Source organism: Rattus norvegicus, chromosome 20 (assembly GCF_036323735.1).
Source record: "Rattus norvegicus strain BN/NHsdMcwi chromosome 20, GRCr8, whole genome shotgun sequence".
NCBI lineage: Eukaryota > Metazoa > Chordata > Mammalia > Rodentia > Muridae > Rattus > Rattus norvegicus.
Genome location: NC_086038.1, coordinates 47,245,474 through 47,349,299, shown reverse-complemented (window position 1 = coordinate 47,349,299; position 103,826 = coordinate 47,245,474). Strand labels below are relative to the sequence as shown.

At 49.1% G+C, this 103,826-nt stretch overlaps 1 protein-coding gene across 2 annotated transcripts; it reads left to right on the top strand.

Moving 5' to 3' along the window:
- The first annotated feature begins 1,045 nt into the window (after positions 1-1,045).
- On the top strand, positions 1,046-97,332 carry Foxo3 (forkhead box O3). 2 transcript variants are annotated; one of them, XM_039098617.2, is made up of 5 exons: positions 1,046-2,671; positions 2,895-3,072; positions 3,652-4,381; positions 79,988-81,423; positions 92,921-97,332. In XM_039098617.2, exons 3-4 carry the CDS (start codon positions 3,764-3,766, stop codon positions 81,386-81,388), a joined length of 2,019 nt encoding a protein of 672 aa, XP_038954545.1. In that variant the 5' UTR covers positions 1,046-2,671; positions 2,895-3,072; positions 3,652-3,763; the 3' UTR covers positions 81,389-81,423; positions 92,921-97,332. The 2 variants fall into 2 exon arrangements, with proteins under 2 accessions (XP_038954545.1, NP_001099865.1); NM_001106395.1 differs by lacking the exon at positions 2,895-3,072 and having other exon boundaries at positions 2,455-2,671; positions 92,921-93,422.
- The last annotated feature ends 6,494 nt before the right edge of the window (positions 97,333-103,826 follow it).

The following is a 103,826-nucleotide window of genomic DNA, read 5'->3' as shown; positions in this document are numbered from 1 at the left end:
CCTAATGGTTCAGAGCGAGCCAGTGTTAACATATTCTTTTTACTTTTGCGGGACTGTACTCTAATGGGACGAACTGCTTAGACTTGCAGATGCATAGCTTTCTTTCATGGCGTGTGTGTTTGTGTGTGTGTGTGTGTGAAAAACAGTGAGTGAAGTCTTTGGGGTTTGCGTTGCACACTGCAAAGCGTCGGTTCTGGGCATAGAGCCCAACACCAGATTCCGGGTAATAAACCCTAACCTCTTTGCGTAAATCTCCACCCATTTAGGGGTACAGGCACTGGAAGCCGAATTTGCGATCCCTCATTGCCAGGCTGTTAATCAAAATCAAGTTCCGGGCTTCTTAGCGGAGCAGATTCCAAAGGACAGGGGTGGGTCCTAAGGTAGATAGCAACCCTAGAAGGCAGAATTCCTCTCTTCAGCTTCCCTTTCCCAAGACAAGCCGAGGCGACGGAACTGTATTTACTCGTAAATGGGCCGAGCCATGCAGCCCGAAGGACTGGGGATACTTGGAGCAAGGGCACAGACCACGCAGAGTCCACCTCGTGGTCCAGGTGGGTGCACTGGAGTGTACCTAAGGCTGTGGCTTTGTTCTGGCGAAGGCAGGAGCCCCAAGAGCACGCGAGAGAGGCAGCGCTTTTCGTTCGGCGCCCTTGGTCTCCGCAGCTGCTTAGGTAGCGCGAGAATCTCGCCGTCCAGATGCGTGGCCGGAACCTCCGGGCTACGCGGGAAGCGCGTTACGAGCCAGCCGGGCTGCCTCGCAAACAGTGCCCGGGGAGGCTGCGGCAGCGCGGGCCTCACCCCGTCCCTCCGCCGACGCGGGCGGCCCCACGCGCCCGCCAGCCTCACATTCCATTTCGAAAATAACACACACGTGTGCTGGTAAACAAGCGCGCCAGCCGCGGAGGCTGCGCGTCCTGGGCGAGCCTGAGCAACGCGCCCCCTCCTCCCGCACGTGCCGCCAGGCTCCGCCCACGGGCTTCTGCGTAGCCAGGCCCCGCCCAGCCCGCCAGGCTCCGCCCAGCCCATCTCTCCTGGGCCCTGGGGTCCTAACGCCCGCTACCCTATCAGGCTGACCTCGCCGAGGTTCTGCAAGTTTCTTGCCCTGATGGAGCGTGGCCGCCCAGGTCCGCTCCCTACCTCCTTTCCCTCCTCCCCGCACAGTCCTCCTCTAGTCCTCCGGTCACCTGCGCGCCGAAGGCTGCGTCCCGGAGCGCCTTCGCTCTCCCTCCCCTCTGTCCTTCCAATTTTACTCGATTGTTTATTATTTGCTGGGGGCGGGGGCGAAGGGGAGAGAGAGGGGCGTCTGGAGCCCGGAGACTAGCGGCGGCGGCCAGTCAGCGCTCGGCGTGGCTTGACGAGGAAGCCGCGCAGCGAATGGCGACGCGGCGCAGGGCTCCGGGGTCACGCGCGTGTAGAGACAATGACATCATCTGTTTGTACCCGTCGAACTAGCTTGGTGCAGGGGCGGGGCCCCACGTCACTTGAGTGACGGGCCGCGCGTAAAGCCTGGAGGCCGGAGTTTCGGGGTGGGCGGCCCCTGCAGGCTCTTCTAGGCTGACTGTTTTGGGGTATAGGGTTGTCGCGGAGCCCAGACTTTAGCTGCAGTGACTGAGAGGGTTTTGTTTTGAAAGATACCTATGAATCAAAATGGGGAGATTTTTGGTTATGCATGTCGCATGTGGCGCAGGAAAGCACACCCGTACGGCCTAGTGGCACGGATCCTGGGGTAAGGGAATGTGAAGGCGCCAGTTGAAGTCTAAAGACTTGAAAAAGTCAAGCACGTAGCCGGCTGCTTTATCCTAAGAAAACTGTTGCCCGCTTCCAGTTAGGTATCTGCTGCTTCTGCGTTTAGACTGGGGCGCACTGCACTTTTCCTCCTGAGCTACGCTTTTCCGGTTTGCCTTCAAATCCGTGAAAAAGCGAAGCACGACTGTCGCTGGGCGTCCCAGGTGAGGGTCCAGTCCACACCTTTTGGTGCCTGATGAAAGGCACCGCTATCTTCGCCGGCCAGTGTTTCCACGCCAAGGTAACCCCTGTCACCTGCGGCTGGCGTCTTATCTCGGGTGTTACCTGGTGTCAGGTTCTAATGAGGAACCCAATACTGGGGCGGGCTCCGACCCCACGCACCCACGGGCAGGCCGGGGACCCAAGAGGCAAACGCAGGGCCCGAGGCAGAGAGGGCGCGCGGCGGCGCCCAGCGGTGTGCTCCGACTTGGCCTCCCGTCCCGGGCCAGCGTGGGCTGCTGCGATTCCAGAGTGTGTGACCCGGGCACCGAGGGCTGCCGGAGCCCGGCCGAGTCCCGACCCGCGCGCCCGACCCCCACTCCCGCAGCCCCGCGCAGGCGCGAGTGCGCACACACGCGCACTCCCACACGCACGCACAGCAGCACTCCCGGCCCCCGCCCCAGCCCTCCCCCTGGGCGGGGACCCGCCCCGCCGTCAGCCTAGGTTGAGGCTCCCTGCGAGTGTCTATAACTTTGTGCTGCTGCCGCGGCCGCCCTGCTCGTGGAAGGGAGGAGGAGGAATGTGGAAGGCGGCGGCGCAGCACAGGCTGACAGGCGGTTCCTCCGGCGGGCTGCGGCGGCGGCCCGAGCGTCCCCTCGTCGCGGTGCCCTGGGCTCGCGCGGAATCGTACGCCCTCCCGCCTCGTCCCTGAAGGGAAGGAGCCGAGGTAGGCGCTGGAGCTGTGCAGCGGGGCGGCCGCCTTTCCAGTGACTCCGGATCTGTTTCCGAGCTGGGCCAGGCGCTTCCCTTTCCCTCCCCGTGACTCGGTGTGCTCTCCCCCTTCTCTCCCGCTAGTGTCTTTAAAGGACTTGAGGGAAGGGGGGAACTGTCAAGATGGCAGCAGCGGGAGCAAGGAGGTGATGAACGTGCTGGTCCGGGTTTTCTTGCAGTCCGAGAGATTTGGCGCTTCCCGACCTGTTGGAAGATTTATGTTCCCACTTGCTTCCTCCTTCCCGTTTCTGACCTGGAAGGGGGCGGAGGGCCCCACGTCCCCGCGAAAATACACCTCAGATCTTCTTAGCGGGTCCTGCGGGGTCGGTCCTCTCTCGTTGGAAGTCACCCTGGCAGGTCTGCACCCAGACCCCACGCTCGCCCTGCTGGTCCGCGGGTGGAGAGGAAAAGACGGGAGTTGCCTGCGCCAGCCCTAGGGGGCCACTGGTCTGGGAGGGGTGTGCAGCGGGGGGAGGAGGAGGCTCGCAGGGCCGGGGAACCGGAGAAGAGCCCAGGACTCTGCTGACTTCGGCTGCGCCTCCGCGGGAGGCACTTGAGCGGGCGGGAGCCAAACGTAAACAAACGCACGCACGCCCTCCGACCACTGCTGTGCTGTTGGGGTCGGGAGGCCGCCCACTCTCTCAGGCGCGCGGCCACCCTTCCCCCGGGGCACCCCTCCCCCCTCCGCCCCGCCACCCAGCCCGGGAGAGACCTGCCGTTCTGGCGACGGCAGCGGGGGAGGGGGCTGCCCCGCGCGCGGCCGTCGATTCGCTCGCGTCTCCGGGGCGGCCTGTCCAGGGGGCGGCGTCTGCTGCGCCAGGTTCGCGGGACGCACGTCCCCAGGTCTATCCGTTCTAGGTGGCGGCCGCGGGCGAGGAGTCTCCGTGGACTAGGCTCCTGCACGGGATAACCAACTCTCTCTTCGCGCTTCCCTAGGTAGCTGGAGCTCGAGCCTTCGCGGCGCCCTGTCCCTCCCCCGCCGCACCCAGCCTGGGCGCGAGAGGAGAGAGCAAGAGCCCAAGCCGCGGGCGGCGGGCAGGCAGCGAAGATGGCAGAGGCACCAGCCTCCCCGGTCCCGCTCTCTCCGCTCGAAGTGGAGCTGGACCCAGAGTTCGAGCCACAGAGTCGGCCACGCTCCTGTACGTGGCCCCTGCAGAGGCCGGAGCTGCAGGCGAGCCCGGCCAAGCCCTCGGGGGAGACGGCGGCAGACTCCATGATCCCCGAGGAGGACGACGATGAAGACGACGAGGACAGCGGCGGCCGAGGCAGCTCGGCCATGGTGATCGGTGGCGGCGTGAGCAGTGCGCTGGGCTCCGGGCTGCTCCTCGAAGATTCGGCCAGGCTGCTGTCTCCCGGAGGGCAGGACCTCGGGACGGGGCCAGCGTCCTCCGCAGGCGCGCTGAGTGGGGGCACGCAGACGCAGCTGCAGCCTCAGCAGCCACTGCCACCGCCGCAGCCGGGGGCGGCTGGGGGCTCTGGGCAACCGAGGAAATGCTCCTCGCGGCGGAATGCCTGGGGGAACCTGTCCTACGCTGACCTGATCACCCGCGCCATCGAGAGCTCCCCGGACAAACGGCTCACTTTGTCCCAGATCTACGAGTGGATGGTGCGCTGTGTGCCCTACTTCAAGGATAAGGGCGACAGCAACAGCTCTGCGGGCTGGAAGGTGCGTGCCTATCAGGGGCTGGCGGCCGGACCTGCCAGGCCTACTCAGCGCCAAGCGCGTATGGAAGCGGTCGGTTTGCCAACGCCCGGAGAGGGTTGCAGAGGAGCTTATGTTGTGAGGCTTTGGGGAAGGGGATTCTTTTCACTTCTACAGGAGGGAAGCCTGGGGATGGCCTCCGTGGGAAGGGAGGGCCCTGGGCAAGCTTTGGGCATGCCCAGGTGAGGAGGCTGTGCGCAACGCACACTAAGGAGAAAGGACCAAGACGTTTGTATTTGCTGGATTACCCCAACTGCGGGGAGGAGGTAGATCCGCGGCCAACTTTGGAATACAGGGGGTGGATGCACCGAGGACAGTGTAGGTGGAGGGAAGGTGTGTGTGTGTGTGTGTGTGTGTGTGTGTGTGTGTGTGTGTATGGTGTTTGGGACTGCGTTCAAGTCCTGGTATCAAGACTGATACCAGGAAACTGAGTGAGGCTCTTGGGGTTCAACTTGTGCTTGTGGGTGTTGACACCAACAGGCAAATCGATCCCATTAGAAAAAGCAACGATTGCGGACTGTTCTGGCCGGCTCTCGCCTTTCCTCACAAACCTTTACTCTTTAGAGATGTCACTCCAGCAAGCCTGCCAGCAGGTAGCCTCTGAAATGCTCTGGGGCTTGGAACAGGTCGGGTTTGTCATCTAAGGGTGTACTGGCTACACCTGCTGCTCCGGTGGAGGTCTATGCTGCCTCTGGCAACGTTTGAGGCGGGAGTCACGTGTCGGGGACTCCGTCTGAGCTTTACCTGTGTGGGAGGGAGGGAGGGCTGATAGCAGGGTTGGGCCATAATGGCTTCTGTCTATAAAGGAGCCAGAGGAGAGACTCTTCTGTTCCCTTTCAGCCTCTTGGGGCACCTGACACGTGGTAGGGAGAGAGGTGAGGAAAGGCCTATGATGTAATGACTTCCTGCAGTTGGGCATCCAAAGAGATTGACTCCTGGTCCCCTGCTGGGCTGTCCTGCCCTTCTGGGCACCTCTAGGCCCATTCCCCTGAAAGCAGCCACAGGCTCCCACATCTCTGAAGCTAAGTCACTTGGCAGTTGCTCCTGTTTGCCGTTTTCTTCCTTTTCCTACCTCACTGTTTCTTGGTGTATAAATTAGAGCAGTTTATCTTTCCAGAGACCCGAAATTAAACCCACGGAAGAGCCCTGCAGATAAAGTGACTTGAAAAAAGAGGGTCTAGTACGGAACAGCCTTGCGTGGATGGTTTACAAGCAAAACTGTGTGCTTCGTTGCCATCCCACATTTCAGAAGGTACAGATGCTGATGTTACAAGCTGAGAGTTGATTTAATTTTACTGATTTCCAAAGGGATGGCACATGTACGAGGTTAGGGTGGTTCACAGAAAGGACGGACCAGGCTTCTGTTTGGAAGTGTTGCTAACGAGATAGCTTTGGAAGCTGCTTCGAAGCAGACAGAAGGGGTTTACGGCAGTGTGCATCATCTGGAAGGGGTGTGTAGAATTGGGCAAAATGCATTTGGTAGCTTGGAATATTTTTCACCAGTTTCACACTTGAAATTAAATCCGACATATTTGAATTTGCTATAGGAGGCTACTCAACTTTACAAGTTAGCATAGGAAAGGGTTTTGACATTTCCTAATATATGTCTGTGCATATAATATATAATATATATTAGAGTGGGGAGAGGGAGAGAGAAAGAGAGGGAGGGAGTGTGTGTGTGTGTGTGTGTGTGTGTGTGTGTGTGTGTGTGTCTGTGTGCCTGTGTGCCTGTGTGTCAGAGGACAACTTTTGGGAGTGGTTCCCTCCTTCCAACAAGTGGATCCTGGGAGTTGGACTCAGATTGTTAGGTTGGGTGGCAAGTCTCTTCACCCACTGAGCCATCTCACTGGCCCCTCTGATTGTTTTTAAGGATTACAAAAGTAACTTAATTCCATAAGCAGTGTTTCTTGTTATTATGCTTATAAAAATAACACCAGTTTTGTTTGTGGTTTTATTTTTTTTATTTTATTTTTAATTTTTTTTAAAGATTTACTCCTGAAAGTGGTTACCAAAAGAAGCTACAAATTGAGTTTGGTCCATCCTTTTAGAACGACTTTAGGATTTCAGTAGAGCTAAGGGGACAGTCACATGTGGCCATGTTATAATTGTTTATTTGTCTCTCAGTTTTTTTCTTTTACTGCTGTCCTGCTTCAACTAAGGCCACTTGAGACACTGCAAAGAGAATACCTTACTGTGTTTAATTTAGGGCATATGTTTTATGATTACTTTTGCTTTAACTTTAAGGCTGGGTGTCGTGGAGTCCTTGAAGACTTGAAGGAACATAATTTAGTTGGCATTTTTGTAAGATGACCTTCATCAAAAGAAGCAGACACCTCCATATATTTAAGGATGGGGAGAGAAGGCCCTTTGAACAGGAGGCCGGCCTCCTGGCCTGCTTTATACACTGGCTATGACTAAGGCCAGCCTTTCTGTTTGCTGGTTTAGTGAGGCAGGAAGACGAGGTAAGGGGAGAGGAGTCAGGAGCTAATGTGACCCAGGCCTGTGCATCCGAGTTTTGGAACTGACACCTGTGATGCACGGCCATTTTAGAAACCTGCGTTTTAACCACAGTACTTTCATTGTGAGTTATACTTTAGGATTCTGAGCATCTCAAAATGTCTAGAATTCAGGTTAACCTTTCAGACGTTTCCACAAAGGGCAGGAATGCCGAGTCCTAAGACATACTTTGGTGGCTTTTTGGGCCAGAACATTATGTGAGTCTATAACCAGAAATATCACTTTAAGACTACAGACGGAAGCTAGGCTTAATGGTAGAATCCTTTAATCCCAGCACTCAGGAGGCAGAGGCAGGCAGTTTGGCTTTGAGGCCAGCCTGGTCTACACGGTGAGTTCCAGGACTGCATAAGAGAAAGACTGTCTCAAAAAGCCAGAATTAGAAAAGATGCCTTGAAAATCGGAATTTACACCAGTTGGTTGGCTGGTTAGGATTACCTGGGAGCAACTGGAAAATACTAGTGCTCAGAGGATTTGGTAGAACTTGACTGTGTGTGACTTTTGCTTCGGTTCCTCAGTTCCTCGGGTGATCCTAATTTATAGCCGGAATGCTGGTGCAGCTCCTTCCCTTCCTCGATGAAGAGATTAAAGACCGTTCTCGGATCACGGGTAGCACAAGGTTAATTAACAGCTACAGGTGTGCAGGTCTCTGTCCCAGCCTTTCCACACGCTTTCCTTAAATTGCTTTCCCGAGAGGCACGTCGGTGTCCCACCCCCAGCCTACAAACACTGGCAGTCATTTAGACACCAGAAGGACACACGGGAGCCGGAGGCCAAGCAGAGGGGTCGTGTTTGGGTAGCTGCAGGCTGTGTCATCCTCTGGTGTGGTTGCTTAGGAAGTCTGAAGTAGCACAAAAGGCAAAAGAGAGCATTTTAACAAAAGAGGAAGCCCTTGCTCAGTGCATGTTGTGCTGGGAGGGCGATGGCTATCTCGAAGGTCCCTTACCTCTCGGGCATTAGAGTGGAGGGAACAACCAGATGTGGATGTGGGGGGAGGAGGTTCCTTTGTTCAGATTACGTTTACTTGGAGCGCAGTGTAGTTAATGTAGGGTGAGCTCCGTCTGTTGGGAGGCCCAAGCACTCCAGGGTTTTACCAGGGATCCCTCATCTCTCATTTACTGGTCTACTGACTCCCACACTCACTGACTTGCTTCTCATGGGTTAGGGCAGGAGACTAAACAGCCATTCGTTTCTGGGGTACCTACTGTGTGGGGCACCTACTGTGTGAAGACTCAGCTGTAGCGCAGAGGGTGAGTCTTCCAAGTCTGAGCCTTTCGTGGGAAAGCTGCCTTCTTGATGGTTGCAAGGTAAAAAGAAAAGACGGGAGTTGGACAGCCCTCGGCACTTCCTGGAGGAGGCCCTGCAGAGACTTCCATATACTGCATTAAGTGGTATTTTAATTGCAACTTGTTTTCAAATTTCATATTAAATTTCAAAACGACAGAGCTGCCGTCCCATGCTGGTTTGCAGTTTTTCCCTCGTCCCCTTAGGCCTGTGACAGTTGTGTGTATGTGAAGAATCTGTCTTCTGCTTGGCCTTTGTTGTTTCGTAATTTCCTCTGGCCGCCTGTCTTTGTCAGTGATTCTCAGTAACACACTTCCTCTTTCTACTGTCCCACTGCCTGCACTGGGGACTGTTTTCCTCTTTTGCAAAGCTGTGTCATTGACCTATGAAGTGAAGAAATTGGGCCTTTTATTCAGACTTTGATCTCTGAACCCCGTGTAACAGAAAGACTCTTTAGAACGCAGCTAAGTGTGTGTTTCCATTCTCCTCAGAAAAATGAAACGGTAGCACCCTTATATTTAGGAGACTTCAAGAAGGTCTTATTTTAAGGAAAGGGTACCACGGGACATGTTAAAAATGAACTTTTTAGTGTTTCGCCTCCGATTCATATGTAAACATACCAGATAGTTTCTCTGTAAGATAATGAAAGAGGCTTGTCCTCTAAAAGAGTCATTTACTTGGACTAGGAAAAAATTTAGCGACATCCACCCAAACTTGAGGTAATGTAGAGATAAGCTTGGTAGGCCCTGGGCGAGTTTACCTCTTACCCATTGCTGGTGTCTCAGCCTGGATTCCAGGGCTGGAGGGAAAATGGAATTTATTTTGTTGTAATGTCTTTCCTTCTGGGAGACAATCTTGATCCTCTTCGTGACTTATATTTTTTTTTTGGTTCTTTTTTTCGGAGCTGGGGACCGAACCCAGGGCCTTGCGCTTCCTAGGTAAGCGCTCTACCACTGAGCTAAATCCCCAGCCCCGTGACTTATATTTTATATATGTCACAAATCGAGGAGTCTAGGAACCAGTTTTCCTTACGGCTGCTATAGAAAGAACTGGGGAGCAGACATACTACAATGTCTTTGATGTCCACTGACAGCTTGGTAGCAAGTGACTTGAAGACGGCACAGTGAAAATCCTTTGCATCTACTCTGTCAGTTCCTGTGTGGATTCAAACCCTACACGGGCCCTCTGCCCAGCCCCAGGAGTACAGTGGTCGTATAAAATGGCGTACAATGGCAGATAAAATTCTAGCTCACAGGAGTCTAAGGAGGGCAGAGACAGGCTGCTAGCAGGAAAGCTGCTTTGTGAACGTGTTCCTGGCGCTCACCCTTGGCAGCTAGCACATTGGTATTTCTGTTTTTCCCTGTGCCTCACCTCTGCCGAGAGAGAGGCCATTGCAGATAACAAACTCAGCATTGCTCTTAGGTTAGAGCCCCTTGGCTATCTGCAGGTCACTTCGAGATTGCTGCACCGATGAATGAAAGGCCTCTGTAGCACGGGACCTAGAGTTTGTGTGTGTTTGGGAGAAGCACGAGTTTCCCAAAGTCCACCTGTGCTGGAGCCCACCAGCATCCCTGCATAGCTGCGAGCGCTCGAGTCCCGTCCTCCAGGGAGGCCAGTCCTCTGGGGAACCGGATAGAGCTGACTCATCCACACCGCTTTTCACTTGAACTCCTAACGAAAAGGGGTCACGAGAGGTCTGTTTCATTTCTTTCTGGTGAAGTACCAGGCCGGGAGCACGCGTGACCGGGTCAGGGTTTTCGTAGCTTGCTGGGGTGTGGTTAAAGTGTGTTCACAGGAGTGCAGGGCACCACTGCTGTGGAGAATGTGTTGCTAGCCTCTGTGGTTTCACAGCTGCTGCTTCTGTCAGTGCCCTTTGCTTCCAGTTCTGCAAGCCCCGACTTCATTTGTTCTCTTTGGCTCCTCCCCCTTCCTCTAAGCTGACTCTCATGGGAGGGGCTGCCTCCCCCCAACCCCCACCCCCAGTCTCTACCGGAAACTCTCAGTTCACCTTGCTGAAGAAGTCCCCTCAGACTTCATTGCCCAGCTTCCCCCCACACCAGGTTCTTGATGTCTTCCCTTGACTCTGAGAGACCGAGTGTTAGACAGCAGCAAGGATCTGCTCTGATGCTTGGAGGTTCGAGGGTGCCCACAGCCTCAGTCTTCCTGGCTTTGTGTGACAGGACAGGGTGTGAAGGCGGAGTGTCTTGGGGGTGTTGGCTTCTTATTATTAATGTCCCTGAAAACTACAATTCACACCAGAAATGGGAGGCGGTGTGGTGGGGTGGCATTGTATTACTGAAAAGAGGAAACCAGGTTTGTCCATTTGTACACTGTCTTCAGCATCAGCACGTACTGTCTGAGGGGTGTTAGCTGAAAGTTTCCTCCTTCTCCCATAGGAGGAGCCAAGCTGGTCAGTGGAGTGTAATCTTCTGTATTGGGGGACATAAGCCTTGGATGCATTTTTCATGCTATTATTTCTACCTGCTAGGAAATAAGTCACCTGTGGAGGAAGGGGAGCTAGCAGTCCATCCTTAAGACCAGCCATTGCAGGGCTAACCCGTAGCTTTTCTGAGTTGGGAGTTTTCTGAATAGGTGATTAGACAAGAGACTTAGGTGGAAGATCCGGATTCTGGTTCCTTCTCTACCGGAGTCATGACTCAGACACACACACACACATACACACACACACACACACAAACACGCCTGGAGGTTGGTGCAGCCTAGGCTGGTTTAGAGAACAAGGGCTGGTTTGGCCTTCTGATCTTGAGATCTCTTTTCTTTCTTCCTCCTGAGTGCCCAGTGACTATTGTGAGATAACACCGCACAGTGAGACAGATACTCGGCTCTGGTTGGCTGTGTTCCTTCTAGCAGCTGTGCAGTGCTTGGCCCGGGGGAAGAGGCCAGGTCTTCTTGGGACCCTAACGCTCGATGCCAGAAGGACTCTGTTCTTGTAGTGAGGAGAGGAGCGCCGGGCAAGGAAGGGACAAAGCACAGCTGAGGAGACAAGGCCAAGGCGGGCCCTTCTCCCAGACCAACAGCATAGACATGGTTCTCTCCAGTGAGCCTCCTCTGACAGTCCATGGGGATGTGCTTGGCAGTTCCAGTGCTTGTTTTGAAGTTTATTGTTTACTTTTTTGAAGGCCCGGGCATAGGGGGAGTCCATATTCTATTTCTGCTTTCACCTTTGTGTCTCGTAAAATGGTAATTTAGCTCCCGAAGCCATTGAAAATCTACTTTAAATTCAGAGCCAGCAGAGGGAGTCCCCAGGTCTTTAAGCTTCTCCATAAAGCCAAGGTGTCTTGCCTTAAAGAATTCTGCTGTATAGTGCATCCATGGCTAAATGTCGTCGTTTCAGAAGGTAATTTGAGATGGAGAGTAACTTTGCTAAAGAAAACCTTAGTTTCCTAAGACCCATGATCACTTCCTATCTAAAATAGTTAAGTGGGAATTTACTTAGTTTCTTAAGTGTCTCACTTGGTATCCCAGGCTGTCTTTGAACTTGCAATCCTCATAACTCGGCTACATGTCTGTCTGCCCTCTCTCTAAGAGCCTTGTTCTTTTGCATATCATCCCGCTCTTTGTGGGAATAGTTATTTATCCCTAATACAAATGGACTGAGGAAGTAGCTGGTAAAATGCTTACCATGCGGGCAGGAGGACCTGAGTCTGATGCCCAGAATTCATGGAAAGCCAGCTTGGTGGTCCAGGGGGTAGCATGGCACTTGTTCTCAAGCATGAGGTTCTGAGTTTGAATCCTAGGAAAAGGCCAAGACGCGGGACGCCTGCGTCCATAGAATTGTTAGGAAGAAACAGGATTCCAAGAGCCCCCTGGCCAACTTAGCGCCAAACAGTAAGTTTCTAAGTCAGTGACAGACCCTGTCTTGAGGCAGTGAGAGCCACAGAAGGTGGCTGGCACCTTCCACTGTCCTCTGTGTGTGCACTCATGAGCATACGTGGCTGCCCACTGGTGCGTGACGCCCACTGGTGTCTGGTGGGCACTTGTAATCCTAACACTGGAGGTAGAGTCAGGTTTCCAGAGAGCTCTGGCTAGGCAGCCTAGCCCTAGGTCAGCCCCAGGCCACTGAGAGATCCTGACTCAATAAACAAGATACAAAAGAGCTGGGAGAGTGCCCCTGACAATGACAGGCTAGCTTGACTGCTGGTCACCACACGTACATACATACACACAAAAGGATGTTAAAGAAGTATGCTTTCATAGATCATGTTAAAACCAACAGAACGGTTTGTTTCAGTGCCGCTTCAGTTGTGGCACTTCTGATGTTTTCCAAGCTTTCCCGGCGTCCTCTGAGCTGGAATCTCGTTTCTAGCTGAGTTTTGTCAGTCGTGCCTTTGGGGAGCCTGTTAACTTCTTACAACTCTGCAGTGCTCTGCTGGGTCATTAGCCTTCATTTTGCTCCTGCCCTACCCCTTGTGGTGGTAGTTTTATTTAGATTTGGCGATTTTAGTGGGTTAAATCCTGCATTTTGTGGATTCATGTCTACACGGACGCTCAGAGTGTGACCTTATTGGAAGCTCGTGTGACTTTCTGAGCATTCACTATGTCCCAGCTGCTCACCTGTGTGTGATTTTGTTTTGTGGGGTTTTGTTTGTTTGTTTTTTTGTTTGTTTTTTTGTTACACTGACCCTACACGGGAAGTGGTTGAGATCCGTGAAAGTGACTTACTCAGGATTCACGCCTAGTCTAACTTGGAGCTCTTTAGCTTTCTGTCAGGCTCCTCTGCCTCCTGGAGTGAGGGTGGGATGTCATCATTTCTGCATTGCTCTTGGCTGCATTTCTTACATAGGTCACCAATGATGCTCACACTAATCCCTCAGACGATTCTTGACCATGGGGTCTTTGGAGCTTTGCTGACAGCAGCTAATGTCTGTCTGACCTGGTGTCTTCGTTACTTTTCTGTTGCTGTGAAGAGACCCCATGACCGAGATGACTTCTAGAAGAAGGCCTCTAGTGGGGGTCCACAGAGGGCGAGTCCGTGGTCAACATGGCAGGGAGCATGGCAGCGTGCAGGCAAGAATCTTGCCTGGAGAGCTTGTCTCTTAAGATGACCGCAAGGTGAAGAGAGAATTAACTGGGAATGTTGTGGGCTTTTGAAACCTCAAAGCCACCTCGGTGACATACTGTTGAGGCCACAGCTCCTTCCTACTCCTTCCCAAACAGTTCCACTAACTGGGAGCAAGTATTTAAATGAACTGATGGGGGCGCTGTTCTCATCCAAAGCTCCACGGCTGGTAAGGAGTGAAGGTGGACCATGGTTTAGCCTGGATATTTTCATGGACTGAAACCTCGAAGGAACCTGTACAAGCCTGCTCCTTCAGTGGGAGGAGGAGGCTTGGGACGTAGCTTTTAAACTTGCAGGTTTAGCAGCTCTGCCTTACAGTTTACTATGGGCCACTGCTCGGGAACGACAGAGCCATACATGGAGTGCAGAGGTTCTCTGGGCTGGGCTCTCTGATGGGACTCCTGCCGCCAGACAGCAGGACATCTGTGCTTCTGCAACAGGTAGACAGATGACAACACAGCCCTAAGAAAAAGTAGGTTTCAGGAAGAAAAAATTTACAAGTTTCTGGCAGAAGTTTGGCCGCCAAATCAGATTTCATAATTAAAGGCATTAAAAATATTTTTCTGAGGTGGTTGACTCTATGCACTGCAGTTATTAGTGGGTTTAGAGGCAGGCTGCCAAGACAGAGACAGGGATGTTGCATAATGCACGGTGCCAGCCAGGTTAGTGTTTATCCCTACAGAAGAGCCCGCTGCCTTCGTCTTCAAGGTAATATGGGCAAGTTAGCCATGCGCTGTTTAGAATTGAACTACGGTTAAATAGGAAGCTAAAGTTACATGTCATCCTGAACGTGTTGGAGAAAACGTACACTGTGGCTTTCGTAGGTGAGAGAGCTCTGAGAGTTTCCACATGATAGGCTGAACCCCTTTGATAAGCCCGAGTGTGCAGGTTGCTTCTGCCTGATAACTCGGGCAGCCAGCATGCAGAGAGGGTGGGGTGAAGGGCGGGGGGGGGGCAGTTGAGAAAGCCGTGGCAGGGCCTGTGGTGGCCTTTAAAGGGTACAATTGTGGGTATAAACCTGATGTTTACATAAAATTACTTTATTTGAACTTGTTGAGTGTCTCCTTGGAAACTGGGAGTGGGATCGATGGAGGGCTGGGGTCTGTCAGTGCTCGAGTAACTTTCCTAGCAGACCAAGGAACAAACCAACCAACAAAAACCCATAGCGAGGCCATGAATTCAGGCCACTCAAATCTCAGAACTGCTTTTGTCCCTGAAGTACTTTATTACACTTAAGACTGATATTCTTCCACTCTGAGTTACCCCGATGATTGCCTTTACTCCATATCACACAGAGTGATGTTTAAAGCCTCCCGCTTGCTGCCACCTCTCGATATTTCATTTTAATTTTCCTTAATATTAGCTGACTAGTATTCAGTTATGTTACTTTTCTTCCTTGTTGTTAGAGTTTTCTAATCTAGATGTCTCCGTTTGAACTTTTGGTTTGTGTCTGTCTGTCTCTGTGTGTGTGTGTGTGTGTGCGCGCGCGCGCGGATGAGCCTGTGCTGTGTGTGTAAGTGTAACTATGAGATAGAATCTTACTAACTAGTTCCTTCTGGCCCTGAGCTGAGGTCCTGCCCCCTCAGCCTTCTTTGTGCTGAGATTGTAGGCTTGTACCACCACTCCCAGCTGCTATGTGAACTTTTCATTCCAGTAAACTCTCTGAACGCATGCATTCACACAATGAAAACTCCCTCGCCCGAAGGTCACTGCTGCCACAGCCCTTTAGCATTCGTGACTCTAACTAGTCGTTCTGGCTCCAAGCCACCGACCCTTCCCAAGTTAAGAGTTTGTTTACTCTCTCTCACTTTTCATACTTTTCCACTGGATCCTGTTTATCATTGTTTTGTTTGTTTTTGTTTCTTCTTTTTCCCTCGAAGTTTGTTCCTTTGGTAACTTGAGAAGAGCCATCTCCTCTTTATTGGTTCTTTTGCTGTATAGCCCCATCAACAGCATTAGTTCACTATTGTCTGTCTGTCTGTCTGTCTGTCTATCTATCTATCTATCTATCTATCTATCTATCTATCAATCAATCACAAATAAATAGGAGCCCATAGGCTAACACAGTTTGCAGCAAGTCAGTTTTAAGTAAAATTGAAGCCGTGAGTTCAAGCATTTGGCTAGATATCGTTAGGAAACCTAAGAAACAATAAGTTAGATCAGCTGCAGTGTCTATGCCATCTGAGAAGCAGGCCGGAACTGACCACTGGAGATGTTCTGGTCCTGATCCTTTGAGAACGGAGCAGGTACTGTTGGTGTGGCTTTAGCGCGCTTGGGCTCTTAAGCTCGGGTAGATAACCTCCTAGGTGAGCAGGTATACGGTTTCTTGAAATTAGTGTCCTAGATCAGGCCTTCTATCTCCAACCCCATCCAATAAAGATACGTTTACAGCCTCCTGTTTGAATAGGTGTGTGTCCTCTGCTGAACTGAATCATCTCAATCAGTCCCGGGGAGTCTTCCCTTTCCAAGAACGATCCTTATTTCAGATGGAAAGGCTCCGTGATTTTGGCTGTATTTTAGGCTCTATGACACACAGTTATTAAGGTTAATATTTGTCCCTGGACAAGGGTTAGTAGGTGTTCTTTGACAGGCGGGGAGAGGTTTATTCCAATAATCTCATAAAACCAGAGCCTGCTGCCAGTTAATGGACACAGTTATGAGTTCAAACATTTGGTCTAGGTTTCTTTAGAGGGAAAAGTAATCAGGTGCATCATTTTGTGTAACCTGGAGAATCAAGTCTGAGTGAGTGTCCGGTGTAAGTGGCCTGGGGCTGACTGTGGAGGCAGTCCGAAGCGATGTGGTCTTGTGCTGGCTTGTTGGTACCTACCCTGAGTCAGTGAGGCTCTGCATGCTGGATCTTTTGTGTTAGCAGAAACCATTGGCTACTCAAATAGGTTGAAAATGATTACCAAGTGAATTTCTTAAATAAAATATTGTAATTCTCATTTGACGATTTAAAGTTTTCATTTAAAGATATCTGTAGTCTATAACCAAATTTTAATTGATCAGCCCGTTTTAGCTTTTCATGCTGTAAAAATATGCCTAGAATTCTGTTTGTTATTGGTCTCTGATTTTGGAGACAGGGTCTAACTCTATATTGGGCTGGTCTTGAAGTTGCTGGAGGTCCTCCTGCCTCAGCTCTCTAAGTGCTAGATTATAGGCATGAGTATACCTGGAACTTTCTCTGGCTTCTGGGATTCGCTCTGTGACCCTTAAAGTCTTTGCTCTGGCATCTTGTTCTTGGGGTCAGGTTATTTTTGGCTCACGGTTCTGCCTCCAGTATGATCATGAAGCTGACAAGAGAAGTTCGCTTGTCTTTTATCTCGAGTGGATCTTTACTGCTCAGGAAGAAAAAAAAAGTTCATTTTATTGTTTGTTTCATGTGGTTTGACAACTTTGGAAAATCCAATTTATCAGAGCATTGCTGGATGAACATTTAAACTACCAGGTGCTTGCAGAGTTTTAAAATCTATCTCACCATCTCCATCCCCCTTTAAAAACAAACAAAAACCCCACTTTCTTTTGCTGAGGGAGAAGGTTTTTATTCTGGCACAGGGTTTCAAGGTTGAACCTTTAGGTAATTTGCAAAAAGTTCAAGCTCCTTTGTCTCTAGTTTGTGACTGTTAGCTCTCCTGGGGAAAAGTACACCTTGTTATAGAAGAGTTTCCTGATAGGCTCTTGGACTGCTACCAAGCCTTTGGCAAACGAGGGCACACTCTAGCTGTATTTTAGAATCACCCGGAGAGCCTTAAAAATGCCAATGCCCACATTCTTCTTAAGATAGTTAGGGAGGGGTCCCCAAGTGTGGGGCTCAGTAGCCATATTTTTTAAGCTTCTCAGATGGCTATAATATAACCATGGTCTTAGAGAAGTGAGAGGGATGTTGTCTGTGGAAGTAATTGACTGTTTTGGTAATGACTTTTGGACCTTCTTACACTCCTTCTCTGTGGGAAGAATCCAAGTCAGAGAGTTCTCTCCCCTGTTGTGCCCCTGACCCCGCCTCCCATCCCAACTCTGAATGAAAAGAAATGTGGTCGAGCTGGGGCTAAGGCACTTGAAACAAGAGCATCATTCCTTAACAAGCTATATTTAGTGCAGTCTCTTCTTTCTTTTGTATAATCCTAAGTGGTTTATTCAAGTTCCCCACCACCCACTTGTTTTTCCTTGTCTCTATTGGACCCTACTTAACTTGGTTTGAAGTCTGAAAGAACTTGAAAGAAGAGATGGTACTGTTAGGAAACATTGTATAAGACTTGAAAACTGAGACACATTAACTTGTTTCTTCGGGGAGCCTCCTGTTGGGTATACTGTATCCGCCACACTCTGATTCCCTGAGCTATTGACTGTCACAGCGTGGTTCTCAGACCAACCGCGCTGACATTACACAGGCACATGTTGGGAATACAGATCCTCAGACCCACCCCAGACATACTAAGTCAGAAATTCTGGACAGCCGTCGGTCGGTTCTTACAGGCTCTCTGGCCATATTGCTGTGAGCTGAGGCTTCAGATCCAAGCTTTAAAAGGCATTATTAGAATTTTTTTTCAGACTTACTTGTGCGCTTTACTTGCGTGCCTGCATGTGTATGTACCTTGTGCCAGGAGGGGAGGGGTGCGGGGGGGGGGGCGCAACCGGAGCTATAGATGGTCGTGAGCTGCCGTGTGGGTTCTGGGAATCAAACCTCGGTCCCCTGGAGGAGCAGCCAACTTTGTTAACTGCCGAGCCATTTCTTCAGCCCCCAGAAACAAGTAAAGTCCTTTGCTAAGTGTGTGGAATTCTTGGGACAATTCGAGAAGTCATAATCATAATTCTTATGCCACTTTGGCTTCTGAATCCTGACATAGGGGAAAATGAGCAGACATCTTGTGATGGGATGTGTTGAGTGTAGCAAAGCCCTGTCCCCTTGAGTATTCTAGACCAGCCTCTCTCTCCCTGTAGCTTTCTGTGAAAGGCAGGGGCCAATCTCCTTCCAAGACAACGGGTGGGAGGAAAAGCTCCTACTCAGCTGTGGCCAGCGCTCATCCTGAGATATGTGATGTTTTCAAAGGGCTTGCGTTTAAATGAGATTCTGGTTATTTTTCCTGTTTGTTTGTTTGTTTTTGCCTTTGGGGGAACGTCCCCAGTCTCAAGACCAGCGTGCAGCCAGGGAGTAGCCTCTGACTCATCCCCAGACAGACTGGAGATGTGTGGGAGAAAGATAAGATTAAAATGTGCTGGGTGTAATCAGGGAGAGAAGGGGAGAGGGGCAGCCCTGGCAACGAAGGCAGGCGTGAGCAGGTGGCATCTGTCTTGGCTCACGAACCTAAATGGTGCCTGGCCTACTTCACCCCTAGGTGAAGCTGGGGGGGGGGGGATGGAATCATTGCTGCTAGCCAGTTTCATTGGATTTGAAGTCCATTAGGCAGGGCCTCAGCAGCAGCCATATCAGACAGAGCTGATGGCCTTAGGAGTGCGCTAAGAACAGTGGGCTGGCCAGGACTCAAGTTCATTTCAGGACCTCTTTCTTAGCTGCCGCTTCAGAATATTACATGGAGTTCATAATCACACATACATAGTGGATACACTGGTGTGGGGGGGGGGAACTACCCATATAAGTTTAGACTATAAGCCCTTGTGTTAGTAGTATGCCAGGTCTGCCAGGCTGAAGCCCCGAGGATGTGGCTTGAGTCCTGAGCTCCCCGAGGACTTTGTCCTGGGCTTTCTAAGGGAGTGGGGAAGGCTGGACGATCACTCTCCTCCTCCATCAAGGTTCTCGAGGGTCAAGAAGATAGCTTGAAATGTTGGGCACCATCAGAAGGGACAGGCAGCTGTTTTTGTTTTTTTATATCCGAGGCCAAAGTATAAGAGTCTTCGGTAGTGTTATGAATATTGCTGGCAACGTTCATACCTGAACCGTAGGATAGCTGTAGGGACCTGGGAAGAACAGAAGTTGGACGGAAACTTGAAGTGCTTGGAACAATGAATTGTTTCCTTCCCAAGCTACGGCTGTTCCCAGATGAAACGTGTAAATATGGCTTCCTTTGGTTTCCAAAAGCGCAGGCCTCTCTTGGCATGTTTTGAGAACAAGAAAGCAATATGTTTTGAAAGGTTCTGGCACCGAGGATTCGTCTATTGTGGAATTAGGTTCCTTCAGAAACACCCAGGCTCATGCAATCAATGCCTGCTGGGTAGAGAGGTAGGAGGGTCGCCTCCATCCCAGTGGGGCCCTGAGACCTTGGCTCGCATGAACTTACCCGCAGATCCAGCGAATGAAATTATGTGCACTTCCTCTCTGTCAGAGGCCTTGGGAAGGTCCCCCTGTCAACAAGGTTAGAGAGTTGTAGGTGAGAGCTCTTATCTGTCCCCACTAAAAGGGAAGGCGGTGCAACACCATTACAAACCTTCACTCTGAGTTGTAAGTGGGTGTGAGTGTGAGTCAGTGGTGGGTGTGAGTGTGAGTCAGTGGTGGGTGTGAGTGTGCGATCAGTGGGTGGGTGTGAGTGTGAGTCGGTGGGTGTGAGTGTGAGTCAGTGAGCGGGTGTGAGTGTGTGGTCAAAACCTTTTGGTTTATGGGCCATCTTCACAACTGTGACTGTCGTTGAACACCTCACAGTGTGCCTGAGGTAAGAGTTTAGCTGGTCTACAGATGAGGTGTGAGGAAGAGTAGGGAGTGAGCAGGTGGACAGTTGGAGATGGGAAACCAGCACTGCCTTCTCCCCTTTGACAGAACTCCGAAGTCAGTCATTTATCCAAGCCTCAGAGATTTTGATTTTTAACCTGATTTTACAACAACTGCCTGAGATCGGTGGGTGATCTTTTCTAATATAAATTCTTAGTCTGGTTCAGAAGAAGAGAGGGGAGTCTGTGGGATCTGCTGGGATGGAGACAAATGCTTGTCACTCAGAGCCCACAGTAAGAACTCTGTAGTATTAGGGTGTAGACAAGTTAGGGTATAGACAAGTGTCCGGGCGGAACACAAGAGACTTTTCAGACTGGTAATTTGGCGATGTGAGGTTGATTCCTAGGGATGGCACTCTCCAGTGTGGCCATTTTTCTTGAGGCTGCAGTGCAAATATAGTGGTGTAAGGAGAGTGGACTGGTCAGCTTTGCAGGTTTGGAGATGGGACACACAGATACTTTTACTCCAGATTGCATCAAAGCTTGCTTTGGGTGACCTCGCTCACTTTCCTTCCTCTCCATTTCTCTCAGTCTCCTCCCCCTCTGCCTTTCCTCTGCTCTCCCCTGTAGGAGAGACCTGTGTACAATATTTTAGTGACTGGTCACACAGCACAAAAGGCATTGAGACGTTTAGAGCCCCTAGACCTGGCTTTCCTCACTGTAGGTCAGGACGTTGTGGCGGTGGCCACAGTGAACCATGTTGAATGGTGGAGGGGAGGACAAGACCATAACTGGACACAAGTCTAGGAGCATGGAAGATGGGCCAGCATAAACCCCAAAGCAGAGGTTGGAGGGACATTGTGCGACTTTAACAGATTATTATGGGATTGCCAGTATGGGGTGTAGGAGTTAAGTGGTGACATAATTTTCCCCAAGAACATTATCAGATAGCGCGTATGTACTCAGGTGCTGACATGGATGGCTCCACTTTGTAATAAGGGGCAGGTCGAACTTCGGGCCCCAGTGTGGACTCGCTGAACCTGGGAGGACTGTGACCCATTGCAGAGCTCCCAGACTGGCAAGGAGAGGGAGCTAAGTCATTAGAGGTTTGGAATAAATAATCGTAAGGCCTTCTACTTCCAGAATTACCTTCCAAGGAGTTCAGAGTTCAGAGTCATTTCTTTTCTGTCAAGGTGGGAAAAGAGTTCTTTCTACAAACTAAACCTCCCAGAGTCCTTGGTGTTAGCAGATGTTCGAGTAAGAGGAAGGAACTGGAGAACTGTTCGCACCATTTTCCCCACTGCTGACACTTTGTTAAAGAACATGGTTGGCATTTCAGCAGTTATGTGGGGGCAAGTAAATTCTGCAGTACCCCTAGTTCTGCCAGGAGAAAGAAATCAACCTTTTCCCCTGTCGGGTAAGCAACCAGGGGGACAAGCGCCTGCCATCCATCCCCCCGTAACTCAGACGTTGGGGTCCTGGGCATCCTCTTTTCTGAGGGAAGCAGGCCGGCCCCTCAGCTTGAGTGCAGGTGATGGCCGCATCATGCCCACCCAGGGTTTAACATCCCACCCGCCTGCAGCGCTTTGTGTCCAGTTATGGGAGCTCAGGCATCCTCGTCAGCCACAGACTAAGTAACATTTTCAGAAGCGGTTGGACCTTTTAATATAAAAATTATGTGCTGCTCGTATGTAGAGTAGGGGCGTCCCGAAGGCCTAAGACAGAACAAATAACCGTTTGTGGAATGATGCCTCCATTCCGAGGGTTGGCTCCACCCGTCGTGTCGTTGTGGAGGTGAGTTAGCACTGGGAAGACAGTTTTGGGGCAAACTTGGCGTTTTGTTTCCTTCGGATGCCTGTGTAGCTGAGTACGAGGAAGGGAAGCCCAAGCTGACCCAGAGGAGCTCATTTGGCCACTGCCTTGTCCTACCCAGGCCACGGTTAGATGTGTCAGCCCAGACCATTCCCCTGACTCTCAGGACACACGCCTGTGTTCCCGACATCCCCATTCATCCATCTCAAGCGACCCCACTTTCCCGGAGGTCTGACCCGAGAAGCAGTTGATGATGAATTAATGGCGAAAACCCGCAGCGAGGCTGCCCTTAACTCCTCATTGATTAGGCGGGCTCCTGCATTTTTATTTATTCATTCCGAGACAGTTCTTCGCCGTGCGTCCTGTGGTCTTGAGGTGGCCTGCCTGTCTCACGAAGATGTGTGACATCTGTCAGGACACCATTCTCACTGCAGACGCCACCACCCTGTACCTTAGCGAAGAGTAAGACTGTTTTACTGTGCCCAGTGTGGAGGCATTGAGTACCTGAGGGAGACTTTGTCCTGGTGGCCAAGTTCAGACCGTTAGACCCTGAGGGTGTCTTGCCCGGTGTCATCTCTGTAATCCAGGATGATGGGGCCTGAGTCTCTAAGTGGCCATGTCTGCTACAGAGGGGATCTGCTGCTCCTTCAGTCTTACTTCTGGGCAGCCTGGAGAGCGAATGTTTAGGGGAAACTTGGTTATCTTTGGGGATTTGGCCCCCAGAAATGATTTTCTGTAACTTAAAGTCTTGTTGGATATTGCCGAGCTCTTGTTAGACGCTGGAGCAATTTGGCTTTTTCTGAACTGTGGGATCTCTTGCTTTGTCCCCGAGAGCCACAGCGCCACTATGGCCACTTAATGTCAGCAGGGATTTCAGTCTTAACGCTGATTATTAAGAGGCTCGTGGCCAACAAGAATTAATGAATTAAATCTATGCATGCTTCGAAGGCACAGCGGCAGTACACCAGATTATCTGGAGGCAGCCCCTGTGAATAGTTTTGTCCATCACAGATGGCCGAACGACCGGTCTGGTCCCTCAGGAGTGGCTAGTGGCATTGCCACTGGTTTCTGCAGCCTGACTCAGGTGGAAACCTAAAGCCGAGGGAAGGTGTCCGTGCCCAGGGTTCTCGTGAATTGGTCACTGGGGACAGGATGTGACGATTTGGTGCCTGTCAGCTTATTCCCGCTAACGTGCATCGAGATGCAGAATGTACACCTCGGAAAGACGCACAGACTCAGAAATAGGCATTGCTTGTTTTCCCGTCTAGAGATGGGGCCTCGCTGTGCTATCCAAGCCGTCCCTAATGCTCTGTATTCAGGTGAAGTCCACCTCAGCTTCCTGAGTAGTTGGTAGAGCTCACTTCGTCAGCTCTACCTCTTTCTCTTTCTCTTCTCTTTCTCCCTCTCCCTCTCCCTTCTCCTCCCCCTCCCCCTCCCCTTCCCCCTCTCCCTCCTCTCCTCCCCTCCTCCCCCCTCTTTCTTTCTTTCTTTCTTTCTTTCTTTCTTTCTTTCTTTCTTTCTTTCTTTCTTTCTTTCTTTCTTTCTTTCTTTCTTTCTTTCTTTCCAGAATCCCACTATAGACCCCTGGCTGCCCCAGAACTCACTATATGTAGACCAGGCTAGCCTTTAGCTGACAGAGGTCTTCCGCCTGCCCTAGCTTCCTGAGTGCCTCCTGGCTAGTGCAGTGTGGTGAGTGGCCGGTCTGAGCACAGTTCACTGGGAGACGGCTCTCACTCACTCTGGCTGGAAAGAAGGGCCATCGTGTGAGCCTCCCACTGCCTTCATTATTTTCTCTTCTAAGATAACCGACAATACAATGTCGTGTTTTTCTTTTGCTGGTGAGAGTGTTATAGTAACGAGAAATTTCCCTCAGCTTTCCCAACTCCCAAGGAAGAGCAGCAGAGCACAGAACCTCGGCGACCTGGGTACTGGGACCTGGGTGTTACCCTCCCGCCATTTTTGGCTCTGTTATTTGTTTGTATGACCTGCGAACGAATACTGAGTCTGCTTTCTTAAAGGAGGCAAGCTGACTCCTCCTAGCACGGCTTATTAGGGGAGTCAGGGGGTGGAAGGTGCATCACAGCCCCAGGCCCTTGGTAGCATGTGGGGGATTTCACCCGTAGTCATACTGTCTGGAAACTTGTATTTATCAGGAGACGGAGCCAATCTTGGATGATCCCAAGTGCAGTGTGCATGTAGAATAGTTTAGGTTTCCATCTGGCTGAAACCCAAGAGGTTGTAGACTAGTAGAAGATTAATGACAACTTTCCCAAAGAGCCCTGGCCAACCACAGAAGCCCTCTAATGGGAGGCAAAAGGCACAGTCTTGAAGCCTATTCCCTGTGCAGAGTCCCTAAGCCGGGCCCATTTGAAGTGAGAAGCTGGGTCCCTAATCTGTGCCGTGGTTCTCGTTTGGCAGTTGTCTTCGCCAGAATATCCAAACCCTGAAGAAGCTTGGCGAGCTTACTGTCCCAGCTTTCGGAGACCAGGTTTCCTGGTCAGGGTTTACATTCTGCTGAAAACCCTTACAACCCAAGGCCTCGGAGTTCTCACAATGACCTAGCGCAGGGGTTCCAGCCCACTTGACCTGCGCACATGGACACAGTGCTGTTCAGAGCCCAGGTGGCGTGGGGTCATGGCTCCTGCACTCTTGCAAGAGACTGTATGGCTCCTTCCTTGGCACTTCAGCAGAGAGGGGCTAGCTGCTTCCCGGAGACAGTGAGGAGCCTCTCAAGGTGTGCCCCGTGCACATCTCCATTCACAGATGGCTCTCTGTTCCCATTAGAGGCTGAGAGGCTATTCAGGGCACATTAAGAAAAGCTATCGTTGTCATTCTCTTAGCCTGCAGCCTCTCTGGTTTTAGTCAGATGAAAATCCAAACCACTTTAAATACACATCGAACTCAGTATCAGGTAAACTCCAGAAGCTTCTGCAGAGCGGGGATGTATTAGCCCTGGCTTCAGTACCTTCTGTGGCCCCTGCCCTCAGGTGTCCTCCCAGGGTGTGTGGCAGAAAGATGGGGGAACAGATGTCTGGTTTTCATCACGTCCCCTCCCCATTTTCTTAGCAACTTGGCACAAACGTTGAAGAGATCTGCGGTCCCTGTGTGGGCTCATCCTGTGGGAGAGCAAAGAGCCCCTTACCAAGGTGGTATCGATTTCAAACTTAATTTGCTGCTGCTGCTGCTGCTGCTGCTGCTGCTGCTGCTGCTTTATGCTGCATGGCAACTTGGAAAACGTTTGCTGCTGAGTGACAAAGCTAAGGACCGTATAGTCTTTAAGGGGGGCTGGAGTTAGGCTAACTTTGTCAGTAACAAACGGGACCTGCTTTGAACTTTGAACTGCCTCTGAGTGACAGCCTTACCCAGCAGAAGCTCAGCCTTCTCTTGCCGAGGTTTTCCCTTAATACGTCTTGAGGAAAACACCGATGTAAGAGATGCAGTTCTCATTTTGGGGATTTGATTGTCTGAGGTGGCGACCCGGTCCATTTGAGCAGTCCTCTGTCGTTTACACACTTGCTTTATACTTCCTTTTCTGGCATCCCAGGAATTCGATTGAGTGTATATGGATTCAGACTTCAATGCCCGAGTCTTACGGGGGGGGGGGGGGGGGGGGGAAGCGGTGTGGATCAGGGAGGAGCCTGCTAATGGGCAGGGAGACGGAGGAGCTTAGGGGAGTTTGCAGAAGACTGATGCTTGCTGACGAGGGTGCCAGGGGGAACTTGGGTGTGGTGGCACCGGCACTGGAAAGGGCCACAGTAGGTGACCAGACCTGACCATGATGTAGGAGTCCCTGTGGGTTCATTTCTTGTTATTGAGCACTCTCCTTAAAATAACCTGGAGGTCAGTAGCTTTTCTCTGACAATTTTTATTATTAGTTTATTTATTTACATTCCAAATCTTCCTCCCATCTCCTGGTCCCCCTTTCACAGAGTTTCCCCCCCATACCTCTTCCCCTTTGCCTCTGAGGGCCGCCGTCCCTCCCTCTTCCACCCCCAGCATCCCCTTCTCTTGGCCATCAAGTCTCTACAGGATTAAGCACATCCTCTCTTACTGAGGCGGGGCAAGGCAGTCCTCAGACCAGTCTGTGTATGCTCTGGTTGGTGTCTCAGTCTTGGGGAGCTTCCAGGAGGGTCCAGTAGTTTCTTTTGTAATTGCTGGGTCTTGTCCGTGCTTGGATTGGTTGGTGTTAGGTGGGTCCTTGGCCAGACTCACCCTGCTTGTAAGTGGTCTGTGACTGTAGGCCCAGTGTCTTCCCTGCATCCCCTTCAAGATGTTCCCACTTATTCAGGGCAGGAAGGGGCTCTAAGTGACAGGAGTGTCTGGGCAAGAGCTGGTCCCAGGCTGTCAGCTGGGGGAAGTCAGGTAAAGGGGTGGGTGAGAGTGGGTGTCAGGTAGCTCCTGACAGCTCTGTGGGCTGCCACATCTGATGCAGATGCTTGCAAAGTGTGAGTCTGTATGTGAATGTGTGCTGGGGTACACACAATCGCACACTCTCACATGCACGCGCGCACACACGCACACACACACACACACACACACACACACACACACACACACACAGACACTTACCTGGGAGTGGGGGAAGTTTGTACATTTGTTCTCTGTGAGGGCTGATCCCACTAAGGCATAGGGTTTCTCTCCCCTCCGGTTTAGACCAGAATGTGTTTCTGCAGGCAGACAGACAGACATTGTTTAAAGTAGTATGCTGCTGGCCTGCTTTTGCAGTGTCGTCAGGAACCCTTGAGGAAGGGTTGAACCTCTCTAAGGTTATCTGTACTTGGTTGACTGGCTGATAGGACATTTGGTTCTAGAACCTGGAACTTTCCTCTTGCCCACCTATGTTGGATTGTCAAGACATGGGATGCTCGATGTTTTTATGGAGATTTAAGGGTTCCTGTACTTTGAGGTGCTCCCAAATTCCCAGCATTAAATGGGTACACGCAGAAGGCCCCACTCTGCCCTCCTCCTGCCTTTTCTCAGTATAGCTGTCCTTTCTAATGTCTGTTGTTTACAATGAAGCAAAGGAGATAGCTTTAACAGAGAGAGAGAGAGGCCCTAAATTCTACCACAGTCTGCTCACCCTTTGCATTGCCGGGACCCCATTTCATAATGTATTGTGTCATTTTTAAACTAATAAGTTCAATAAGGGCAAATATAATATGTCCTCTAAAGCGAGTTATTTTAAACTATTAACATTCGTTTCATAGCCTATCTGGTGGTGCATATCTCTTACCCAGCACCCAGGAGACTGAGGCAGAAGGTTTTTTGAGTTCAAAGGCAGCTTAGGCCACATAAGTCAGTTTCCAGTCAGTCTGGGGTATAGCGTGAGACTTGATCTCAAAGAAAGAAAAAAAAATGCATCTTGTAAGTTCCTCGGCACCTGGTCTGTTCTTTTTCCTTGTTTGTTGATTTGATTGTATTGACTGGATATAGGTTTTTTTCCCCGTTAAATTATATAAAAAAAATTAAGATTTACAAAAAGATAAATCAGGGTTGTTGAATGATTAACTGTCTCCAATGAGCTGCTACATTTTATAATTTTTAACGGATGGGCTCTTTTACTGTGTCAGACATTCAGTTGTGGCTGACTTTACAGACATGCATTTGTTACACAAAACGAAGCCTGTGCCTACCTGCAGACCTGCCTTCTCCTCTCTTCTCTCTGGCCAGTTCTGCTTCTCTTATAGTCCCTAGTGTCTCCCCCCCCTTTGAAAAGAGAAAGCAGGGGCTAAGATGGACCTTTATTTAACACTGTGCTGCAGAGCTGTCCGGCTGGGAAGAACAGTAGGCTGTACCCAGAGTGGGGTGGAAAGAGTGCAGCTTGGCTCAGCCCTGCCCTAACGCCAGGGCCTCAGGAGGGTAGTGGGGCTTAGCGCGGGCCTTATGGTGTGCCGGGATTATTTTCTGAAGCTCAGGGCTGGAGGAGGAAGGCAAACGGACTGGCTACTCCCCCGCTCACTGGGGTCCCACTGATTTAGATGTAGAAAAGAGTCAAGGAATACATAATCCTTTTGCTGGGCTGTGGTAAAGTTACCTTGGTACCTCAGCCCTGGGTGTCTGTTATGTGAACAGATTGCCGTGGGCTCTACGGTAGCACGTGTGCAGTGCGTGCTCCCCAAGGCCTCCCCTCGAGCCTTTCCTTGGGCCTGCTTTGAGTTTTTCAGGTTGGGAGGGGTTGGTTCTCCATAAAGCAGATCTGAGGAGGAAAAGCTTCGTGAGTGAGTCCACTGTGGCCCAGCCCCCAAGTAGCTCTTTCCTCTGATCCAGTTTTATTTCAGAAAATGATGATTGCTTTTTAAATTTTTTTTTTCAAAAGCCAGCAGCTAAATGGCAGAGAGAAATATAGGCTGTACTTTTTGTAATTTTTCTTGGTTGCAGGCAGCCGGCAGTTAAGAGCTTGGTGATGTAAGCAGGCTCGTACTGTGGGTTCTGGAGTCTTGTCCAGGCTTTGGCTGCCCTGGGCTCCACAGACATAGGAGTGACCTGCATCTTTGTTTACTTCCTCTCCAAGTGCTGGGGACATTCAGTTCTAAGAAGGACTGTGTGCGCTTGTACAAACACTCCTGCCAGCCTCTCCGGCTTTGGTTCCCGCCTGTCTTGGAAAGCGCTGCCTCCCCGAGGCAGGCCTTTTACTCTTAGAGTGCACACTGCAGGCTTCCAGCTCTCCCTGCCTCCGCTCCAGGCTGGAACCTTGGCTCTGGCCGCCATTAACTCCAGGAGCTGAGGATTCGGGCAGGGTTGTTGCTCCGTAGCGCGGGCTTCTGTGGCTAACATCTGGAATGCAGGGCTTCCTCATCTACGATGCTGTCTTCTCCAGGCTCTGAGGTCGAGCATCCAGGTTGCTGGTGCCAGTGCAGTTTCAGAGGATTCTTTGTAGTTTCGTCATTAAAAGACATAAACGTTGGCTATTATCGGGATGATATTGCGGAAGCAGGCAGGGATTTTCGTTTTGTTTTTTTTTTGAGCTGTTGTGTTCCCGGCATTGTGAGGGCTATACTGAATCATCTTCTGTATAGTGCTGGAAGCCTTAACCGACTGTTAGTGTCCTGCACAATGGGCATGTAGGCACATAAAGTGACTTCGAAGGCAGGGACTCGTTGTCGGGGCTTAATTTAAGTTCTGTTTAGAGGAATAATAGTCACATTTGGGAAAGAGAAAGAAGTACATTTATTTAGGGAATGCAGCAACAAGGAATTATGAATGAAGATCAAGACCTCTTTTGTCCGATGTGCTCACAAATTTAGTTATGGAGTTATGGTTCAGAAAACCTACAGCTTTTCTCACTTTTTTTTTTTTTTTTTTTTTTTTTGGTTCTTTTTTTTCTGGAGCTGGGGACCGAACCCAGGGCCTTGCGCTTCCTAGGTAAGCGCTCTACCACTGAGCTAAATCCCCAGCCCCTCTCACTTTTTTTTGTATTGGAACTCGGGACTCATTTGTGAATATTGTGTGGCAGTGTTTAGACTGCTGGGAATCTTGTAACTCATCCTGGCCCAGCCTTCCATTTTGATGGAGAAGCTGGTAGTGGGCTCAGGATTGGCCACTGCCTTGGGAGTCGAGTGGTCAGGAAGTCAGAAGATCTTACAGCTCCCCCTTAACTGTTAGAGGGAAGGCCTGCTTGAGTCTGCTGAGGGATGTGGGCATTGGGAATGAAGGTGGACCCTGAAGTTTTTAGATTGCGTTATTTAAAATCCTCTGTGTAGCTGGGGGTTCATGTTTACAGTCATTAGGGCTCTTTCAAATGAAATTTATTATTTTATTAACGTTGTAATGATTACAAATAAAGTAGCACTTATCATAAAAAAATGTTTGGATGAGAAAAAGGGAGAGTCGCATTAAGTTACAGGTGGTCCATTTCCCTTTGAGGGTAGTGGTGGCAGTGTATACGGGCAGCCATTCTAAAACTTAAGAGTGCATGTGAGGCCTGGGGTATGTCTTTTCCCCTTGGCCGTCTTAGAGGTCTCGCATGATAGGACGGTCAGGTTAAATTATCTTTACATGGCTGTTTACTTTCTTTGCTAAACAGGACTTCCCAGGGCAGTTCTGACTCCAGAGAAATTCCATTGCATCCTTCCAGTGGCAACACAGAAGCCAATGTGAAATCCCAAATCCAGAGGAAGCCAGGCATAGAGCAGGAGGGCCAGAACCCACACGAAACTGAAATTCCCAAGTTCGCTCCGGTCAGGCATGCAGGCAGCACGTGAAAATTCCTAGGTCCCAGTTCCCTCCTAGTTTCCTAGGTCCCAGTTCCCTCCTAGTTCCTCGGAAGCTCAAAATGGCACCTCGAATTGGCAGTAGACTCAGCTTTCAGGTTATCAAGGTCTCTCCCGGTGATTGAGCACATCATTCTTTAGGGAGGCAAAGCAAAATGGAGCTATGTTCAGAAGCCCAGGTTTGGACTTGGAGCTGTGCATTACCTCTGGCATCGGCTACCTTGCAATAGGAACAAAATGGAGTCCGTACAAACCTGCGCGCACACCCTCTTTTCATTAAGGAGAGGTTGGTGGGGGGAACATGGCGTATTAGTATAAAGAGAGCAGTCCATAACAGAGAAGTCTGGAACAAACCACTGATCAGAGCATGGACAGATCTCGGAAGCGCACTGACCAAAATGCCCGACGTGGTGGGATACGTGCTCCTGGATCTGTTTCTGTGCGATCCTAGGAAGGTGGACCTAAGTGGTCTGTGGTTGCCAGGGGTGGGGTGGGAGAAGGCTGGTTGCAGTAAAGGCATGCAGGCGTTCGTGGGGAGGAGTAAAGTCTAGTGTGTTACTGTGGTGGTAGCTGTGCTGGCCTGTGTGACTTGCCACCATTGTCTAACTACAGGCCTACAGCGTTTACTTTCTGTTTGTATGGAATCTCTTTGTGTAACTGAAGAAGTAGTATGTTTTAAGACTGTTTATAGCAGGGGACTCACCCCTCTCCTGCAGGGTCAGCTGGCTTGTGCTCCCGATTCTATTTTAGCTTCCTTCGCTATCGTGATTTAAATAGAATCTCTCCTTCATACACTTACAGCCCTTCATAGTAAGCAAGAATGTAGCTTATCTTAGATTGACCTGGAGTTTTTATCTTAAGGACAGGCTTCTCTGAGCCCGCATTGGGGGATTTTCTGGAGAACATAAATGGTGGAAAGAGGACCTTTATTCTCCAGATTCGGATCGCCGTGCTCTGGTGTCTCACGGCTGTCCAAGCAACTGTGCATATTGAGAGAAGAATGTCATGGGTTTAGCTGCTGGCGCTTGTGTGACACAGCTGGGGTGGGCTGCACATGGACCTCATGCAGCCTGAGCCTCTGAGAAGCTGCTTGTTGGAAGGCGTCGGACGTGGCTAGAGCAGGGGATGAGGGGTGTGAGTACAGGGCTCGCTGGTGTTTAGCCTCCATCTCCATACTGTTAGAGTGTCCTCTGGAGCATCCACAGAGAGACGGATGTGTGCTTAGGAATGTATAATTTAGTGGGCAATTTGGACATCTAGCTGTTGGGAATATTATCATTGAGTGTTCATTTGAAAGTTCAGGTCCTCTGCGTCCAGTCAACATTAGCGTCTGTGAAGAACCAGCTTGCTCTTAATGGAACGTGCTAGCTGGATTCAGCGCCCTGCTTTTTCTTAGAAGAGAGGCTCACACACCACAGTAACAGGACGTTCCTTTTATTTCCTAGTTTATCAAAAGACGTTGATTGTGAAATCGGACATGTGGAGAGTCCAGATCTAACTGGTTTTCAAATAGGGGAGAGTGAGCGGAGCTCGCTAGAAGGTTAACTGGCCTTAAGGAAAGTCCAATATTGGCATACGGTGGGAAAGTACACAGTTCTCCCTTGCTGTCTAGAGCCTGTGGACGTCCTTTTCTTCATACTCCGAGAGGTCCAGGGAAAGATGGCAGACCTCCACATTCTTGTCTCTTCCTTCCCCTAAGTTGTTGAAAAGTTAGTTTCCGGTGGGGTGAGGAGCAGGTTGTGGTTCCCGGTTTATGCAATCTTTGCTTCATAAAAAGGTGCATTTAAAAACTCCAGAAAGAAGGAAAAGGCAGAGGTCCCTGCCTCCGTCTGCCTCAGGAGAGCTGTGGAACTGGGGAGCCCAGGTTTAGAAGTCAAATAAAGAAAACATCTCTGGGTGAACCCGTTACGGAAGGGGAGAGTCTCAGGGCAAACCTTTCCACTCCAGTCCGCTCTCCCGCATTGTCTTGGCCTCTGCCTGGTTTTATTCTTCTGTGTTTAGGGTGTACTGTTTCTATCTTACTGCTTCCTGGACTCTAAAGCTTTAGATGTAGAAGCTTCTCCCCCTGGCAGTGGTGGTCTGGGGCCTTCCATACCCCTGCGGGTCTGGTATATCTCAGCTGACTGAACTGGGGAATGGTTAGAGGAGGACAGCCAGGCACCGGCATGCCTGTGTTTGTCCCCACATCAGTCAGCCTTGTTGAATCTGGCAGGGGCCCTGGCTCTTTCCAAACACGACGGCTGCCAGCCCAGTGCTGGGTGGTAAGGATTGGCAATAGCCAAGTTTTGTAGAACCAGCGTGGTCCGTTTTTTGTTTTTAATGTCCTTATAAAACCTTAAAAGCATGAACGTTGGACTCTGTATCGGGGAATGTGGAGTTTGTCACAATCACTTATAATCTAAGGTGTTTTCATGGGGAGTCTCTAGACAGCTCTAACGAGAGCAACTGATATTTACAGTTCTTCTCAAGGGCAGACATCTTTTTCTGGGCCACACCTCTGCCCATCCCCCGCCCCACTTTTTTCCCCCTAAGCAGCTGGGTTTGCAAACCCGTGTCTAAAGGAGGGAGAGTGAAAAGATACTTCTCACTACAACGGTCACCTCTCCACTCCTGAACTGGAGCTCAGTTTAAACAGCCTTGTTAAAAAAAACGTTAATGCTTACACATTGCATTCATTTTCTAGGCACGCCCATTGTTCTAAGCTTTTGTTTTTTAGGGACCCAATAAAAACCAGTAGATGCCAGAGGATGGACCCTCTCCTCCCCCCACTTCGTTGAAGCTATTTAAGGAAGTAACTTTTACTGTTCCCTCTTTCTCACAGAAGTGTATTTTTCTGGAGGGAAGGCAGTTCATTAACAAGTCCTGACACTGGAGACCTTGCCTTAGGCAAGAAAGCAGAAACTACCCTGAGGGCAGCCTCTGCCTTGGGTCTGAGCCTGGGAGCCTCCCCTCTGCATCCCGGCACACCTCTCTGCACGAAGTGTGAGTGGTCTAGTGGCTAAGCATCTGGCTACCTGTCCCCACCCCACGCCCTTTGCCTCGGCTTCTTCGCATGGGGTGAAGCTTTCCTCACACTCCTGATCTCCTGCCACAGCCTGCTGAGTGCTAGGGTTCTAGCCATGCCCTACTGCGCTTGGCTTTTGTGGACTGTGCTGGGGCCTGGACGTGCTGCCTGACTCCTGCCCTTTTCCGTATCTTTAGGGTAAGCTTCGTACTTTTGCTAGGAATTGACTTTGCACTAAGAGGATACATGTTTGACGATTCCTGTGAGGTAAAGGTATAAATAAGCATCTTTGTGGTGGCCGTCCAGATGCCTCTCGCTGGTCAGGCTGCTCCTCGTTTGTCTTTCCTCGTTCCTTTTTCTTGGAAGAAGTCCTCCCGAGCGTAGGATCTGAATGTCTAGTATTTTAGCTCGAAAGGCCAATGCTTCCACCTCGGTTGTCGGCTCCCTCTCCATCCCGTTCCCCCTCGGCCGAAAGCATTTTATAATCCCGTTTTTGTTGTTATTTGCCAATGAGTTTTGAAGAACAATGGACCCATTTAAGCAAGTTGGACTGGTTGTGTCTTAAAACAGTTTCTAAAAACAGTTTCCAGGGGCTACAGACTCTGTATCTTTCACGGACTCCTTGTTTAGTACATGGAATTTAGAAGAAAACTATTCAAAGCAAAACTAGGAATGTGGTCTCCTGAGCTGTAGTAGAAAATGTCCAGGTTACTTGACAAGTTGGGAGTCGGTGAATGAGCTCCCATCAAGTGAATTTGTTAGCAGGGAAGAAAGGTGTGTTTGCAGAGAGGAATGGAGGGTTGGAGTGAGGAGAGGAAGTGAGGGATGCAGGCTAAGAAGGGGCAGCCAGAGGACAGGAAGACCAACATGCGTTTTTTTTTCTGCAGATGCAGTGATGGGGGTTTTGAGGGAATCTCTAAGAATATTAGCACAATTACCCGTTTCGTTTAAGAAGCGATCTGTGTTTGAGTGAGTTTGGAAAATAACTCTAAATCATGCTGCAGGAGCTTTGAGGTGAACGGCAGCTGAGACGGGAGCAGCAAAGAAACCTGTTTTGCAAAATCTAACGTAGCCTGTTCCCAACAGGTGGGAAGGATTTGGGGGAGTTGGGGCAGAAAACTAGCAGAGCACACTTCAGGAAACAAAACCTAGGCGAGGTCACCTGGAGTCCCTTCCACTAGAAGACCCTTCCTGAAGTGTGAGGCACGGTCTGACTCCGAGCCGAGAGAGAGAGAGAGAGAGAGAGAGAGAGAGAGAGAGAGAGAGAGAGAGAGAGAGAGAAAAGCTGGAGGGATCAGAGGTGGAGGACACGTGGAACCCTGCAGAGAGGAACCGCAGGGACCGTGCCTGCTGCCCCTGGGGTATGCAAGGGACACATCCCACTCGGTTGTGTAAGTTCTTACTGTACGTGGAGGTGAGAGGGAGCCTTAGTGTGCTCAGTTAAGCAGTAAGAAGCAATGGCAGCCTTTCTATCCTCATTAAATGCAGGGCTCCAGGCCCTTCTGGGTAATGACTCTGGCATTCTCGGGCGAAATTAAGATGATCTTTCCTATGTCTGGAGACTTTTTTTAATGCAGATATCCTGCAGGCTTTTGTGGCCGGCTCTGTAGACCTGTGTGTGGCCAAGCCCAGCTACAGCGTGTGAGGTAACCAGTGAGCTATTTCAGGAACCTCATGCTTCTCTAATTTTTAATAAGCTCTTAGGGCTGCCCGACTCTGGAGATGTATCAGACTCTGTCATGTGCCATCTACCAGAGCACCGAGGGGCAACCAAAATTAGAATTCATACTTCAGATTTTTAAAAAAAATAGTTATTTCTCCTTTGCTGATACTTAGAAGGTATTTATTAGCTTTTCCTAAACTCGTCATTGCTAAAGCAAATTTATGAATATTCAGCCTGAAACAAGCAAGAGGCCTTAAAAAAAATAAAACCCCCGTTTCCTGTTACAGTTTGAGGTTCCTGACGCTCAGTTTGGGGTACACTCCTTCGGGACTCAGTGGTGAGCCTTCCTCCCAGGGTGGCGTGCGAAGCCTCTGGCTTCTCCCAGTCTCCCTGTCCTAGGTCAGCTTGAGAAGCTGGAGTGACTCAGCCTAGCGTCTAGATAGATGGGCCAGGTTCTGCTGACTGTTGCTGCTCAGCTCCTGATAAGGACCTTTGCAGCGTGGGGATGACAGGGGATTAACAAGCAATTGCTAAGTGATGAAGTCAGCTGAGGCACAAAAGAAGGTCCGGGCACACACTGGGCACACACTGGGCCACACACTGGTGATTGCACCAACTGTCTGTGCAGAGGGTTGCTGGGAAGTGGGAATGAAAACAAGCTAAAGTTTCTTCCTGAACAAAATTAAATACGGAATGAACTAGAAGTATGATTCCGGAAAGTTTGAGGCTATACAGATTGGGAGTGGAGCATGTTACGTATTCTACGGTGATGGACTTAACTGGAAATTCACTGTGGACACAGATTTAGGGAAGGAACTCTAAAGTGTGCTCTAGGAAGGCTCCCACTTATGGAATTGGTTCCGTGGGCATACGGCTTCCGGGAACGCCAGATGTTTGGGTGGTGTTTGAAGACACAGCCTACAGCAGGCGCTCTCCCCTCTACATCCACCCACTGGTTCTGTACTCTGCTCATTATACCCCACGAGAGAGCTCATTCCCATCCACGTACACCTTCCTCCCTCTCTGTTTTCCTTTTTCTCCTGGTGCTTTAAAGTTGGTAAGGAACCCCGCTCTTCAGCCCCTTCAGTGCCTTCTGCATGCTGTAGCTAGGAGTTCTATCGCTGACTGCTGGGACATAGGCAGTGGAAAGAACTATCACCCATGCAAACCGGTCCCTAGCTCAGGACGACATCTTTCTGACCCTTAACAGCACCGGTTGGTATGAACATTCCAATGCCCAGAACGCTCTCTCGAGTGTGGGTCTAGGAAATGAAATACCGATTGCCTATCAAGATGACGGTTCTCAAGCCTGGTTTCCAAAACGTAACTCTTGGCATAAAGAGGATTTGGAGACGGAACTGCTAAGCGGGAGAGAGGCGCCATCTTGAGAAGGTAGCGCTTGTGTTGTCTCTCTAAGACTGGCTGATCGTTTCCTTTGGGGCCATGGATGATCCTTGAGTGGTTACCTTTAAGGTTCATGTTCAGTCTTGATTTTGAAATAAAAACTTATCTGCATTGTATATCACACACACACACACACACACACACACACACACACACACACACACACACACACAGGCTATGATCATAAAAATGCCTATGGGTCCAAAACTAGTTGAACAAGAACCTGGTTGTGAAGGGGTTGATTCTGAAGGAAGGTGGTACTGAGGACTACTGTCCCTGGTGGTTTGTTGACTAGGAACATCTGGAGAAGGGAACCCCAACTGAGACAATGCCTCTGTAAGATGGGCCTGTGGGACATTTTCTTAACTAGTGATAGATGTGGGAAGATCTGACTTGTTGTGGGTTGGTTCACCCCAGGGCGGGCAGGTGGTCCTGGGTTCTGTAAAAAAGCAGATTGAGCAAGCCAGTAAGCAGCACCCCTCCATGGCCTCTGCATCAGCTCCTGCCTCTAGATTCTTGCTCTATGTAAGTTCCTGGTTTTGGCTTGTCTTTGGCCAAACTAACCTTTTCATTGAAGTCAGTGAAGTTTGTGGCCAAGTGTTTTTATCACGGGATCCATTTGTTCATACTCCAACAGGCCAGATATTCCTGCACTGTCTACAGACACTGTTTATAACCTGCACCTGAGAGCTGCTTATTTCTCAGAGGAAGAAACACGGCCATTGAATCATGGGTCAGACTTTTACCTCATACATGGTTCAGAGATAATGTTGAGTTTTGTTTGAGTACAGGAAATATTCGGGCATATCCTTCTGAGCACCTGTTTAAAGTCACAGAGCCCTGAAGCAAGGGCTGTGTGTGTGCGTGTGCGCAAATTAGCATATGGGCCAGGACACTAGAATGTGACTAAAGGAAGAGGTCATAAGACCAATCACCCTGTAGAAGGAGATGCTTTCAAATCCCTTCAAAGACCACAGGAACTGTTTAAGCCTATGCTATGAGTGTATGATCCTTGGTTATTTACTGCATTGCAAATTGTTATCGGTTTGGGAGAGGGGCGGGCTTGTGAAGAGAGTAAAGAGAATTAAAATAGTGCCACAAAGTTTTGCATGGATCCAAACAGTTACATATTTAAAAAGGTGGCACTGGGTGAGAAAAGAACACAGTTTGCCGGTGAGTTTGAAGACTGGAGTCCTGTGCTAGAGACTCCTCAGAGCCTCATTCTACATTGTCAGTCATGTTCTTGGTGATAACTAGTTGCTGCTCCTGCCTGCACATCCAGAAGTTGGAGTGGAGGAGGAATTCCCTTGGATGCTCTCTGCGGACTACCTCACGTGACTATCTCACGTCCTGTTCTCTGGTGCGCACCGCCCTGGCTCCCCTTCCCAAGAGCAGTTCCTTGGCAAGGCTGTCTCCTGGCAGGGTAGTGTTCTCTGCATAGTAATCAGGCCCCTGCAATTGCCTCTTACCCCAGACTCTGGGATCTTGACACACGGGGGGCACTGGCACTGGTAGAACAGAATTCAGAAGAAGCAGGAAGCTTTCTTGAATTTTTACCAGCCTGTCCTACTTTAAAGCTTAGTGACCAGTTGCGAATAGGAAATTGCGGGTAAGTATCACCTTCAGCAGATGACAGTTTAAGGCCTCATCTACACTGGTTATCTAACTACTGTTGCATGCAGTTTTCTTCATGTTGGGGCTGAGGATGTCGCTCAGTCAGTGTTGGCTTGGCGACAGGCATTAAACCCTGGGTTTGAGGCACCTCATGGGCATGGTGGCACATACAGGGGAGGTAGAGGCAGAAGGGTTAAAAATCCAAGGCCATCCTTGGCAACACAGAGACCAGCCTGGGAGGTGGGGACCCAGAGAGTTTCAGGAGGTAAATAAGTTGGGAATCTTTGTGAGAGACAATGCGATTTAACCAGCCAGTGTCTGTTGGTTTTAAAATTCGTCTTGTTAAACTGAAAAGTCAGCTGAATTCTGGGACTGTCAGAGTTTTCAGACGCCTGATACTGTCGTCGGTTCTCAGAGTCACAGAACTCAGAATTCGGGGACTTTTAATTATCAACTTCTATGCCTTATCTTTTGTATCTGATGGGACGTATGGAGATGAAGGGTACTGCTTTCCTCCTGAGAAGTTTGCCTTGTTGGTACCCTTGGGGAAAAGTTACACATCTTGAAATTGGGATTGCAAAATGTGCATGTTTCTAGCTGGATACGTCTCTCTTCACGTGCCTGGGTGGTTGTGGGTAAATTCTGTTCAGTTTGTAAAGTTCGGGGTGTTAGTCTATGTTTTCTACTCTCTCACAGTAGTGGCCTATAAGCCACACCCTTCCTTTAGGGGCTCATGGATTAAGTACATAATGCTTTGCTTTAGAAGGCTAATTAGAAAACGTATTTATAGAACATCTACTGATGCTTACCTTCTGTCAGGTTCTAAGCACAAGGATTCTGTTAGAGAAGAAAAAGTACACCCCCCCCCCCAAGCCACCGCATTCATCCCCATACATACCCTCACCTGAGGTCGGGATTAATGTAAGCGGATAGAAGTTCTGAAAGTTCCAAGAGTTTCCCTGTTGTATGCATCAGCCGTGCACCCTCTCAGTCTGCGTAAGACCCATTCAGATTTCTGTTTCACATTCGACCGTAATCTCAGTACTCCAGTGACTGAGGCTGGGGGATGTCAAATATTCAAGGGTATCTTGAACTACATAGTGAGTTCCAGTTTTAGCAAGGGCCACAGAGGTCCCACTTCAAAACCGGGTGGATGGAGCGACATTTCTAGTTTCTGACCCATAGAAAGTTGGTGTTTGGGTAAACTAAGTGGCATTATTACGGTTTAAAAATCGTTGAGAGTCGGCCCTCAGAACTAGTTTCTGACTATAGTAGTTCTGACTAAAGAGCTAGTTTCTGTCTGGGTAATTCTCTTGTTTCCATGTTTCCGAAGGGAAATAGAACATGGACTGGAGTACGGTCATAAAAGTAGAATGTCAGAAGGATGCTGCAGCCAGACTGTAGTTTCTCCATCAAAGCAAAATCCAGGAGAAAAGTACCCTTAATAGAAATAGGCATTATCCTACAAGCTAGCCAGCATATTGCGTGTGGAAATAGTGGAAAACAATTTACAGACGCTCTGGACTCTTCAATGGGCTTAGCGTTTCTAATAGTAAACTCTTTTTGAAGACAAATAGGACCAATCCCCTCCCTGTAAACTCTTTTAGAAGACGAATCCCCTCCCCTTGTGCACAGCAGTGTAGAACATGGCTTTTGTTAAAATGGAGGTAGCCAGGGGCTGGAGAGATGGCCCAGGAGTTGAGAGCATTGCACTGGAAGAGGACCCTGGTTCAGTTCCCAGTGCCTCCTCCAACCTTTGTGGGCACCAGGGCTGCCCGTGGCACACATACATACATATAGACCAAACGCTCACGCATATAAAATCTAAATCAACAAGGGCTGAGGCATGAGGTGCTGCTGCCAGCTCCTGGGCGTGTTAGTTGGACTTCAGGCCGTTGAGGATATCTTTGGTTGGTTCATCTTAATCCCAATGGACAGCTACGTGATGCAGAAGGGGTTGCTGGAGATTAGTCCTTAACTGTCTTTAAGATCAGCCGGCCGTGGTCCTCGTTCTGTAGCGCTCTGCTTGACAAGTGGCAAGCTGAGCAAATGGATTACCGCTAAGCCTCGCTATGTTTAGCCAGTCTCCCCACCCCCAAATGAACGGTGAATCCCCAAAACACTTGTTGTAAAAGGCTCTTGTTTTATTTCCTTGCCAGCTAACCAGCTCTCAGGAGTTGCTGGTCTCTAGGACCCGGCAGGGTGTACAGATGTTTTGGTGGCTCCTGGGGTCCTGTCCACCATGGATGGAGAGTATCAGGAACCGACAGTTCTAGTCCAGTCTTAGCTGTTTTGAGGCTGAGTGTCTTTAGACCCGATTCCAAAGTGCTAATTGCTCTAGCCATGGCTTCTCGAGGTGTGGGTGAGAAAGCAGCTTGGAGACTGCAGGCGGTGGTAAGAAGGCAGGTGGCCAGGCTGGTACCAGGTGGGCAGGTGAGTTCTTGTCTTCCCACATCACTGTGTAGTGCTGTGGGTCACCTGCACAAGGGCAGACACATGGCCACCGGCGGCCGCCTGAACCCGGGCTGTGGTTCGACCTTTGCACGTTCACTTCTTGGTGCTTGAGATCATGCTTCACAACTGGGCATGTTGTCTCTAGTCCTTCAGATGTAACATTGGGCTTAGCGACACACACGTGAATGTGCTCCTAGCACGACAACCCTAGGGAATGTTAAGGGGACGCTAGTGTTACACTGGGCTCATTCTTGGGTAGGTCAGGGTCCTTTCATTGACTTTAGGAGATTGAAAACTAACCCATGGCCCCTTCTCTGTGTCTCTGCTGTCTGTCTGTCTGTCTCCCTCCCTCTCTCTCTGTCTCTGTCTGTCTCTCTGTCTCTCTCTCTCTCTTACACACACACACACACACACACACACACACACGCACACACACACTTCTAAAAGGAAGTTGAGAAACTTCCTAACTTCCTTGATTGGCGAGCTTGTTGCAGGCTTTTTTGTACATCTTGGCAGCAGTGAGCGTTTCTGAGCTTTCAGTGTGTCCCTCCCTTAGAAAGACAATACTGTAGATGAGTTGCTTTAATAGGGCAAGGCTTGGATGGATGGATTTGCGATGGTTCTTCTAGTTATCTTTACTGTCTTTATTTATACAGAGCACCAACACACACGCATACACGTCATTTTACAAAGGGGCGACTTTAAGACGCCTGACCTGGTAAGTGGCTCTCGTTCTTACTGCCGTCCAGTGCAGGAGTTCACAGTGAACAGTCAGGGAAACCTGCCACACAAGAGGCTTCATAGACTCAGAAGTGCTCTTGAGTATAAAGGAGTCATGGGACTGCCCCTCAGCCTAATGGGCTGAGCCTCCTCACCTTTGTGCTGGGAGTCGGAGGCAAAAGAATGGGGTCTGTGAGTGGTGGTTTGTTTTTTAAAGAAAGGTTACATTCTCTGGCTTTGCAAGTAGGTATCAGTTGCACGGCATCCTCTGAAGTCTGTAAGGGTGTTTAAAGAGCTGGGGGTGACATATCCAAGCACATGTGTCTAGTGCTTGTATATGTCACTGCCTCTCCCTCCCCCATCTCAAGTAAAGGTTAAAGGTGTGTCCTTACCGAGTTGGCTGGTTTGAGGGCATTTGGAGAATATTATAGTGAAATAAAATTGCTTTTCTTTTTTAATGAGAGCAATATGTTTGGAAGTCTACCAGGGTCAAAATTTTAATTAGTTTATTAAGTTATAATTTGAAAACAACCAATTCAAGGATACAACTTGAGTTTTATTGTTTTCTGAGACAAGGTTTCTCCATGTAGCCCTGGCTGTCCTTGAACTCCCTTCTTAGACAAAACTGATCTCCTACCTCACAGAGATCCACCTGCCTCTGCCTTCTGAGTGCTGGGACGAAAGGCCTGAGCCACCACTGGGCTTACAATCTGAAAAGTGCAAAGTGGTGTAACTAAGGTTACAGTTACAATGTAAACATTGCAAACCTTGCTGGCTAGCTGGCTGTTGTCAGTGCCCTCCTGCTGCCCCGAGTCTGGCAGCTGCTGAGCCGCTGTGGGCCTTTCTAGAATTTCACACAAATGGAGTCGTACTCTGTGTAGATGTCTGTGGTAACAGTTTTCACTCAGTGTAGTGCATTTGAGACTGCCCATGCCTTTTATCAGTAGGTCATCCTTAAATCCACTTTGCATCCTTAGATGGCTAAGAAGCACGGCATCTTATATAACTCACCAGTGTGCTCTGTCCTTCCGTCAGTAGACGGGTGGGCGTTGGACTAGGTCGGAGCTTTTGATCGCCATGAGTTCCCATGAACGCTGGTGGATATGTATTCATTGGGGGGAGGGGTAAAGCTCTGGCTGTGAGATTGCTAAGCTGTAGGCACAGCATGTGTTTTTCCACCAGCCTCTTCAGACTGCATTTTACCCTTCCACCAGCAGTGACTGCAGACCACTTGCCCTGCAGTCTTTCCGCACTTACCATCCCCAGCGTCCTCTGTTGAGTGTAGTGTTTGGAATATGGTAGATATCATGCTGTAGATTTTAGGCTGCCTTTGCTTAATATCTGTTATAGTAAAATATCTTTAAACTTTGTTTATTGTGTGTGCACATAAGGAAGTCTGAGGACAGTTTGTGGGACTTAGTTCTCTCCCGTGTGGGTCCGTTAGCCTTGGCCGCAAGCCCCTTTACCCACAGAGCCATCTCGCTGGACGGCTTTTTATATTCTTACTGGTGCTTTATGTCTCTTCCTTACAGTGAAGGCTCTGTTGAAGTCTTTTACCTTGTTGTTGTTGTTGTTGTTATGAGGAAGAGTCTCCATATGTGACCCAGACTGGCATTGGACTTGATCCCTTTGGTCTCAGCCTTCCAATGCTTGGTTTATGTAAATCTAAAGCCGTTTAAAAAATGGTTTTGGTTCACATGATTTTAATTATTAGGAATTCATTATTCCTTCTTTTGAACACAAATCGTTTTTGTCAAAAGTGAGTTTTTGTCCCGTTGGTCTGAAGGTTTGTCGTTGTTTTGGATTTTGAAGTAGGCTGTCTGGTAACCCAGGTATCCAGAGAGTAGCCTTGAACTCCTGATTCTTCTGCCTCCCCCCCCCCCCCCCCCCCCCAGTGCTGGGCTTTAAGGCTCATGCCATCACAGCTGGCTGGCTTGCTTGTCCGTTTTTAAAATGACTTTTTGAAGAACAAATTTTAGGTTATGTCCAGGTGTGCTATATTGTTCTGTTTTAGAAAATTTGGACGACTCTGTGGTCACAGCTTTCTTCTTCCCGAATACTTTTAGCTCTTAAATGTCTCTGTGCCTTTGGAGCTAATTTTAATATCTAAACGAGTCTAGATTTACTTATCAGATAAAATTTTTGTTTTTATACACATTTACAGAATAGTTTTCACACACATTTTTAAAGATTTATCCAAAGACTTAGAAATGTGTGTGTGTGTGTGTGTGTGTGTGTGTGTGTGTGTCTCTCTCGTGTGGTCAGAGAGTAACTTTCGGAAGTTCCTTCATCTGGGACTGGGTTGCCAGGCAACAGTACTGTTACCATGAATCATCTCACTCGCCCAGAACTCTGTTTATATTTTCATGCCGCTGTACATATTTGAAAGTTGTCATTTCCAGCCGTTGAACCATTCACACTATTTATTTAATAGATAACAGCGCTGCTGTTTACTTCTTTTGTAGTGAGTTCTGGTGGGTCTCATTTTTAAAGGGATTATTCTGTATCACGTATCATCAAATTTGCAGGCATCGAGAGCCTGGCCTGGTGGCGCACTCCTCTGCTCTCACCTCTAGGGAGGCAGAGGCAGGTGGATCTCTGAGTTCAGTGCCAACCTGGTCTACAGAGGGAGTAGAGAGAAAGAACACTGGGCTGGCTTAGGCTTTTGGAAACTCCCAAGTCCACCTCCAGTGACACACTTCCTTCCACAGGGCCACACCTACTGCAGTCAGGCCACCCTCTCTAATGCCATGCTCCTGAAGCATTCAACTGTGTGAGCCTGTAAGGGACCATTCCTGGTCAAACCACCACAGCCACCATCGTTAATATTACTGTTATCAGATTGGAACTTACTCTGCAGCTCAGGCTGCCCTCGGCCTCCCTGGTGCTCTGTAGCTCAGGCTGCCCCCCCCCCCCCCCCGCGCCTCCTAGGTGTCTGTAATTTTCTTTATACTTGTTTTATTTGGGAGTTACTGAATTCCTGGATCTGAATATGAATAGTTTTAGCAAACATTTTAAAACTCAGTCATCTTTTATGATCCATTTTGGGCCCGGTAATAATGGCTCAGCAATATATGTTGCAGAGATCTGAGTCCAGGTTTCAGCACCACGTGATGGTTAGTTTCAGGGAGATCTCATGCCGTATTCTGACATCTGCAAGTACCGGGCATCCACGTAGTGCGCAGGCATTCAGACATACACAGAGACAGCTACCCGCACACGTGCATTAATTTCTAAAACTATATTTAAAATCTGTCTCATCAGTTGGAGGGCACTTGCCCTGCTTCATGTTTGACTGTTACTAATATTATGAGCACTGTGGTTAAGAACATTTGCTACAACGTTGCTTCATTTGTTACATTTTTTTTTTTTTAAGGAATCAGGCCCTGTGTTGCCCGTTGTAAGATGTAGAAACAGTTCTTCCTGCATTTTCCCCTCACTCTCTATTCTTATCCACACGTGATAGGTAGACTCCATTCTAAGTGTGAAGTCAATGTTAAGTTCCCCTAGGACACTGATTCTGTACAGCAGGACATATCAGAGGAGGGGGAGGATGAGAAGGGGGAAGAGGAGGGAGAGGGGGAGAAGGAGGAGGAGGGGAGGGTTAGGAGGGGAGGAGGGGGGAGGGGAGGGGGGGGGGAGAAGACAGCTGTGTGGCGGGGAGGCTGAGCGGGGCAGCCTACCTATGCATGTCGTCCCATTGGTTTGCTTCTGACCAAGGGTATTTGAGATATGAAGGCGTAACCCCTGAGTTTCCAGTATGATTAAGTGCTCCCCATCTGTTCAGTCATCCGAGAAGTGTTTATTAAATACCCCCGAGTGCTTCGTGTCCTGGCAGGCAGCCCTCCTCCCTGCCCCTGCCTTTTAGCAGTTGGAATATGACAGGCACAGGAAAAATAGTTTGGTTTTCTAGTCGCAGAGTTTGGATTCTTAGAGTCTTCTCTGTAGCCCCAGCGTTCAGAGACTGACAGTTGAAGACGGAGGAAGCCGGTCTCGTGTCTGCACTAGCATCTGGTTTATTCCTGTGTGAGGATATCAACACTTTCGGTTGTTCGTATTTAAAAATTAGAACCTGAGATTAGTGTGTGTGTGTGTGTGTGTGTGTGTGTGTGTGTGTGTGTGTGTGTGCGCGCGCGCGCACGCGCACGCATGCCGTGGTATACTCATGTGCATCCGCCTGGAGTTGCTTCTCTCCTGCCATGTGAGTCCTGGAGGTTGAACTTGGGTCGTGTGCGCCACAACAAGCACCTGCTCCCGATGAGCCACCGTACCAGTCCAGTTCGGTGTTTTTTAATTACGAAAAATAATTAACAGGCAGAAACATACTTGCCCCACTTTTGAGACAATCTTCCTGTGGTCTGTTACAATAGGAAGCTAATTCCCCTGATTAAGGCTAGCCCTACGTGAGGTGCTGTATCGCTGTATCTGGCCGTGAGGGTTTAGTAGTCCGTGAGGTTTTAATTTGGCGAGTCTTACTCTTCAATTTCCCTTCAGCTTGGTTGTAAATCCTGACAAATACGGTCTTCCGTGTATGCCAAGCTCAGACACTGGCACCGCCCTCTCGCTCTCCAGACTTCATTTGCTAAACTTGCCTGGGATCTTCCAGACTAGATTTACAGGGTAGGGCTAGCTTGCCCGGAGTCAGAGGGTGTCTCCACGAGTCTGTCTTAGTGCCTAGGCAAATCATGTGTGCTAGCTAGGAGTGTGTTTCGTTCTGCAAACCACTCTTTAACAGAGACCTGTGTTAGACCTTTAGGTTAGTAAAGCCTTTGATTGTAATAATTTCTGGGTCAGAAAAACAGGCCACTCTCGAATCGAGGAGCTCAGAAGTATACTGGGCCGTGGACTTAGCCCTGCCTTAGAGGCCTGGAGATGGTTTCGTGCCGCCTGTTGATTTGTTTTATGTGGGCGTATCTGCCCTTCACATTTAATAGCGTGTGGCAGTGGGTGGTGTTGCTATCCCTCCCCTCAGACAGGAGGGAAACGGGTCCATAGTGCTGCCATTTTATTTTCTGTTTGGGATACAGAGCTTCCCCCTAAAAGCTGAAGTTACCTGCCTTGTGCAGGGCCATTGTGTGCTCTCTCCGTGAGAGCTGGGTGGTTTGTGGTAGGCGGCCACACTTTTCCATGTGAAGGCTGAGAGCGTCAAGGTGTCATTTATTGCAGAAAGAACTAGTGATTTGTTTACAGTAATAACGACTTGTTCCTCAGCCAGTAGCAGCGGCCACGGGCAGCTTACTGCTCAAAGACTTCACGTAATTTTTAATCTGGGGTGGGAGCAAGGAGAACCACAGCGTTGTAAATGTTTTTACTTGACCCAGTAGTTATTTGATATGGGCCTAATGGATACTCATTGTGTGGTGTTTAATTCTCACCCTCAGGACTCTGCCTGCCTGCCTGCAGCCTTGAAATGTATTTCTTGGCTTTTCAAGTGAATGACAGGCAAAAAAAAAAAAAAGAATAAAATGCCTATTAAAATGTTTTATTCATATTTTCACTTCCAAAAGGAATTTTGAGGACAAACCAGTGTTTTAATTGTTAAGGTCGGACTATTTTGTTTGGAGAGAGATCTATGTTCTTGTGAAATTGGGTTTATGAAACTGGACTGGAAAAAATAGAGTGTATAATTGGGTACGTCCTGTACTGCTTAATCACCAAGCTGGTTTAATGACCATTAGCACTTGGGAAGCCAGGCTGGTATGCCCTTGTTCTGCCTGAAAAACCAGGAGTTCCTGTGAGGGCGAGGAGTTCCTCTGGGTGCCCGTCACCCTGATGACTCTGGGTGCCCGTGAGTTGCCTTCCTGGCTGCCTACAGTCTTGAGTCACAAAGGCATCAGATGTCATCAGGTCAAGCCAAGGACTTCCTTGGTCATTCATGAGGCCTGGCAGAAGGCACGGTTCAAAAATGTAAGTCACAGGGCAGCATCCAGAAGAAATTTATTATGTACAGGACAGGCTGTACACCGGCTACAGCGGCGAAGGAAGTCTAGGAGGTGACCTTCGATCTCCTCTATCAGTTTCCCTCAGCCCAGCACACATCTCTTAGAATGGTGGAAGAACATGCTGGGGACAGGCTGGGAACAGTAAAACCCAAACCTAGGACCAAAGTCTGGGTTCATGCGGGCCTGACCTCATCCCTGCTCCCCCAAAAAGGGCCTCACTCTGTAGCTCTGGCTGTCCCAAAACTCACTCTGTACACCAGGCTAGCCCCACACTTGCCGAGCTATGCCTGCCTCTGCCTCCCAAGCGCTGAGATCAAAGGCGTGCGCCACCACCGCCCGGCTTCGTAGAAACACTGGGTCCTTTCCCAGTCCCAGTCTTCAGTTTTGGTTTGAGTCCAGCCTTGGGTCTCACCTTTGATGTCTCTTATGTGATGCTGCCCAGTAGCCATTGGCTTGGAGTTAAAGTGTCCCTTAGCAGCTTGTGACCTTGGATAAGTCAGTCTCTTTGGCACCCCCCCCCCCCTTAAGTAGCATGGAGATGCAGCTCTCTCCCTATATTAGAAGGTTCATGGTTGGATTAAAAGGTGATCACAGTGATACAGCCTGGCGAATCATAACCTCCCATGAATGTCAGCTGTGCGATTAGGTGGTGACAAGGGTGTGCTGGGTGGGTAATTAGCCTTTTTCCCTTCCCACTTGCCTGTCAACAACTGGAGGGCGGACTGTCTTGACCCCTCTGTGTATCAATTAGATCTCCCTGAATAATTGACGGGATCTTTGGAGATGTGATGCAGAGTCCTCACAAGGCTGCCGGCAGAGTCACGCCCCCTCAGGAGGTGCTGCAAGCTTGCTCTGACCCACTTTGTGCATGGGGCCCCCGGGCCGCCGGGCTGGATGCTGTAAGGACCTTCCTCAGCTGAAGTGCTAGGGTTCTCAGCGTCATCTCTTCTCTGAGGTGCAGTTTGACCCTCTGGCTTCAGTTGTTTGGTGGGTTTGGCGTTTCTGAGATCCTGTTAGTTCTGGAGTGTTGTCAAGTCTCTGGTCTGATTCAGACAGACCTTGGATTCCTTTCTCCTTCCCCTAAATAGGAACAGAGGCAGCATCAGATCTGAATGGGATCTGCTGGATTTTCTCCGGCCCTGGTTTTCTAGAAGAGAGGTTCTCTATTCTCTTCCAGCACAACCCTACCCCGGACAGTAAGCCTCTCGGTTTACTCCTGTTCTTGGAGACTGTTCTTTTTGGAGCATAGCTAAATTCACACCAGAGACTTACTAGTTAGAGCTATAGGTCTTCGCTGTCAGAGTATGGAATCTTTTTAAGCCCCCTTTTATTTATTCTTTTCTCATATATCTAAACTGCAGTCCTCCCTCCCCTTTCTCTAGCTATCCCCCTACCTCCCCTTCCCCTAGCCATCCCCCCACCTCCCCTTCCCCAGCTATCCCCCCACCTCCCCTTCCCCAGCTATCCCCCCACCTCCCCTTCCCCAGCTATCCCCCCACCTCCCCTTCCCCTAGCCATCCCCCCACCTCCCCTTCCCCTAGCCATCCCCCACCTCCCCTTCCCCTAGCTATCCCCCCACCTCCCCTTTCCCTTGCTATCCCCCCACCTCCCCTTTCCCTAGCTATACCCCCATCTCCTGTCAGAAAAGAGCAGGCCTCTCAGGAACATCAACCAAATACAGCACAAGTTCCAACATTCTCACATCAAGGCTGGCCGAGAAAACCCAGTAGGAGGAAAAGGGCAGGAATCTTACCGAGGGAATTCAGTGGAATCCTGAGCCAGTGACTGGGGGGTGTGGGTGTGGGGGTTGCAGTTCTGTCCCCAGGGGCCATTGGACACTTTGGCAGCCACATTAATAAGGGGGAAGAGGTGACTGCATTGAAGTGCAGTGTGTAGCATCACAGGACAGCCCAAGCGAGTTCTAGACCAGCCAAGCTTTCGGATGAGATCCTGGCTCAAAAATAAGTGTCCTCAGCCTGGATAGACTGCAGGTGCTGCAGGAACGGCCGGGAGCACAGTCGGAGAAGTTTATATTTTCTAACTGGCCCTTCAGTGCTTACAGGCTGCAGTGCCCAGGCGCAATGAAAAGAGGTCTCCAGAGTTTAGCCTTGGGCTCCGCACAGACCTGTTTCTGCAGCATACTGAGGAGGGCCTGACACAGTTCAGGGGCAGGAGGAGGTGAGACCTTGTAGTACGTGTTCTGTTGGAGAGGAAGCTGTCCATCCTTGTGAGGACTGCTGTGTGCCTGACAGGAGGTGACACTCACCCTCTGCAGTTTCCCTAGGGATCAGATCATTTTTAACATCTCTGCTTCTTTTGATTTTATATTATTTTCTTGTTCTCCTTGCCTTTCTCACTCCCCACCTGCTGCCGCCACACTAAGGGAAGCCTAGGAGGCAGGGGGATGCTTCCTGTTGCTGAGAGATTCTTACAGAGCCACTTGCCACAGATCCCATGTGGACCTGTGTGGCTTTCTTGCTTTTCTCAGAATATGGCAACGGCAGCAGACACAGGTTAAAAATTTCAAATTGTCTGATATCTGTGAGTGCTGGTCACCTGTGAGCTAGTGTTTGTCAGCTCAAGGACACCTGTGAGCTCTTGTCTCATTAGGGCATTCTTTAGAAGATTGAACATAAGATCCTTTTCTTCTTCTTCTTCTTCTTCTTCTTCTTCTTCTTCTTCTTCTTCTTCTTCTTCTTCTTCTTCTTCTTCTTCTTCTTCTTCTTCTTCTTCTTCTTCTTCTTCTTCTTCTTCTTCTTCTTCCTTTTTCTTTTTTTTTGGAGCTGGGGATCGAACCCAGGGTCTTGCGCTTCCTAGGCAAGTGCTCTACCACTGAGCTAAATCCCCAACCCCCATAAGATCCTTTTAACAAGATTGGAAGTGTTCCCTCCTTGAGTGGTAGTGGAACCAGCAGGAGGGAAAAGGCAGGCTGAGTTGGAGTGGGGTAGGGTGTCTACCCCAGTTCTGTGGCTGTCTTGGCTGTCCTGGAGGGCTAGAGCATGCTCAGAAAAAACCTACCAGAACATGTGTCTGTATTTTGTGTGTGTGTATGTGTGCGTGTGCGTGTGTGTGTGTGTATGTGTGTGTGTGTGTGTGCGCGTGTGCGTGCATGCATGCTGACAGAGACCAGGAGACAATCTGACAGTTTCTTTCCAACCCTGTGGTCCCAGAACTCTGTGGGTCCATCTTGTCAGCCAGTGTATTATATTATCTAATATTATCTATTAAGCTATGTAGCCAGCGCCAGGATCTGTTCTTAGCTTCTGAGGTTGGAAAAGGCTCTGAGGGAAGTCCCAGGCCAGCTCCTGGGAGGCGGCAGGGCAGACATGAAGAACCCCGCAAGTTTCTGGAGCCTTCTCTGGTGAAGTGTGAGCTAGTCTCCTTTCTTGATTTCTGGGTCAGTGGTCAGAGCTACAGGATGTTTTGTGAGTAAGTAGGAATATTTGAGCAGGTTGGTTTTAGGGTTCCTACCTTGTCCCTCTGTGCCCCCACATTGTCCCAGGCTTACTGCCGACGGGCCATCAGCTTGGCTCCTCCAGCATTGGAAAGGCTGGCTACCCCCCCCCCCCCCCGCAGTGGGCTTTGTCACACTTCTCTTCTTAGACATTTGTTTTTGTGGTGCTTCTACTGTATGTACTCAAATTTCCTTTCGGGCAGACAAGGAACAAAACAAAACATGCCCATGATCTTTGTGGAAAATGCCACTAAAGTTGTAATAAGTTCACGCCGTGTGTGTCTGTTCCCCTAAGGAGTAAATAATCACAAGTATTGGATGGATGGCAGGGAGTGGGGAGCAATCGGCCTCGGTGCACAGCTGGGCGTTAGAGCGTCTTCCTCTGCTCAGTGCCCGTTATCTCCGGTTGTTTCCTCTATTGGTTGGCACAAGAAGTCCTTTCCCCAGTCTGAAGAATAAAGAACCGGGAAGGTTTTGTTCTCTGTTAGGGAGATTTAGAAGTGATGGAGAAAAACGGTACCCTTGGGTGAAATAGCTAAAGTTGTTGGGCAGCCTGCAATGATGGCTGCCTGAGGTTCTGGCAACTGGATTATATTCAGTCTAATGTGTAGACTTCATAATGTAGTATGAGCACTGGCGTCCATGCTCCCCACGAACCCAGCAGTGAAGATCTGTGTTCTCTACGAACCCAGCAGTGGAAATCCTTGTTCCCTGTGAAGCTAGCAGGGGAGTGCTGTGCTCTCCGAGAACCCGGGGATGGAGGTCCATGTTCTCCGTGGATCCGCTAATGTTTCAAGGATGCTTTACGGGAGAGATGATTATTTCACTGACTTGGTGAGTAACATCCAAGTTTGAATCCCCCAGGTCATGGAGAGCAAGCCAGTAAGCAGCACCCTTCACAGCCTCTGGGTCAGCTCCTGCCTCCAGGTTCCTGTCCAGACTTCCTTCTGTGGTGAACGGTGATGTGGAAGTGTAAGCCAAATAAACCCGTTCCTCTCCAAGTTGCTTTTGGTCCCATGTCCATCACGGCAACAGTCACCCTGTCTAAGACAGACTTTTAGGTGAAGAAGGGGAATGAGCTTCGTGGGGTCATGTCACCCTGCGTTTCTAGTCCCTAACAAAGAACCTGGACTCCAGAGGGTATGCAGACAGCTGTCAGTGACAGGATTGGGGCGTGCAGGTGAGAGTAAGTGCTAGGAGGCAGAAGAACCTGACTCTGAAGGCAGGCGTCCAGGACAGTCACCGAGAGTTTCCACGGTGCTCATGCACTCTGCATGCGAGTTGCCCGAGGGCTTCTCAGGGGGTTCCTGAGCCAAGAGCAGGGACGCCTGGGGACAGTGTGCAGGGGAGGGAGGGAGGAAGGTGTGTGTGTCAGGCTCCCTGCTCTGAGTGCTGTCTGGTGGTTTGGAAATGAAGAACAAAGGGACCGGAACTTCCTGGTAGACCGTTTTCAGTCTAAGTCTGTCTTCACAACCCCACACTGACATGCCCCACTGCCCAGGGTTCTCTTGTGTGTCTGCTGTGGTATGGGCTGGTGGCCTGGGTGGAGGAGGCAAGGGCAGACACTGGTTAGTCATGGATGTCAGAGTCCTGCCGTTGAGTTTGACCACACCTCTCCTTCAAGTCCATTCGCCGCATTCAGGGCAGGAGGTGAAGCCTGTAAGAGGCTACATCAGCACTCTAAGAAGACAACTCACACTGCAGCCAGGGAGGGAGGGGCAGCCTGGCCAGGGGTAGGCGGGAAGGGGCACCTCTTTCCTCCCTCCCTAGGTAGTGACGGTGAAAGATATGCAGAAGAGTCTTGGGTTCCAGCGCCCCTCTGGCAGCTGCTGGCCTTTGGACCAGGGAGGTCCTTTTGCTTCAGGTCAGGTGGCCGTGACGAGTCTGGACTTTGACCCAGAGTGCAGTGCGGGCTTGGCGTCCTTTACCAGGACCTTGAACGTGTCCTGTAACTTACCGTCTCCCTCCATCTCTCAGTGGTAAAACCCAAATTAACGATTGAGTGGAGGTTGTGCACAGTTAAGAAAAGGGCAGTACGGTTCTCTGGGACCCTCTTCCTGTGGGTCTAAGGCCAGCCATGGGGAGGTTTGGTAGGTGACAGGTTTGGTAGGGGTGTCAGCTTCGGGAGATCTTTTTCTTGGTTTCTTTTGTAGCTGTCACAGGTAGGCAGCCGTCGTGGTTCATTGGACTCCTAAGACGACGAGAGACTGTCTTTTCGGAAGGGTTGGGAGGAAGCGGAAGCTGTAGTTAGGTAATATTCTCTCAGAGCAGAACTTCTCTTTTAGGGCTGTTGCTTCATAATCTTTAAATGCCCTTCTTTCTGGCAGGAGGCGTTAAATAAGTGAGGTATTCACTTTGTAATGGGGTTTTGTTCAGATTCTTTTCTCCTTCATGATTAAAGTCTTTCAGTAATTCTGATGGGAATTTAGTCAACAAACCAGGGAAAGACTTCCTTACCCATAAAGCTCTGCGGGATTCTGGATTCAGATACCTTTGTTTGGCTGTGTAGGCGTTGATATATCAGAGGCCCCTCTGAGACTTCTGGGAGGCCTTGTAGTCCTTCCAGGGTATCTATCCTAGAAGTTTTGTCAACACAACCAACCGTTTTATAAACCTCCCCTTGCCACCGAGACCATTGTATTCTTCCTCAAGGAATCATTTCCCTGAACCGCCGCTAACTTCTTAGAATGCAGAGAGCCGTCTTGATTCCTGTGCTCTTTCGGGTTTCCGTTGGAAAGAGTTTTTTTGTTATTTTTAAACCTACTCACATCCATCCGTTCTGTGTTGAAAGTACCCCTGTCCTGTTCTAGCTGGCTAGGGTAGAATATTACTTTCCTTAGGAAGATCTGAGGAGCCAGCCCCTTTATGTGGTTTCCTCGGGCTTTTAAAGAGTAAAGCAGCACTTGTCTTTAAGCACCTTTAAGAGGCATTCAGATAATCACCCTGTGAAGTACGGTGGGATCCGCCTGAAGAGCCCTCTGGACCCCCTTTGTCCTGCAAGTTTCTTCGCTGTTCTTGGGGTATTTTCCTTTGCTTTGCCTGTGGGGCCCGGGCCCAGTGGCTGTCTTTCCTGCCAGATTTCTGCAGAAGAAACAGCTCGGGGTTCTTTAAAAGTGGATCTGATGGAATCACTACCCTCTGCCCACCTGACATTGTGTAAAATGGTTTGTTCTTGTGAAAAGTGTGCAGTAGGGACAGAAAAGAAAGTTTGGTTTTATCTTTTGTTCAGTAAGCTGGCTCAGAAGCAAGTGCTGGGCCGTTGAGAAGGACCTCTTCTTTTTGTTTGTCTTTGGAAGTGCTCCTGTCTCCCAGCACCAACTCAGCCTTTGACAGGATGTGGTTATCTGAGCACCCGAGCACCCGATTCCCCTCTCCCAGGTCTCAGAAGCAAGATGCTACTGTATTAGCTCTTAGACTGTTTCAATCTATAAGTTTATTTTGAGCTTCTTTAAAAACTCAAGCATAATGCAAAGCTATTGGGTATGTATTAAAAGGCTATCAAGATGTTGCCCCATGTGCTTTATTTCAGATTTTATTTTTTTCTCCATCTTTATTAACTTAGGTATTTCTTTTTTTTTTTTTTTTTTTTTGGTTCTTTTTTTCGGAGCTGGGGACCGAACCCAGGGCCTTGCGCTTCCTAGGTAAGCGCTCTACCACTGAGCTAAATCCCCAGCCCCTAACTTAGGTATTTCTTATTTACATTTCGATTGTTATTCCCGTTCCCGGTTTCCTGGCCAACATCCCCATTCTCATCCTTCTCCCCTTCTCTAAGGGTGTTCCCCTCCCCATTCCCCCCATTACCGCCCTCCCCCCAACAATCACGTTCACTGGGGGTTCAGCCTTGGCAGGGCCAAGGGCTTCCCCTTCCACTGGTGCTCTTACTAGGCTATTCATTACTACCTGTGAGGTTGGAGCCCAGGGTCAGTCCATGTATAGTCTTTGGATAGTGGCTTAGTCCCTGGAAGCTCTGTATTTCAGATTTTAAAGTAAATGTTAGGCCTGAGTTACTTTATCTGAGTTATGTACACATTGAAAAAATGGCTATATTTTTCAGTGGCCACATTGCCATTGAATAACTAACCACAGTTACTTTTTTAATGGGTGTAATGTAATATCTTATGTGTGATTTTTTTTTTTAAGTCAAATTTGGGCCAGGAATGGTGACAGGTGTCTTTAATCCAGCACTCAGGAGGCAGAGGCAAGTGGATCTCTCTGAATTTGAGAACCAGCCTGGTCTTTGGTGTACATAGTAAGTTCTAGGCCATCCAGAACTAGATAGTGAGACCCTGTCTCAAGAAGTAATATGATTTTTTGTTGTGTTTTTGAGACAGAGCCTCTCTGTGTTGTTCTTGCTGTCCTAGAAGTCACTCAACCAAGCTGGCCTCAAACTCACAAGAGGCCAACCCTCGTCTGCCTCCCAGATGCTGGGGTTAAAGGTGTGCACCACCACACCTGGCCGGGAAGTACTTGAAAGTTTGTTTTTCTGTTAATCACACGGGTAAAAGGAAAAGGAGTAAATGCCACTTTTGGTGCAGGAAGCTATCTCTCTCCTGATCGAGAACAGTCCCCAGCCGCACACCCGCCTTACCTCTTTGCCACGCCATTGACGAGTTTCAGAAACCAGGTTGGTTGGCCTGCAGAACGCCCCACATTCTGGATGGATCTGTTTCCTTTCGGTGATTATGTTTCTCTCTCACCTGAATTTCCTGAAACTGGAAATGAACTCTGGAAGTGTGATTACTTTCAGCCTTTTTAAGTACAATGTGTGTGTCCCGTTGTGTCACGATAGGAAAAAGCTCCTTATTAAATATGAGTAACAAGTAACTAGAGCTGGTGCTGGGCTCCCGGCGCTACAAAGATGAATAAACTCTTAGCTGCCTTGAGTGGCTTTTGGAAGTAAATCCTGATGGGCAGCCGGACAGAGGGACAGTAAATATAGGGGCAGTGGCTCAGAAGTTAACCATCAGGAGCGGTTGCCTGTGACGCCTCAGGAGGTTTGCAGTCTGAAGGAGTCTATGCAGAAATGCAGTTTCCCAGCATGTAGAAGGTTGCTGCTTTCCTGCACAGCGCTTCATCGTAATCTGTTGAAAAATCCTCTCTTAACCCGAGGGGCATCTTCTAACTCAGGTGCCTGTCAGCGCTGTCAGTCAGAATGGCCCTCAGAGCTCTGTAGCTTCCCATGTCTCCCACGTCTGAGTGAGGCTACAGGTAGAAGAGGCAGTGGGTACCACTCTTGAACCAGTAGCCCCTTCATATCCACCGTCCCTGATGCTCCGGACAGAGCCTCCTGATAGGTAGAGCTCACAAGGAGGCAACTCCTGGGGGGACAGGGCACCCAGCACTTTTCTGTTGGAATGGTGGACCGGAGAGGGGCTCCACATTTCACCAGGAATGAATGAAGTGGACTATAAAATGACCTGTGAGTATTTTATTAAAGGAGCCGGAAGCACCCGGAGTGGGATGTTAGCGTCTCTCGAGTCAGTGGCTGGGAATTTAAACCTAGGGGAAATTCCTGTTGCGAATGCAGCACCCACTGAGCCTGTCCGTACAGTGCTGCTGTACAGAAGCCGCGTGCTGCTCTGTCTGTGCACACAAATGCTGAGGGAAAGAGCCGTGAGTAGTTACCGTGCGGTTTGTCGTTGTCGAGGAAACAAGTAGACAAAGTAACCCCAACTTTGTAAGGAACCGATTCAAGTGCAAGAGAAGGGGAGAGAAGAGGAATTTGTCTGATCCGCTGACTTAAAAAAAAAAATTACATGTTTAAACAACATAGTATTTAAGATGTAGAGAGCCCAGGAGATGCTGAGCAAACTGGGTTTTGTTTTTGTTTTTAAGGAAGAAAAAAATCCATTTATTTTCCTCCAAAAAAAAACCAGTTTCTACTATAAACGCTAAAACTTATCAGGGCGACAGATAATGTGTTTGCTGCCTGGAGGTCACACACTTACTCTGCCCTGCTGTGTGAGCAGCACAATGCGCTCTTTGACAGCGGGCGCCACACTCCCACGTGGAGGACAGTCACGTGTTGCGTTTTCTTTTTTCAGACATTAAGAACATGATCCTTCCTCTGTTCCCAGTTTTAAATGGCTGTTGAGGGGAGAGATTAGGCTAATGAATGGCTTTTGTCTATACCTTTGTGCTATTTCTTTTTGCTTTCCTTAGTACACAGGAGTCAGTTTGGTGGCAACCTCTTAAAAGGAAAATTGAATGTCATAGATCTGGGGGCCAGAGCCCAGAGCAGGCTGCGGACAGCCTTCCATCTGACCGGGCCACTCACAGTTTTACCACAGAGGAATTTTGTCCACCAGGATGAGCGCCTGTGACTCTTACCTATCGCTGGAGTACGTTCTACTCCTAGGTGGCTTACATTGCTCTATTTATTAACCATTTGACCTTGGGAAATAATCACTCCTGTGCTTGAGTTTCTTCCTCAAGAAAATGAGTTAACAGTGCGGTATGAGACATGGGGGAAATGAAATAGTACCAACTCGTAAGTTCAGTTAGAGGCATAGTTCAGGTTATGAGGATGGATGGATGGATGATGGATGATGGGAAGACAGTTCTTTGTAGGTGATAAGAGGATATTGCCCCGGGTGACTCAGGGTTCCAGAGATAAGACTGAGCTGAGGGGTAAGGAAGTGGTGCCCTCACGCCAGTCACAGCCCCTGAGAAAGGTGGAGCTGCGCCTGGGACTTCAGGCAGGATCTGTTTGTTCATTTCCTGAACCGTTCCAAGAGTGGTTGAGGTTAAGGACCAGGTTTTGCTTCCTTTCTGTTTTGGCTTCTCTCTAGTGAAGCTGCCAACACCAGTAGAAACTGGACTTTGAAAAGTTCCTTGTGTGTAGGATTCTTTCCAGAGTATTGGGAGGCATATGCGTGAGTCGGGAATGGGTGTGGAGGCTGGGTTACAGGACTGGAGGGGAGGCCAGACAAGGAGCCCACAGGTTATTCTCAAGTTCTTTATGTCTTTGTCAGTGTCCGAAGTTCCCATGAGAAAAAAATTGAACAAACATGTAAATTGCAGTACACTAACAGTAGCGTGATATGTTCACACAGACGTTTTAGAGTATACAAGTAGTATTAATTTCTCTGAATGTATATACTCAATAAATATTTAACACTTCACTCCAGGATGGCGACCAACTGTAAGGAAGTTAGAGGTTGAACGAACAGAGGCTAGATGGGGTGTTTCACCTGAATCTGTAATATTTTATTTCTTAAAATATTTGAAACAGGAGCTGGAGGGGTGGCTCAGCGGTTAAGAGCACCCGACTGCTCTTCCAGAGGTCCTGAGTTCAAACCCAGCAACCACATGGTGCCTCCCAGCCATCTGTAATGAGATCTGATGCCCCCTTCTGCTGTGTCTGAAGACAGTGTACTTATATGTAATAAATAAACAAATCTTTTACAAAATATATTTGAAGAAAGGTGGCAAAATACTAAGACGTGTTAATAGTTGAGAGGGTGGGTACTTGGGTATGCATACCGTATGATTACTTTTGTTTAAAATGTACCAGGACACAGGATCAGGCCCGGCATTTGTTTTTCCAGAACATGCTGACCTGGCACCTTTCACAGAGATTGTGCTAGGTCATGGAGTGAGTCGGTTCTAACAACCTGGGTCCCGTGAGGAGACTTTCCAGGAAGAAGAAATCGGGTTCCACTCTCGACTGGCCGGCTGTGTTGTGTGCTAACCATGTTGGCTTTCCTGCAGGCCCTGCAGGCCTCAGCTCAGTGCTCAGAAAGATTGTTCTGACACCGGGTTCGTAGGCTACCTCTAAGATGTGACGGGCACCTTCTCCCCTCCCTGGTTTCTGAGGAAGAATTAAAGAGGAGTTGGGGTGGGGACACACACAGCATGCTTGCCCCATAGGCTCTGATCATAGCCCCTCCCCGTGTCCAGCCAGCCTGGGGTCAGGGAGTGGAGGTTACATTAAGCTTCCTAAGACCTTGTGTCTTTATTTTACTAGAAAATTCTTACTTATTTTTTGTTATGTGTATGTGTGTATATGTACACGTGTGTGTACATGTACACATATGTGTGGCATGGCATATAGATATTGTATGTAGACGGTACATGTGAGTGAGCACAGGTGCCTGTGGAAGCCTCGGGCAGCACATCCGCTTGGAGCTAGGCTTGCAGGCTGTTGTGAGCTGCACAGCGAGGCTGCTTTCAGACTGAGCACAAACCAGCCTTTATCACTGCACGTCGGGAGGTAGCCTCCTCGGTTAAATACGCACGGACATCTCTGGAGTGTTTGGGGAGGGCTTAGAGTAAGGTACTACCTGATGGTAGTCTCATCGATGAAACCCCAGGAAGCAGACTCTGCTCAGACATGAAGTCCCTCCCCCAAGCCCCACTGAGCCACACTTCCAACAATTTTCCCCCAGCCTTGTACTCCCTGGAAGAGTTTGAGAGCTTCAGAGCCGAGGCAACCTGTAGCAGCTCTTCAGCGTCCTGGACTCTTGGAGGGAACCACTGGGTGTGAGTCACAGGTTGAGAGCGATCAGAGTCGGGGTTTCAGAGTGTCGCATGGGCTCTCCCAGATGCATTTATTTTCTAGGTTTTTGTCTTCCCTCCGTAAGGCTGCCAGCCTTATTATTGTACCATATCACCTGGATAACCGAGTTTACTGTCCCGAGTTTACTCATCTTTAAATGCATTTAATGTGTGTAAGGGTTTGTCTGCATGTGTGTCTCTATACCACATGTGTGCCTGGCTTCACCACAGGCCTTAAAAGGTCCTCTGGAACCCGAGTTACAGATGGTCGTGAGCCACCACATGGCTTCTGGGAACTGAACACGGGTCCTCTCCTAGAGCATCCAGTGCTCGCTCTTGGGCACTCCACGGAGCCATGTCCCAGCCCCCCCTGCTACCTGTTCTCAGGTCTTTTATTGCTGTTTGACATTTAGGTTTGGTGAATGCCCTGGGGACGCGAAGCGTAGCTTCTCGAGGTTCCTCTGGGTGAGTGGAGCAGAACACAAGCAGGCGGGAGAACTGCGTGCCTGGGTGAGCACAGGGCAGGTCCTGGCCGGTGTTCACGTCTGTGATTCCAGCCTTGAGGAGGCAGAGGTGCGAGCCTGGAAGTGCAAGGCTAACTTGGGGGCCATAACTCGGGGAGCGGAATGAGCTCTAGGCCTGCCGGGGCTATATAATGAGACTGGAAGAAGAAAAGCCACAAAAACAGACAAAAAATGATGCCCTGCGTCTGGTTCCCGATTCTTCCCCAGAATAGGAGGTGAGCCAAGCCAGCTCATGGTCAAGTGGGCTCTGAACATCATTATGCAGGTATACATTAAGTCACAGCTCGATGGAGTGAGCCTTCATAGGTTTTCCACACATGATCAAGACTCTTGGCGTAATGTATAGAAGTGAGATTTCGCCTCTACCTAAGGGTTTGTTCCTGCTGTCCTGCTTATCCACACCCCATCCCACCCCCAGCTCCATTAGTCGTTCCTCTTCTTTCTCTAGGCCTAACGCTGTCTTCATTTTTTTTCTCACTTCCGTTGATTATAACGTTAAAAATTTGTTGAGTATTTCAGAAGTCCTCAGAAAGAACATTCTGACATTTTATGGATATAATACAGTGTTATTTTCTGAGTAAATATATGTTCAGTGTAAAAGCAGTGAAGAGACAGGACAGAAGGTTATGTTTTAAACGTAGGAGGTTAACAGATGAAAGTGGTAAAATGATTAGGTTGGGGAACCGGGGAGATGGGTCTTCCAGGTCTCAGGATGCAAGCCCAGTCCTCAGGATCCCTTCCCACATAAATGGCGGTGTGGTGGGTGCGGTGATGTGTGGCTGTGACCCGGTGTTGGGGAAGTGGATACAGGCGAGTCTCTGGAGCTCTCTGGCCAGCCAGTCTAACCTAATTGGTATGTGCACTCCAGGCCAAAGATAGACCCCAACTTCAAACAGAAAGAGAACACACCTGAGGATGGCACCCAGGACTGTCCTGACCTCCGTGTGCACATGTGCACACCCACACATACAGACGCCATTACACTGTAGGATGTGAGTAAAGTTTACCTGGTTTCTCACATTCTTGGCCCTGTCAGTCTACACGTGCTTCTGTCCGTGCTATGTGCACATCCGCACGACATCTGTAGACGTGTAGGGCGGGAGTGGAGAGGAATGTGGGATGGATGGATGGATGGATGGGTGATTCAGATGTAGTCCTTCTGAGAAACCCCACGGGCCCTGGGAGGGGCTCTGGGACCCTGTGACAGAAGACTGGGGTTCAGGGTACCCCTGTACCTCTGTTCCTACTTGTTAGAGCCCAGACATTTCCACTTTGCTCTGTGTTCTACGTCTTACTGAAGAAGACTGAGGAAAAGATTCTGGTGCTGAATATGAAGTTTGAAAGTCAGGGGTATAGAGGAAAGGATGCCCCTTAGGGCACAGGCAGGACCGTGGGTCCAGTACGCAGCTGTCCAGGTCACTTTGATAGTGAGAATTCCCAGTGTCCTGCATCCAAAAGGACAAGTTTGAGCTGGGGCAGTCAAGAGCTACTGAAGGCCCCGGTGTTTTAGGGTTTTACTCAGGTCGCGACCACATGAACAGAGAGAGCGCCGAGGCCCCAGACTCCAGCCTTCCTGGAGGGACAGCGGGAGGCCTGTGGTGGCTTCTGTCTCTCTAACTCTCTTCTTTTTTGTGTGTCGTGTACACAGGAAACAAGAGGACCCAACAGCGTGTGGCTTTTTAAAGGGTGATTAGTCGTCTTTAGATGAGGGGTTCAGGCTCTTTCTAGAAAGAAGATGGTTATAGTTACCCTTGAGTTTTGCTAATCAGACCAACACAGACTGCAGAAAGGGCACCACAGCCTGGTTACATGGCATCCGATGTGTTCAGTTCCATAGACAGTCAGGAACCCTGGCCCACACATCAGTGCTGTCTGGGCAACCTCAGCTCCCACCTGAATATAATCTGAAGGCCGGGTCAGGCCGTGCTTCTCCATAGCCTTGGTGGGTGAAGTCCAAGCCCTCCTCCTTTCGCATGTAATACATCTCTTCCCACCCAATCTGGGGAGGGAAGCAGAAACTCCTTCCCATTGACTGTCATATGGCATTAGCTTTTTGACTTTTGGAACAAGCCTTCATCTCCAGGTGTAAAGTCTGTGGTAGTAATATAAAGAAAGCCAGCGTTTCGTTGGTCACCAGTGTGTTGGAATGAAGTGGATGAACACCAGCTAGATAAGATTGTTTCTCACTGTAGTCAGAGCTCAAACTCTGAGGGAAGGTGTGCCGGATGACTTCCGCTGTCAAGAACAGGTCACCAGACCCTTTGCCTCAGACATACATGGATTTGTCCTCTGGTTAATTGGAACAGTTCCTTCCTCTATCCACCCTGACTTCCAGAATCCCACCCAGTTTCTGCGTATCAACTTGGATAGCTGGCGTGGGTACCAATTTTAAGAGGACACATTGAGGGTGATGAGTCCGTCGTGGTCTTGGTTGGCTCCATTGCATAAAGCCATGAGTTTCAGTCTCTCTAAATATGATTCTAAGGTTTATGCATCGAACTCTGCCAAGTAATTCTGAGGTACAGAAACAGTAGCAACTTCATGGTCTCTGAGTGAAGAGATTCCTTGGAGGGCAACTGCACACAGAACCATGCCTGCACCTGTGACCTACTTCAGAGCAGAAGCCTCTAACATGGCCACCTGCTTCCAGATGCTGGCACTGTAGGGGTCTGAAGGCTAGCGCAGCCCTGCTCCAGGATAGGAGTCAGTGTAGACTATCTCTCATTGGAGGAGGAAGGCGGGCTCATTCACTGAGACAGCCAGAGAACGGCAGCACTGTCCGGCAGGAGGGTTTTTTAGGTGCTATATCTAGGAAGGACATACGTGTGGACTGAGTTGAGATCGGAATTGCTACTCTGGTTAGCTGTTAGCCATGTCCTTCCTCGTGTAGGTCCCTATGTTAGCGTGTGCAGTACTACAACAGCAGCATTCAACTTGGGTCACAGGTGCTAAACCGTATGCTTCTATGACTACTAAGTGCATGCAAAATAAATACTTCACCAGCAATAAATATCAGCTTTTCGTATGAATGGATTTTCCTTTTATCCAGATACCAGAAAATTATCCATCACTTTTGGTTATATGACCTTTTTATTATTCACCAGGTATCATATTTAGGGCATTTAATCAATTTGGGGTTTTGATCGTTCAGTTTCATACACAGTTAGTATATATCAGATTTGTCTGACTAATGGCTCATTGTAGTAGTGACTTGTGGGCATGTTCCTTCTTGCCGCCTTTGGCCCTCCTCTGGGTCTCATTTGGCCGTAAGGTCTTCCAACCAGTGAGTGTTCGGCACCGTTCCGCGCTGGCGCCACTCTAGGTATTGCTACTGAAGTCACTGACCTAGAAACTGGGCGTTTCGGTGAGAGCTCGTTTTAGTTAAGTTTGATTTCTTCGTGGTTAGTTTGACACGTCCTATCAGTAACAGCCTGGACATTACTATTCAGATGCTTCCAAAAGAAACCAGCTTAGCGAATCTTGTGCTTTAAATTTCAGTAAGTTTGTCTGCCTCTCTTGAGAGTTCAAGAATACCACGGGGTTGGGTGAGCTTTGAGACCTCCTGCCCAAAACCATGGCCCATTTCCTGTACCGTCCTGTATCAGTCAAGATACTAGCGTTGCATTTTCCAGTCAGGCGGAGAGATGGTAATTATTTCATACATAAAGTTTGTCCTACTGAATTCTGGCATTTTCTTCTCTTATGACCCGGCCGTTCCCATTACAAACAGTTTGGTATGTGTACACTGGTGAGTCCTTAAGCAGCCACTAAAATAAGAGCGTCTGAGTGATGCCCTCGAGTGTATGTGATGTGTATGTGTGTGATGTGTGTAGGAGGCTATGGCCGGCGCACAAAACAAATAGAGTAAGGGACACACACTCGACAATCAAAATCTCTCAAGTGTTTTCTTGAGAAGTATATGAATCTATGGCACAAAGACTTAAGAAAAAGTATTTGTACTATAGACTCATATATTATCATATTAAGGCTTCGTGGCAAAATGTAATTTCAGCCACTCCAGAGGCAGAAGCAGAAACATCACAAGTTCAAGGCCAGTCTGGACAATGTCATGAGACCTTGTCTAAAAGGTAGAGGACTGGAGGTGCAGATGTTTGCTTAGCCCTGGGTTCAATCTCTGATCAAAAACCAGAAAGACCCAAGACCCGGAAGTGGGCAGACAGGGAGAACATTCTGAAGACTTTAAGGAGGAAGAATGAGAGAATGCAGAGAACCTGAAGTCTAAATCCTTCATGAGTTAGGGGTTGAGAGCAGCATCTAGTCAACCACAGCACAGTTCACTGATGTTTTAGAAATTAGGCAGAACCTCTTAAAATATTAATTATAACGTGGGATACATTGACTCAGGTCAGCACAGAGGGGGGTAGGTATCCTTGTTGATTATAACCAAGAATTACAGGAAATCAGCAGACCCGCTGTGCACAGGGGTAAACAAGACACCATTTCTTCTGTTTCTCGCAAAGACAGACCTTCCGTGCAACGCTTGTAAGCGGCACTCTTGAGAAATTAGAAATGTTTGTGTGTGGCAATGAATAAAACTATAAATTTAGCTTTGGATGGTGGTGGGACAAAAACTGTAGGGCATCCCTGTCAGCTGAGTCAGCTGTGATCTATGACATCTGTCCGTCTTTCCACAAAGCTAATGCATGCTTGGCCAGTGCAGTGTCTGTTGCTGTTAATGCTGTAGCTTGCTGATCGTTGGCCTCTGCGTACAGTTTGAATTCATCTGCACGGGTCCAGAACACAGTGTGAATTTTACAGCGTCTAACGAGTGAACCTGTTTCCTAGTTTTACAAGCGTAGGTGTAGGGGCCAAAGGGATCGATGGGAGAAGCTCTGACTTGTTCTTTCAGCAGCCCTAGGTTCGGTTCCTCACTTGAAGTGGTGCCTCACAACTGTTTGCAACTCCAGTTCTAGGGGACCTGACCCCCTCTTCTGGCCTCTGCAGGCAATGAACCAACACAATGCAAGCAAAACACCCAGACACAGAAAAGAAAATACACTAATAATAAAAAAATCTCTAGAAAGCCCTACACGTCCTTTACTTCTGAATCCAAAGGCACCAAGCCACAAAAATGCCCGACTTTAGAGTCTCTTCACAGTGGGCATGATGGTGCAGGCCTTTAAACCTCATGAGTTCAAGACCAGCCTGGTCTCAATATTGGGTTCCAAGGCTACACAGACCCTGTCTCAAAACAAAGGAAATTCTCATGTCCCCCAATTTTTTGCCAGTCTGTCTATTAACGGAAACCTTGCCCCAGGGATCCAGCTGCGCTTCAGGGTTTTCCAGTCACAGAGTCCAGCTTGAATTTTAGCTTTCTTACAGTGCTGCTGTGTAAAATAAACAATGAGTTCTTCATCCCTTGGCCTTTCTGGATCTCCTGGAAATTCAGTTGGCTGGAGGCAGGAGGGACTGAAGCAGTCCCATAATTCATGGCTGCCACTTGCCTCAGACTGTGGAGATCCCTCGAAGCTAGTGCCCCCTGTCCGCGTGCCTGATGAGAGCCGATGAGAGAGCGGTCTGTCTTGTGCTCTGTTCTTGTTTGCCTTTTGTTTGTCTCCCTGCCTGGGATTTCCAAATACTCCCACTCTCTGTCTTTAGTGGCCTCTATGTCAGAACTTGGGAAGCTTTTGGGGCGCCTCTAGGATTACAGCGTGTCCTGCTGCTTGTACCCCAGGGGATGGCAGTGTTAAGCACTTATACTGTTATTCCTTAAACACCACTTTTTGTTTTTTACAACTGTGTTTTGCCTGTGTGTGTGTGTGTGTGTGTGTGTGTGTGTGTGTGTGTGTGTGTGTGTGTGCAGGCGTACCAACATGTGTGCCTGGTGCCCCTGCGAAGGCCCTGGATCCCCTAGAACTGGAGTTTGAGGACTTGAGTGAGCCATGACTGTGCGTGACTTGTATGGGAGAGTTCAGCACATAAAAGCTGTCTCTGCTTGCTGTTCCTACTGTGCCATCGTAATGTGAACAAAACCTCTAATCACTGTTACAAACACTTCGACTTTTATAATTAGCTGGTTATAAAGTCGATGTATTTGCAAGAGGATATGCACAGAGAAATCCAGTGCCTGTATCTCACATGCAGAAGCGTGTCAGTGTGGTAAGCTTCTAATGGTGGCGCTGCTGGGCCTGTCAAGTAGGGTCAGTTAGGTTTCAGCGTGCACCTGTCTCACTTTATTTTGTATGCTTTTGTTCATGTGGTACCCAGAGGTCAGCCTTAGATGACATTCTTCAGGAGTTCTCCATTTTGTTTTTGAGACAGGGTCTCTCATCTAAGATCTGGGGTTCACCAGTTAGGTCAGGCAGGCTGGTCAGTGAGGCCTGGGCATCCGGTCTCTGCTTCCAGCACTGGGGTTATAGGCGGATGTTACCAACACTGGTCTTGTTACATAGTGCTGGGGCTCAAGGTCCAGACAAGCCCAAGACACCACAAGCACACGCACGGACGCAGACTGCTGCGGTGCAGGGTGAATTACTTTCGTATGAAAGGTTGGTTTAGACTGGGTGTGGTAGAGCGGAGCTTCAGTTCCAGCTACTCCAAGGGCTGAGGCTAAAAGACTCACTCGAGCTCGGGAGTTCAACACAGTGAAAATCCATCTGAGAAACAGGAAGTGATCAGAAACTCCTTGTGTAGTGCCCTTCCTTCTCAGCAAGTGTCTTTTATTCTTACGGCCACCCAAATATAGGTCAAAGGGTACGTTGCTTTTTATACTGTCTGCCTTATGCTCACTTCCTTTTTGACAAGTTCCTCAAATGCCTTCACGTCTCAAAACTGAAGTAGACGGTTGCCTCTCAAGGAAAGCTGGACAACGAAGTCTTCTTTTGGGTCCAATCAGCATTCTGTCGTAAAGAAGCAAAGAATGGGGTGGTCTTTCCTACCCAAAGCTGGTTTTTCTGGTATCCATAATACTGATAAAATAGTCCCCCAAAAGGATTTGCCTTCGAGTAACACTGTCATCATCAATCCAGTGCTCTGTCAGCTACCGAACCTTCAGTCTTAACTTAGGCACTTTGTCTGTTGCATCCCAACTATGTGGTTGACTTGAAGCACCAGAGTGAGTTGTTTGAGAACTGTTGTGTCTATGTCCAATGTCTACATGCTTGAAACGTCTGGATGCTTCTGAAGTGGAAGATAGACTGTGTAACCTGAGGACCTGCTACTGATTCCATTGTGAAAGGTGGGTTCGTTGGCCATGGGAATCTGGGAGCAAGGTGCTTTTCCTCAGTGATGTCGGCCTTTCTACGTGACATTTCATTGGCGTGACTTAGTCCAAAGGGGAAGGAGGAAGTTGTTGACCCTGAAAGAAGGTGTTTGACAAGCCCTCGATGTGCCAGGAAGACTGGGGGTGGAGAGTAGTGGTGGTTCTTATTTAATTCTTCCCGTTCTTACATGGGCTCATATGGCTTCTCCATGTTCTATAATGTATGTGTGTGCATGCACATACATGCAAGGGTTTGGAGGCCAGAGGTCTAAATCAGGTGTTTGCTTTCTTTCTTCCCTAACTAGCGTTTGAGACGGGGTCTCTCATGGAGCCCTAACATGCCATTGAGCTCCAAGGGTTCCTGTGTCTCTGTTGTTGGCACTGTAGCACCAGATTTCACTTGGCTGTTGGGGATCAAGCTGAGGACTTCATTCATGCTTGGGTGACGGGCACCTTGCTGACTGAGCCTGTCTCCCCAGATCCCAGAAATGTTTTAGTAACCACTACTGTGTTAAATAAAGAGTTGGCATGTAGGATATACAAAAGCCATAGGGTTCTCTCTGTGAAAGTCCCAATGGTATCTAATAAATCTTAACAAACACCCCCCACCCCCATTTTTAGACACATATGTAGAAATAAACTGAAATCTACCTCATTGGGGTTTAAGTCAGCGCTTTTGCCGAATTCTTTTGGCAGGTTCACTTAGGCTGGAAGCACTAAATATTGACAACTCGCGCGTAGTTAGTGGCTCTTCAATGTCTCTGCAGCCTTTGTCACTCAGCATAGGCTGGGATGTGACCTCCACAGTGTCTGGAGCTTCATGCTGACCTGTCGCTGACCGCCAGTGGCCTTACCTGCGTGTGTCCTAGGCACCTGTTCTTCTTTTCCATGCGTGTCTACAAATAGCATCAGAGCAAATTAAAGTAATTTTCTGATTGATGTAAGGAGTAACCAAAGAGAGCTTGAGTTCGGTGCCAGAATTATCTCACAGCACAAGCAGAGTGCAAACGCTGGCCCATTTAATGGCGTTTAGCTGGTAATTATTTCTCCAAGAGCACATTATTTGGCTCGCGGCGGCGATCCAACGTCATTCCAGAGGCATTGGACAAGCAGATGCGTGCGGTCACTGTAGTAAATGTACCCTTCCTTTTGCCAAGTGGAAGTTGGCTATTGAGGAGGAAAGGGAAGAACAGAAAAATACCAGTTTTCTCTGAACCAGAATACTTAAGTCAGTAGTTTAAAAAACTGGTGCATAAAATCATGAGGTTTTCCTTTTTCTCTTGTAGCAAAGGCTTCTTGGTTCATAGTTACTATGCTAGAAAATTAATCTTTCGAAAACCTGCAGTATGTAGTGTATATGATATGTTACATATTATTAAATGTGTTGTGTTATATGTTATTCGTTTATGGAAACTTCCTGTGTGTTTTTCCTCAGATCCCAAATTGCTAAATTCTACTAGAAGAATGAAAAGTAATTTTACTGGAAGTCTAATTATGTGGAAGAAGGGAATCCTGGGTGTCTACATTCATGACATAGAGACACGGTCACTATGCCTGGGAGAAAGATTAACAGTAACCAGGCCATGAATAGATCAAAAATAAAAGAGATTCCCTTTAGAACAGCCTAGAAGCTTGAGAGAGGTTAGGGTGGTGTGGTAGTTTGAATGATTATGGTCCCATAAGGTCATGGATTGGCTCTGTTTGAAAGGATTAGAAGGATCAGGAAGTGTTCCCTTGGAGGAGGTATGCATTGTGGGTAGTTTTAAGGTTTCAAAAGCCCATGGCACCATCTCCTGCAGTTAAAGACTTGCAAGTGGTTTATGAAACCTCAGGGGGGCTTTCCCGTCCTTCAGAGTCAGGGATCAGAGGCACAGGAACGGGTGGTTCTATTCCAGCTCCCTCTTTGCCTGCCCTTCTGATGGGATGTCACTTAAATCCCTGGTTGGCCTGGAATTCATCGTATCCCTCATCCAGGCCACGAACTCCTGTCTGCTTCAGCTCTGCAAGCGCTGTGATTGGCAGCTGACAAAGGGCAGCTTGCACTGGTTCTCTCCAGCGCAGGCAGGGAGGGAGTAGAGGGTGCTGTTAAGCAAATAGGCTCAAGCTGATGACTGCATGTTTATTAGACTTGCAGAAACCTGAGCTAGGGCTCCTGAGTCCTCCGTAAAAGGCAATGAACATATCTCCCTGCTCTCGAAGGAGACAGTCTCAAGCCGTTAACCAGACAGATACAGTTTTCCTTGAATGGTGGTCCGGAACAGAGTTGCTGGAATGTGTTTGCAAGACTTGGAAAGACAAGGCTTCTGGGGGTGGCGAGCTGATTAGCAGGTGAGCATCCCAAACAGAAGGAGCTGGGAAAGTCAGGCGATCCAAGCGATGGCCTTCTTCAGTGAAGAAAAGTCTGGGCTAAACCTGCCACGTCAGGTTCTACCAAGGCAGTTCTTAGATGCCAGGGGCCTATAAATGGCCTAGAACTACTGACAGTCCACAAGTGGGAACCATGAACTCTGCTGGACTGTCAAACCTGCTGGCTGAGTCGTGGATCCACTCCCCAGCTCTCATAGTCTCTCCTTTCTCACACCCCTCTTTCACCCGCAGTAACAAACAGGGTCCGAACAAGCAGATTCCTGAGTCCCTTAAGCCTGTCGAGTACCCAAGTATCCATTTATGGGTTCCATTCATGCTACATGCCTACCCTTAAGGAAAAAAGAAATTTTATTTATATATATACACACATATACATACACACATATATGTATGTATATGTATATATGTATATGTATGTATATGTATGTATGTATATGTATATATATAAAATTTTATTTTTTTTTGAGATTATAATTATTCTTCTTCCTTTCAAACCCTTCCATGTGTCTCCCAATTCATAGCCTCTTTTTCTTTACTACGTGTGTGTGTGTATGTGTGTGTGTGTGTGTGACATTCCTAAATACATAGATACAACCTGCTCTGTGTAATGTTATTTGTACATATGTTTTCAGGGATGGCCACTCAGTATTAGAGAACCAGTTGGTCTGCTCCTTCCTGGGGAAGACCATTTCTGCTCTTACTTTCCTTGGTTACATGCATGTAGTTCTTTGTGCAAGAGTGAGGCCTGGTGGCTTTCCGAACCCTTCCACATTAGCTTGTCCGTCACTGTCCTTGTTCAGTTCATGTTTTGGCAGCCATCTTGATGAGACTTCATGGGTGGAGCTCCTGACATTTCTAGGAGACACAGTTTCACAGCAAACTCCCCATTCTTCCTACTCACAGTCCTCTTGCCCCGTCTGCTGTAAGGGTCCCTGAGCCTGAGTGAAGATGTATCGGTTAGGCCTAGGCTTCACAGCTCTGCATTTTGATTGGTTGTGGTTTTCTGGAAAGGACTTCATGTGTCCCAAGGAGACGTTTATTTTACGGGATGAGCGATGAGAACTGTACTCGCCCAGGTAGGTTCTAGAGAAGGGTGTCCAGGATGGTTTCTGCTTTGACAGATTCTCTTACAGCTCCCCTGGTCTCCCTTCAGGCCGTGCACTGCCGCTGGTGGTCTTGTTTTAGGGACTTCACGTTTACCCTGCAGTGCGCGAAATGGACTAAAACCTAGTATGTATTAATACTAAGATAACACCCTCCAGTTGTGGGTAGTCTTCAGAGAAGCTGATTTATCCCATGCACGTCCAACCTCCTTAACTGGTGCTAGCCCAGGGAGCGGTCTGATATTATGCATTCTAGATCTTACGTTTAAATGAGTGACCCAGTGGAAGCTCTTTGAGAGGATGTCAAGCCAGTGTGCCGTTGGCTAGTCTGTTCGCTGGAGAGTGTTTTATGTAGATTTTGGAGCAGTCTGGTATTCATCTGTCTGTAATTGGTTCCCAGCCGTGCCCTGGACTCATGGGTTGATCCATTTGAATGTCTACGGTAATCATTATGTTGGTCGTCTGCTGCTTTTGCATCCTGTGGTTCTGACCGAGAAAACAATCCTGTAGAACCACCAGTACAGTGAAGCCCTGCACGTACTGGCAAGGTCATGGCATATGGGGGCGGGGGACTGCACACACAGGTGAGGTTATAGTGGGGTGGGGCAGCTACACAAGCTGATGAGGTGTGTAGTGTGTGAGTGGCATATGCAGGTGAGAGGGCAGTGTGGAAGGCAGCTCCTCAGAGGCTCCACGTCAGCTGAGCTTCAGTGCTGTGTGGGGCACTGGGGGACTGGGACACTGTTGGCCTGAGTCTCGGTTGAACAGGCAGCGTTGGGCTCTTCGTCTCGGTGAAGGAAAACTCACCCACTGTTCTGTCTGTGGTTGCCAGCGTTGGGTAGGTGGTCTTGGTCTCCGTCCACAACTTCTTTCACTTTGACTCCTGGTGTTAGCAGATTAACACAGCGAGCTGCCCTCTCCCTTCCTTGCCTTTCCAGTGGGTAACTGATTGGACCCACACGTTGGCATATACTTCAGAGCTCCCCAAAAAAGCTCACTGCTTCTGGAATAACTAGATATCAGAGAACAGGCTGTCCGAGTTGTGACATCCAGAGAGCCGGAAGCAGTTGTGTTTGTGTGGTGCCAAGGTCGGCAGATTTCACGGGATGTGGAGCAGGATCAATCTTCTCAGAGTTGAACTGTAGGGCTGTCGGCTTGAACCCATTACCCAACACCCCACATCTATCCCTTTGGTGTGCTTGTCCTTCCAGTGGTTTCTGTTGCTGCCGACTTTGATGCCTCTGAAAGCCAGGTAGTCACATTTGCAACACTTTTTGCAACACTATCGTAGTTCTCTCCTGGAGTCTTCGAGTGAGGTTAAACAGAAGCACCCTGCCTGCTCTCACTTGCAGGCCTAAGATTTTAAGATTCACATAATTTTGAAGCAGGCTAATCTCTCTCTGGCTTAATAATAGTCTAATTAGATGTTTTAAATAGTATAAAGTGGGGTCCCTGTTTTGGATTAAGCCTCATCCTAGCAGTCCAGGGTCCTTGCAGACATTCGCCTGACGTGTCTGGCCTGAGATCTGTGGCATCATGCCAACTCTTTGAGGACCTGATTTTAGACCTCCCAAGAACAGCCAGGTAGTACTGCCTGAACACAGTCGGTGGCTAGTTCCCCTCAGCACAGAAGCCACCACACAGGAAGTGTTTGTAGTTCAAGTCCTTTGGTCCCTGTCAGCACAGCCTCCCTCCTCAGCGGGTTTGCTAATTGGGGAAACACATGGTAGAAGAGCTCATGAGTTAGCCAACAGGCTGGATTCAGAGCACCAGGCTCACCAAACACATCCAGCTTTCTTACCTCTCAGCTTCCTGCTTGAAAGCGAGATGAGGTTTGTCGGGTGCCGAGCAGCCTGCAGAGAGTACATGCATTTCCTTCAGATTGTAGGTGAAATACGAGCTGCTGTGAGTTTCCCCTCGTGCGCACTTGCCTGGAGCCAAGGTCTGTTTACTTGTGATTTCCAGTGAGTGAATGAGTAGTGAGGGCCCCAAAGCCTTGCAAGATGCACTGAGAGTAAGCGCTCTCCCAGCTAGATCTTAGCTGCCTTCTGCCAAGGCCTTTCAGCACCGACGAGTCTGCACCCTGTCAATTCATTGGTCTTCCCATCGCTCTTCTAGAAGGTGTCAGCACGTGTCTCATGTCCCTGGGTGAGACCATGAACTGGGAAGCAACCTTAGTGCTGCTTCACACCCACTCAGTGGACGGACACTCACTACACAGCACCCTCGATTCCCAGCACTATAAAGTTATGACTGCCGTTTCCCAGAGCCATAGCCCCTGCATTATACCAAGCTTCTTGCCCTGGTCACTTGTCTAATGTCACTAAAGGGATTCTAAACTTTCCCGTACGTTCTTGAGTTCTGGATGTGAATCTCTAATATCCGTTTTTCTTCCATTTCTATACACAATGTTTCCGAACTGGAGAAAAATGTAGCTTTTTTTCCTCATAATCTCAGGTAATGACTAGGTTGATGAAATTATTTTTTTGTTCAACACTGCAAAACCGAGAAAGTTCTGTGATCCCTTGGCTTTGAACTCTCTGATACGTTGATTTTATATGGGCCGGATAAGCGAGGTTTTAAAGGGAATCTCAGCCGTGTGTTTATTATCAATTCCCTCATGGCAGAGGGGAGGCCGTTTGGAACCTCAGGGGAGAAAACATAGAAGAGAAATGTTGTCCACAAGCTGCCATCTAACCTGCTCTGTGGAGACAGTGGACTGTGTACCTGTGGCTGTCTCCCTGGTCTGGGGCCTGGACTGTGGAGTGGGGGAGGAGCCTGGGGGGAGGAAGAGGGCTGGGCTGCAAGCAGTGGGTGTGGGCAGAGGTGCGAGGCTGCCAGGGTTCTGTGTGTGCCGGAAGTGCAAGTTTGGCCTGGAGGAATGGAATGTTCCCTCTTGCCCTCCAAGAGCAGAAACAGCTGTGGAATAGCTTGAAAAAAACGATTGCTTGGTGAAAAACTAATGTATATTATTATTATATTAAAATAACATTCACACTAGAAAACCCAGCAACACTGTGCACGCAGCATGCTGGTTCACTCCACACTGAGGAGAATTTGCTTCCCAGCTAGGATTTTCTCTCCTGCCAGCTGTTACCTCAGAAAGGTGAGGGGGGTGTAGAGAACAAAAATGGACGTTGTTCTGCTCATCTGATGACTGTTTTAATCCTGCTGTCACTGGCTGTCTGCATGAAAACTTAAAAAATGTTTCCAGAGAAATCTGTGGGTAGAGAATTACTGTCAGCAAATTTAGCGGGAAGTCTTGTTTCTAGCTGGAAACACAATCCCTCAGCCAAGTTCCCAACAACATTTATTTTAGAACATCGTTGTTTTTAAGGCCCTTTTAGTGGTTTAAACTTTTAAGACTTTAGACAAGAGTAAGACTAGGAACAGACAAACTTGTCTTACACATCAGAGTTGATTGTGCAATCCTTTGATGGAGGTTTATTTGCATTTTTATCAAGCCGTAAGGCTTACTTTTTGGCCGCTATAGATAGCACATATGAAAAATGTTTTCCCAGTTTTCAGGCCTGCCGTCACACGTCAGGGTTATGCTCTGACACGTGTTACTCAGGGTGTTAGTCCTGAAGAGATAGGGTCTGGGGGTGAATGCAGGCGAGGGCAGAGCCAGCTAAAGGCTGGTCTCCTGCAGTCTGACAGGGTGAGTCAGTCTGTCTGTCTGTCTGTCTGTCTCTCTCTCTCTCTCTCTCTCTCTCTCTCTCTCTCTCTCTCTCTCTCTCTCAGGGTGAGGCTTCTCTCTGGCTGCAGGCTACAGGACAAAGGGAAGCTGCCCACCCAGAGTGAGGTGGAGGACCCTTCCCAGTACCCAGGCATTTTAAATAAACACATAGTCAGGGCCTCAGTTACCTTAACTCCCCACTGTGCCTCTTCTGACCTTCAACTTCTAAGTCTGACGACTCAAAGGAAGTCACTACACTGTTACAGACCTGGGGCACTGGGAACCAAGTCAGTGGAATGCTGTAGGGAGAGGGGAAGACCTCAGTGGGTTTTATCCTGATTACTAATTAGTATAATTGAGGGGCTTTAAAATACCCAGGCCTCAACTGCGCCATGGTGGCACATGCCTTTAATCCTAGCACCTTGGAGGCAGAGGCAGGCGTCTCTTGAGTTTGAGGCCAACCCGATCTACACAGTGAGTTCTGAAAAAACAAAAATTAAAGTAAAATACCCAGGCCTCATCACAAGTATTGAACCAGATCTCTGGGAAGGGACGTGGGTGAGTAAAGTTTCCCCGGGAGACTCAAGTAGGCAGCCAGACTGTAGAGTTGCTACTGAGTAGAAACCTTTGAGAGTCCCTGTCAGCCCAAGCAGCTCTTCCTGTAGCTGCCTCTGCATGTGGTACACCAACTTCTGCCACCTCAGAGACTCACCATTTACACTGAGCTGTCCATGCCACCGTTGCCACCTGTGGTTCACCAGGAGCAAATATTGGAGTGCAGGCACCGAACGGCTTTGTTCTAGATCGTCAACGCCCTCGACTCAAACACGGAGACAGACAGGGGTTCTGCATGTGAGGCAGATGAACGCTGTGCTGGAAACCAGCCATTGGCAGAGTCTCCCAAGTCTAGTGGGCAGTGATGGGCTCGTAAGTTGATAGCCATTACACATTCTGTTAATTCTCTACACAGCCCAGAAAATAAAAAATAAATAAATAATAGAAGAGGAGGAAGAAGAGGAGGGATCGTAATTGTCTTCTTTGCAAAAAAAAAAAGCAGGGCTTTTAAGAGTTAAATTGCACAACCTTTTTATTTTTAAAGTGAGTAGACTTCGCTGTTGCTCAGAAAGATAAATTGTTACCACATGTTGCTTCCAGACAAGCCCTCTCTGTGTTCCAGGGAGAGCGTGTGCAGCTGGCGTCTGGGTTAGTAGAGTCTGCACAAGGTAAACACGGCTGGGAAGGACCCCAAGCAGATGCGGGGTAGCAGCAGTAAAGTGTCCGGTTGCTGGCACTGCACCCTAAAACCTTTTACAAGTTTGTCATCCTTTCTTGGAAGGCACCACCCTCTCACCCTTTGACTTAAAGCACACGGCGCTGGGAAGCAGTAAGCTAAGGCCCGCTGTTTGCTCCGGTTTGCTCTGGCGTGTGGGGTCTGTTGTAGAGAGCCGTGGAGCAGCATTGCTTACTGAGCATCCTAGATGCTCGCAGAGATCCCAGGTGCAGAGAGAGCATCTGATCCTGCCTTCTCCAAAGGGGCAGCCGAGGTCCAGATCCCAGAGCGCTGGGCCTGACTCAGCATGGCCATCTCCTCCATGGCTACCTTCCCTTGCTTGCTATATTACGCACCCACTCTGTGAGAGAGTGGTGGGCTTCTCTGCAGCTCTAGGCAGCTTCTCACGGACTCCCGTTCTGTTTGGGTCCACCTGCCTTCATAATGGTTTATCATAGTGAAGGGTGGTGGACACCTCGGCCTCAGCAGTGAATGCAATTTTGCAACAGTGTTTTCTAGGTGGGCCGGGCAAAGGAATCTTTAGGCGGTGGCCCACACAGTGCAGGCGGCAAGACTGAACCTTCAATCCCAACAGGTTTACCTCCTCCTCCACACACCTCTTGCACAGCTCCTGGAAGGAGCTAACTGCGGCCACAGTCAGGTTTGCCAGCTTGGTTACTAATTAACCACATGTAGTGGGGGCTCTGCCCCAGCGCAGGCCTGTTCGCTGTAGGCTATTTCATAGAAGAGTAACACAAAAACACGGGCTTGTTCTTACCTTTGCCCCCTTCCTACACACTGGAGGAGTCTCTTAAGGTTTCTAAATCTGTGTAAGTCAGCGCACTTGCATGTGGAGCAGCAGTGCCGCTCCTTGCTTTCTTGTAACTCGACAGACTCTTGACTTATGTAACTGGAGCTGCTCACAAGGTCTGTGTGGGGTAGCTCATGGGCAGCCTCGGGGACTAACTGGTGACAGTGGCCAGGCAAAGCACATTTTTCTAGCCAAGTGAACGTCACAGTGGACTTCAAGTGTACGTGTGAGTAGGGTTAGAAAGAGTTTTACCAAACCGTTGTTTCATTACCTTTAGTTACCAGTCTCCACTTAAAGTAAAACCTTAGAAATTTAGATTATTTCTTACAACGATAACATAAATTAATGCAAAAGCACAGTTTTGGGAGGGCTTTGTTTTGTTTTGTTTTCCAATATGGGGTTTCCCTGTAGACCTGGCTGACTGTCCTGGAACTAGATCTGTAGACCGGGCTAAGCCTTGAACTCAGAGATCCACCCACCTCTGCCTCCCCAGTGCTGGGATTAAAGGTGTGGACGACCACCATTCAGCACAGTAGTATGATTTTAATGGTGGTTTCCCTGAGATTGAAGCTGGGGAGGACCCTGCAGAGTCTTACAGGCCGAACCTCGCTTTTAACTTGTTACCAGGGAAGGCGTAGAGAAAAGTATCTCAGGGCTGATGTTTTACCTAGCTCTTTTCTTTCCCTTTTCTCCTTCCTTCCTTCCTCCCTTCCTCACTCCCTCCCTCTCTCCCTCCCTCCCTTCCTTTCTTTTCTTCAACTTCTTTGTTTTCAATAAAACTGAGGTGGAAAAGCCAGTCTGAACCAACCCGTAAATACATTTGTGGCTGGCATCAGCCCTGCAGGGCATTTGCACACAATGGGCAGGTGAGCCGTCTTTAATGGTCTTTGTCTGTGTCCCGCCTTCAGATTGTGGCCTTTATGGTGGCCAGTCTGCATGGAGAGAGGCTTCTGCGACCAGAGCAGTCAGGAAGGTGGTAGAGCAGTCAGGAAGGTGGTGGCCCCGTTGTCTTAGTAAAGTAGCTGGAAAGACCTATCTATCAGTAGATAATGAACCTCAGGGACTGTGTTCTGCCGCTAAAATGAGAAGCCAGCGGAGACTGGCCCCTAAAGGCAGACTCTCTCTCCTTCCCAAGGTGGGCTCTATGTAAGAGCCTGCGGTGGTTCTGTTCTCAGAGTGGATACAGTCTGATAGTTCTCCTCAGGAAGAACAAAATGCTTTGTTACAAAGTTTCTATAAAAATTGGGGAAAGGCCTCTAAATTTCTAAGTATTTCACAAAGTCACAATAAGATTATTTCTGTGTGTTCCCCGGAGTATTTTTCTTAAACTGTTGCATAAGGACGTTAAATGGTGACTGCTCGCTAAGGGTCCTGTGAGGAGCTATAGAAAAAGCATTGCAGGGAAGTTGGGAAACCTGCTTTCAGTTGTGCACCAGCTGGTGGGCTGTGCTATTTCCTATCTCCGACCCTGAGACTTTACATGTAAAATCAAGTGAATTTAAAACCCAAGGTTCAGTAGCCAGCACGGCCGTGACCTGGCGGACCTTCAGATCTCACGGCAGTTAGGAACCTGGAGAGGGGGCCAGTCTTCATGACCCACTCCTGCCCTGATTCCCTGTGGTGCTGGCCTCCCATGCTAGGTGTTTCAGGCTTTTGCAGAAGCCTTGTGATATCTGCCTCTAATTTTAGCCACTTGGGATTGCATAAAATTATACATATACGTTGTTGGGGAGGTAGAGTCATGGTAAATTAAAGGTTTCATTTGTCTTTTAGTAGGTTTAGAATTAGGGACAGTGAAATACATTTTAAAAACATCCTTCCCTAAAAGATACAGGATCACTGAATATGTAAGATTGATCATTTCTGTAAACATTCGGTGTTTGTGTGGGAATAATTAGGGGGTGTCTGCCTTGTACCCCTAAAGGTTGGGGGCCAGCTTTCTTTTCACCCTGAAGTTTGTGTTTACATTTTACTAAATGCGTTGAATTACCTCTACTCACAGTGGGCCTTGCTTCTCCCTGCCAAGTGCACGTTAGGAATGTGCCTCTTACCCACATCATAGAGAAAGCATCCTGTTTCAAAGAAATCGTTTCTGAACCATTAACACACTCACCTTTGTTCTAAACAAACTAACCAACCTGAGAGGGAAATGGTGTGTTGTCTCCTGGGCGACACCTGCTTCCTGGGGTCCTCCGGTGCTGGCTGTCATCTTACCTGGCCACCAGGGCCATTGTTGAAAATGGCAGCTGTGACCAGAATTGCTGGTGTTCTTTGCCCAGCCTGAACTCAAGTCCCTTCTTGAACAGGAGGAATGTATATCAGGAATACTTTGTGTTTTGAGTTATTTACTTATGACAAAATTCTGTTGACTTTCTGTGTTTTAAAAACAATCTGGTAGGACACATGTATTTGCGCCTTCTACATAAATACAGTTGATGCCTGCCAATTCTTGTTAAAAGTGACTTTTAGAAATTGTTCATATTTAATCCTGTAGCATTAGGCACCGTCTTTCATCTTTAACTTGATGATAAAGGCTCATCTGGCCTGCAGGTGCTATTCTAGATGTGGGGGACACCGTCAGCTCTTTTCCTGCTGCACACGAGGCATTTTACAGATTAGAAGGATCCCTCCCCGTTCTGAGCGCTCCTCACTATGGGCCTGCCCTTCTAGGGAAAGAGGAACACTGACTGAGAGTGTGACTGGCTTCTGAAATGCATTATCCTCCGTCTTTGTTAGGTCATCCTGCCAGGCAGGGAGGGGTGGTTGGACTGTATCATGACCATAGTGGAGAAGAGAACATGCCTTGTTGTCGACAGATGAAATGATTTGCATGGGGTCGCGTGATTGGCCAGTGGCGGAGATAAGTCTGAGCCTGGTTATCCCTGACAACTGGGTGTATCTGCTAAGCCAGGAGGAAGTTTCTTGCAGTGGGTGCAGATTATTAGGACTTTTAAGGGGATTTGCCCTACTCCAACAGGAGGATTATTGTAGATATATAGGAAACTTGTGAAATTAGCAGGAATCCACGCCGTCAAGGGTTCCCTCGTAACTTTCTACAGCTCTGGTATGAGTGTCAGCACAGATGAGCCAATATTTATCATTATTACTATGAGCTAAGATCTATAATGCTAATCAGACTTTTTCTGATTTTTTTTTTTTTTTGGTTGGTTGGGTTTTCTGGGATGGGATCTCATCCAGGATGCATTAGCTCCAGCTATTACCTTTTCCGGTTACTCCTTGGCTGAGGCAGGTCTGGGGAGTACTAAACAGGCTTTCATAAATGCCCTTTTAATCGGAGTTCATATATTTCTTACGATTCATCTAGGATTTGGGTTTTGGAAAAAGACCGATGGAAAAGTTGCCATTTTCCATGCATTTTTACCTAGGATACACACTAGCAATGTGCTGGTCGCTGTGAACATGGGTCCTGGTCACCCAGCCGACACAGCCTCTCTCAGATTTCTCCACTGCAATACTCTTTCTTCCCTTTCCCTTCTGTACTCTGTGGAAGGAAGTTATTCAACCCACCCTTCCTGAGAGCGTACAAGGTTGTAAATGATGCAAGTTCTTCTAAATGAGGTAGTCTTGCTCCTCAGTTGTCCCTGACAGTCTGCCCCGCCTGACTCCTGCCTGCCAGAATTACATGATGAGTTGTGAAACTGTGGCAGGGTTCCCTGGAGGGAACAGGTAAAACGTCACACTTTCCAACAGAAGCATTTCAGAGCTAGCTACTTAGAGGTCTGGGACTGTAAGGGATAGCCACCCAGGCGACTAGTTTTTCAGAGAGCTGGGGAATTTGTTGCAAAGTATGGAGAAGGGGGTGGCATGGTCATAAGTTTTCAGAGTGATCTGCGGGCTGAGAAATAGAATTACAGAAATCATGCTCTTGGGCAGTGTCCGTGAGCGCCCATGTTTCCCGCATCTCCTTCATAGGACGGATAGTGCACCGCCCTGTGAAGTTTTCCATTTACCTTGGTGCCTTGTACCAAGTCAAAAAGATGCTTGTCGTTTTAAAAAATTAAAAAAAAAAAAAAAAGTCGGCCTATAAAATTCAGTGGATAAAAGCCTTTGCCGCCAAACCTCATGGCCCACGTGGTGGAAGGAAAAAATCCATCTCCACCGGTTATCCTCTGATTCCCGTGTGTGTGTGTGTGTGTGTGGGTGTGGGTGGGTGTGTGTTACCTTCCTTCCCCTCCCCAAAATTATAAGAAGTGTTTTGTTTGTTTCTTCGGTTGGTTGGTTGGTTGCTTTTTCGAAATAACTCTTTAGAAACTGAAGCATCTTAACGTCTGTTTTGGACTGCACCTCCCCTGATCACCGTATCCCTCTCCCTTTCTCCGCAGAACTCCATCCGCCACAACCTGTCACTGCACAGCCGTTTCATGCGGGTTCAGAACGAAGGGACTGGCAAGAGCTCTTGGTGGATCATCAACCCCGATGGGGGAAAGAGTGGGAAGGCTCCCCGGCGGCGGGCCGTCTCCATGGACAACAGCAACAAGTACACCAAGAGCCGAGGCCGGGCAGCCAAGAAGAAGGCGGCCCTGCAGGCTGCCCCAGAGTCGGCAGACGACAGCCCTTCCCAACTCTCCAAGTGGCCGGGCAGCCCCACATCCCGCAGCAGCGACGAGCTGGACGCCTGGACCGACTTCCGCTCGCGCACCAATTCCAACGCCAGCACCGTGAGCGGCCGCCTGTCACCCATCTTGGCGAGCACGGAGCTGGATGACGTCCAGGACGATGACGGGCCCCTCTCCCCCATGCTCTACAGCAGCTCTGCCAGCCTGTCGCCTTCCGTAAGCAAGCCGTGTACCGTGGAGCTGCCGCGGCTGACTGACATGGCGGGCACCATGAATCTGAACGATGGGCTGGCCGAGAACCTCATGGATGACCTGCTAGATAACATCGCGCTCCCGCCCTCCCAGGCGTCGCCTCCTGGCGGGCTTATGCAGCGGAGCTCCAGCTTCCCGTACACCGCCAAGAGCTCCGGCCTGGGCTCCCCAACCAGCTCCTTTAACAGTACCGTGTTCGGACCTGCGTCACTCAACTCCCTGCGCCAGTCGCCCATGCAGACCATCCAGGAGAACAGACCAGCCACCTTTTCTTCCGTGTCGCACTACGGCAACCAGACACTCCAAGACCTGCTCACTTCGGACTCGCTCAGCCACAGCGATGTCATGATGACCCAGTCAGACCCCTTGATGTCTCAGGCTAGCACCGCTGTGTCCGCCCAGAACGCCCGCCGGAACGTGATGCTTCGCAACGACCCAATGATGTCCTTTGCCGCCCAGCCTACCCAGGGGAGTTTGGTCAATCAGAACTTGCTCCACCACCAGCACCAAACCCAGGGCGCTCTTGGTGGCAGCCGTGCCTTGTCAAATTCTGTCAGCAACATGGGCTTGAGTGACTCCAGCAGCCTCGGCTCAGCCAAACACCAGCAGCAGTCTCCCGTCAGCCAGTCTATGCAAACCCTCTCGGACTCTCTCTCAGGCTCCTCACTGTATTCAGCCAGTGCAAACCTTCCCGTCATGGGTCACGACAAGTTCCCCAGTGACTTGGACCTGGACATGTTCAATGGGAGCTTGGAGTGTGACATGGAGTCCATCATCCGTAGCGAACTCATGGATGCCGATGGGTTGGATTTTAACTTTGACTCCCTCATCTCCACACAGAACGTTGTTGGTTTGAACGTGGGGAACTTCACTGGTGCTAAGCAGGCCTCATCTCAAAGCTGGGTGCCAGGCTGAAGGATCACTGAGGAAAGGGGAAATGGGCAAAGCAGGTCAGTGCCCAGTGCCATGGGAGAGCATCACGAGTGGGGCGGGGGCGGGGCGGGGCGGGGCGTGGGGGCGGGGCGTGGGGGCGGGAGTGGGGCGGTCCATCTGTCCTGACGGCCCTCGCAGCAGTCATGGCTCCCAGCCAGTTCACCAGAGTTTTACCTGTGAGACAGGGCTCACAGCTGTCAGTAATAAAAAGAACACCCAAATATTCAAAGAGCTCACTCTTTATCTCCTCTGTCCTCACAGAGCTGTGACGCAGGTTCTCCGTGGGTGGGTGGATGATAAGAGAAGGAAAGGGGAGGAAGGGAGGTGCTTGGGTCATAGGTCAGAGGTCACGGGGAAGCATACCAGGCCCCGGAGTTTCTTACAGGCTCACATCTAGCACTGGTTCAACCTTCTGTGTGATGGTTCTTCATCCCCTAAGAAAGTAATGCTTTGCCCTAGGAAAGCGTTAATGAGGTTCTTAGATCACCACCTCATCGATAGCAGGGGGCCCTCCTCGCCAGCCTTTGCAGAAAGAGCACGAGGGATTGTGGGAAGGGCGTGGCAGTTTTTCTTAAATGACAGTGTTTTAATGCTGCTGTGATAGAGCCAGCAGGTGCTGCCGTGTCGTGAGAAAAAGCAGTGGACTTGGACAGGTGGGACACACCTATAATCCCAGCACCTAGAGGCAGAGCACTCGAGGCCGGCCTGGGCTACCTACAGAGGCCCTGAAGGTCCAGTTCCACCTTTGCCGTCCAGCCACACTGATGGGTTTAGCTCCTGAGCCTCTCAGGAATAGTGATCCTGTTATTCCAGAGAGCTACTGCAGGAATCACACACACTAGGGCGTGTGAGAGGGTCTGTAAAGCCACAGCAGGTTGAAGCATCCCAAGGGCGGTTGAGTGAGTCCACTGACAAGTGAGGGAGCCGGAGCCGGGAACCACAGAGGTTCAGTACTTTGCCCAGGTCACACAGTTTGCCCCAGGCACTACCTGTCTTAAGTGGCTTGATTTTCTGTATATGGTTAAAAAAAAAAGGCACTGTGGTCTGAGCCAGCGTGTGGGTAGTAGGCTCTTCCCCTGTAACCCTTCTCCTGGGCTGGGAAGGGCAGCCTATTCCTGCCAACGGGTTTGTTTCAGTGTGTGCCCCACATGCCTAGGGTTAAAGGCTCTGCACCCTCAGCTCCTGGCTTCTTCTGTTTTTAATTTTAATCTCAGCTACTTACCTCCTCCCTCAAATGACCCAAAAGAGAAAAGGACCTCAAAACCCTGAACCCCACCCGGTCAAAGCCCCAAACCCCACCCAGCCTTCTTACCCCTCGTTCCTGGTGCGGTCATCACAAGGATCTTCTATGGGGAGCTCACTTTAGAAATGTAGGTAGATACTCAGGTTCATCTCCAGTGAGGAAGACTGTGGTTGTGGTTTCTGACACAAGAAAGTTTAATTTGGCTGTCATTGTAAGTAGAGACCACTTGCCCTTCACTAAACTTTAGGAGAAAGTGTAGTATCAGCTTTTGTTTCAGTTGGATGTTCCTTCTTGTTAAAGATAGCATGCTGTGTGTGCGTGTGTGTGCGTGTATGTGTGTGTGTTTATGAAAATTGTATGAATCAATTAAGGGAGATTTATTTTATTTAAGTATATGATGAATACACTGTAGCTGTCTTCAGACACACCAGAAGAGGGCATCGGATCCCATTATAGATGGTTGTGAGCCACCATGTGGCTGCTGGGAATTGAACTCAGGACCTCTGGAAGAACAGCCAGTGCTCTTAACCACTGAGCCATCTCTCCAGCCCAAGGGAGATTTAAATATATGGTGGCCTTTAGTTTTATTAGTGAGATGGGAGAGACGAGTCTCCCGCTTCTACCGTTAGCTGCGTTAGTAATAAACCGCTAAGGACATTAAGTTGTTCTCTGTCAACAGAAAGCAGAATCGGGGCATTTTTAAATGTGCGGACTATGCATGGTTTTAACCTGAAACCTAACTAGTCTGTAAAATGGGCCTACTCAGATGAGCATCGAGGGCAGAGCCCTAGAGAGCTGGCGGTATACGTGTGTAGAATAGAATTTAAGAAATAGGAGTTACACTAATGTTTGATGTGGTGATCCTGCCGTGCCTTTAATGTTTATGTTGGGCGATAATAACTCTAACAAAATGCAGGTAGTCTGTTTTTCTTGATATCAGTTACTTTGTTTTAGGGAATGTAACACAGGGTAAACACAGACCTGTAGTGTGCTGTGTGGAGGAAGAACCCTGCTGTCCACCTTTGGGTATAGTACACCAACTTAAGGAGTTTGCCTTGCAGGAGTATGTAGTATCACCTTGAACTCAGAGACCTCTGCCTCTGCCTCCCTAAAGGCAGGTGCTGCGCCCACTGCCCCACCACCCCACCTGGCTTCTGGATCTTTTAGTGTTGACAGTAAAGGGTAAATTGCTACCTAGCCAAGATTTCCTAAGTTTCTTCAGTATCTTGCATCAAATCTTTTCATTTTTATTGTTTTATTTTTTATTTTTTGAGGAAACCACCGCTCCAGAGTTCTAGGAAACCTCGACCCTCGGGTGTTTCTGAGGGAGTCAGCGGCTCTCTGGGGGACTGTGGCTCTCCTGATACCTGCTGGGTATTAGCACACTTCGAGCCGAGCCGTTTCTCAGTCCTGCAGTGTAGCCAGTCTCAGAGAGGGTCAAGAGCAGCCAGAGCTCGATGAATGAAGTTTGAGTATGGAGAGAGAGGTGAATCAAACTGGGTCTGTCCCTGCAGGGATGCATGGCCTGGATGGGAAGGAGGCACAGTGGTGGAGTGACCTTTTACCTTCTGGTGAAGACGGTCAGCGCCGGGTGACTGACTGCCTTAGCACGCTGGAGTTTCTTGGTCATCCCTGCCAACAACCTCGTTGTTGCATATTTCCCACTTAACTTTTTACTATGCGCATAAAAATAAAGGTCCTACTACTTCAGGAGCTCCAAAGGTCAAAGGTCAGATGCCGGCTTCTTGTTTAAAATCCAGTGAGACCTCTCCTTTAGTTCATGTTCGTCTTCAGGACCAGTTTCTGAGATGAGCACCCACTTTGGCACACTGTCCCTGGGCTCCGCTCCGAGGGGACCTGCAGATTAAAACACCTCTGCTATTCACTCAGAGTATCCTGGGGTCCTTGGTATGGCAGAAAAGACTGACCTCCCCAGACGGCTGCTGTTTTCAGTTTTCATGGCCCTGTGGTACGTAAGGCGTCATGCCGTTTGCCTCAGGGTCTCACCAAGGCTCACTTATACCGTGTGGCAAGCGTTTCTCTCTGGAGCAGAGCCAGCTTTTGTGAGAGCCATCGTGTGGACCCGGGTGTTTTCTCACTTGATCCCGTAATTTCATGCAGCCCGTAGGAAGCACTGAGTCAGCCTTACACTGTTTGCCCAGGGCAGCTCCTTTCCTTGACAACCAGAGCTAGCTAAGGTTTCTTTCCATGCTCATTCGGTAAACTTTTTGCCTTCTGGGCTCTGCCCTCAGAGTCCTGTGTGCCATTTTGGGGACACACATTAGAGAGGCTGGTATTTTCCACTTTCAAAGAGAAATCCTGCCACAGATGGACTGGTGAGGTTTGGGGGCTTACCAAAGTGTTCCTTTGGCCTCTCTGAAGGAGTGCCCGAGGCCCCACCTTGCTGGTCTTCACTGTGGGAGAAGCCTTGCCTTCCTTTGTTCGGAAGCCAGCACTTTCCTGAGGTGTCCCACTGCTTGTAGGAAAGAACCCTGGATCTCCCACCCTCACCATCCTGACAGGTACCCCAGTCCACTGAGAGATACAAGTGTACCCCCAGCCTGCTGGGGCTCTCAGGGAAGCAGAAGAAATGTTCAGGTGGGCAGATACTCACAGGGGCTCTGGCCTCTAAGAGCCGGTGGTTACTTGTCGGACATAACAGGAAAACAGGAAAGCCAGTTAACCGTGCCCGGCTTTGGCAATTCTCAGTGGGTGAACATCTGAGAGGTGAGGCTGTCTTTGAGAGGTTGCCCTAGTGCTATGCAGTGGGCCAAGACCCGGAGCACAACTCTGAGGACTGAGGAGCTGGGCTGCAAGGGTCTGGTCTGCTTGTGTTTGTTCCCCTCCCAGTGAGAGATGTGGCCGTTACTCTGACCCCAGGTCTTTATTTGTTTAGTGGCCTCTTAAGCCCATGGTGTTCCTTTGTTGAAGGGCAAGAGTCTTTTGGTCATCGTGTCTCCGGGTAATTCCAGTGTTTGTAGAGAGCAGGCTCTAATTGTCAGTCTCAGTTTGATTGAAGGTCTCTGTGCCACCGTGGCCCCCTTCCCCTCCTCCTTCCCTCCCCCTCTCTCTTCCCTCCCTCCCCCTCCTCCTTCTCTCCTTCTCTCCTTCCCTCCTTCCCTCCCTCCTCCCTCCTTCCTCCCCCTCCTCCTGCTTCCTCTTTCCTCCCTCCCTCCTCCCTCCTCCTCTTCCCTCCTCCTTCCCTTCCTTCTCCCTCCTCCTTCCCCTCCTCCCCTGTCCCATTCTTTCACTAGTGAAAGCAGTCCAGGACATACATTTTCTATCTTTTTTTTTCCCAGCTAAATATGTATCTCTGTGGAGCATTTGATATGGTTCCTTAGGGAAGTTAACGGCCAAGGAGACCCCAGCCAGAGCCTCTCTTAGACTTAGGTTCTACACGTGGCCCAGTGGCTCACTGTATTGATCCTCTATATGCTTGGAAGTGATCAGAAAGCCGCACAGACCAGCAGTCAGAAATAGTCAAAAAACGTGCTGATGGACCGGTTAGGCGGTGGAACTGGAACGCTAGCTGACACCAAGTGCCTCAGTTTGAGCCCACCCCGTCACAGCCAGCCAGGTTCCCTTCAGGCTGCCTGTGCAGTGCAGGTGGACATGGAGATGGGGTTCACACGAAGGCAGAACTGGCCTCCCTGCTGAAGTCAGCAAGGCCCCCAGCCCGAGGGGACAGACACGTTGTCTCCCACAGACTCGGCATCAAGTCCCTCCTTCCTGCTCACTCTGGTTTCCCTCCTGGTTGGTTTTCGGCCACTGTCTGTCACCTTTGAGTCTTGGTCCTACCTTAGAGGTGGGTGTGCAGTTCGAACTCTGGAATCTGAAGAACCTTATTTTTGTTTTGTTGGAAAATTAGTCTCCCGAGACCCACACGTATCTGAAATAGGAAAAGAGGACTCTGGTGAGCCGGCTTCCGCGCCTGGGAACCGGCCCTCAGGTGAGGTGGCGTCTACACTGCACCCACCTTCAGAAGATGGAAAGCATCTCAGCCTGCATGCTGTCATAATTCACCCCATCTCACTCCGGGGCCACACCCGGGGGAGGTGAGCAGGACTGTTGAAGTCCTGGCTTAGGTCTGTAAACATTTCTTCAAGGCCCCTGTCCTCTTCTGTAAGTGGTGGATCTCTTCCTTGTGGCTCAGCTTGAGGCAGAGAAGCAAGGCTTTAATGTAGGAATTTGGGAGCTTTACACAGTGAAGGTAGACAGAAACAAAGGTAGACTAATTATATCGGTGAGAAGCTATTGGATGTTAATAGGTTTCACCTTAAAAGAAACAGATTTGGAAACTAACCTGAAAATCCTCCTCCCCGGGAAGCGTTATGAATCTGCGACTCCATTCCATAAACAATAGGTTCTGCCTGGGCATCAGTAAGCCTCACTCCTGTGTGAAGTGTGATGAGGTCCTAGAACCAGCAGCCTCAGGGAGGCATTGGGGTTGGAACAGGCCAGGAGGAAGTAAGGCCACTCCAAGAGGATGGCTCGTTCTCTTAGCCGAGGTCCAGTGTGGACCTTTTCATTTTGTTTTGTTTTAGGTCAAGCTCTCCAGGCTACTTGGAAACACTTGCGCTCACAGAGTTTATGGTGCTTGAGAACAGATACTGTGTCTAAGATGCTCCTAAAATAGCCCATGTTCCCTGGTACTTGCATCATTGGGAAGACTGTCCCGCTTTCAAGGAATTCAGCGTTGGGAGCTCAGAGTGTGGGCAGGCATTCTGGGCACTCAATGCTTACCTGTCAGAGGCAGGGCACAGCAGGGAGCTGAACATCTGGGGGGGAGGGGCAGAGTGAAGGCTGTGTGGAGGGTGATTCACCTGGACAGGAGGGCAGGCTGGGCGAATCGTCCCTGAGGTCACCCCCAGGTGAGTGTGAGGTTTATGCCCAGCAGAGTGGAAGATCCCACAGGTCTTTGCCAGTTAAACTTTTGGGTATAATAGTTAAGGGTGATTAACTCTTACCACTCCCACATCCCCTCAAAAAGTGGTTCTTTTGGTTTGGGTTTTGTTGGTAGTGTTTGTTTTTGAGACAGGATCTCACTATGTAGGTGGCCCGAAACTTGCAACGTAGACCAGGCTAGCCTTGAACTCACATGATCTGCCTTCTATCTACTGTTCCCTAGTACTGGGAATAAAGGCTTGTGTCCCCACACTTGGCAAAAGTAGTTGTTTAAAAGACGATAATCCCAAACGTTGCATATTACTCTATGAGTCAAAAGCATCTGTCTTGTCTGCACGGAGAGGTCCTTGCCATTCCTCAAGGCAAAGTCAGGCTGCCCCCTGCTCGCTTTAGCCACCGCTGATTCCCACCACAGCTCTCTGTCCTCAGCTGTGAAGTTCGAAGGTTGCTGCTTCTCTCTTCCCTGCGTTTTCGTCAGCTCAGCACAAAGGCTGGCCAACGGGACAGGCAGACAAGTCTAGGCGTCAAAGTGTCCTGGGAGCCAGAGCCTCTCGGCTGCCTGCCGTCTCTGGCCTTCTCAGCCAGGCCTTGGACACCTTCCCTGACACCTGAAAGGCTTCAGCGTGCTGAGGGGGGGTACAGCAGGTCACGGTGCAGCCCAGTGTGTCACACGTCTCACGTGCTTTCCGGAAGCTGGGCCTTTGTCTTTAAGTGTGTCTTCGGTGTGCGCAGACCCCTGCCTTTCCCCTGGTTAACAGTGCCCACCATTACTCATCCCGTTTCCTCGCCTAGTTCGCCCACCTGTCCTCAGGAAACCAACTAACGGAGACAGACAAGTAGAAAAGAGCAGAAAGGGGCAGTTTATTCATCGAGGCCCTGTTGGGAAGAGGGGCCAAGGATCCAGAGACTTCCCCAGGTTTTCCTTTGGGGCTGCTGACAGTGGAGCTAGGGTTCAAGTACAGTACAAGGTGCTTTGCTCAGCAGCCCAACCAGGGTCAGACCCTACCCAGAATTGTCTCATTGCCAAGTCTCCCCTGCAAGGTCTCTGACCGATTGTTATCGTGGCGATAACTTCTTTCCCTGACTGACCTCAAGGGCTTCGGGCATTTCCTCTCCTGGGGATTCCTGGGGAGAATCTAATTTGGGGGTCCAGACTCTTAATAATCAGCCAGCAGTCAGCACAAACCTCTCTTAGAGCACACCCACTCCTCCAGATCGGTTGGTTCCACAAGGTCCAGGTTTCCTTCTGGAGAGCTCTGTCACCAAACAGAAAGCTGCCCTCCCCTGCAGTTAGAGCCTCCTTGCCTGCCTGCCTGTCCCCCAGAGTCCTCGCTGCCCGTTGAGGCTCCTTGGCAGCTTTTGCCAAGATGGAGGGGTTTTTTTTGGTTTTTTTTTTTTGTTTTTGTTTTTTTGGTTCTTTTTTTTTTTTTTTTTTTCGGAGCTGGGGACCGAACCCAGGGCCTTGCGCTTTCTGGGCAAGCGCTCTACCACTGAGCTAAATCCCCAACCCCCAAGATGGAGTTTTATACAGATGGTCCCTCCTAAGTCCCTTCTTATTGTATGACCGGTCATAGGTCCAAGATGGGCTGCGCATAAGCAAAGCCCCAACACTACCTGCCTCCAGGTTTCCCATGGCTTTTCCCGTGGTGCATTCTGTTTGCCTTTGGAGTTGAACTCCACAGGAATGTTCCGAATAAGGTGTATTGGGTATGGCAACAGATTGTGAGGTGGGACCCGGAGGATAAAAAGTTCAAGGCTAGCCTGGGCTACTCGAGAACAACCTATCTTAAAAGAAAAAAAAAATTAGATGTGGCTGCCACTGTGCCCCAGCAAAAAAAAAAAAAAAAAATTAAGTGTGCAGCCCACAGCTGCTCTCTGAACTCTGTGAGAGGCTTCCCCGTCCATCCGAGGATCTCCGCCCTGCCCATCCTGAATGTTCCTTGCTTGGCCCTCAGCCTGACCTTGGAGTTCCAGGCGATTCTGAAATTATCTGTTTCAAAGCATAAAGATCACAGCCTCTCTCACTTTAAGCCTGCATTTCAGGCAGACAATTAAAATTCCAGCCAAGAGATAGTTGTTAACTAAGCGTTGTGGATCTGTGGACGGAAGAGTTCATATCATATTAGTTATCGGGGCCCTTACTTCTTCTCTGCCAAGAAGATAAAAAACCCTGCTGACAAGCTCTCGCTTTGCATGGTGAAGTTAGGTTGTGGGAGGACAGCAGTGGGAGCTGTTTCTGCTCCCGAGTCCAATTCAAGTCGATTGGGTTGTTCTGTTTGGTGTCATTTTGGAGGCCTCTCCCTGTCTTAGAACATCATGTGACTTGGTGGTGATAAGCGGGCAGAAGGCTGCCTACCCCGGAGATGCCCGGGGTTACCGAGGGACCGACTACCTACCCCTCAGCAGATGACAGCATCCACCAATATTTTTAGAGCGTCCCTCCTGACTCCCGAGGTCTCCCACTTCATCTCCCTCGATTCAGTGAGGAATTTTTAAAACTAGTCTGGGCGAGAGGAGGCCTCTTCTTCCTCACTGTGGAGGTCGCCAGTGAAGCAGGACAGCGTCTGGTTAATTGCTGTGTTGCTCAGTGACTGCAGCTGTCGGCTTCTTCTCCATTCCAGAGTCTGGCTGTGGGGGCGGGGTAGGGGGGGTTGTAGTCGCTGTTGTTTCTGTAAGCTATGGGAGCATCAACGCATACAGAAGCCTCGCAGCTAAGTCAACGTGAACGCCCGTAGAACCCGTGGTTCGCACACTCATCCAAGCACCACTGAGCCCCCAGGGAGTGGCTGCTTCTGTCCCTTTGCTCCCCTGCTTTCCCAGTTCTTGTGTGATAGACAGGTAGGTGCCCACAGGGAGCTGCAGATGCTGCTAAGGCATCAAAGGGACCCCCTTCCTTTGTTCGCCCCAGTCCTCCCTGCACCTGCCTGCCTTTCCAGGACGGTTGTGTTTCTCTTTAGTCCGTCTGCTTCCCTTACACCCTTCTCCCTCTATTATAGAAAAGAAAAACTAGGGCTGGAGAGATGGCTCAGTGGTTAAGAGCACCGACTGCTCTTCCTGAGGTCCTGAGTTCAAATCCCAGCAACCACATGGTGGCTCACAACCATCTGTGATGAGATCTGATGCCCTCTTCTGGTGCATCTGAAGGCAGCTACAGTATACTCATATACAATAAAATAAAATCTTAAAAAAATAAAAAATAAAAAAAAAAGAAAAGAAAAACTAAACACAGCAGTGGCCTCCCCGAGGGTTTCTGTGAAATGTCCCCTCTCCAAGAGCTCTACCTGGCCCTGCTGGCTCAGCCCACAGACACCGAGCAGCTTCCAGCACAGGCCTCCCTGGGAGCCCTTGCCTGAGACCCCAGGGGAACTCCAGCACATAGTGTCACAGGCAGCCCCGCCCCATTCTACAGAAGGGGAAGAGCGATGATTAGTGCCTCTTCTCTTTAATGATGACATTCCCAGAAGATGATCAGACTTTGCTGAGGGAATGGGGATGTGGCAGCCTGGGGATTGTTGCTGGCGTGGCTTTGGACTACTATGGTGGGGCTTCTGTCCCAATTTCAAGGCCATGGCCGGTCCTAACTAGGTGATGACATGTTGGGTACCTCACTACACCCTGGATGCTTCCCTCCCAGTCTGTTCCAGCCCCAGGATCAAAGTGGACCATAGTCAGCCTCTGTTCCTGGGGAATGAAGTGTGTCATTTTCCCATCATGCACCAGTTTCACAGCAGAATAATTGGCACCAAAGGGAATCAGGGAGGGGTCTGAATTAGGTAATATCTTACCAGTTCTCCCTAGGCACCCACAGAAAGTCAGGACTGGGACTTGGGGAACTTAGTCCCCTGATGATTAATGGCATAGTGATGTTAGACTGTGGTTTGTTAGCTCTTATTGTGAGGGGAAACCTAATCCCTTTGAAAGGACTTCATTTGTGAGGCCAATGTTTGTCAGGGACCCACAGAGAAGCCTGTATATACTATATAGATACTCTCCATATAGAGTAGCGTTGTCTTTACCAGGCCAAGCTCCTCAGAGATACTGGGGTCTGGGTTGGTTGGTTTGTTTCTTAGCTTTTTAACCCCAAAGTTATAGGCCAAAATAAGATTGTCTGGTGGCTTTACAAAACAGAATACTCACCTCAGGAAAAATCCTCAGCCAAACCAGAGGTCTACAGAAAGACAGGCCTTCTTCTCCTGATTGGTAGTTTTTCCCTCTAATAAAAAAAACAAAAACAAAAACAAAAACCTTCCCTCTGTTCTCTAGTGCTGTCACCAGAGTAGATAAGACAGGATACACAGTCCTGCGAGGTCACAGGAGTCTTAGGATCCAAGAGGAGCTGGTGGATGTACCATCCTGTGCTGTCAGAGCATACAGTTTTCTGTTACTCAGACCCATGTCCCCTGGGAAGGTGACCAGGACAAACGGCAGGGTCACCACAGACAACAGATTTTACGTCCTTTAGCTTCACCTCTTGGGTACACTTTTTCCTTTATTTTTACTTTATGTGTGAGTAGCGTCGCATGTGTGTATGTAAGTGGACTGCATGGGTGGTGCCTATAGGGGTCAGAAGAGGGCATCAGATCCCCTGGAACGGGAGCTACAGACAGTAGTGAGCTGCCGCGTGGGTGCCGGGACGTGAGCCCAGGTCCTCCTGAGGGGCAACCAGTGCTCTTACTGCTAAGCTATCTGGATGTACTATTTAGTGTTAGTTCTCGTGACTTGTCTGAGCTTCCCTGGATTCAGGTGCTCTGGGAAGACCTCCGTGACGACTGTAGAGACGGAACAATGTAATTAACAAGACCTTCCTTCTGTGAGAAATGTGCAGTGTACGGTCGATGTTTTTTCAATCCCAATTTTTTTTTAACATAAACATCTAATTCCTAAGATAGCTTGCCTGATTCTTGCGTGGCGAAAAAGCCAAGATTCCCCATGGAGTCTCACTAAGCCTTAGCTGTTCAGCAAGGTCAGTTCACCCCTGGACTGAGGGGGAACACAGAAGTACCACTTTCTACGCCGAGTGACCAGCTCGAGTATCTTAAGCACGCCACGTTCTGAAACGTAGACTATACCCCAATCCATGCCTGGCTGACCCTAACTTAACAAAAACCCACCCAAAACACCCCTCGAGTGCCTTTCTTGATTACCACCCAAATTTGGCCTTTTCACGTTAGGATGCTATAAGAACCAAGGTAAGCAGTTCTCTGTTATCCTTAGGTTTCCAGCCCGAAATACTTAGCAGTATAGCGTTAGTGCACAGACCTGGGCTCTGAGGTCAGACAAGCAGGCGGCGGTCGGACCCTCCCCTAGCTTCCTCCCTGTCACTTTCTGAATGCCCCTGATAACTCTGGATTTCTTTTCTCCCTCAGACCCTCAAACTGACCGAAGACCTACAGAGAAAAAAACCCTTTGCCAAATCTGCTCTCAGCCAGTGGACAGTGAACCCCGTTTACAGCTTGACACCTTTGTGACTCCCACGCCATCTTCCTAACCCAGCAGAGACTGTTAGCAGCCCTGGCCCTGGGTGAAGCCCTTTCCCGTGGAGCAGAACTCTATAACGTATGCAAATCTAACTCATCTGCAAGTGACCTGCCATCGTGGACAGCACCCATCAGCATCCCTACTCCAGAGCACACCGGGAGCCCCGGCTGCGGCGATTCCGTACTGTTTCAGGATCGTGATGGTTTAGGGGATATTTTAAGTGTCATTTTGTGTTTGTTTCCTTTGACCCTCTTGAGTTTTTTTACACACAGTAACCTGCAGTATTTTTCTGTTGAAAACGTTGACTGTCCTTTCCCTAGCACACTTAAAAAGCAGAAGGAAGGTGTTGTGTCAGTTCCCAGTCTGAGCTTTTGAGCCTGTGGAACTCCGCAAACCTAACACATTACATAGACTAAAGGGGGACTTCCTTTCTTCTCTTGTTTGGTAGAAAATTATCCTTTTCTAAAAACTGAACAACGGCACAACTGTTTGTCCTGCGTGCCCACTCTGCAGCTGCCTGCTCAGCGGGACTCGCGGTCTCCCGTCATGCTCAGCGTGGGGGCTCATGATCTCCCGCCATGCTCAGCGGTAGGCAGTGTTGCTCTGCTCTTAGGAACTAGGGCCTCTTCAGGAACGCCTCAGCTCAGCCTCTGCTCATTGCCAAATGCCACTGGTGGGTTTAGTTTTAAGGGGAAAAGAGAAAAGAAACGTGTGCTTGTTTTGCTTTGTAGAAGACGTGGAGTTACAGGTGAGCTGTTAACCATGCAGTGAGCAGCGCGGGAGGTCAACAAGCCACGTCTGCACTAGCAGGTCCAACGTCACTGTTTTTGGAACATGCATATCTTTTGATTCTTTTCAACCTTGCTGTGTGTACGCCGATCTTCCTAGAAGTGTATGAGTGACAAGCAATAGCATAAAGGTGATATATACATATATATACATACACACACACACATATATGTATATATATGCGCTTAGTTTGTAATTGTTCAAGTGATTCATGGGAATACAAGATAAGGCAATTTAAACTTTTTTTAAAAACTTTTCCTGCTTCTGTGGATCTTGTTTTTGTTGTTGTTGTTGTTGTTTCCAAAAAGTTATGGTGCTGTATAGGTGCTTTCTGTTTAACCTGCAGAGTGTAAGTGCATCTGTGCATCTGTTACTCCCTTTGATGGACAGCGTAGCTGGGAACTCCTTTGGTACATGCAAAACTGCTATGACGATGCTCCGATTAGCGCGGCATATACACACTTCTCCAAAGTGATATATGAAGACTTTCTGATTTGCATAAAAAGCACTAGGTATACAAGTGTATAAAATATATTTTATCATGTACAGTACGAAAATGGGACTTTGTGCATGGCATTAGGAATGTGGGCTAGTGTTCCAGCACAGGCTTCCCTGCTCAAGTTCCTGCCATTGCTTGCACCGTGGCCATGGACACCAACCCAGGGGTGCCACCAAATCCCCTCCCTGCCCTCCTTGTGCACCTTTGCTTCATGGGCGCTCTGGGGGTGGTAGCGACGGCCATCACAGCTCCTAGCACAATGAGAGTTCCATTTGGTATTGTCACATGCCTCTCCTGCCTCGCTTGGATCCTCGTGTTTGAGCGATGGCCCTGTTGATTTTTCACTCTGCCTTTCATGGAATCTATACGTCGTCGTCGTGCAGTGGTGGTCCTGGTAGCTAGCACATTGCCTTTTCCAAACTGCTACCTGTTTAAAATCTTCAGTTTTAAAGTCCAGTTTTGAAGATGTGTAGTCATGTGACCTGCTGGTCAGTGAGCCCCATACTTCCTTATCCACTCCTTGGTGACGCTAGCCATGCCCCGATTCTTCAGTAGTCAGTGTCCAAGAAACCTGTGTCATTTAGGCAGAGGGCCGGCTCTGGCTTCCCAGAGTGCTGCTTCCTCAGTGGGACATTATCGGTGGCAGCTGAAGGAATGGAGAAAGCTCAGGTACAAGGGAGAACCACACGTGCTTCCAGCATGAGGGCTCAGAGCATTCTGAGTTTATCTGAGTTTAGAGAGACGCAGACCAGGTCACCAGATAGCGTCTTGGACGTGCAGTTTACAGGCATCGGGAGTGGAAAGGGTAACCCTCCAGTGTACTCTCCTTTGAAAACTCAGATTTCCTTCCAGATGTAACAGTTCATTTATTTTCCTTCCCAGTGTTTGTTGGGTTTCAGGCACCAAATCTCTCAGAATGTCCTAGAAATAGATTAGAAACTGAAGCAGGAACAGGTGAGGACAGAGTAGCCTCAGCAGATTAGGAAAGCAGAGGCAGATGTTTTGATTTACTTTACTTTTAAATAATAATGGAGTCCACACACAGAATGTGTGGAGAGCTAAGGCCTGGCAGGCCCTGGACAGTCTGGGGTAAAATACGAATAGTGATGCCTGCCGGGGTATTTGCACACCCACCCTCAGATTCCCCACCCAGAGAAGCCAAGCCTGATTCAATGTCAGACTTGACAGAGGTATAGCCTGGGCCCTCTGTACCTTCTGTTGGAACCCTGCTTTCAGGGTAGACTGGTCACTGGCCACCAAGTAGCATTCTCACTAAGTCCCTAACAACAAAGCACTCTCTTGAGACATCTGAGCAGATGACCTTGTGGCCCTTCTAGGCTTAGGACCAGCCCATGGAATCCTGGTGAGAAGGAAGATGTTCGAGCCTTCCTGGGGAGCCCTGCACACCTGTGACAGGAACACAGAAGGCAGGAGGCCGTGTCGAAGACTGCAGTTGTCTTGGGCTCCATGGTTCTCATCAGGCTCTAGAAATTGATACTTTGTACCAAAGATAGGCCAGCCTGTGGCGAGCCTCTGCCATCCTAGCGCTAGAACTGACTGGGTTCAGCATTCCGGCTAACTGTGACTGCAATAGAGGTGTGTTCGCCATTGTATCCTCTGCAACATAGTGACAGCTGAAGCACACAGAACTGTTTTCCTACGTCTCCTGCCGATGGAGGAGCGTGCACCGGGTGTAGCACAAAGCGGACATTGGGGGTTGGTGATTAGCATCAGCCCGAGGAGAGGGTACACCCCATCTCAGGTGTGACTTCAGCCAACTTCTAAACCCATACACAGGTTAAAGTTCATAGGGACAGACAGACAACTTTGCCTTTTCTTAAAGCGCTCCATCCAATGAAGGAACGAGCAGCATTTGCATCCCTTGGGAAAGAACTTCTGGAGTAAGGCAGAGAGAAAACAAACCTTCCATCGTCGTCCCCCGGACGAAGGGGAACAAAATGCTACCTAATCTCTGAGAACAGAGCAAAGGTAATGGGGGCTGATTTTTTTTTTCCTTTTTCCTCATGTATATGGGGAACATCACGATTAGGCGGAATAATGTTCTGTTTTTTTGGGGTTTTTTTTGTTTTTTTTTTATTAAAAGCAGACCTTTTGTAGGAAAGCAATCACTGGTATCGAGATACAAAGAAGTCAGCTCTGGGAGTGGTAGCAGCAGCAGGAACGGGGCGTGAAGTGAGAGAGAGAGAGAGAGAGAGAGATCTTGTGGGTTCACGTTGGTCAGACAGGACCTTAGAGCGGATGCCCAAGCCACTGACAGGAGTAAGTGGTACTGAACTAAATCTCGTGTGTAGCACGCAGATCAGATGGGTGGAAGTTTTTCTCTTGTTGAATTTCACTCATCCTTCTTTCACGAATGAATGATTCCGAGGCCTCTGCCACACTCCGGGAAAACTTGTGTGACTGCCTTTTTTTAAAAGTGTGTGTCTGGTCACTTATTTCTCTAAAACTATCTCCTTTTCTGGCAATCAGTCGGCCTTCTCTTGTATACTTGTCCTAGCACATTATGTACGTGGGAAATGTCAACAGACGTGAAGGAGACCAGAAAAATTGGTGAATATTGAAAAATGTGCGTTTTGGGCTTCACATGTTTAACTTTTTTTTTTTTAAAGAAAAAAAGTTGCATGAATGAAATAAACAACAACCTCTGTATACAGTATCTGTTAAAAAAAAAAAAAAAAAAAAAGGGCCTGTTTTGATTTCTTGCTTCTACGCCACACGAACTAGAATTCAATGTGCGCGTGGCAAACACTACCATGCTGCATTCTGGGTACCGAGGACCTTGTCTAACCGTACGTTGCCATGAATTAGCCCTGCCGCCTTTCTTCTCAAGGATCAAAACCAGTTTGATTTGGGAATGCGCCCCTCCCAGTGGAATTGGAGGTGCGTCCTTCCCGTGTCGTTTGTAGATATTGCCTGTGTATTCCATTTAAAACCATAATCTAGTTTGTAAAAGAGAGGATGCCGCATGTAAATAAAGCTTTGACGACACTCTGTCGTGCCCGAGAGTCTGTCATCATTGCTGTCCTGCTCCCCAGGGAAGAAATGGTTCCGTCTGTGTGGCAGTCTCCTGCGGTAACCCTTCCCAGCCTTCGAGAGGCAACGACCCGTAATCTAAACTAAGTGTAAACTTTCTCTCCAGCCCACTCCTGACCTCCATAGACTTGCAGACAGTTTAATAAAACACATTTAAGGGGTTGTTTGTGCTGGGCTTACCATGTACTGTCACCGGAGCCCCAGAGGTGAAATGTGAAAGCAGGGATGGGACTCTGCTTTTGTGGGGTGACTGGGTCTAAAGAGGTGATCCTCCTGTGAGTCCAGTGAGTAACCAGGGGCCATCATCAGGGCCCTCCTTCCCACACACTGTACAGCAGACAACACAGAGCCAACATTAACTGCATGGATGCTGACCCTGCCTGGCCTCGCTGAGCTGTGAGAAGGAACAACATTGTAAAATAAAGCTAGCCCTGGTTGTTTAGATAAATTAATTTCTTTAATTCTTACATTATAAAAGTTAATTGCACTTTGGGGGGAAAAAACCCAAAAACCCAGGAACTGGTTTAAAGGTCCCAAGACATAGGGTGATTTGGATTTCACTTTAAAGAGGTACATTTGCAAGTCAGACCCTTGGGATGAGCTGCCTGAAAAGGTAGGATAAGCCCCACTTTCGGTCAGTTTCTCTCCCATTACTGAACCCTTACAAAGGGAAATTCCTTAGCCTCTTCTGGCATCCAACTTGGAAAGACATTTTCACCTGTGCACCTTGATACTATTCCAAAAGATGAGACCTCTGATGTCAGTTGCTTTGACACTGAGGTCTCTAAGCCAGGCTAAAACGCAGCCAACAGTGAGTTTAGATCCCTTTAAAGCTCACTAAGTCTGAGTGGCAGTAGCCAGACCTTGTGACAGCCCCAAGAGAGAACCATGACTTGGCCCCAGCCCTGACTGTGATATGTACTATGTGTGATGTCCCTGTGCAGACCCATGTTAGGTGACTGGCCCCGCCTCCACATCTGATTTAAAAGGAAAATCTGAGTCTCTACAACAATTCCTACTCTGATAGTCTGGGCAAGGCTTTTAGCCATCAAAGGCTCCCTGGACACACGCCATCAAAATTGTGCTCCGCGGAGCTGCAGCTTGGTGTCCAAAAGTAGAGGAAAATGAAATTCCTGGCGGGTAACGGAGCTGCGGGACACGCAGCCACTCCTGGGAAACATGGAGGATGAGGAAGGCAGCTGGGTCTGGTGGGGAACAGCCCACGATGCTCTGGGCATCTCTCGACTCAGCCGGAAGTAGGCATAGTAGCAAAGAGGGAACAGTCGTGAGACCCACCCCAGTGGAGAGAGGGATGAAGCCGACACACTTTCGGGGCTGGAGGAACAATTTCCTCATGATTTTCCTTATCAAGGACGTAGAGAGCTGGAACCATGGTCAGCCGTTTAAGAACACTGACTTCCAGAGGACCCAGGATCAGTTCCCAGCACCCACACGGCAGCTCACAACTGTCTGTAACTCCAGTTCCAGAAGATCTAACACCCTCACACCAATGCACATAAAACAAAATTCAATAAAAGACGAAGAATGTAGAAGTTGGTCCTAGAGATATGGCTCAGGGGTAAAAGCACTGGCTGCTCTTCCAGAGGACTTACTTTGATTTCCAGCATTAACATTGTAACTCCATGGGATTCCAGGGGATCCAACCCCTGGCATAAACCCCCCTGACGGAGTTGTGCGCATGCGTGAGGTTCCGCCCACTGTCTGGCACACGCTAAGGGCTCAGCTGCTTTTACCTCCTCCGAGAATTGGTGCAGCAAATGTCTGAAGAGAAGAACTCGGCGCCTGTCTTGGATTGCTGTAAGTTAGGCTAAAGGGGCCGAACTGAAGTGTTCAGGCCCAGCCCTGAATGAGTCCCTGAGTGCCACGGACGAGTGGAACACAGTAGAATGAGAGCCGGGCCAGCAGAAGTCACTAACCAAACAGGGCTTTCTAGCTGGCAGCATAACTCAGGTGACCTGGGGAGGCTAATTCGGGCCCAGGAGAGAGTGAGGAAGGGGCATATTTGGGACGTCGTGTGCTTCAAGCAGCAGAAACCCCAGCAAGAAAAGTGGGTTGCCGAAATGTCCAGACCAAGGCGCTTCGCCCTTTCAATAGAGTGGGAATGGGCCGGGTGGAGACCTGAGCCAAGCTGGTCTTTAGAAATGCCAGGCCTAGGATGTACTCTGGCAGGACATAGGAAGGGGTTGAAATAAGACGCCAGAACAACATGGCACCCAGAGAACTACTGTTTCTGTGGCCCGTCAAAGTAGTGGAGGAAGTGGCCTCAGGTCTCAGATGCCCGCACTGTCAATCTCACATCCCTCTTTCTAGCCAAGGTGAGCAGCTGTGACCTAGACTTTAGGAGACCCATTGCAATGGCTGAGTCTGGGGAAGGAAGGCAAGAGGGTTTTGCTGTCAGTAATTCACTTTATATACGGTTGTAACTTGTGGAAGGAGTGTATTATTTCTCATATGAAGATAGTTTTAAAGGCAGGGTGGTAGAGTGGCTTTGACTCCTAAGACTGGATCAGATAATACAATGGGAGAAGGGTGTTGGGGACTAGAAGCAGGAGGTAATGAGGTCACCACACTGCTTAAGTGCTATGTGACCTCCAAACGGCAGGTACAGTGGCAACATTGTCCTCATAGCCTCAACTTCTCCCTGCTAACATCTTAGAAGCCATAATCGGGAAGTGCCTGACCCAAACAAAGGAATATTATACAGCTATTAAAACAATAATCATTAAAAAATGCATGGGAAAATACAGAGAAAACGCTCATATCAAAGACACCTGCGGGGTTGGGGATTTAGCTAAGTGGTAGAGCACTTGCCTGGGAAGCGCAAGGCCCTGGGTTCGGTCCCCAGCTCCGGAAAAAAAAAAAAAGACACCTGCAAATGCACTTTTATAATTTTACATACTTAGATAAGAAAATGAGAAATGCGGGTTTCAAGTGGTTTATACTCATATAAAACCAGCTAGGGGAAAATAATGCAAGGTAAAATATAAAAATAGAAATCACTCCTGCCCTAGATGCTCCTAGACGCCACACCTGGCAGGAGTCTGCTGTATTGCTACATCGTAATTGACTTAACCCAGACTCCCCTGCCGGCAGAGTGACACTGAGTTACCTCCAACCAGCTGTTGTTCCCAGCAACACTGCAACAGTCTTATCCCTGTGTTGACTCATACATGTCCCAGGAGTTCTGGAGGACCATCGCCCAAATATTGAATTGCTGAACCAAAAGAAACATGCATGGGTAATTTTGGCAGAAGTTGGCCCAGCTGACGTCCAATGGACCAACCAGTTCACAACACACCGACAATGAGAGTCTCTTCTCACCAACGTAATGTGAGTATTTTAAAAGGAGAGTTACAAAGGTGTTTCCCTCTGTACGGGGAAACCTCTAAGTCCGCACCTAAGGTAAGGTAAGGGTCAAGTGGGCATCAAAGGACAAGCGTGGATAAGGGTGGAAGAGTCAAGAGACATTCCAGTGTCGCCTAGAGCAATCGGGTTGTCACATGCCACACAAGGAAGTCTCTGGCTGGCAACCTGTCCATCCGGTCTGGCTCCAGTCTCCTCCCCCTCGCCCCATCAGCTTGGACTGCATGGCCTCAGGGCGAGCAGCCTAACCTCACAGCTGTGCTTCCTCATCTCCCAGAATTCCAGAAGGACACCATCACCCCAGAAGAAACGTCTGGTCTCCTTGGCTCCAAACCGCACATGCAGACCTATTCACAGTGAGATTGCACAAGCACATGGAAGATTACTCTGCTGTGCTTGAGATTTGAGCACTCCTCTGGGGGAGGGGAGGGCTATCTGCCAGCCTTCAGAGCCAGCCTGTTTCCAAAGGCTCAGCAAGATATTCCCAAGGCTGGGAACTCTCCGGCGCCCACTGGTTCCTGTTCCCAATAGGCAGAGACATTGCACCTCCGAAGGAGAAATTCTAACACCTGCTCACTGCCTACCCTGCAGACTGGCAACACAGACAGGGACCTGCCTTACACAAGAAGCTGGAGTAGGGACAAGCCACACACACCTCTGTGGACTGCACGGCCAGAGTCAGCAGAGAGGTCTGCCTTGAAATAGGAGCCACTGGAACCTGGCCCTACCAGACCCCAGCCATAATGCTAGTTAACGTCCTTGCCGAGATAGAAGCGAGGCCACAGATAACATGAGGGTGCCCAGAAGTCTGTCTACCCGGGGGCTGGAGAGATGGCTCAGTGGTTAAGAGCACTGACTGCTCTTCCAGAGGTCCTGAGTTCAAATCCCAGCAACCACATGGTGGCTCACAACCATCTGTAATGAGATCTGATGCCCTCTTCTGGTGTGTCTGAAGACAGCTACAGTATACTTATATATAATGAATAAATAAATCTAAAAAAAAAAAAAAAAAAAGAAGAAGTCTGTCTACCCTTCCAGCAAGCTCTGAGTAAACCCTTCTTCCAGGTGTCATATCTGCAGACCCTCTCTCCATGCATGATTGATGTTTACTCTATAAAGGGGGCTGGAGAGATAGCTGGGCAGTTAAGAGCACTGGCTGCTTTTCCAGAAGACTGGGGTTCAATCCCCAACATCCACATGGCAGCTCACAACTCCAGTTCCAGGCGATCCAACACCCTCACACAGACACACATGCAGGCAAAACACCAACCAATGCTCATAAGATTAAAAAATGAATGTTACATTTTAGAAGCATACAGCAAAATGAATCAAATATAAGGAATCCATTAGAATCGTTTGTTTGAGAGGTGGCCAGTTTTAAGTCCTGCTCTCCTTTCTCTTGATGATGTCTAGGCTGTGGTGAGAGCCACACTCAACAGTTGGCTTCCTCCATGCCATGGACCAAAGAATCATAGTCAAGGCCTAAGAGACTTAAGTGTCCTGGGAAAGAACGTCAAATGACGTATGTCTTCTTCTGGTTCTGCCCACCAGAACCATGTTCCCTGAGTATGCTGGGTAATTTTATGTCACCTTGACACAAGCTGGGGTCACTGGAAACGAGGAAGCCTCACTTGAGAAAAAAAAAAAAAGCCTCCATAAGATTGGGCTGCAGGCAAGCCTGTAGGGAATGTTAATTAGTGATTAGGGCGGGCGGCCCAGCCCACTGTGGGTGGGGCCACCCGAGGGCAGGTGGTCCTGGGTGCTGTAAGAAAAGTAGGCTGAGCGAGCTGTATCAGTCAGGGCTGTCTAGAGTCGCAGAAGGTATGGAATGCCTCTATATATTGAAGGGATTTACTGGGATGACTTACAGTCTTCGGACCGGCTAACCCAACAGTGGGCAGCTGTTCCCAACAACCGGAGGTCCGAGATCCTAGTAGGTGCTCAGTTCCGTGAGGATAGGTGTTTCAGCCGGCCTTCTGTATAAGCTGGAATCCTGACGAAATAGATTCCATCTTACTTCAGGTAAGTGAGGGCCAGCAGGCAAAGAAGAGAGCCTCCCATTGTCCTTATGCAGGCCACCAGCAGAAGATACGTCCTAGATTAAAGGTGTGTGTCCACACCCGGACCTGAGGTGTTCCTCAGCTCTAACTTGCTCTGCCCCAGATTGGACTTGAACTAAGAGATCTGCGTGGCTCATCTCCTGGGAATGCCTGTGTCCTCCAGCCTCAAGATCTGGATCCCACGTGTGCCTCCCTTCCCCACCAGGATTGTAGTTCATTCCAGATACAGCAAGGTTGACAGTTGGCAATAGCCACCACACAAGCCACGAGGAAGAAGCTGTGAGCAGCATTCCTCTGTGGCCTCCCGGTGCCTGCCCTGTTTGAGTTTGTGTTCTGATTTCCTTCCGTGATGATCTTGCGAGTAAGAAAGCCAAACAAACCCTTTTCTCCCCGGGTTGCTTTGATCCTGGTGTTTCGTCATGGCACTGGTGACACGAAGACACCGGGTAAATTATTTCAACGTCCTCGGGAGTGAGTTTCCCCACCTGCAGAGTCTACTCTGGGAACATTTCTTACCTTGCAAGGTGGTCGTTGCAAGCCACCAATGGACCATCAGCTGTGTGTCCGAGGCCGGTGGGGATAGGGAGGGAGATGGAGATGAGGTTAGAGAAGACAGGGACAGAGACAGAGGTGAGGATCTCAGAGACAGAGCTGGGCTACGGAATGGAGAGGGGACAGAGATGGAAGATATGGAGATGGGGGAGGGAAGAGGAGATGGGGACAGGGAGAAGGATAAAGAAAATGGAGGTTGGATGAAGATACAGATGAGACAGGAGGAAGATGGATGAGAGCGGAGGACACACACACACACACACACACACACACACACACACATACACAGCCCTGCTTGGTCACATCACTAAACAAGGAAAGCTCCCTTTCCCCTCACTCCCGTCCTGCTGACTCTAACCCACTTCTTCCCTCCAGACTGTGCCCAGGACCCCAAGCCTCTGAGGTGGTCCACTCACTGTCTGCTGCACACCGAGGGACTAGGCTCAGAGCTAAGTG

Bases quoted from the DNA above. Each gene is read 5' to 3' on its own strand.
- Foxo3 (XM_039098617.2), top strand. From the start codon at position 3,764: ATGGCAGAGGCACCAGCCTCCCCGGTCCCGCTCTCTCCGCTCGAAGTG. The intron at 4,382-79,987 runs GTGCGTGCCTAT...CTTTCTCCGCAG, and splicing joins ACAGCTCTGCGGGCTGGAAG to AACTCCATCCGCCACAACCT.